The sequence below is a fragment of the Vipera berus genome, assembly GCF_964194415.1.
Source record: "Vipera berus genome assembly, chromosome: 1".
NCBI classification, from domain to species: domain Eukaryota; kingdom Metazoa; phylum Chordata; class Lepidosauria; order Squamata; family Viperidae; genus Vipera; species Vipera berus.
In genome coordinates this window covers 68953108-69078218 of record NC_138202.1, presented here as the reverse complement: position 1 = coordinate 69078218, position 125111 = coordinate 68953108, and the positions used below count along the sequence as shown (strand labels likewise).

At 38.5% G+C, this 125111-nt stretch overlaps 2 protein-coding genes across 2 annotated transcripts; both read left to right on the top strand.

The window, feature by feature from the left end:
• Window positions 1-5623: 5623 nt before the first annotated feature.
• Window positions 5624-61400, top strand: LOC308666785 (cytosolic phospholipase A2 epsilon-like; the record flags this gene model as incomplete). The annotated part of the gene is made up of 21 exons (XM_081325712.1): window positions 5624-5650; window positions 6017-6049; window positions 13550-13622; window positions 18831-18967; window positions 22909-23040; window positions 25406-25446; window positions 35746-35788; window positions 38242-38305; window positions 39327-39493; window positions 40186-40278; window positions 41328-41365; window positions 44186-44321; window positions 49451-49587; window positions 50869-51091; window positions 51676-51790; window positions 52060-52197; window positions 54329-54436; window positions 55437-55625; window positions 58119-58288; window positions 59362-59548; window positions 61183-61400. 21 exons carry the CDS (start codon window positions 5624-5626, stop codon window positions 61398-61400), a joined length of 2469 nt encoding a protein of 822 aa, XP_081181838.1.
• Window positions 61401-65017: 3617 nt separating this feature from the next.
• On the top strand, window positions 65018-117343 carry LOC308678508 (cytosolic phospholipase A2 epsilon-like; the record flags this gene model as incomplete). Its single annotated transcript, XM_081345725.1, has 20 exons — window positions 65018-65044; window positions 71228-71300; window positions 87568-87704; window positions 90651-90782; window positions 91958-91998; window positions 92388-92430; window positions 94432-94495; window positions 97359-97513; window positions 98719-98796; window positions 99652-99689; window positions 102959-103118; window positions 104348-104484; window positions 106000-106222; window positions 109202-109316; window positions 110370-110507; window positions 112679-112786; window positions 114113-114304; window positions 114973-115139; window positions 116206-116392; window positions 117120-117343. The coding sequence occupies 20 exons, from the start codon at window positions 65018-65020 to the stop codon at window positions 117341-117343; spliced, it is 2439 nt and encodes an 812-aa protein (XP_081201851.1).
• Between the last annotated feature and the right edge of the window lie 7768 nt (window positions 117344-125111).

Here is a 125111-nt window from a genome sequence, read left to right as displayed (position 1 = left end):
AGGCAAGGGAGAAAAAGAAAGATACGCCCAACTGAATGCAGAATTCCAGAGAATAGCTAGAAGAGATAAGAATGACTTCTTAAATGAACAGTGCAAAGAAATAGAAGAAAACAATAGAATAGGGAGGACCAGAGATCTTTTCAAGAAAATTGGAGAGATGAAGGGAACGTTCAATGCAAAAATGGGCATGATAAAGGACCAAAATGGCAGGGACCTAACAGAGGCAGAAGAGATTAAGAAGAGATGGCAAAATTACACAGAAGAACTATACAAGAATGAGCTTAATGCCCCTGATAATCACAATGAGGTGGTCACTGACCTCGAGCCAGACATCCTAGAATGTGAAGTGAAGTGGGCCTTAGAAAAGCTGAGCAACAACAAAGCTAGTGGAGGTGACAGTATTCCAGCTGAGCTATTCAAAATCTTAAAAGACGATGCAGTAAAAGTGCTACACTCAATTTGCCAGCAAATTTGGAAAACTCAACAGTGGCCACAGGATTGGAAAAGATCAGTTTACATTCCAATTCCAAAGAAAGGCAGTGCCAAAGAATGTTCAAACTATCGCACCATTGCACTCATTTCTCATGCTAGTAAAGTTATGCTTAAAATCCTACAAGCTAGACTCCAGCAGTATGTGGATCGAGAACTACCAGAAGTACAGGCAGGATTTCGAAGAGGCAGAGGAACTAGAGATCAAATTGCCAACATACGCTGGATCATGGAAAAAGCTAGAGAGTTCCAGAAAAACATCTACTTCTGCTTCATTGACTATGCTAAAGCCTTTGATTGTGTGGATCATAACAAACTGTGGCAAGTTCTTAAAGAGATGGGAGTACCAGAACATCTTATTTGTCTCTTGAGAAACCTATATGCGGGCCAAGAAGCAACAGTGAGAACTGGACACGGAACCACTGATTGGTTCAAAATTGGGAAAGGAGTCCGGCAAGGCTGTATACTGTCGCCTTGCCTATTTAACTTATATGCAGAGCACATCATGAGAAAGGCAGGGCTAGATGAATCAAAAGTTGGAATTAAGATTGCTGGAAGAAATATCAACAACCTAAGATATGCAGATGATACCACTCTAATGGCAGAAAGTGAAGAGGAACTGAAGAGTCTCTTGTTGCGAGTGAAGAAGGAGAGTGCAAAAGTTGGGTTGAAACTAAACATTAAGAAAACTAAGATCATGGCATCCGGCCCTCTTAATTCCTGGCAAATAGATGGGGAAGAAATGGAGGTAGTGACAGATTTTATTTTCCTGGGCTCCAAGATCACTGCAGATGGGGACTGTAGTCAAGAAATTAAAAGACGCTTGCTCCTAGGGAGGAAAGCCATGGCAAATCTAGACAGCACACTAAAAAGCAGAGACATCACCCTGTCAACAAAAGTGCGTATAGTCAAGGCTATGGTCTTCCCAGTTGCAATGTATGGCAGTGAAAGTTGGACCATAAGAAAGGCTGAGCGCAAAAGAATTGAGGCCTTTGAACTCTGGTGCTGGAGAAGACTCCTGCGAGTCCCTTGGACTGCAAGGCGATCAAACCGGTCAGTCCTAGAGGAGATCAACCCTGACTGCTCTTTAGAAGGCCAGATCCTGAAGCTAAAACTCAAATACTTTGGCCACCTAATGAGGAGGAAGGACTCACTGGAGAAGAGCCTAATGCTGGGAAAGATTGAGGGCAATAGAAGAAGGGGACGACAGAGAATGAGGTGGCTGGATGGAGTCACTGAAGCAGTAGGCGTGAGCTTAACTGGACTCCAGAAGATGGTAGAGGACAGGAAGGCCTGGAGGAACATTGTCCATAGGGTCGCGATGGGTCGGACACGACTTCGCAACTAACAACAACAACAATGGCATTATAGAATCTTAGTTTATTTGTAAATGTCTGAGAGTCGCGCAAGTCTGAATGATGGTATAGAAATCTGATAAATAAATACATAAAATAAAATAAAAAATATGATCCAGAAAGTTGAAGCATATGAAAAATACAGAATAATCAAATTATGTGTGTATCTGTATATTCACAAATCCAGTTAATTATCAGTAAGGTAACTAATGCAAGTAGAAAGGAAGGGGAAAAAACAGACACTTTGGATAGAGTTTTTATTCTTTTTCTGAAAACTGTTTCAATACTTGTATGGTATTATATTCTTCCTTTTCTATGTTTACAGGTAGTCCTCGTCTTACAACCATTTGTTTAGTGACATGGACAGTTACAATGGCACTGAAAAAGTGGCTTATGACCAATCCTTAAACGTACGATTATTGCAGCATCCTCATGATCATGTGATCAAAATTCAGGCACATGTATTATGATGGTTGCAGTGTCTCAAAGTCATGTGATCATCATTTGCCACTTTCCCAGCTGTAAATTCAATGGGGGAAGTTGGATTCAGTTAGCAACTTGATGATTCACTTAACAGCTGCAGTGATTTGCTTAACAACCATGGCAAAAAGATTGTAAAAGTGGGTGGGTCTCACTTAACAACTACTTTGCTTAGCAATGGAAATTTTAGTCCCAACTGTGGTTATAAGTCAAGCACTACCCATGTAGATCCAACCCAAACTTTCATCATATACTGTTTGTGGGACTTGAAACCCAACTCTAATAGAAATGGTCAGAGTAATTTAACTAACACTCTTAGGATTGTGGAGTTTTGTACCAGCAGAACACCACAAAAATAATATCTTGCTTGCATTGCTTGCATTGTAGTCGGTCACCAAATCTTTCACTTAACAGAATAAGATGTTCTATAGGCTTTCTCAATGTTTTTGTAACCTTTATTGGTATCAGAAACTTGACTTGTCATCCCAAGATGCTATTGTTCTCTTTCCTTACTGGTAATGCTTACATAACAATGCATTTTATCAAATTGGCTTTATCAGAGGTTAGTAATATAAAGTATGCACCTGACGTATGACTTATATGGTGAGTCACTGCAAGCAATTTCATGTGTGTGCAGTTGGTAAAATACCATTCATCCTTGGGAAGGACAAAAGGATGTCCACAGAAATGGTCAAAATGTCATGATGGTGGTTATGATCATGCAATTGATAATAGATAGTCACATCTGCCAAAGGGTGGAGCTTCAGTTGCATAGACCAGGGCTTTTCAACCTTTTCACAGATTGTACCACTTTTAGGACATGACAATATTTGAGTACCACCTGTGCTTAGCAAGGTGTCAAAAACTTGATGACTAAAAAAAAAGGGGGGGGAATTTTGGGTTTTACTGATTAGATTCATTTGTTGTTATAGAAATGGCTAGTTTATAATATTATGGAAAAGTAAAAAGTTGAGGTTCAAAGTTAATGCTGCAACAGAGGAAGTCCGTTCTTTTCCCCTTCTCCCCTTCACTTTTTCCTCCTTTTTCCTCCCCACTGAGTCCTTCTATTTGGTTTTGTATTTTCTTCTATAATCTAATAAAATATTACAAACAGTAGAAAAAAAGTAAAAAAGTACCAGTTTTAATTTCTTCAGTGGCTGTTCCTTTGCTGAATCACTTTCCCTTTGCACTGACAAATGTATGATGAATTTATCCATGTTTATTAATCTGCACCACTACCGGCTAGTTCAGGGGTCTTCAAACTTGACACTTTTAAGACTTGTGGACTTCACCTCCCACAATTCCTCAGCCCTCATGGCTGGTTGAGGGATTCTGGGAGTTGGTCCACAGGTTTTAAAGTTGCTAAGTTTGTAGATTCCTGAGCTAGCTGATCGGCCCTTCTTCCTCTCTCTCTTCTGAGCTCTTCCACTGTGTAGTAAGAATACACCTCTCCCCCCCCCCAATTACTTCCCTGTACCCTTAAAGACACAGGAATCAAGTGCAAAGCAAGAAACACAAGCTCCATTTTTTTTTCTCTTTAAGCTGCCTCAGGTGTGTCACGTGTCACAATGTTGCAATTCAAGACAAAAAGGCTCCAGCAATTGTGAAAAGCTTTAGCTTTAAATTAAGCCAGTTTACCTTCAAAGAAAACTTTCTAAAAGCCACAGACAGACTCAATTAAAGCGGATAAAACTAATTACATTTGTTTAAAGGAATTAAACCTTTCCTGTTGTCCTTTTTCCCCTTCCTCCACCCAAACCATGTTCTTTTATAGCCTCTCCTCTCTTCCCCCTCCCCCCCCTTTTCTTCAGTTCACCTCCAGCTTTGAGCTGTTTCTGGAAGCGCCAATCAGGTGGAGCCAGTCAGCTGGAGCCCTGCCAGCTCCTGTGGCTTCTGCCAGCCCAGACAGTCCTGCAGCTACAGCTGCCTCTCCCTCTCCCTCAGGCCTGGCCCACTTAGGCTCATTCCCCTCCCCTGCTACACTTGGCTAGCAGTTGTGTACCACCTGCCACGTGGCAAAGTACCACAGGTGGTACGTGTACCACTGGTTGAAAAGCCCTGGCATATACACAACTGCTATTTTGACTTTTATGGTCATCTTTCACAGAAACCCCTGGAAGGGCAGATCATCCTACATCTGTCATTCTGACCATTTCAGGAGTGTGGAGAACATCCAAGGTTTTTTTTTTTTAATGTAGCTACAACTGGATCCAGCTTCTCCTCTTCCACCCTCCTCTTTTTCCCAAGCAGAACTAAATCCTTTGTCTAAGTGTGCTATACCTCAGCTTTATCAAGCACACAGTCTGTTCCCATTGTCCTTCTTTCACCTGCCCCAAAGGCCAGAAGGGTGTTTACAGTGCTTCAACCCTCCTCTTACAATAATGTTCTAAGGATGTTGAAAGCCGTTTTGCAACATAATACAGGTCACCCTTGCTTACTGACTGCCTTGTTTGGCAATAAAATACATTTATATAGCAGGCCAGAGTGAGAACTTTGAGATAAGCAGCCATATAAACTGAGATCATAAATAAATTACTTAGGGAACATGATTCATTTGCATAACGTGTGCTCTCTCTTCCTATCAAACACCGAAAATACCAGGATAGACATCTTAGCTACAGAGATTAGGGAAACCCATGATCAAGTTTCCCCTAAATCATGGACATAAAAAGATGACCTTGAGCCAATCATTTTCCTTCTAATCCACCCCATAAGATAGTTGCTGTGACAATGAAAATGACCCAAGACTATATATACACTGAATTTAGAGGACTAGAGAGATTAAATTGTAATGAATTAAAATCCACACAAGTATCAGACTGCATTTTCATATGGAAGGATGTAGAAATTCCTATATTGGATAGCAAATCTGCTAACCTTGTACCGGATTACCAAAACCCAGCCCTCCACTCTAAAATGTTCAATATATTAAATCTGTTCTCGGGTCTATGCTCTCTTTTTCCTGATTCTCTGACCTTTTGTCTCTGCAAACTGCAGAATGGGCCAAACCTATGGAAGACTCAGCATAAAAATACAATCACTGACTGGATACTCTGACTTCCTTCATATCTATGTGGCAGCACTCTAGCCTCAAATTAACCAAGATGATTACTTCAAAAGGCTAAGGAAAAGAGGGAGGGAACTACGGTATGTTTCTGGAATTCAGAGAGGGGTGTGGTCATGAATCATGTTTTTAAACACCTTCTTGTCTCCTTCAGTCAGGAGACTGTCAGTTGTAGGTTCTATCACTGTTTCCCATTCCCAGCTCCTGGAGTGAATTATATGCTACTGATACTACCATGGGAGCAAATTACAGTTCATTTGAGGTAAGAAAATCTTTTTAGAGATTTGCTTTTGTCTCTACTGTTTTAGAGACGTTATATAATATATTTATGCTTTTTCCCCATTGAAAAGTCAGATAGAATAAATAGAAATCCCTACATACACAATACAGAACAATAGAGTTGGAAGGGACTTTGGAGATCATCTAATCCAACCTCCTGCTCAAGCAGGACTCCCTATAGTATTCCAGACAAATGGCTGTCGAATCTCTTCTTAAAAACTTCCAGTGATGGCCTCCCCCAAGCAATATTAATGGGAAAATTTTGGTACTTATATGTAAGTACTTGAAAAATATCAAAGGAGTATTTGAAATTAGTGTTTTAAATACATGTATCTTGGTTTTTCTTTAGGGAGTAGTCAACCATCGAGAAGAGCCAGAAAAGGTATGTACAAAATGGATGACTGCTGAGTTGAAAATATTTTGCAGTTATTCTCATTTAATTTGAGAGAAAAATGCTTTGGAAAAAAGGAAATTTCTTTGAAAGGCATGGATTTTTGTGTTTATATAGAGCACGGCTTTTCAACCTTTTCACTCATTGTACCACTTTTAGGATATGGCAATATCCGAGTACCACCAGTCGCCTAGCAAGGTGTCAAAAACATGATGACCAAAAAAAGGAAAAAAGTGATGAAGTACAGGTAGTCCTCGACTTACAACAGTTCAGTTAGTGACTGTTCAAAGTTACAATGGCACTGAAAAAAGTGCCCCACAAGCCACAGCCAAGCAAGACACCTGCCTGCCCTCCCGGTGGCGCTCTTCCTCCTGTCCGAGGTTTTCATTGTTGTGAGCATTTCTGTTGAGGATTGGCAGCAGGGGTGGGGTGGGGTGGTGGTTTTTATTCCCCCCCTCTGCTGGGTGGTTGCAGCAGGTTTTCACATGACCCTGGGACACTGTGACTATCATAAATATGAATCAGTTGCCAAGCACCTGAATGTAAATCACAAGACCCTGGAGATGCTGCAACATTCCAGCTGATCGGTGCTTCTTCTGGCTCAGCAGAAGCACCAGGATCAGTGCCGCTTTCCAGCTGATTGGTGCTTCTTCATGGCTTAGCAGAAGCACCAGGATCAGCACCAAGCTCCAGCTGGAGCTTAGCGCTGACCCTGGCGCTTCCACTGAGCCCTGACAGCCCTGCAGCTCCAGCCATCTCTCACTCAGGCTTGTGTGGTGCTGCCACCAGTTCATCTCATTCCCCTCCCCTGCTACCACTTTTCTAGGATGGTTGCGTACCACCTGCCAGGTGCCAATGTACCATAGGTGGTACCCGTACCACTGGTTGAAAAGCCCTGATATAGAGGACAGTGGGTCCTGTGGATGTGACCTATCTTTCACTGAACAATTGACATCTTCACAAACATCCATTAAAGCTCAAGGCTAGAAGTTGTGAAGAAACTCCTCCCTCTGATCTTCTTCAGATCAGGAAGCACACATAGGCAGGAAGAGAACAGAGTGGCGCAGAACCATGAAATTCAGAAACAGCAGTAAAAGCAGCAGCTATAACAAAATCACAACAATAGTAAGATTATTTTGAAATTTCTACCAATCTTTTGAAATTCTCAGATGCTCTAAAGTAGGTAGAGTTGAAATTTTTAGTCCCATTTTTTGGTTAGGAGTTCAGGAGAATACAGTAGATGGGTGAATAGGGTCTCATAACCCTTTCAGATCATGAGCCACTAGCCCAAAGTAGGCTGATTTATAAATTATTACTGTTTATAGCAGTAGCATATGTCTTACAACAGGGGTCCCTGACTCCCGGTCTATGGCCCAGTGCCGGGCCGCAGCCCATTTGAAACTGGACCGAGGAAGTGGTGGGTGAGTGCATGTACATCCCCTCTTTCCCCTGCCACTGCCATTGTTGCCACCTCTGCCAGTCCATCGACCTGGAAAGGTTGGAGACTGCTGCCTTACAAGCTCCTTTCTTCTTTTTATTTCATTTTTCTTTTATTTAGAGGTGATTTTCATCCCCCTCTTTATATACTTTTTCTCATTCTCTTATTCTTGGCTTATTCCATGGACATGTGAGTATTTGTATCTTTGAGGCACAATGTACGCTTCATTGTATTTATGCACATATCCCACCTCTTCGCCTCTCCATTTTCAGATAAAGGGTTTGGTGCACAGGTGCAGAATGTGGTGTAGAACTGTATGGATGATGCCCGAACTGTTTTGAAATCTTGAGATACACCTTTGAAAATATATCCACTCAAATTTACCGTTATTATAGGGAGAAAAACATTTACATAGTTTTATATAAATAGCACATACCGTGGACCGAAATAGCAATAAAGTAATAAAACCATTAAAGCAGAGGTCCCCAACCTTTTGGGCACCAGGGATCGATTCCGTGTAGAGAGGTTTTTCTGTGGACTGGTGGGTGCATGGTTTTGTATGCTGCCTGCATCTCATGAATGGGGCTTTGCTTGTTTGTGCAGCCCAGTTGCTGGCATGCCAGGGCCCGGTACTGGTCCATGGACCCTGCATTAAAGAATAAGAAGAACATAGGCAAGTTTTGTTAGCATGTTGTGTTGGTCAGTTAACATGAATATGTGTTATCTAATTCTTCATCCTCCTTCCATTTTCAGTAACTTCATTTGATAGTGTCATTTTGCTTTATGTGGACAGTAAATATCAGTGCCTACTATTTGTAAGAATCTGCCATATTTGACATATCTGACATACTGAAATTCACAAGTGTCCATACATCCAAATTCCAATTAGCACTAACTCTGTGCTCACCTGCAATGTTAAACCATAACAGAGTGGCACATTGCCACTCAGTCACCCAGATGGAGTGAAGAGACAGCAAGCACACTCAAGTGCACTGCAGTATTCTGTGTTTCTATTAGAGTGCCAAGTACTTAATTTTTATCTTTTCTGCTTGTTTCCCTTGAAAGTCAGAATTTTATGTCCTTGGAACATTCCTTGACTTATTTTGCTTTGTCCATGTTGGAGTTTTTGCTGGTGCCAGCTGAAAGCACCTGCTACATGGTCATATATTGAATTAAACAACTGGTTAATAGTTCTCCCATTTAATTTTGCTTGAACCATCATTTCATTTCCTAATGGGATTTTGCAAAGCAGCTAAACTGGAAATTCATAGAGGTTGTGTCTTATAGTCCCAGGCTATAATTCCCAGGCTTAAATACCCAACATGATATTTGAGGGCATGATCCTCAACATATCTGGCAATGAACATTTCCCTTTGAATTAAACGTTAGATGCACCCAGGATTGCATCACAGACTTTTATATCTGTATATACATTCCCTATGACATGCTAGGAAAATTATATTTGTTGAATGTTGTTCTGTCACAAAGCTGTTTAAAAACAGAGAAAAGTCATTTCCACATATATAATTGATACAGATTTACAGGCTTTGTTTTGTCACCCTTGGTGCTGCTGTAAGATGTTATAAATGTTATAAATGTTTGGATATAAATTTATTTACTATGGAAATCTCATTGGAATAAATAGAGCAATACAACTTTGTCTTCTGCTTCCAAGCAAGTTCTGGATCATATATTGCATGCTGATAAATTTAGCTTCTTGAGAAAATGTACTTTCTTGGCACTGCCCAACAAACCATTTCTGTATCTTTCACTTCAGAAGATTATTTTGGGGGAATATACTTTTTTTTCAGTTTAACGAACCTGGTCATGACTTTCATAAATTTGTAGTCTAATTAGATGATAATGAAGTTTCCCGTTTAAATCCTTTTCCAGGCTGTCATTCCATTTGACTTGGCACCTTTGTTTTGTTATTTGATGAGTCAAGGTCATGATTTGCATTCAGCAAGAAGAGAAAATAGAGGCATATACAAGGTGTGGTTAAAAAAAGCACATGTGACAAACATAATAAACAGTGTGTGTCTTCTATATTATAACTGTGGCCATCATCTTGACTTTTTTATCACATCCTGTGGACATCTCTGAGAGAAGATGTAATGACATTGATTGCACTTATTTATTTTTCTGTTCATTTCTTTGTAATAGCCATTCTATCTTGAGATGATGGCAGTTGCAGACAGAAACATACAGGGAACACCAGATTAGAAAGACTGGTGAATTTTATATGTGCTGATTGAATCTCTTCAATTTGCTTTATGTCTAGCTTGCTGGTTATATAATTAATTCCACTCCTTTTTAAATTTCAATCTGTAGTATAAGGCATGCTGTTTTCCTTTTTATACTTTTAATTACCGGATTTTAAAGCTGAATTAATGTTAGTGAATCCCCTTTTTCAATCTGTTGTTTTCCAGAGGATGAGGTTGGTTGGTTAAAATAAGTTGATAATTGTTTTAATTTCCTCATTTTATAATATGGTTTTAAATTTTCAACAGATGGTAATGTGTTTTCTGAAACCAGAAGCAGATAATCCTCCTCTTTTAGCATTAAGCATTATTGAAGTTAATTAAACAAATATTTTCATTTCTTAATCTTGGACTTAACTTTGATTACATTATAGCCAGTAACTTGTAGCTGAAATATAATAGCCAAAAAGTCATCATTCTCATTTTCATTTTAAATCTTCTATTTTTCCCCATTTCTTTGGGATATCATTTACCCCATTGGCAACATATAGCATCTTTTAGGGTGATTACTGTGGCAAAATTACAATAGCGTGGACAGATTACATTAGAGGCTGGATGATGCAATGAAGAGACCCCAGACAGGAAATAGTTTTGGTCTTTCAAACTGGATTTTTGATAAATGTTGTACTTGATGTAAAATAACCATAACAGAAGGGTGGACAATATGTTGTTAAATCACTGTGAGTGGTGTGCTCTAGTGTTTTAAACAAAATAAATTACATATAGGCTAGTCTAAACTGTTTTGCTATTTGTTGATTTGGTTTGGGAGACTATAAATAGCTTTGATATGTTCTCTGAGCAGTTTCTGTGAATTTTTTGAAGTATTCTTTCTCTGACTGAGTTCATACACATTAAGCCATGGCACAGTTTATTCAAGTTTGTTTTAGTCTTACTAATCATTATCACTTATTGTAGGTGTGATTACCACCCAATATGGCTTATAAACCATGCCTTAACATGATGGAAGTATTTATCTACTTGTAGTTTAATCAACAAAGCACTGTTAAGCAAATCATGGGTTAGAGCAGGGGTGTCAAACTTGCAATGTCACGTGATGTGTTGTGACGTATTGTTACTTTTTCCCCATTGCCGGCAATGGGGTGGGCGTGGTTTCGCCATGACGCATCTGACCCACAGGCTGGCAGTTTGACACCCCTGGGTTAGAGTAATGTATGTGCCAGGTCATTTTGTGAGTAGTTGAAATGGAAGGGCAGAAATTTTAATTACTATTTTTCTCTTTTTTAAAAACAAAAAACTGTAATATTTGAATAATAAAATTACCTTAACCAATAACCACTGAATTACTGATTAATGGTTTATTTACTTCCAGATTCAGTGGCAAGGAGCATGTCCAAAAACCATTTTGTTATGTTTGATCTCTACCATGCTCTTGTCTCCATATTTTGTTTCCTTCCATCTCTTTGTGGGAAGAATTTACTCCACTACGTACTTGATTGTTCAGTCACCAAAAGTCTCTCTTCCTCCTGGCACATTTAGTACTATTGGTAGCCATACATAAGCAATGTGATACAACTTGACATAGAAGCTGATTCATACAGTAATTTTCATATATTTGGCTTTCCCCACGAGTCGGTTGGGGAATGCTAATTTCACCTTGTGAGTTCAGAATGGAATCATTTGATGTGATGTCTCATCATATCCTGGTCCAGCCCCAGTTTCCTAATATTCAGGATGTGTTTTGCTATAATCACTACCATACTGATTTCACAAGACCAGGGCACTTGGCCAGGCTTGGTACTGCATAGCAAGTTCGTCAAATTAACCTCTAGCCCACAGGATGGCAAACAATTTATTTTGTACAGATTGCTTTGCATACTTCAATCCAAGGGAAATCAGAATAGAACTGTGGCTGTTTTGCATCTGTAGGGGTTAGCATTTGTCCTGGAAATATTGCCATTTTTGTCCTAATAGTTGTTGCTGTGGGTTTGCTGCTGGCAGAATTATTTTTGGGCTCATAGATCAATAATATTTCAAAATGAGCAATTAATGTCCCTGATTTTGGGATGATGAAGGATTCTATATACATGTTCATATTAAACAGACCATTGGAAAAGCAGGAGAAAGGATATCTCCTTGTATATAAGATGATCGTAACTGATGAAACTATTTGCTGATCATTGTCATGCACAAACACCTAAAGAGATAGTTGGCATTCTGGTGTAAATACTATGTGAATGCTGGGTGTGGTCATATGCACACTCTCTTTTGCATGTGAGGACCACTCTCTGATGGTTTCTATTATGTAGCACTACCAAGAATATCTAATAATATTCATATTTATATGTCTCCCTCTAGTCCAACTCCATGTCTGGGTCTTTTGGCTGAATGTTCAAATTGCAGTTTTGCTAGTAGTTTTCTATGTTTTGGGGGGGAGGGGTTTTTTGGATAGAAATCCCATTACTGCATATCTCAAGCAGATACAATTTGATGACGTGCAGGCATCTTCATGGAGGCTGTGGGATGCAAGTTACAAAATATGTTTTATGATGTCATAAGGCAAACACTGCCCCTGAAGTCTTTGTGTGTACCCATAAAACAAGTTTAAGGAGAGACAGAGCTTATACCATGAAATTACATCACTTTTAGGAAAATTGTTAAGATGCCTGGCTCTTACCCCAGGCATTAGGGGACAATTGGGACTGAGAACTCTTTCGGTTATTCTGCTATATTCCTTCATCACCATTATGTCTTTTATATGTATATATTGTACATATTTTGTGTTATATAGTGTGTGGAGGGGAGTTGATTATTTTTTTAAAATGCTCTACTACACTAACCAGAATCACATTATTTGAACTGGGCAGCCTTATAAACCTTGTTAACAAAGAAATAATAACTATCTTGCTATTATTGTATTTAGGAACAGATGGCAATGTTACCAATGGAAAAAGTAATATATAATAGCAATAGCTCATTAGGAGATTTTTCCGGATGTAAATGCAATCCTAATAATCTCAGCAAGATGAACCCCCTTATCAAACAATACATTATTTTAATCAGGGAGATTCAGCTGCAAGCAATTTTGAAATATAATCCTGCTGGTCTGCTATGTTCATGGACAGGAAAATGCATCTTTAAAGCAGTGAACACTTAAGAAGGTGGCCTGTGTGCTTATTGGATGGATTTTAGCTCACCCCTTCCCTACTTAGCATGGTGCTGAAGAGTTGGCAGCACAAGCCACACAAGGAGTCTGAAAGGCAGAGCATAGAACATAGGGAAATGCTAGCAATTGATTCCCTTTTTATTTTAGTGAAATGGGGACAGGGATAATGATTTAGACTTGCTGGGGCAGCAGGACCAGGCACTCTGCTACTGATCTGCTTGAGGAATTCTTGGCCAGAAAGGCTGAGTGCTGATTGGCTAGTGGTTCTCTGCGAACTGTGTCCGACAAATGAAAAGGGCCTGTGCTTAGGCCATCTACACACCCAAATAAATATAAAAACAGTCCAAGCAACCTGGATCAATCTCAGAGACATTTTCAATGTATTGCTCTGACACAGATTTTATAGGGTCTTACCTTACCTGGAGAGGGCATGCAGCAACTCCTTAAACTCCCCCACATATTGAAATGCGATCTTTGAAAAGGATACCTTTGGCTTAATACATTATTGAGGAGTGCCTCGTGTCTAGTGTTATGCACTTGGGAAGACTTTTACCCCTCTAAACCTGAAGCCTACGTACTGTTTCTTCTCTGTCCCATTCATAGTTCTCCATATCTCCAAATCTAATCACAACATTGCTGATGTTTATGTGTTGTTATTTTATTAACAGAGGGAAGAAACTCCATTCAGACTCCTTACAGTTCGAATAATGAGAGCCAGAAATATACAGAAGGCAGACATACGTAAGTATCTCTGTGGTTCCTGGAACCCCCATAACTCTAGATAAACCATTTCCTGTCAGTGCACAGTACACATAAATTACATTGATGAGGATACCTAAACTTTATGGAGGAAAGCAGAAAACACAATTCATAGTATAATTTCTTTATACAGTAGCTGCCACATAATATTCAACATGTGTGTAGTTGTAATGAGCAACTCTTTTTTCTGTTGAAGGCAGTGTTCAGTCACAAGTAATTTATTGAAGATGCAAGAGGGTAAGAGAAGGGAGCAAATCCCTTCTCTTTTTCTCTCTAAAACTATCACCTTGTGCTATAATCATTTGGTCTAGGAATCACTCACATTAAATGACCAGAAGCCATGATCTTGCTTTCTCTATGGTGTTCACTTTATGCTTCTCTCATACCACTTACAAATCCTCTCTGTCACCTTCTTAGTTATGGAAAGCCTTTTTAAAATAAATTCTTGATTGATTTCTTTCAAATCAGACTCCATAATCTACAAGTTGTTTATGCAGTTTAGTGCATGTATGGGGAAGAGCTACACAAAAACAGCATAGGTCAGGCAGAATGTAGTGGGGTAGGGAATCAAAGCAAAGGATAATTGCTTTCAGAAAGTATATCTATATTGAGTTTGCTAAGTTGATTGTGGAAAATGCAAGCACTGGGGACATAGGTGTAGATCCATTTCTGCTTCAAAGGCTTGCACTGGGGACAGGACAGTTGGGTTGGACATTCTGTAGAATAGATGGAAAGATATTTCTTGGAGAGTCAATCCTTACTCATATTTTGAAAGTTCCTTTGTACTGAATTGTTGTTTGCTTTGTATTTTGAGTTTTCATGCTGTGTTACCTGCTCAGAACTCACTATTGCAATTTGGGTAGCCATCTAAATAAGTGAATAAACTTGGATGCCTGATCTATAACAACCCCATTTTAAAATGAAATAAAATACCAAATGAAAGTATATTAATCACAGAATTAGTTATTGGCACAAGCTAAAAGAACTGACTAATTATTTTAAACAAACTGAAAATGGAAGATGAATGAAAGTAGTATTTTCTCTTCCAATGTTTGTTACTGTTCTGGACTTGAGTAAACTGAACTGACAATAGAGTCAGCAGAATACAGAATAAACAGAGTTGGAAGGGATCTTGGAAGTGATATAGTGCAACCTCCTGCCCAAGGAGAAGAGCCTATACCAGGGGTGTCAAACTGTTGGCCTGCGGGCTGGATGCATCACTCAGAAGCCATTCCCACCCCCGCTCCAGCAAGGGGGAAAAAGTCGTGATACGTCGTGACAAGTCATGTGACGCAACGAGTTTGACACCCCTAGCCTATACCATTCTGGACAAATGACTGTCCAATCTCTTAAAAACCTCCAGTGTTGGAGCGCTCAAAGTTCTGGAGGCAAGTTGTTCCACTGAGTAATTATTCTCACTGTCAGGAAATTTCTCCTTAGTTCTAGGTTGATTCTCTCTTTGATAAGTTTCCACCAAGCCCTTAGGTGGTTTGGAGAATAGGTTGTCCCCTTCTTTGTGACAGCCTTTCAATAAACATCCTCACATGCAAATTATTTAGATTACACAGATTTAATGAGTACCTGGTTGAGGAAAGCTTTTAGGACTACATCTAGTGAGTCTTGGCAAGACAAGTAAATACAGAAAACTGTAATGCCCACAAGCCTCCTAGTAAGACGAGTTACAGTATTTGTAGATTTTTAGGGAACAATAGAACCTCAAGTCAATGCATAAGCCAAGGAGTGAAAGATTTGAAGCAGATCAAGGGGAAAAATATGGCAAAGTTATGGAATTCATTTCCGCATGTTACAGTTATGGCCATCCCTTTTAGAGGGAGCATGGGAAATGCATGGTCAGTAAGTCTACAAATGGCTCCAAAATTTAGAGATAGAATGTGTCTAAATACCAGTTGTTAGAAAATATGAATGCTGGGCTACAGAAGCTGATGGAGCTGACAGAGGTGGCTAAGTTGACTGTTTTGATTAAAGAAAAGAATACAAGTACCTTTGTTTTTACAGGGAATAATATGAATGCTGCAGGAGATGCTATTCTCATGCCCTACTTGTGGATATAAAGCAGCATATTTTGTCAGGGTGATGCTACTTATTGCAACTTATTCTATCTTCTGATTATTAGACAACAACTACTATAATCCTGCAACTAGGCAGGATTAAAAAAGATTATCTAGCTGCTTATATTTACATTTCATATACATAACTGGTAAACATGGGTTATTTTATGAGAGATTTCTGGCCTTTTTGATTTCTGGCCCAGATATTTCTGGTGTGGAATGAGATATGAAGGGCTGCTCCTGCTGCTCCTCTTTCAGTAGCTACAGCAAATATTATCTGAATATGCAAAAGTCGACTCTGGGCAGTATTACTTTCATTAAGATGTCAGACTCTGAAGAGGCTTAAAACAATATACTTATGAGGAAACCCATGGCCCTGTTTATACTACATGCTTCAAGAAGATAGGGGAGAAAAGCCTGTGTTATGCAGATATGAATAACATAAATCATTCTCTATTTATGGCCATTTTGTTTTCATTTTCTCATACGTCCAGTGGAAGGTGCAAAGGGAGAACAGAGGAGGATGGCAATGTTCTCTACCAGCCTGCTACCGGCCCTGCAGCAAAAGCAGGGATGACCCCTTTACAAACGGCAAGAGGCTGGAATAAAGCCTGCCAAATTTATTCACATAAAACAAGAGCAAGACAAGACACCAACCATAAAACACGAGCTAAGAAGCAGGAACAATCCAAGCGGTTGCCTTCAGCAAACCAGCCCTCCCACACATTCCCCTTAAATACAGTTCAGGGCTTTGTCTCTCTGTGCCTCCTTCCGAGGTGCCCCATTGCCTTCCTCTGTTTACTCCTGACTGACTGCCTCCTGCATCGGGCGTCCTTGAACAGGGCCAGCTGTGGGTCATCTTCATCCACGCTGTCAGGCTCACACAGCTGGGTCTGCATCGTGACCAGATGAGAGGGGCCTTGCTGGGGGCTCTCATCAAGCTGTCCAATCCCCTCAGCAAGCTCTTCAACACCCCGCTCCTCCTCCTCTGAGTCGTCCGACCCAACTCCCGAACCCACAGGCTGACCCTGAATCACAACAGGCAACTCCCCAGACCTTGGCCATTATGACACTGGTTCCAGCTATAGTAATTCGCTGAGGTTCCACCCCCCCAAAGGGAGGAAAATTCAAAAACAAAAAACAAAAAAAAGGAGGGGGAGAAAGTGTAGCTACAGAATTAAAATATAGCCAAACAAATCAAACATCTCAGTTTGTGTTGTCCGCACATGAAAGTGAATGAATTGACTGAAGGAAAAGATCACTAGGTTGGTTGTTCCATGAGAAAAGGTTACTGAGGAATAATAGGCAAGGGACAAAACCCCAAAACTATGTGTTTACTTTTTTAATGAGAAAAGAGACAAATTCACAAAATCCAAATTCTAGCAGAAAGACAAATTTCTTTCACATCATGACTTCCCTTGGACCTTCTATCTATCTTCTGGAAGGTACCAAATAGTAAGAAGATACAATATATTCTGAAATCCACTGCCTTCCTCAAAATATTACAAATGGTATTGAACAATTGTATAATTTAATCCATTGCTGGACACTGAGAAATCAATCATGCTATATTATAGCCATTGTGTAATAATATCTATACTGTCCTTCAGTAACAGTTTGTAAGATGTTTTTTACATTAAAAATGTGTGAGTGTGTATACTCTACTCTGGTGAATTACATTAGTTAGTGTTTGAGTGGGTATTATTGATTTGCTGCTCAGAGTTGCCCTGTGGCAAGATGGGTGACCAATAAATTTCTCTCTCTCATCTCTCATCTATCTATATCTAATAATGCCCAAACTAGGCTTTTGTTTTCTCCCTTCCGTGGTCCTCCTTTTCCAAGTGAAAGGATGATATTATACATCAGCATATGGTCATAGCACTTGGCAGAGTGAGAGAGCTGTCTATCTATCTCAAGCAGTAGATATTGGAGAGAGGGAAGAATTGGAAGGCAGACATGTGGGTGCCATCTATGCTGCTACGAGCTCCCTAGGTAATCCTATCGTGTCTGTAGATGTTTCATTTTGAATTGTATCAAGCTCAAAACTTTGCAAACATATCCTATCAAAACAGTGCTTTGAATTGGGGAAGCAGATCTGGAATCATGGCCTCTCAAGCTTGAGACACTTCAAAGTTCTTGAAACAACATGCAGTATTGCAATTTGTTACTCACGCAGGACACTGCAATTTTTTTTAGCTTCAAACAGTTTGGAAAGATGTACTGCATATCCCCAGTTATCCCATTCTTCTCAAATATGGACAAATTATGCTGAAATAAAATTTAATTGTCACCCTTGCATCATTGTTAGACGTCTTGGTTGGGCTTTGGCTACTGTGTTTGCTAAGATTAACTGTGAGGAGGGAGGTGGAGAGAGGAAAACCTTTTACCGGGCTTAACCTATCACTGCTAAACAAAATATAGCCAATAGAAATTGAATTACCGATTAATTCTAATGATTTAGGGTGATGGGTTTGCAAAGGGAGATTTTGTGGCAGTGTACAGAGAGGCTTGACTATTTTGAACTACTTCATCGTGACTTCATTCATTTGAAAAGTGCACCACTCCTTCTTTTTAACTTAGCTGCTGATGCAAGCAAGGAGATAGCAATTTGCTGAGCTTGAGTAATTACTCTTCCTGGTGTGGTATTGCAAACTAAATTAGTGCAGGTGCTGGACTATAGGGGTCATGCCTGATGGGATGGTTTGATCTTATGCTTGAAGAAACCAGAACTATTGTCTTCTGTTGTAATGACTGTGATATGGAAACTAGATGTACTGCAGTTGAATCAATAAACATTTAATAAGTCTTCTGTCGCCCCACAGACTTTCTGTTCTCCCTTCATCTGAATTTGTAGAAAACATTTTCTACACTTATGCCTTCTGCAGTTTATGACTGACTGTTATACACATAATACAATTCATGTTCTAATTCACAGGTGTCAAACTTGTGATGTCACATGACATGTCGTGACATATCACGACTTTTTTCCCCATTGCCGGCAATGGGGTGGGTGCGGTTTTGGCGTGACACATCCAGCCCATGGGCTGGCAATTTGACACCCCTGTAAATTGTTTTGGTTTTAAAGGATTGCCTGTCACAATTTTTCATTCTTATTCTATAGTTACAGAATCTGATTGCTATGTATCTCTTTCACTACCAACTGCTTCAAGTGAAATAGTTAAGACTGAAACTGTTCCCAATTCAAAAAATCCCGAGTGGAATCAAGCTTTCACCTATAGGATCGACAGCCGTGTAAAAGTAAGATTATGTATTCTTCTTTTTGCCATAAATATGAACATTTGGACAGGTTTTACTCTCTCTCTCTTTCTCTCTCAGACCAATTTTTCTAGTGTGAAAAATTAGATGAAAACATCTAATGAAGATGGAAGCATTGATGAACAGTGGTAAAATGTCATTAAGTTTGGGGAGATTCCCCAAAATTTGCAGAAGTACAAAATTCTTTAGCAAGAGAAAATCTTGTTTAAAATCCCTGTCCCAAATCCTAGCATGAATTATATAATGGCTGAACATGAGATGGTTATCAATTATTGCGATGGAACAGAGGTGTAATATGTTTGTAGGAGAAAACCTGTGTAAATCTGTGGTAGCAACAAAACTAAGTCTGATAGCACTTTTTCTGACTAACAAAGTTTATTAAAAAGCATAAGCTTTTATGAGCTTCTGATATGTAGCATGTTTGAGGATCTATGGATAAACACAACTAGTAATAAATAAATTATTACTCTTTGCTGATAGTTTTAATTGCTACAAATTTAACAAATGATATTTGTTAGTCAAAAAATGCTGCCAGACTCCTTCTGATACAGTATTTAATATGTTTGGGGATATTTTGGCATAATACCAAATTTGGTAATATGTATAACAGAGGAATGGATGGTGAAGATTATAGAATTTGCTGAGCTTGCCAAATTGACTTCTTTGATTAGAGAAAAACAATTATCTATGTAAAGTTTTGACTGTCGGAAAAGGACTTAGGGACATTTGGTGTAAAAGAAAAAAAATGAACATATGATTTATGATTTTAATGATTAGACAGGATAGATTATAGAAAAAAGATAAATCATGATGTAAATTTAGAGAAAGCGATAAATTTATAATTATACTTATACTACAGACAAGAAAATCAGAAGCCACTTCTTTGTATCTTTTTCTTTTTTTCTTTCTTGCACTTTTAGCATTCTTTTTGATTTATCTTTGAATCTTTGTTTTAAAACTTTTAATAAAATTATTTTTACAAGGAATAAACACAAGAATATGATTTCTCCTTAGTAGTGGGATTCAAATATATAAACGACCGGTTCTCTGTGTGGATGCCATTCCGGAAGTCCATTCTGGGCCTGGGCAACAAAAAATTAGCTACCGTTTCTGCCAAAGTGGTGCGAACCAGATGAATCCCACCACTGGTTCTACTTTTGCTTTAGTCATGAAAGCCAGCTGGGTGTCTTTGGGCCAGTTGCTCTATCTCTCAGCCCAATGCACCTCACAGATTGTTGTTGTGAGGCAAATGGGAGGAAGTAGTATTAGGTATATTCGCTGCCTTGAGTTATTTATAAAATATAACACAGGTGGGATAAAAATAAATAAATTAAAATATATTAAATAATTGGATCTACACTTGAAGCAGGCACGAGACATCCGACAGAGAGAGACTAGGATGGAGTACAGATCAATTTGTATGCAGTTAATCTGGATTATTGATTATTAATACACAGAGAGAAACTGTCATGGCCCTGTGTACCATTTCTGCAATGCTCAGCTAAATAATTGAAATTCTTATTTGCTCATTATTATAATTTCTAGATGTCTGCAATAATTTCACCTGAAATGACAGGGCAAGCCTTGGGTAGCATTTGAATAGGAGGCCTTCAGGGAATGCTAGTGTTGGACGTTGGAATGGGAAGTCAAATAAACATCTCCAAAGAAGGCGGAGGAAAATCAGTTATGCATTATTTATAAAGTCCCTTGAGTTGAACTTGACTCTTTCTTATTTCAAGCTCCATCTCAGTTACACTATTAAGAAGATGATTTATAAAATTTAATCCAGATAATACAACTGGATAAAGCAATATACACGCATCATTCCAAATATCTGCCAAATAATAATAAAACCATCACCATCCTCCTCACCACCTTGAACTACTTGGTTGAGCTGGGCAGCCATAGAAATTGAATAAATAAATTGAATAAATAAATAAATACATCTTCATTGTCATCCCTTCCAAGAGGCTTGCAAAGATTACAAGTAAATATTCTTAAGGGTAGTGAGTTCATAGGTAGATTAAGGTCCTTACAGCCCTACGCTGTTCTTGGTGTAGACTACTGGGTAAATTCATTTTTTTTAATACATCAAATTTAGAAACCACAAATCTCTCTCACAGAGTGATTCCTTATGATGTATTGATTCTTAAAGCAGACAAATCAGTCACCAAAGTTGTTTTTGAGGGGATAAAACCCCCCAGTATGTGATAATATGTGTGTCAAAGAATATATATTGCTAGCTAATATGTGCTGGTACTTAGCATGTATATTTAATTTGTGTTATGTCAAATGAGTAAATTTAAGCAATATTTTATGATTGCAGAGAATCAGTATTTGTTTTCTGTCCAGGCCTTACATAGGTAATGATCCAAAATTTCAGTAAATAATAGGTGTTATTACGCAGCTGGTTTGATATTTAGGCTGATTGTAACATTCTTGTCTTGTACATTAATGTTCTAGATATACAAGACAAGAAATTGATGGTGAGAATGTAATGCCGCTGCACGTTTTTTAACATTCGCTATGAATGGATATAAAAGAAATTCTTGCAAGTAGAGGGTTTGAGGATCATTTAGCTGATGAATTAGAAAAGAATTTTAGGCTGAATTGGGGAAAAAAACATGTAGTGCCTTTGAGTTTAAGATTATGTTCAATCAGATTCTACTATCACTGCCTTTGATTTTTTATCATTGAACTGTATTTGCTTTAGTTTTTATAGAATTTTGTATTAAGGTGTTAGAAGAAAGGATTTTGTCATGCAAGGCTTAGAGAATGTATCAGAAATCTAGAGAAAATTTTACTGATTGTAACTAGGACCGGAGCTATTTAGGGATAGGATACCAGATGTTGTTGAGTTCCAATTCTCATCAACTTTGCTCAGTATAGGCCAGGGCTTTTCAACCTTTTCACTCATTGTACCACTTTTAGGATATGGCAACATCCAAGTACCACCAGTCGCCAAGCAAGGTGTCAAAAACTTGATGACCAAAAAAAAAAAAGTGATGAAGTACAGGTAGTCCTTGACTTACAACAGTTCGCTGAGTGACTGTTTGAAGTTACAATGGCACTGGAAAAAGTGCCCCCCAAGCCACAGCCGAGCAAGACACCTGCCTGCCTGCCCAGCGGCGCTCTTCCTCCTGTCTGAGGTTTTCATTGTTGTGAGCATTTCTGTTGAGGATTGGCAGTGGGGGTGGGCTGGGGGTGTGTTTGGTTTATTCCCCCCCCCTCTGCTGGGTGGTTGCAGCAGGTTTTGGTCACTTCACATGACCCTGGGACACTGTGACTGTCATAAATATGAATCAGTTGCCAAGCATCTGTATGTAAATCACAAGACCCTGGAGATGCTGCAACATTCCAGCTGATCGGCACTTCTTCTGGGCTCAGCAGAAGTGTCAGGATCAGCGCCGAGCTCCAGCTGAAGCCTGGCACTTCCGCTGAGCCCTGACAGCCCCGAAGCAGCACTGTTCCTGGCACTTTCACTCAGCCCTGCAGCTCCAGCCATCTCTCGCTCAGGCTTATGCAGTGTTGCCACCGGTTCAGTTCATTCCTCTCCCCCGCTGCCACTTTTCTAGGATGGTTGCATACAACCTGCCGGGTGCCAATGTACCACAGGTGGTACCCATACCACTGGTTGAAAAGCCCTGGTATAGGCAATAGTAAAGGAAGATGGAAGTTGCAACTGAACATCTGGAGAGGCATATGTTATTTATCTACAGATTTATTTTAAGGATGAGTAATATATTTTCTTCCAAGTGATTTTATATATTTTATTTTTGTACCTGAATCAGTGGTATAATGCAGATTTCAATTTGTATCTCTCTTTTGGAGGTTTCTTAGAACTCATTCTATAGGCTTCAACATAGAGTATAATTGTTCATTTTTTACTAAAATTGTATTAAATAATAATCTATTATCATTAGAATACTCTGCACCTGAAGCTCTGTGATGAAGATAAATATACCAAAGACGATCATCTTTACACAGTTCTCTTTGATGTTGGAAAACTCCGTACAGGAAAAATTTCTCGTGTGAACTTCAAATTAAATCCTGAAGTAAGTGGGGAAATGGTGTTAAAAATATAAAATGAAACAAATACAGGCAGTCCTCAACTTACAACAGTTTGTTTAGTGAACGTTCAAAGTTACAACAGCATTGAAAAATGTGACATGACAATTTTTCATAGTTATGACCTTTGCAGCATCCCCATAATTACATGGTCAAATTTCAGATGCTTGGCAACCTTTTCATATTTATGACCTTTGCTGTGTCCCAGGATCATGTGATCACCTTTTGAGATCTTCTGACAAGCAAATGGGGAAGCCAGATTCACTTAACAACCAGATTACTAACTTATCAACTGCAGTGATTTACTTAACAAGTGTGTTTTAAGAACAAATATAACTGCAGATTTTGTTGCAAATCTTAATCAAATTGTTCCTTCCTAACCCAAAAGGTTAAGATTAAGTATGATAGAACTGACGTAGAAATTGTAGTATTTTCAGATGATAAACTAAGCCACAGTTTACTAACCATGATTTAATGAGTTAACTGCAATTTATTCAATTCTCACAATATGATAAGTCAGATAAATCACTTTATGATTCATACACAACAAATTGACAAAATTATATTTTGTTTTTTTTTAGGAATTGAATTGAACACTTTATTTGCCCAAGTGTGATTAGACACATAAGGAATATGTCTCTTGGTGTCACTTGCACTTAGCACTTAATGTACTTGCAAGGCAACAGACAAAATAATAATAATACCAATAAAAAGGAGGAAGTAAAAAGGGACGCGGTGGCTCTGTGGGTTAGGACGCTGAGCTTGTCGATCAGAAGTTCAGCAGTTTGGCGGGTCGAATCCCGAGTGCCGCGTAACAGAGTGAGCGCCTGTTACTCGTCCCAGCTTCTGCCAACCTAGCAGTTCGAAAGAACGTAAAAATGCAAGTAGAAAAATAGGGACCACTACGGTGGGAAGGTAACAGCGTTCCGTGCGCCTTTGGCATCTAGTCATGCCGGCCACATGACCACGGAGACGTCCTCGGACAAGCGCTGGCTCTTCGGCTTTGAAACGGAGATGAGCACCAGCCCCTAGAGTCGGAAACGACTAGCACGCATGTGCGGGGGAACCTTTACCTTTAAAAAAAGATTATAAAAGGAATAAATAATACTACAGCCATACTCTATGTTAGATAGATAGAACCATGAGAATTAGGTATTCAGAGTGATGGCATGAGGGGAAAAAAACCTGTCCTTGTGTCTAGTTGTCTTAGCATGCAATATCCTATAGCACCATCCCAAGGGAAGAGCTGAAACAGTTTGTGTCCAGGATGCAAGGGGCCTGAAGTTATCTTCTCAGCTGGCCTTCTGACCTGCACAATATACAAAAAAAAAAGTCTTACTACAGCCAAATGGTGCTGGCAAAGATATCAAAATAGAAAATGGTAATTTTAAAGACTTAAAATGCTTATCTAATGATAATGGAGGAAAAAAGGGGAGAAATACAAATCCTTGGCACCATATTGGCCATACATGAGAGGTGAGAGGATTAGCAAAATGTGGCAATAAGTGTATTGCCAAGTGCCAGACAACTGGTTCTTTGAGGACCTAAAGAGGATAAACATAGCAGTAAGCAGGGCTTTTTTTTCTCATAGAACACTCAGAATGGAGTTCCGGTACCTTTTTTGGATAGAACCTCATAGGGTAGGCAAGGTGGGTTGTATGACATGTGTGAGTTCCAGCACCTTTTTCTTTTACAAAAAAAGCACTGGCAGTAAGTAAGGAGATTTTAAACTTTTATTATCAACTGTAACAGACAGGTTTAACCAGAAACAGAAAAGTGTAATATACTAAGCAAGATCATAACAAACCTCCCTTCAGCTTTTGGAAGCCCCAGTGAAACGACAGTGGAGAGACTCCAATGTGGCCAAGGCACAGAGTGCCCAAGGCTAGTTCTGTGTCAAAGGTCACACCTCAAAGGGCAATACCAGGATCTTATTGAAACCAGATACCAAAACCTCATGAATTTGTTTGCATGGTACCAAGATTGCCAGACCTGACTTTGGCTAGATGGTGCATCTGTTTCTCATTCAAACTTACAGAACTCTGGAATGTAAACAAGAGCCTGGGAACTATACACAGATAAACCAGTGCCAACCTAAATAATCTCGAGGTCCTCCTACCGCTGTGTGAAAATTCCTCCCTTTTCTTTATCAAGCAAGACTGAAAAGCAAGCAATGTCAGAATGAATACTAAACTTTTAGAATCTTCTTAATATGAAGAAGAAATCAAAAGATATCACTGCACTCTCAGAAGTACAATAGCCTCCCGTAATGCCATTACAATAAATTAATATTATTTGGAAAAGGAAAATTGTTTTTCATTGAGAATCTTTCTTTTTCCTACTTTTTTATAGACAGAAGAAGAGCTGGAAGTTGAATTCAAGTTGCAAAGCATGTGAGTACAACCTTTAAAGCTATATGTAGTAAAACTCTTAGCAGCTGTAAGGCGCTATAGAGAAATTATAATGACTAGAAAAACTAATTGGTATGCATAGGTTCATCATTCTGCATAAAGGATAGAGAAATTTCTGAAATCTAGTAAATCAAGGGTCCCCAACCCCTGGTCTGTGGACTGGCACTGGTCCTTGGCATACCAGCAACTGGGCCGTGCAAACAAGTGAATTTGCTGGATGCAGGCAGCACACGAAACCATGCCCCCTCTGGTTTGCGGAAAAATCTTTCTGCGCAGAACCGGTCCCTGGTGCCCAAAAGGTTGGGGGCCTCTGTAGTAAATTATCCTGTCAATCTCTCAAAAGGCATGCTATAACACCTAGCAACTGAAATCATGCTACATAGAGGAACAGCCTTTTGATGCATGGTGCTTTAATTAGGAAGTGCACAAGCAAACAGACTTCTCAGGCAGACACAGACAACAAAAACGGTCAAGAGAAAATGCAAAAGAAACTGACTCTAGAAATATAGTTAAACATCAGTGTAGAACGGAAGTTGTATACCATGAAAATTATGACCAAGGAAACCCAAGTCAGTTGCTTGTGCCAAATGAATGTGCAGAGGTTATACGTAGCGCAATATACAGATAAGTAGACAGTAAGGAGTAGAGAATCGAAGACAGCTGATGCATGGACTAAAAATCAGTTACATGATTCCAAAAGTTGTGTCTGAATAAACTTTTAGAAATTCAATGTACAGATAATTATACAATTAATTAGGTGATTATGTGCAGCTTCCTTGACATATGTACTTTCATACTTTTGTGTTGTGAAAAATTCTGGACTTGGAGAACGTCAGTAAAAAAATTAAAAATGGCTTTGCATGCATTAGTCAACCAATGAACAAAAGAGTACTTAATTGGTTTCATTGCTGGGTGAGGGAACAGGGGAGACTTAGGCTCAAGAGAATAAAGAGGAAGTGTCCTCAAAGGCAATATTGTAGCTGTACTCCTTTCTGTCAGTGGACAACCTCTTTGCTAGTAATTACTGACATGGTCTGTGAATCAACTGATAGCTGAACTCACCTCAATTCACTTTCGATTCAGTAGATTAAGTTATTTTTCACATCTAAAAATAACTAGGAAACCAGAAAATAATTCTTGTTTCTCCAAGTTCTTTTTCAAATTTGAAAAAAAAATGTATTCCTGATACATCACTAAAAGAGTTACTGGCCAAGTATCATATGCTATATTCACATGCTACTCCTAAAGCTCCTCCCCATTTCCATAGCACTGGCTCCAAATCATACTACTTCCTTTCAGTTAAATCTTAACTCATGGCAATGGCAATGGAAGCAATGATTATTTCTTCATACATTTGGAACAATCCAATGGCAAGAACAAGAAGTCAGAAGATCTATCTGATCTTGGTGCACCTTGAAAAAGTTAAGTTGGGTTGGACTTGATTAATGTTTGGATGAGAAACAACCATGAAACCCCAGACTTGAAGACCATCCAAACCTGGAAGTTGGAAAAACATCCCAGAAGAAAGCAGTGGAAAATTACTTCCACATTGTTGTCAAGAAAACAACATGAATATGTCTACACAATCACCAGGAATCAAGATTGTCTTGAAGGAAACATTATAAAATCAATAGGGATCTTAGGAAATTACCAGTCACAAAGCACATAAAAAACACAGCAACATGAAAAACTCTTTGGTGTTTGGCTTTCCAGCATTTTTCACATCTCCAGTGAATACTTATTATTTTGTGTGTGTCTGGAAACTTTCTCAGTTAGAATCATTTTGTGTGGTTTGTAAGCTAAGTATTAACAAGTGGAAAATTCATGTTTTGAACTTGGTAAACATGAATGTGACAATACCACTCAAGCTAATGGACTGGTTCTAACCACATGGAGCAGCAATTCTCAGGATAGACATCCGTAGATGAATCAAGAGGCTCCATGTATAGATCAGCCCTTGCAGGCAATGAGTGAGAAGGTAAGTTATATTTTTATTTCAATTGTTCTCTAGTGTGCTTTGGTTTTGACATATTCATATGTTGAATTTCATGAATAACAATACTTGATGCTCTTTCTGTTTTCATAGGGTTCAAAGACCACGTAACAGACCTGTTGTTAGAGCTGTAAGAAATCGTGAGGCTCCTACTGATGGCATTCTTGCATTAGGTTCTCGCTGGATGAATTGGTTGCGTAATATTGATATTCCTAAACCTCCTGGATTTTAAGAGATGAAAGGAGTTGAGATTAAAGGCCTTCTTTTGGATCCTGGAAAACACAATGGTATATTATATTGCTTGCATGTAAAAATACTGTTTAAGGCATATCTAAACAGGAAGGTGCCCTGCTGACATATTATTTACTAACACTTTTTACCTGATGATTTATTCATTTATTTAATTTCTATGGCTGCTACCCATCTCAATCCAACTAATTGGGTAGTGAACAATATCACAACAATTAAAACCATAAAACACAAAAACACTTACAAATAATACATAGAGGCAACCAAGACTTATAACAATTATTAGGAGCCCTGGTGGCACAGTAATTAGAATGCAGTGTGGCAGGCTAACTCTGCCCACAGCCTGGAATTTGACCCTGACAGGGCTCAGGGTTGACTCAGCTTTCCATCCTTCTGAGGTTGGTAAAATGAGGACCCAGATTGTTGGGGGCAATATGCTAACATTATAAACAGCCCAAAGAATGCTGTAAAGCACTATGGAGTATATATACTTCTAAGTGCTATTTCTATTACACAAACAGTGCAATCAGGTAATGGCCCCCCCAAAATTTCAGGACTCACATAGCTAGATTTTTACAAAAAGTTAACAGGGTCAGGACCATCTTGAGCTTCAGCGGAAGAATGTTTCATAGGGCAGGAGCTACTGCTGAGAAAGTATGCCTCCTGGTCCTGCTAGCCAGTGCTCCTTGGCTGACAGGGCCTGCAGCATCCCCAATCTTCTAGACTAGACTAAATTCGATGGGTAGAAATTATTGGGAAGAGATTTCCCCTTAGGCAAACTGGTCCCAAACCATGTAGGGCTTCACAGTAACAACTAGCACCTTGACTTTCACACATACCTATAGTAGTGGTATTGCATGTGTTATATAACTGGCATCATTAACTATTTGCGAAGCCACATTTCGCATCAACTGAAGTTTCTGAATGCTCTTTAAGGGAAGTTCTATACATTGCAGTAGTCAAACGAGGGGCCATGCAAGCATGAGTGACTGTGAGTAAAGCTGCTTCGTCCAGAAATGAGCATTACTGGCATACAGCCTGAAGGTGTCCAAACACCCTCCTAGCCACCACTGCCACCTGTTCTTCAAACAGGAGCCACAATTCCAAGAGGATCCCTAGATTAGGCACTGAGTCTGTCTGGGGCAATGCTACTCTAGCCAATACCAAGGATAAAAGAGCTTTATTCTCAGAAAGACTAAAAACCCCTCTTGCTTGGATTGAGTCAGATCCCATTGCTTCACATCGAGGCCCCTACATACTTCAGACACTGGGATATAGGACATCCAGGGCATCACTTAATAGGCCCAGGGTGGAAATATATAGCAAGATATCATTTGCACGTTGCATTATCCCAGATCACTGCACCCAGCAGCTTCGTATGGATATTAAATAGGAGAGAACACAGTAGATGCTGTCTCCTGGACTTCTCCCCTTCTACCGATACTGACCGATATTACAAGTTTCTGCAATTACCATCTTCTGCTGGTGATGAAAGAGGAAATATTTTGGGACATGAGTTTTTAGGAACCATATATATTGAACAAACTCAAGATACTTCAGATGCTCTGATGTGAATAGCAATATAATTATATTTCTTTCTTGCTTTCCAACAGATTTGAAGTTGTATTTCTATACATCATCAAGACAACTGCAGTAAAGAAGACAGCTAGAGAAAATTGTAAATAAAATGTGTAGAGGAATAAATATATATATTAAAAGCCGATAAAAAACCATAAAAATATATTGTACATTGTTTTGTTTTTATTAAATAAATGGGATTGATCTTTTTTTTACATTTTGATTTAGCACTTACAATTTTTTTACATTTATTCTACTGTTTACACTATTGTCCCATGTTCTCATGCGGTTATTTGCACAGTTTCTGATGTGAGGATATGTGTCAGATGTATTCTTTGTATTCTTCATTTTCATGATGTAGGTGTTTACTTCAGAATACTTGAGAATGTTTTTAGGAATGCAATTAATTTATCTTTGTTGTTTTATGATTAGGGTGGTAAATTGGGAGTGGTGAGACTCAAAATCAACTCTAGCCACTACTATGTATAAACACCGAGTGGCTGTGATCAGTTATACTCCACCTAGCCTACCTGACAGACAATTAACATTGTGGAGTCCTTGGTGGTCTCTGAGTTGGTTGTTTCTTGCAGTCATGCAGACATGATTAGCTAACATGTGCACTGACCATGTTACTTAGTCAAGTAATGAAACCTCTACAAGCAAACAACGAAGCTCAGAGACCACCAAGGACTCCATGTAATTCAAGCTTGAGCCTCATAGTTATTGGAGAATTAGGATTATTGTGAAAAAATAGCAACATATGCTAGAGCAAAAATAAAAAAATACTACTCAAACATTAACATCATATGAGGCAGCTGGTGCATAGTTTCCATAATTTCATCTTACAGTGAATCAAAACAAAGCCTTCTCTAGAATCATCCTGGTCTCTGGATTGTGATACCTGCTAGATTGATAAGATTAATGTCTTTGCTATTTTTTAAAAGCCACAAAACACATACATTTAAACAGGGTTTTCAACGTTGATTTAATGTTGATGATGAAGAAACTATGATAAGGCATAGGGTTTTTTTTTTAAAAAAAGTCTATTTCCTATGGCAACAAGATACAGGAAAAAATTAATGCTATAGCACAAAATAGATGAATTGGAACAAACTGGAATAAGATATCCAATCAATACCATGTAGAACAATGGCCCGTTATTCATGTTACATTGAGCATTGCATTGATCCAAATTTAAAACAAAACAAGATTATGTCAATAGGCAAGACTTACTCAGTGCAAGTAGGCAGAGAAGAATTTGTAGTAGTGATAGACTTTTATCTTCATTGAATTCATAGGCGTAGTGACTGTAGTAATGAATTAAAGAGATGTCTGTTCCTTGGGAGAAAAACTATGAGAACTCTAGGAAAATATTAGTAGACAGAGATACATTATATACTGTGTAATATTAACATGTAGAGACACAGCACACATCATACTGTCACTGAAGGTACATATTGTCAAGGCTGTGGTCTTCCCACCTGTACGCTACCCTTATGAAAACTGACCATCAAAAAGTCTGAACAACTGATGCCTTTGATCGATTGATTGGGAAAATTATTGAAAATACCTTGGATCACAAGAAGAACACATTACTCAATACTATTTGAAGGAAAACCAGATTGCTCACCAGGAACTCTAACCATTAAGCTTCAATTTCCATTGCTTGGAAAATTTTAGAACAGTTGAAAAAGATGTTGACAGATTACTATTACTGATAATGATGCAAACACAAGCTCACAAGAACTCAAAGTAATTGCTGACATACATTTCTGGCACAATGATGTTCATTGGAAAAAAAGAACTGTAAACGAGAAGAGGAACAAAAATGTCATCTGGTGGGGATAATGTAGTGAATCCTGAAGTATGTAGGAGCTTGGATCTGATGACCTCTTAGATCCTTTCCAACTCTATGGTCCTATGAATCAAAAGCTGAGCCTCCTTGTGAAAAGTAGACATAAACCAAGATGGAATCTTTAATCTCTCTACAATTCTTTGGATGCCAGTAGGGAAATACTGCTAATTACCGTATATTGTTCACGTTCTAGGAAAACAAAACTTTTGAAAATAACCTAGACTTCGAAATAAATAAAAACATTTTAAAGAAGCCTTTGAGTGAGCACATGAGATCATCATTATGCAGCATTATGAAATAATGGATTGCATGTTAAAGAAAAAATGGGAGCCAGTACAGTATTCCAGGCAGAGAAATAGTAGAACAATATAAAATATCTTTTCTCCAGATCAATTTGTGCAAGTAGCTCGTTCTACAAAGGAAAGACTGGACTATGTGGGGTTTTTGAAGGTTTCCCAATACAAACAAAGCCCCACTACAAGTAGAAGCAAGGAGCAATGTTGTTTAGAACTTTTCTTTTTTGTTTCCTAACATTTTATTTGTAAGGAGTTAGAGAGAAGATTTTTTATGTAATATTTCTAACAATAGTGGCTACCACCCAGATAGAGATTGGCTTGTATATAAACCCTGCTGTTGGTGCCAGGTCCTTAGGGAAGGAACATTAGTTCAGAGACATTCCAAATTGATATCTTTCTTCCTAAGCTAATGTTTTTAACATGACTCTGTCTCTAATATAGCAAAAATATGATCAAAGGTAAAATAAAAGGTAACTGTAAAAGTTTCCCCTGTCCAGTCATGTCTGATTCTAGGGGGCAGTGCTCATCTCTGATTCTTCGCTGAGGGAGCCAGCATTGTCCAAAGATGCTTCTGTGATCATGTGGCAGCATAACTATATGCCAAAGGCACATGGAACACTGTTACCTTTTCACTGAAGTGATAGCTATTTATCTACTTGCATTTGCATGTTTTCAAGCTGCTAGGTTGGCAGGAGGTGGGACAAAAATGGGAGCTCAACCCATCTCAAGGTGCTTGGGTCTCAAACTGCTAACCTTCCAGTTAACAAGCCCAGCATCTTAACCATGCACCCCCTCCACTTCAAAGGTAAAATAAGTCCCACAAACTAAAGGTATGCTCCGCTCAGTACAAGAGAAGCATAACAATGGAATTATTTTCAGTCTGCACTACTTAAATTTCACTAATTGGGTAGCATATTTGCACAGGACTAAGTCGGAGCCCATTCTGTGATATCCAACATACTACAATGGCTTAATATATTTAAACATTGCTTGTTGCAGTTGGTATGAAATGTTGCCTTTTTTAAAAAAAAAGAGAGCTCAAAACTGGACCAAAGTGGCAAGTTCAATTTACTGGACTAAACCGGGATTTTTAGTTTTAATTAATAAAGGTAACTGGAATTTTTAGCATTCTGTAGTGGCATCGATCATGAAAAATATTATGAGGGACTTACTGTATATGTGACAAAAGCAATAAAAACCAAATGGCCAATAGAACTTAGTACTATTGGACAATCAGAAGTTCTGTTTCTCACTTGCTTCACTAAGTAAGAAATTGAAACTTCACATTGTTGATGTTACCAAGTTGGGTAATGAAATGTCTGCAAGCAAACAAGCTTAGAGGAGACAAACAGAAGCCTGTTTAAAGAAGAAGAGGAGGAATTGTTAAGAGAGGCTTTAGGCCATGGGTTCCCAACCTTCATGGCTTTGTGGGCTGGTGGCAGCGACAGTGTAGGGGGATAGTGAATGTGTAAGCAGTGGGTGCGCCAGCTTCTACACTCAGCTCCATTTCTGTGAGTGACAGGTGCACGTGCCCACTGCTTGCCCAATGGAGCTTCTTGTGTAAGTGTGCACACGCACCACTTGCATAGTCTGTTTCTAAACAGGCCATAGCCTGGTAATGGGCCACAGCCCAGGGATTGGGGACTCCTGCTTTAGGCCATGTTGTATTGAAAGCTAAAAACGTTCAAATGAAATAATGCAAATATATTTTTATTATGTCTTTTGCGAGATGCTTATGTTTCTTTAGTCTGGGAATCTCAAGCAGAAGAAGACTAACTAGTTTTGAAAACAATGAAACTCACTCTGTATGTATTTACGACTACATCTGAACGTGAAGTCAACGTTAAACAGTTAGCTAGTGCTATTTTTGATTGCATTTTATAAGCCACCTTGATTATTCATGCAAGTAAAATTGTAAGGTATAAATAAAATCAATAAAAATGAAATTGTGTGGTTTATCCTTTTTTAAAAAATATGTGTTATGCAAAAACAATCAGGGCCTCTGAGATCTGGAAAATGTAAGCTTTCTCTAACAGATTTTCAACAAGTACAGTGAAAAAAAACCACACCCCTTCCCAATCCTTATTCAAAAGTGGGGATGCAGTTTCTTAAGAGTCAGGAAGCTTGACTATTTATAATGTTGATAATGGCACTTAGGTTGTTGTGGTTGTTGTTGTTATTATTATTATTATTTACAAAAAATGTAATGAAGCTTACTGGATGATTTGGGGCCAGTCACTCTCTCTTAGTCCAACCTATTTCAGAGGATCATGAATGAAAATTTAAAATTCTTTAAAAAAACAATACAGGTAATCCTTGATGTACGACAGGCCATTTAACGAACATTTGAAGTTACAACACACAGCCTAAAATCTAAATATCAATCCATTCCAGAGTTACAAACTTTGCAGCACTCAAAGGCTCAGCTAATGTCAATGTACACATAGTTGTACTTTGACAATAAAGGTTCATTTCATTTCATTTCAGTTATTCGCTCTTACGACTGACTGCAGAGATGCTGCAGCACACCCACCTACCTTTTTCCCTCCCATCCTGTCTGGCCAGGGCCTGTTTTGACAACATGCTGGGTTCCATGCACTTCTCCCCACTCCCCCACCACTATTCACTCACTTACCTTTTGACAAGCTCAGGAAGTCAGAGCAGAGAAGGCCACTCCCTTGCTGGCCCAGGTAGCACAATCAAGAAATCCTGTCACTTTTGCTTCCATTGCAATCTTTTCCTTTCCAGCCAGCATAAACCAATATGATTTCCTTTTAGCTCTCCCATCGCTAGCTTAAAGCTAGTGGCACTAAGAAGTAATCCCACCTATTTTGGTTTTTTTGCAAGCCTTTCCTCCCCAGCTAGTGTAAATGGGTAGTGATTTACCCTAGCTGGGGAGGAAAAGATTGCCATGGAAGCAAAAGAGATGTGATTTCTTCTTGACTCTACCAGTTTAAGACTAGTGTAAAGCTAGAGCTGGTGGCACTAAGAAGAAATCATGCCTATTTTGATTCCTTGCAAGCCTTTCCTCTCCATCCAGCATAAATCACTACGATTACCCCATTGACTTTGCATGTCAGAAGGTTGCAAAAGGTGATCACGCAGTGGTGGGATTCAGCCAGTTCGCCCCACTTGGGCAGAACCGGTAGCTAATTTTTTGTTGCCCCAGTCCAGAATGGACTTCCAGAAGTGGCATCCACACAGAGAACCGGTCGTTCACATATCTGAATCCTACCACAGTGATCACGTGACCACATGACACTGCAACTGTCATAAATGTGAGTCAGTTGTCAAGCATCTGAATGTAAATTGTATGACAATGGGGGATGCTGCAGTGTGGAAAATGGTCATCAGTCATTTTTTCCCGTGCCGTTGTATATTCGAACAGCCACTATACAAAGTGTTGTAAGTAAAGGACTACCTGTACTTATATTTAACTTATTTATGGTGATGTTTCCCAACAGTAGCATCTCGTAGTATTCTGTTAGCCAAATGACTGTTTTAAAATCATTTTTAAAATCTGTTCCAAGTAGTTAGAAAATCTTTTAGAACAGAATCAGAGGTATCACCAAAGTTTGTAACGTAGAAAATAATTATACCAACGGAAGTTTGCATTAAATCAACCAAATCTTTATTACAGTCATACACCAGAGTAAGAAAGGTGGAATACAAACATTAAATCAGAGTATGCTGAAAAACATTGTGGAATGCAAGCTACACTAATTTGCATCCAAAGTTACAGTAGCATATTAATGTGCATTCTAATTTCAGTAGCACTTCTTAATATGTTTGACTAACACTCTGCATTTCTACTCTACTAAGTAGTTCAAGTAATTCTCTAAAAGGTACTCCTTGGTACGTTCTTGGATATTGAGAATTGTGAGTTAACACTAGATGAGCCACCAGTAACATTTGTAGCTTAACATTCAGTTTTAGAAGCTGTATGGTCTCAAATAATGGATAGTTGTACCATTATGATGTAAGTGATGGTTCACATTAACTTGACAATCAAATACATCCAAGCCAATATAATCTAATATATGGTAATATTCTCTATCTTTCCATTTCAATTTCTCATATGTCAAAAGGGATTGCAAATGATGATTAAGTTTGGAGTGAAAGAAAATCTGTGCATAAAGGAATTTGTATCTCAATGAGCCATAGAGAATTTATATCTATGGAAATGCTCAGTCATCCAGGTCATGGTTGTCCCAAAGGTGCTTTTTCAAAAGGCAACTGGACTTTGTTTTTCTGTAGAAAATTAAAAAAAACCAGATTATAACACTATGTTCTTTGATTTTGTTTTGTAGCCGAAATCATCCTGAAAACATCATTACAAATGGAGTATTGGTGGTAATTGTGATTTATTTTTAAAGATATTTTCTAAAGTAATTGAATCCACAGCACCCATTAGAGAGCAATCAGAAATGAAAGGATTGTTTAGCAATTGCAACAATGTTGTATGAACTGCAGCTGATATAGTTTTGGCATGGCTTAGAACAAGGACCTAGTCATTAGGCAACCCATAGCTATCTGTTTCTCCAGCACACCCCACTGTCTGGGGCAAAGAAAAGTGTAGTAGTGTACCAATACTCTGGGTATGGAACATTGTCATCTGGGGGTAAAACTTGCATGCCAACCTTTGCAATGAACTGGAACCCATAGTAGGCTTCCTTAATGGGAAGGCAAGGTTTAAAAACATTTGGAATGGACTCAGGATGGTGATAAAGAAAATGAACATTCTAATTAAGGATATGAAGCAAATGTGCAAAAACATTTTAAATTTAAAATGGATTGTTCAAACCATTCCAAATCTGTTCTGATCTTGAAACAGCATAGCTGCAATCCCACAATACTTCTGGAATTAGGGTAATACAGATAGTCTTTTTTTTTTGATTGTGAATCAGTCTGAGTTTAAAATGTCTCATGTACCCTTAATTATAGCAATAAAATTTATAGGAAAAACAAAACCCTGCATCATATCTAATTCACTCATAAAATTAGGTGGAATTTCCTGAATCCAAGATTAATCACATTTAATCTCATACTGATGGTGGGGGCTTAAGCAGGAGAGAATCCCCATGGCCATAGATTCTCTCTTCTTCGATCCATCACAATGATTTCATCCTCATTAGTCTGTACCCTGCAAAATGGTACCTTAGCTTGTCCGTTAGCAAAATACATCACAGAGACCATTTAGGGGCCATTTAGTTAAAGTAACTAAATGCTAACTGTATTCCTTTCAGCACACAACATCTTTATAGTATCAGTAAGATTGAGCACATCACTCTTTTTACAAGTCTCCATCTCCTCCTCCTTTATTGATCATCCCATCTTCAGGTGATTAGTTTCTTTTCTTCCCAACTATCATTGAAAACGTACATGACAGAAATAATGTGACTCAGAATAAGATTATAATTATGGCTATTTAGTTCTCATTACAACTTAGAAATTATTGGACTAATGAGAAAAGTAATGAGAGATGGAGGTCACACACTTAATCTTGTGTGTTACAAACACTGCTATGGATTGGATATTCATGGTTGTTGTTTTTTTTTAAAAAAAAAGTAGGATAATTTTTTAAATTAATGAATCAGGCAGTTTACTCCAACTCATCAAGCATCTATTGTGGATGTGTGTCCAGCAGCTTTAGTCATAACATACAGTTCAGTATAAGTATTGTCTTGTGATAGAACCATATCTCAATAGCATAATACAAGTTTTGCATACCAAAGACCTCATGTCAAAACCATAGCATCTGTGATGGAATGTCCAGTTGGAGGAGTGTGGGAAATGTTGGCAATACCTCTGTGGTTTCTTAGGAATGAGGCAGTACAATCCAGAAAGGAAGGGGCCCTAAATAAGAGACTGCATAGTCCTGAACTGGAAAATGGAGGGAGAAAAAAATGTTCAGGGTAACCGCACCCTAGAATCTCCCAGGGGATGTCTATTAGGCTAGAAGGTTATAGCTTTAGTATGGCAAGATTTTGTCTATTAGGTCTAAACAAATAAAGAACTGGACTTGAATGAATCTTGCGGTGTCCTCTTTAGGCTTGGGCCTAACAGTATGTCCACTTAAGGTAGCAAGTGATATGGAGATGAAAGATCATGGAGACAGCCATTGCCAATCAGAATAGGCAATATAAGAGTAGAAGAACAAATACTATGACCTGGTATAAAACAGGCTCCTGTGCCCAAGATATATAATCAGATAGTATTAAATCTCAGGAATTATATGTCTATTCATGTCATGAGATAGCTTCTATTATCATAAAGCTTAGGAACATGCAATGTTACAAACTGATTTACAGGTTCTGAGGAGCATGGGCATACCATATCTAGGCTGAAAAATCTGGACGAACACTAGATGGCAGCAAAGAGAAATAAAATCCCGAATTCTTTGTTGCTAGCTGGTAGTTGCTCAAATTTTTACAGTCTGGAGGAGGCTCTATCTATAGATCACTATAGAAGTGTCATGCGTGCAATGACTTGAAGTTTCTGATGGCAGTAACATATTTTTGAAGTAAATCCATTATTACTCACATATATGTGGGTCATATGAACTGATCTATATAGGCATGAATCTCCAGTTCCAATTGGTTGAGAGAAATAGAAGAATGGAGAAGGAAATTGGAGGAGCAAAAATCAATAGAAATTTTGGGAGAAAGAGAGAGTAGCTGGAAAGTTAGAAAAACACCAAATATAAACTTAATAGGTAGAGGAAAGATTCTTGTATTAGTTTGAATAAGAAAATAGTGTTTTTGACCAATGAATCTTTGTGTAACTGATATTCATTGCTCTTACAGTCACGTGAAGTTTCACGTCTGGAAGTCAGAGTGGATATTGAGAAACTGAAGCAACAATTCACAAGTGAGGTCATTGCATTATAAATTGATTTTGCCTGTGTTGCTCTGTGTTAGAACTAGGCAGACTAAAATGCTATGTGAGATGGGTGGCATATACATTTAATAAATAAATAAGTGAAAATGATCCTTTAATTATTTCAGCCTTTAACGGATGCATTCAGAACTGTATTGCATGTTACAGTGTGTGAATTTCTTATAGCTCATTGTCCTTACCTTAATACAAACAGTAACACCTAAACCCACTCTGAAGGAACCATCATTCCTTACCACCTGCAATACCTCTGAAATGACACTGATACTGACAAAATGTCATTTCTGAGGCATTGGGAGAAAATGTGGTGCTTACCAGCATGCTGATTTGGATCTCTGTCACTGCAAAATTTCAAACCGGTCAGTCCTAGAGGAGATCAACCCTGACTGCTCTTTAGAAGGCCAGATCCTGAAGCTAAGACTCAAATACTTTGGCCACCTAATGAGAAGGAAGGACTCACTGGAGAAGAGCCTAATGCTGGGAAAGATTGAGGGCAAGAGAAGAAGGGGACAACAAAGAATGAGGTGGCTGGATGGAGTCACTGAAGCAGTAGGCGTGAGCTTCAATGGACTCCAGAAGATGGTAGAGGACAGGAAGGCCTGGAGGAATGTTGTCCATAGGGTCACGATGGGTCGGACATGACTTCGCAGCTAACAACAACAACACTGCAAGTAGGGTGGACCAGTTTCTTAGGGAAAGATCATGTACACAAGTTGCTCTGCCATTTGTGAAGGTAAACCCCCAGTAGTTTTTCTTTCTCTTTTTTTGAGAAACTGCTCTTGAACTAAGAAAAATATTACTTTTGTTTCCTTGGGTTGATATCTCATGAGATGCTCCCTGCCACACATTTTTTTAAATTGTTAAAAGAAATGAATTTGCCCTGAAAATTCAGATTAGCAGTATTTTATCTACTCTAAATTTCTGGGAATCTTATTAGCTGAAGCCTAGAAACAGTTATTATTAATATTGTTTGTTTTTCATTCTATCCACGTAGAAGGTGATTTAACACTTACAGTCAAGGGTTCTTTTGAAGAAACACAGAAGATTTCATTGGATCCTGATTCCAGTCAGTGTAGTAGCAACATCATTCAGTTTCACTGTATCAAGAATCATCAGTCAAATCTGGAGATCACATTACCTACAAAAATGTCTTGGTCAAAGGTATTGTTATCATGGATAGTACTTCATCAATGGTTATAGGGCTGAAATAAATGAAGAGGAAATTATTTTGACAAATTCTGTTATCCCGAAACAGTCTTTTCTTAGCCTCAGCAACTTTAAAGATGTGTGGACTTCATCTTAAATGTGTGGATTTCATTTTAAAGCTGTTGAAGTTGAGAAACTCAGTCCTGAACCCCCTTGCTCACTTTGATTTGGTAGATTGAGAAAAAAGGACTGATTTTTCCCCCAACTTTTTCCTAGAACAGTTCTTTCCCAATTTGTCTCAAGGACAAGGTTTCCAAAATACAATCTTAATTTTTGGACAATTTTTAAAGTTTAAGTCTGTATCCAATTAGCCTTTTCCATCTGGGTTGGGAGCCAACCACTCTCTACTACAACTTGCTAAATATTGTAAAATCTATTCTCGAGAGCTAGCGCATCTTCTAGAGTAGATTTAGAGAAGGGGAATTAAGCTGCTAGAAAGAGAGAAAGAGAGCAGAAAGTGGGAAAATTCTGATTGTGGAAGTGAATGCTGGTTTGCACCTTCAGAAACGTCATTTATTTTTTATAATAAAAAAATTATCTCTCTCTTTCATCTAGTGTTAATCTGTATTTCAGCATGTAACATTTATGCATTAAATGTTCACAATTTTTCTTCTTTTAAGTGCTTATATGTATATGTATCTATTTAGCTGGCTTCATTTGAAGGAAATTCAATATGTACTTCTACTGTGATTTTGCCTTTGACTGAACTTCCCTTACAAGAGAAAATAATGCTAGGAGAGGTGAGCTCTTTTTCTTAAAGGAAACAATGGTGCATGAATTTAAATTAGAATTGAGGAACTATGGAATATGACAGTTTGGAGAGAGATTTATAGATAAATGGAGGTTTATAGATAAATGGAAAGAAATGTATGTACATATTTGTATGTATGTGTCTGTATACACACACACACTCTCATGCTCCACCACTCAGATCCTGTGTTCACATTTTGGGGGTCCTCCTGAACTCCTGACTGCCAACATATACATACAAATATATACACATTGAGTAAGTATGTATGTATATATTTATAGTATCTATTGGCTGCCTCAACCCCTATGGACTTGAACTGCCAAAATTCTATGCCTACGATTGTAGAATGATCTGCCTCTAGACTAAAGTTACACTTTTCGGGTTTCTAATAATTGTATCAAAAGAAGTCCCATAAAACAAAAACCAACTACAGAAGGGAAATATTTTCATGGATACTTAGAAATAGAAAATCTGTTGTTTTGTGGTTAACATCAGATATAATTTCAACTGTAAAGGTAAAGGTAAAGGTTCCCCCGCACATGCGTGCTAGTCGTTTCCGACTCTAGGGGCCGGTGCTCATCTCCGTTTCAAAGCCGAAGAGCCAGCGCTTGTCCAAGGACGTCTCCGTGGTCATGTGGCCGGCATGACTGGACGCCAATGACTGGACAATGACAATGACTCCGTGGTCATGTGGCCGGCATGACTGGACGCCTTCCCACCGTAGTGGTCCCTATTTTTCTACTTGCATTTTTACATGCTTTCGAACTGCTAGGTTGGCAGAAGCTGGGACGAGTAGCAGGCGCTCACTCTGCTACGCGGCACTCGGGATTCGACCCGCCAAACTGCCGACCTTCTGATCGACAAGCTCAGCGTCTTAACCCACTGAGCCACCGCGTCCCTAATTTCAACTGTACATTAGATCTAAAACTAAAGTTGATTTAATAACAAGATTGGGTTGTTCTTTATCCCTCCCTAATTAAGAAAGCATAGCATAGTGAATGATATGCCTAATTTTCTATTTATTCCCTTGATTTTCAGAATGAATCATTTGATCTACATGTGGAGACAAAAGAATGGTAAAATACCAGCTTTTTAAGATAACAAAGGAGCAACAACTTACATACTTTTATTTTAAAATAAGATTGTCTGATCTTTGTTCAAGGAAAACTCATTTTAATGAGACTGAATGTTTAAACCCTATTGAAATTAAGTATGTAAAGTTAGTAATGTCATTAATTTTCAAAATTCCCGTATAAATGAAATGGTGGCCTACTATTTTACCCTACTGTGACTGATTTCTGGATATTTTCTGGATATTTTGCAGTCTGGATATTTTCAACATGCAATGAAACTCCTCCTCCATTTCTGTATCTTCCATTCCTTTTGAACATCCTTCGTCCTTCAAGTGCTACTGTACATTTCAATTGACCTAAGGTCACCATTATACCTCTGACTCACATTTGCCTTCCTGTCCTAACAATTCAAGCTCATTTTCTTTATTTCCTTTTCTTACTATGAGCATTAAATTATAGACAATGAAATACAATTATAGACAGTTGGATACTGCATCCAGTTTTGGTCACCACATTACAAAAAGATGTTGAGACTTTGGAAAAATGCAGAGAAGAGCAGCTAAGATAACGAAAGGCCTGGAGACTAAAACATATGAAGAAAGATTGCAGTACTTGGGTAGGGCTAGTCTAGAGAAAAGAAGGACCAGGGGTAATATGATAGCAGTATTCCAGTATTTGAGGGGCTGCTACAAAGAAGAGGAGAGTCAACTTATTTTCCAAAGCACTAGAAGGCAAGACAAGAAACAATGCATGGAAACTAATCAAGGAGAGAAGCAACTTGGAATCAAGGAAAGTCTTCCTAACTGTGAGAACAATTAACCAGTGGAACATCCTGCCTTTAGAAGTTGTGGGTGCTTCATCACTGGAGTTTTTAAGGAGAAACTGGACTCTCACTTGTAGGAATGATATAGAGTCCCTTGCTTGATTAGGGTTGGACTAGAAGACCTCCAACATCCCTTCCAGCTGTATTCTGATTAGATTAAAGCCATGAAATCAATAAGCCATGTTTTTCCTGTCTTTTCTAATTGTACAGTGTAACAGGGCCTATTATAGTAATATTTAAAACTTATTTTGCAAAACACTAGCCTTTATATGAGGTTCGTACTTCCGAAGTTTGTTTTTTTTCTTTTCCAACTCCACAAGGTTTTACCAGTCCCATCATGTAAAGATAATCCTAATCATATTTTGAGAAACAAAAAAAGGTCTTCAGTCATTCAGCTGTAGTATTCTTCTTTCCTTTTTAGTCTTCTTCCATGGACAGGAAGTATGGATAACCCCCCCCCTCCTGTGTTCTTGACCTTCCTCTTAGATGATCTAGGGAAGTTCTTCCTTGCAAAGTTACATCCCCGCACATGAATTGGAAGAAGGCATAATTTTATTTATTTAATTAATTTCTACAGCCGCCCATTTCAGTCAGTGACTCTAGGCAGCTTATAATTCCATAAATTAGCAGGGGATTTGATACATTTGGGTGATTATTCTTCATATTCTTGATCCATGTTCCTTGCAGAGAGAACAGTTCACAGTGGGTCTGGGCACCACATATTTAATGCAATTTCTTATTGTGGTAAGCCGCCAGCTATAAAGACCATTTGTTCTCCCCCCCCCTAGGACTCAGCCCATTTTTTCTTTTATGGATCTATCAGCTCAGTTCTCATTCAATTTAGTCTATGAAAATTCCAAGACTATTCCTCTTGAGGGTTTGAAAACAATTTTGGAATTCCAACAGTACAGAATGTCTTGTACCTTTCCCCCCTTGATTGTGATTCTGTTTTGTGATTTTGATTGATCTTCCTCCTTTTGTAGAGGAAATAAATAGAGAATTACTTCCTCTATAAGCTCAATTGTAGTCTTTTTCTTTAGGAAATCTTTTTCGCTTTATTGGATAGATCTTTATCCTTCCATATGTGCTGAAATACAATCTTTTCCTTCTTCAGATTTTTTTCTGAAGCCCTTGTTTTAAATCAGAACACAAACATAAGTTCAGACTTCGTTCAATTTCATCACTGTTTCTTAAAGAGACATCAGTCTAAGGTTTTATTTCTTTTTCCCCTTTTCATATTCTCATTTTACTAAGCTTTGCCTTAAGAACAATACCTGTTAAAGATTGCCCTTGAACTCCATCCGCTAGGTCCAAGTGAGAAACACTTTTTTAGATTTCTTTTATGGATCTGTCAGCTCAGTTCTCATTCAATTGGATGCTTTATATTTGCAGCCTTTGCTTTCTTAGCAAGAAATAGTCACTGATTCATTCATGGTGAGCAATCGACATTTCTCAGGGTACAGTTTTTGTAATCAGCCACTGTTAAGGAGATGAGCTTCCTTCCCCCATACCTGAACACACCACACAACCTCTGTGGTCATTTCCCTTTATTTCTTGACTCTTCATCCTGTAACGTCATGAGCAATCTCCTATTTGGTTACTCAGTAACATTTGGACATTGATCCGACAAAGCTCAATTTCCTTTAGCTCTTCAAAATAGGCCAGGTCAAGAAAAAGACATTCTGGAGATTTCAGGTACAGCTGAATAATTGTTATACTTGTCCATCTCCTTCTGAGTGCCAGAGGTAAATTCCTCTGGCTTTTTTCATTAATTTTTGTGAAGAATTCTGCAGAATTGATGACTATTTTGGAACATTACTGGGAGTTCCAGATCCTCTTCTATTTTTTTTACAAAATCCATTGTTATCCATTCTTATGCAACAAACTATTGTGGTTATACTTCTGTAAATAAATAGAAGGTAAATCTAAAGACTATTTAGTTATTGTAGTTGATATGTTAATAGAGGATGCATTGCAAAATGTGAATTATTATATTTCAGGCCTAAAGACCTAGACGAGCGCTTAGGGTATGGTTTGTGTGCAGAAGAACAAGATTTCCTAAGGAAGAGAAATAAATATGTGGCAGCTGCCCTCAAAAAGACTCTTCAGCTACAAAAAGAACTGAAGGATGATGAGGTAGGTCAAGCCGGGACGTACCCACTTTGTTTTATTGCACCAATAAGTTTAGAGCAAATTGCTAATTCCATTTATGAATTAGTGTAATATATTCTGGGGCAAATTGCCATAAACAGCAAAAACCACCCTTCTGTAGGTTCAGCAATGCCAAATATTAATGGATATGTAGAGAGAAGTCAAGAATAAAGGAGACAAAAGTGCCAGTAAGAAGGATATAGGATTTATTCTTTCAACTGGAAGAAAATAAGCTGATCATCCTGGCTGCTAAAAGCATAATTTGAATAGCAACTTATCTTTACAGCTGGGTACAAATGGGGTCAAGATTAGGTGAATTGGGTAGACAATTTCTTGGAATGTCTACAGGGAAAGGAGAACCTCTGCAACAGTTTCTCCAGGGCAGGACACCTCTTTTTGTTAGACAAGCAATCCTTGCTTACCTCCTTCCCTTTCCAGCGACCATTTGCAGATACAAAGGCACTGAAAAGTAACTTCACCATTGGGCTTCACATGACTGTTGCACAGTCCCCGGGGTCACATGATTGGGATTTGGTTGCTTTGCAACTGGTGGGCATTTATGCCCATGGCCACATGTTCATCATTTGTGTGCTTCACATCTGGCTTTTGAGAAGCAAAATCAATGGAGAATCTAGCAGTAAAAATCACAAGTCATGGTCATGTGATGTCATGCTTAGCAACTGTGCTGTTAACTATACTGTAGTACTATCACTGAAAAAGCTTCATAGCACTAATTCTTTCTGGATGTCTCTCCTTTGGTCCTAATTGAAGTGTGGGAAGATAAGGAAGCTGCCCAGCAGTGTAGAGACTGCTGGAGAGATGATTGCTCAATGAAGAATACACCATTCACACACACCCCTATGCAACCTCATAATTAAGTAGGTAGGAGAAAAAAACCACACTCCATTCACAAGCATTCTCCAATGTACAAGCATTTATTTTCCTTTCAAATAAATCTTAAAGTAACATTTCTTTTATCAACTCGAATGAGAACTGATAGGAAAAAAATACAAGACCATTTGCCTGTATAATTTCTGTCTTTTTTTATAAATATTTTATTGATTTTTAACTATAACAATGTCCAGTGCCTGGTGTACAGAGTGTTGTCTTGGTTTATATTTTAACAAGAAAAAAGGACAGTAATAATTAATTAACAGTCAATAATGATTAAATTTGTTAATTCCATAATTAATATATTAATTAATAATAGATTTCTTTGGTCTTCCCTTCTCCCATTTGTATTTTCCTTCTTCAACCTTAGCGAAAATATTATTCTTAATATTTTCAATATATATTTTATTTATTTATTTATTTTATTTTAATCCCATTTATATCCCGCCCTTTCTCCGAAGACTCAGGGTGGCTTACAATTTAAAGCACAAATCAATGTGCTTAGCAATATAAATGATTAGGTGTAGGCATTTTTTTATATTTATACAAAGAATAATAATTTATATAACAGTTTTTTCAGCTTATATTATTCTCATAACCATCATCTCATTATAATTTTTATAATTTTTGTTCGCTTAGATTCCCTTATATTCAATAAAATTCTTATCAGTCATAATTTCTTAATATTAGACATCTCATTGTCTAAATTTTCCCATTTAGGTACATCATCCCAATATTTTATGTCATGCATTATAAAAAATACTATACTTTTTATCTGCCTTATAGTATCTAGATCAGTGTTTTTCAACCTTTTTTGGGCAAAGGCACACTTGTTTCATGAAAAAAATCACGAGGCACTCCACCGTTTTCCGCACCGTTGGACCTCCCCACGGTCGCTACACGAACGGTCATAAGTCAAGGATGGCCTGTGTTCTCAAGGGGTTGGACTAGATGACCTCCAAGGTCCCTTCCAACTTCTTCTTCTTCTTATTATTATTATTAGTCTCTTTATTTCATTTTATTTTATTTTGGGGCTTTTGTTTGTTTTTGCTGTGAAGGAAAAGGAAAGCTTGCATTTCTTTTTAATTTATCTTTCTGTATTTTCTTTTTTCTCTTCTTTTCTTTCTTCCTTCCTTCCCTCCCTCCCTTTTCTTTCTTTATCTTCCTTCCTGCCTTTCTCTCTCCCACTTTCTTTCCCTCCCTCTCTCAATTTCTTGCTTTCTACTTGTTGTGGAAACTGGAAGCTACTTGCATTTCTTTTTAATTTTTCTTCCTGCTTTTTTTCCTTCCTTCCTTCCTCTCTCTCTCTCTTTCTTTTCTATTCTCCTTTTTTCCCTTCCTTTTTTCTTTCTTTCTCACCTTTACCATCAAAAGCACTTCACTCCAGAGGGAGGGGGAAACCCCAAAGGTTTTTAATTGCTTTGGTCCAAAGGACATTTTATTATGCAACGTATCAAAAGGACAGGTTAAAAAAAATCAGCCGTGTAATTTTTCAGACGCAAGTGAAGCCTCCAAGAGCGAAGCAGTCAGATCCCTCTATTTCGGGCTGGGGCGAGGGGTCGCGGCGAGCAAAGAAAGCGGAGCCAGGCAGCCGACCAGGCGGGAGTCTCGCATCCTCAGCCGCGCGGGGAGTAAGGAGTAAGCGGCGCGTGCTGGGGAAGAAGAGCTTTTTCGAACGTTGCAGGCAACCAACCACGCGACAGCTCAGGCGAGCCGGGCTAGCCGCCCGTCCGTCCTCTTCCGATAAGCGAGCCGGTCGCCTCTCCCCAGCTTCTCTCTCTTCAGCAAGAGACCTTCCGAAGCCAGAGAAGGGGGCGGAGCTACGCTGCCATGGAGCCCTGGTGCCTAGAGAGGTCGAGCCCACTTCTTTTCCCGGGCTTTTGCTTCCAGCGAAGTAGGGCCCGTCAGCTTAGTCAAGGCTCCGGTGACCAGCGCTCCCCGCCAGAGAGTCTTGCAGCGCCGCTCCGCCCGCGGCTGTTCCTCCTCCTCCTCCTCCTCCTCCTCCTCCGCCTCTCACCGCTGTCTCCTAGGTCAGTGTTTTTTCAATTTTTCCCATGGCACACCAGGCAACATCTCGCGGCACACTAGTGTGCCGCGGAACAGTAGTTGAAAAACACTGATCTAGATATAACATCCTTTTTAATCAGTTTATATTTTGCTTATATATTAATAAAAGTTACATCAATCTACTATTACAACATTTAATATATTATAAAAATACTATATTACTTAAATCTCATTATCCTTCTTGTTATAAGGCCCCTTTATGCTTGAACTTCTCTGTTCTTTTAGCCATAGTCAAACAAATGTTTATTCACGTAATAGTCCATCTGGTAGGGCGAGTCAAATCTCTTGTATCTGTCTCTGATCTTCTTCTTTTGCCAAGTAATTTTCCAAGTTGATGTAATCTGTTTACCCAACGTTCCTGTATTTTTACAAATATTGTTGGGAATACAAAAGATGAAGTAAGTAAGATAAATTCTTTCTGTCCCCCAAACTTTAATAGTTCCCCTAATAATTCTATTTTTCTTGTTGTATCAGAACCTTGTAGATTTTTCCTGTTTGTGTCAAACTGTAATTCTTTTCATTTGTTATTTCATCGATTTGATCATACTCTTCTAGTTTGTAATCTGCTGTCTGATTTGTTTGTTCCTTTGTTGTTATTTCCTGAGTATTTTTTAATTGTAGGTTTAGATTGGAAATATGCTTATTTAAATCCTCAAAGTTGTTTCGAATTTCATTGTGGTTTGAATCTATTGTCATTTGTATTTGTCCTAACATTACATATATTTCCTCTGGCAAAGTAGTTATCTTGCCTTGTACCAACAGGCTGAAAAATAGCTTTTATCCGTGGGCTGTTAGGCTTTTAAATGGGACATAATCTTATGCAGAATTGACTTGGGAGGCCGGTGTGTGGTGTAGTTGGTTCACATGGTGTGGTGGGATGGAGGGTTTGTTGTCACTGTGTGTTGGGGGGAGAGCGCAAGGGGGGGGGAGGCTCAGCTAATCTCAATGTACACATGTTGTACTTTGACAATAAAGGTTTATTATTTATTATTTTCTAGGCTAAGCCCTTCAGGAGAAAATATTGAATGTGGCATCCTGTCATTTTCTGATATGTATGTGATATCCATGTTGTCTCCCCCCTTCAAATCAACTTTCATCAATGTTTTAATTCAAAAGTCAATTTATTGTTCAGTCGAAATTTCAGATTCAGTATATTAAGCCACTTTAAATTCTGCAAATTCTCCTCTAAAAGATTAGCCCAAAAGCCAAAGTTTTTTCCCCCCTAAACAGTTCTTAGGTTTAAGCAACAGGCCAGGTGTTTTTTCCTCTCCTTTCAAACACTTTTACTCTTATAGCTGGCTCTTCCTTTGTTCCCAGCTGTCTTTAAGGTTATTTGCAATTCAAAGGAACAACTTTTTCTTTGTTTCTGGGCATTCTGCCAGTTTCTGAGTCCTTATTGTCAGTGTTCTATTCTTTGATTCTCCACTAGGTGTCAGCAGTTATTTTTTTTTCAGTTTTTCTTTCCATCAAAAAGTTATTTTTGTTATATATTTTTATAATTCCATCAGAAATTTTTAGGGTATGATCTTGACAGTTTTTTAGTTCCTAGATTTGTCCCCACTGAAATATTTTAAATCAAATTTTAGTATATCTCTTTCAACCTTTTATGTTAATTTGCCACTTCCATCTGTAAGGGAATGGGGATGTAATCCCCTCCCTTCACTTCTGGAGGTTTTTTTGCTTTGGGGATCTTTTCAAAGATTTAAATAGTAGATAGAAGAAAGAAGATCAGTACTCTCACAAGCATGCTGTTCACCGATGTTTAAGTTCGTGCTCTGGGACTTCGGCTGCAAGCAACTTGGTCTAGACACTCACACTAGCCTTCCTCCTGTTGGGTTTGGAGAGCTTTCCCCGGATCAAACGAAGCGATTGCCATTGCTTTGTGATCGATGGGGCACCCCTCATTCACAGTCACTTCTCCGGGGCAACTTTGGACCCATCTAGGGTCCCCCAAGCAGGAAGAAAATAGCCATGGGAAGCAGAGGTCCGCTCTCGCGCGGCCATGCACTGCAGATGCAAAAACTGGTAGTCATTTCTGTCAATGCCTACAATTAGAACTTGCCTATGGTACATCTGCTCAACCTTCTCAATTTTAAGATTTTTTTTCCTCTTGGAGCTATGACTAGCAGCTTACTCTGCCATTTTGTCCTATATAGGTACCAGTAATTGCAATAATGACAACTGGTGGTGGAACCAGATCCTTTACAGCAATGTATGGAAGCCTTCTGGGTTTGCAGAAACTGAATCTATTAGACTGTATTACATACCTTACGGGTTTATCTGGCACAACATGGTAAGGAGGATTTTCTTTTCATTTACTATCTTTCATGACCCACCCATTATATAATGTATGTGGCATACCAATGTTGCAGGAAAAGTTCAGAACAATATGCAAGACAAGGATTATTAAAAACTTTGCATACCACAACCTCCTAAATGAGAAATGAATTTATATAACCTCCACCTTTCCCATGAATAAAACTAATGATTTAGCTGGGATGGGTTTGGGCAAGAAACATATATGCCACTTTTACTTTAAAATTATTTTAAGTAAATGTAATTAAGTTTTAACCTACAGTATTTTTCAAAAGGACAATGACAGAAGTTTACAACTTCATAAAGAACATTCCATTTAAATTAACCCTTTTTTACTGGTTAGACTTACAGTTAACAACAGTTTGTAGTTGAGATGGATGTGCTACAATGATGCTCAGTGTAAAAATATTCTTAGGGGCAAAATATTCAGTAGAGAACCAACCACCCATTTCTCACTGCATCCCCTCTTAATGACAGTTTTCCCCTCCTCGTTTTCCCACCCATTAAAGTTAATGACCCAATAATTACCATTATCAACTTAAATAGAAAGTACTATGATATTCAAGGGACAATGTTATGTGGCATTTCAGATACTATATTTTGAATTCTGCCCCCTCCATGTGGGAAACCCTGGATCACTGTCCTCACTACTCAGAAAGCCCTGTTGAAGAAGAAAAACAGGAGAATATTATTGTATATTGTTATTATTAAAATAATAATAATAATAATAATAATAATAATAATAATAATAATAATAATAATAATAATAATAATAATAATAAGTTGGAAGGGACCTTGGAGGTTATCTAGTCCAACCCCCTGCACAGGCAGGAAACCTTATACCATTTCAGGCAAATGGCTGTCCAGTCTCTTCTTAAAAACCTCCAGTGTTGGAGCATTCACCACCTCTGGAGGCAGGTTGTTCCACTGGTTAATTGTTCTAACTGTCAGGAAGTTTCTCCTTAGTTCTAGGTTGCTTCTCTCCTTGACTAGTTTCCATCCGTTGCTTCTTGTCCTGCTTTCAGGTGCTTTGGAGAATAGCTTGGCTCCCTCTGCTTTGTGGTAGCCCCTGAGATATTGGAACACTGCTATCATGTCACCCCTCACTCTTCTCTTCGTTAAACTACACATACCCAATTGTAGCCCAAATTATATTTAAACCTAGCAATAGTGTCACTGTCTCTGAAAGTAAGGTTACTATGCTGTTAGTTCTGTGTTACTCTTACATTTTATTGTTATTATTTTCAATAAAACGTAGGACCATGTGTAAATTATATGAAGATCCTGACTGGTCACAGAAATACCTGGAAGATGCCATTAACAAAGCCCGAAGACAAGTGACCAAATCTAAATTTAACTGTTTTTCCATTGATAAATTGAAGTATTATTATGATGAACTAAGCCAAAGAATCAAAGAAGGACATAGCACTTCCTTTATAGACCTCTGGGGCCTTGTCATTGAATCCATGTTCCATGATGAGGTAATAAGCCTTCATATTAATTAATTGGGAGATCTATGCAATCGATGTATGCTTTGAAAAAGAAATAGTCTAATAGGAAAGTCCTTCTTCATATATTGTGCAGTTGTTTATGGAAGTGAGGTAAGTCATGTAACAAGCTGAGTGGCTTTTCAAAGTGGACGATAACATATGAAAAATTCACCTCTCAGTGATTATTAACCACATATACTTATATTCAGGATTAAAAGTTGCATGTGTGGGTAGTTAGAGAAGGCAGTTGACCTACACATTCTGCTTTTGGACAACCTGGAAATATCTGCTCTTTGTAGGAACTGGGATGTTTTGTTAGATGATCTTTATATTTGGCATAGCAAGGCTCTTCCAGTGTTCTTACATGAGGATTAACATAGATATGTAGCACGTGTAAGTTCCTATACACATGTAAATCTTCCCCTATTCCACTCCATCTTGCTTATGGTCTAGCAAACAGAGAAGAACTCTAGATATCTTTGTTAGCTTAAAATTCATAGTGAGTTCTCTGATAAAACTGGTACATCTATGGACAACTGCTGGTCAACATACATATTTTTCTCCCTCTGTCAAAGAAAGACAATCACACTCTTTCTGATCAGCGCATGGCTGTGAATGAAGGCCAGAATCCTTTCCCTATTTACTTGGCAGTCAACCTAAAAGACAACTACAGTGCTCAAGATTTTAAAGGTAATGCTGTATTAAACTCTGATATATGCCGGTACTGAGTCATATTATTCTGTATTAACATTTTAATTGTTTAATACTAAAATCTACATAGGTGAGAATTTTTTCACCTTAGACAGGAACGAATTCCCAGAGAAGAGAACAAGTGCCTAGATACAATAAAATTCCCACTCCCAGGGTAAAACAAATAAAAAAAGAACAGCTTATGTGCTTTGGTTAATTTTGTAATTGAGAATGTCTGAGATATATTAATGGCCATCTTGTGCTTCCAGAATGGCTAGAATTCACTCCTTATGAGGTGGGAAGTATAAAATATGGTGCCTATATTCGTTCAGAAGATTTTGGGAATGAATTTTTCATGGGACGACTGATGAAGAAGTTTCCAGAAATTCGGATCTGCTTCATGCAAGGTAAATAAATAAGTAAACCGTACCATAAACAAAAGGAAGTTATTGTGCAATGTTGTAAGTTGCCTACATTACTTTTTTCAAGAATCAATCAATCAATCAATCTATCTATCTATCTATCTATCTATCTATCTATCTATCTATCTATCTATCTATCTTTCTATATTACTCAGTGATGCTGGGTGGCTTACAAACAGTAAAAAACCCAATATAAAAGAATAAAAACCAGTAACCCCTGACTCCCCAATCCCCTTTATTTAGACGAGCCTAAACACACTGCAGCAAACTAAAACAGCAGAAAAAGGAAATAAGCAACTATATGACATATTCCAACAAAATGGATATCCATGCAACTTTATTAAAAAGTCCTTGAGTACTCCACCCAATATAGCACAACCAACACAAACCCTAAAAAGAATTACACTGCTCAGTGGGTTAGGACACTGAGCTTGTCGATCAGAAGGTTGGCAGTTTGGTGGGTTGAATCCCGAGTGCCGCGTAACAGAGTGAGCGCCTGTTACTCGTCCCAGCTTCTGCCAACCTAGCAGTTCGAAAGCATGTAAAAATGCAAGTAGAAAAATAGGGACCACTACAGTGGGAAGGTAACAGCGTTCCGTGCGCCTTTGGCGTCTAGTCATGCCGGCCACATGACCATGGAGACATCCTCAGACAAGCGCTGGCTCTTCGGCTTTGAAATGGAGTTGAGCACTGGCCCCTAGAGTCGGAAACGACTAGCACGCATGTGCGGGGGAACCTTTACCTTTACCTTACATCAAAAATATCTCAGAAACCATCAACAGACTAGTACAACCACATGGAATCAGCATAGCACACAAGCCAAATAAAGCCCTTCAAAACATCCTAAGCAGACCAAAAGACTTAACAACCCCAGAAGAAAAAAAAAACAGGTGTCTTCTACAACATACAATGTAAAGACTGCAACAACCACTATGTAGGACAAACAGGCAGAAGACTGGCAAAATGCATCCACGAACACCAACTAGCAGTCAGAAGACATGATGAAAATTCTTTAATTATGCAACATATAGACAGATTTAGCCATCGTTTGAATTGGGAAAATGTGACTATCCTAGACCAAGCCAAGTCCAAAAAATGACAAGGAATTTCTAGAAGCACAACACTCTGACAAATCAGCCATCAATAGACACATAGACATTAACTAGATATACAGACTATGCAAAAGAGACTATCACCCAGGCCAAAAAGGAAGAAAAAGACCCAGGGACCTCTCCACCAACAATCAGCACCCAGATCAGCATAGATTAACTCCAAGGTTAACATCAGACCAGCAATCAAGTAAACAATACTCCAATCAAGAAACTGCCAAAGAAGCCAACAGCAAACAGCCCAATCAAAGAATTTCTAAGGCCACCCCCACCAACACTGACAGGCAAGCCACTAGAATACAAACTAACAGCAAACAGCACTCCTTATTAGCACTGATGATGTTACCTAGTTTGGAGAATGAAATGTCTGCAAGAAAACAAGCACACTCAGAGAGCACCAAGGACCTCTCATGTCAAACCCGAGCTACAAATATTCTCCTTTATTAGTCCCCACTGTTTTTTCCTTCACCAGTCATTAAAAAAAAACTTATCCATTTCACCATAACTGTATTGTTTATTAATTGGTACCTGTGATTGAATACTATTGTGCGTGTAATTGCATGTCCGTATTTGGAAATTCTTCATTCAAGACTCCACAAACCATATTTGGGTTTTGTAATGAAACACGGTTATTGAAAAAACTGCATCTGTACACAGGCTGAACAATTTTTCCTTTTCCAGGAATGGGAGTCCTGAGGTAATGCATGGATTTATTGTTTTCTGGATGTTTTCAGGAGTTTTCTATAAGTATCTGAAGTGGTTACAAGGATTACTGACTTTGTTTTTCTAATTGATCAAGTTATAAAGCAAGCCTTTACGGTTATGTAAAATATATTTGTGTCACCCAACAATTCTCGGTTAGAAATATCTGGAAAACTCAGAATGTGGATAAAAGCTGAAAGCTGAAACTTTAAGTGCAGTGGAAATGAAACAATTTCATTTCATTTTGACACTATCAATTAAGACTTTATTTACATTTATTAAAATTATTTAAATTTATTTGACAGGTATGTGGAGCAGCATATTTTCTTTGGATATACTCTATTTCTGGAATATAGCTTATGACTCAGAAGACTTCTGGTATAGATGGACAAGAGACAGAATACAAGACATTGGTAAGCTGTTTTCTTTTTTCCCTTCTTGCCTTTCCTGGTTTGTAAATTTGTTATTGTTTATTAAGATTAATGAGTTCATCCCAGTTAAGAAGGGACATTTTCTGTATGAAGTTATTGTTTTTAGTTTAGATAAGTTTGAAAATGCTTGCAAAGTTGCCCCCATTATTTTGACAAGTAGAATGAAATACCCAGTGCTTTTCATGCCTAACCCACAATGATGTTTTTAAACTTTTTTTTTAAAATCTCCAGATATAGCCAGAATAGATAAGACAATTGTTTGTTTAAAATATGTTGCTTAAATTAGCTTTTCTTAACCAGATGCTTTTCATGCAGTCAGGGAATTTTGGAAACTAAGTCCCAACACACTTGGAAGAGGAAGCTCCATAGAAGGAAACTGATATATAATTTTGCAGCAAAGGTTGTTATCCAAATATATCTTGGGTTTTATTCCCAAGTCATTACAGTTTAAATGTATGCCCTTCATCAGCCAGTGATAAACCATGGTTTGCCAAGGTTGTGAGCCTGTCTTTCCCAACTTGTCTTTTTGACGATGCAACATTTAACTGGATATGCTAAAGATGATTATGAGGCAACCTCTTCTCTTCATATTGCATGTTTGCTAGAAAAGCCATGTTCATCTAGTAATGCTATTTTAGAGACTCTGGTTTTTTTTTGGATGCCATAGGCAAATTACCAGGAATTTGACAATTAAGTTATAGTCTGGCTGGTCAATTTGGAAAACCCATAGTAACAATAGTTTCCCCATCCACCTTCACATCTATCTTTCTCTGTGAAAGTCCATGACTCTCCATGTTTTTTTGCCACTACACTTTGCAAATAAATATGTAAATATTTGCATGTGAACATTGAGAACCGTCCTTCTGCACAAAACTTTGCCATAAGCTGTTGGACCTCTTATTAGCTGTGATCTTATTGGTGCCCACATTCATAAACCTGAGTAGACTCAAAAGGCATGAACAGTTCTTTCTGTCTTTTACAGATGATTCTCTTCTACCTTCAAAGCCACATGAGCTGGACTCTCGCCTACTCACTTACCCAAGCCAAATTTCCTCTACTTTCCGAGATGTCTTAACTGGGCGCCCAACAATAGCAGAATATCCTAATTTCCTGAGGGGCTTTCAGTTTCATGATGAATACTTGAAGAATGTCCATTTTTCTGCATGGAAAGGCACAGTAATAAACTTATATTTGTGATTTTTCTTGGCTTTACAAAGTGTTCTTGGTATCACACTTAATTAGGATGTAGCTACCTGGTTCCAAACTTCTGAATGATAATCTTTTCTTTCCACATTTCACTAAGGACAATGGATAATGTAGCTTAGAATCTACTAATTAATTCACTTCACAAGACCTAATGGAAGGATTGCTTCAATCTGAACCTGGCCACCTGCTTCACCAAAGACATTTTGGAAGTGGAATGGCAGAACATATATATTGTTTTAAATGAAAAATAAGTTGAGGCATGTATGAGTATGAAAGCACAACAATGTTGGGTTACTTTGCATCTTTTTCTGCTTCTGTTTAGATGACACAGTATTTTAATTGCACATGTTGTTTGTGACCACATTTGTGCTTTGTGGGAATATTTGCAGGGTATTATTTTAAAAGTCAAGTTGGCGCAACACATTAAAAAAATAGTTGCAGCTCCCAGTGCACTGTGGTAGCTGTCATCTTTACTTTTTTGGTTTGTACTTTAACAACAACAACAACAAAATCCCTAGTACTTTAGATTTGTCTTCAGTATGAGAAGCAGGTGCTATCAACAGCATTCAAAAACAGTATCTACATGCTTATTTTCTACAAAACCCTTTCCCAATTTTTCAGGATTGAAAATCGAAACTTCTGCTGGTTAACTCTAACTTTTTCACTTGAAAAGTTGGGTTAAAAAATTTCAAAATAAATAATTGAAATTGAAACACTAGATTTAATTTACAAACAGTATATTATAGTTATACCTATAAGATGAAATCAAAGTGTCATTTATTAAATAAACTGATATCAGTAAAAATATCCAGTTGTCCTCCAAGGAAGGGCTTTCAATTAATATAAGTGTCTTTAGGATATAGAAGTACACAAATCTATCTGTGGCATTTCCAGGCAGGGCTACAAATTCTTGCTTAAAATCTTGGAGAACCTCTACAGGTTAATATCCATATTATCAACTGATGGATCAATTATGTGATTTACTAAAACACCATTTCCTGTATTCATACATGCACAAGTTCCATTGGGCTGACAGATAATTATGTTTGCTGAATTGTATTTGATTTAGTCAGGGCACAATTTTCTGTTCAGGTCTTGGCTTCAGAACTCAACTCTTAAGGTTAGATTTCTGGGTTTACACAAACCTAGATGACTATTCAGTAAGGAGTTTAATGTTTCCATTTTGTTTATTTGTTTGTCAAATTTGGAAACACCTATCTCCCTCGTATTTATCTCTTTGTTTCCATCTAAGAACAGAACAGAATAAAAGAGTTGGTAGGTACCTTGGAAGTCTTCTAGTCCAACCCCTTGCTCAGGCAAGAAACCCTATATAATTTCAGACAAATGGTTTCCTAATCTCTTCTTAAAAACTTCCATTGTTGGAGCACCCACAACTTCAGGAGGCTATATATAAATAAATATCTAGATTTTTACATCCCATTTTCAAATGCAGTCCTAGACAATCAGAGATCCTACCAACAAATTGAATTAGGTTTCTTTTAGGGCCAGTTGTAGTAGAAAACTGAGTTTTATTGTGAGTGTTGAAATAAAATGTCATTTCATTTGGCTTTTAGATGTAGTGTAGATCAGAAAGTACCATCTTGTCCTTCAAATTACATAGCAAAACTGAAGCTTTTTCTAATTAATATTGTAATTCTATAGATAGCTGGAATAGAGAGAAAAGACAGATACTTGCCATCTAGAATTTGTTCTAAGCATAGTCAATCCATAGACGCTTGTTCAAACAGTTAACTATAGATCCTGTTACGACATTACGTACTTCAAGAGTGCTTTAAGGCCTATAGAGGACTATTGCTGAGTTGACTGATTCTAGCCTAACTCCTTGAGGCACCTCCTCTAATCAAGCTCTATTTGTTTTAATAACATGTTTTCATGCTGATAATAAATAAATAAATGGACCTAATAACTGATGTGTGTATTGTGTTCCTCTTCCAAAGATGCTACTCTTTAAGAAATATTGTTGTTTAAAATTGCAGGACTTGGGAACTGCAAAAGAAACATAATAAATGTGAAATTTGGAAGGGAGGAGAGGGAGTACCTATTTCAAACATCTATTAAATATATTGATTTAAATTCTAGAACACAGTTAGGCAACTTGGCAGCTCAGAAGCACGTGATGGTGATAAAAACTTCTCCCATAAACAATTAATTTTTTAAAATTTGGGGTGCATCCTCTGGAGATCTCCAGAAGCTTTACTACTTTAAATATGGAAAGAGGAGAACATTATTTAAATAAAACATAGCTGGAAAATAACTGCATTTACTACAATGAATTTTAAGGTATAAGTGTAAATAAAATGAAGCTGTTGTCTTACCACTCCTGTTATTTTTTTAGTATATGTTTTGAGCACTCCTTGAAAGCTACATGCAGCCACTGTCCCAAAAGAAGTTGCATATTCTTGCTAGAGAAAGCTGACTGGAAATCTTTGCTTTTCAGATTCTGTGCTGGACTCTCAACCTAACCTTTTAATGGAAACAGCAGAGCAACCTTTGTCTCTGGTGGATACTGGGTTTTTCATCAATACAAGCTACCCACCTCTTTTAAAATCAGCGAGGAGAGCGGATGTTATACTACATTTAAATTATAGTGGAGGAGCACAAACGTTTGTAAGAGACAACCCTGCCTTTAATTTTTTTGCATTTCAGTACTCTCTGAACTCCAGGCTATTTCAAGAGCACTCTAACCACCTAAGAGATATATTTGCCTCTTTTGTACTAACAAATTAGCATAAGTTATGTAAGTTTTTTTAAAAAAATAAAATGGTTTCATTGCTTTGGATTATTGTTTATTTTGGGAAAGATTAATTATTTTAGTGATGAATGTGGCTAGCACAGAGTATATTAATTCTAAATAATATAGTTGTTTTTTTCCTGTAAAAATTTTATGAGTTGGAATTTCTATGGAACTTTGTTTTTGTGGGTGTCATAAGCAATGCTTAGAAAGCTCTATGGGATTGGATTTGCAACCCTTGCAATTCTGGATTGCAAGCAGTGTATTATAATTCATCATCTGTTTTTCTTGTCTTACTATACTGTAACCTTAACCTTGTAGCCTCCTATCTATCAAATATGGATTATATATATCAATTATTATTCCTACAAATGGTACAAATATTGCAGTTGTTCACTGTGGACTGTATATCTTTGAAAATATTGAAAAATATTCAAGTTTTTGAGATCTTCAGTAAAGATGTTCCAGACAGTAATGATGTTACCGTTTGTTTTACTTACGTTGCACAGATCCTAGCATATAATTTCCAAGTTTCTAAATATTTATGCAGTTTTTTGGGTGCTGAGTTCATGTAGTATTTGTAGTTTATACTGTATTATGATCAACAATCCACTTTAAGACATTAACTCACATAAAGCAGAATACTCAGTAAATACAGTAATGACATGATTACTATATGTCATTATAGTATATAATGACATGTTTAACCACTACCACAGAAAACTAAGACCCAGTTTTGATAAAGCTGATAATACTAGTATTTGAATCACAAATTAGAAACTTTTTGTAATAATGGCCTGTTTATCTTAGATACTGATAGAGATGTGCCAAAATGAGAGAATTCTATATAATACCAGACAAAATGTAGCACCAGATCTTTATATTCTCTGTTTATTCTAGTATTTTTTGATACTTGACTTTGACACTTTTTGATAATTTATTCACACAGAATCTGGACCAGTTTTCAAAATACGTCTCAGAGCTGGGGGTCCCATTCCCCAAGACAGAGATCAGTGAAGAAGACAAAAACAACCTGAAGGAGTGTTACGTTTTTGAAGACATAGAAAACACATCTGCGCCTTTAGTGCTATTTTTCCCCTTGACCAATGATACTTTCAGAGCATTTGAAGCACCTGGTAAGTTCTGAAAGAATATTTTGCTTCCCAGCATGGAATAATAAGATAGTTATTAACTTCTTAAGATCATCCAAACCTATCTACTATACTTAGGCATTCATTTTATTCATTACTCATATTGTGATCCACTGTATCTGAAAGATGAATTGACCATGTGTCACCTGCATTTTAGCAGGTAATAAAATAATTGTTTTTGGCTTTATTGGCTTCATTATGCAGGCAATCTTCCAATTAATAATGTAATAATGGTACACAATCTGACTTCATGTGTCATATTTCATGTAATGCTTTGTTTTATCTATGTTTTTGTTGAACAAGCTAAGTCATCATGTATAAGTCATAAGCTGTACTTGATAAATGATAATAATCGGGTATCATCCTAAACTTAACATCATCCTAAATTTAATTTGCTAATCAAGCAAGTCTTTTTCATTTCCCTCTTTTTGTTCCTAATTCTTCATTGATTAATATAATGAAAAGGAAAAACACTTTTGATAAAGCAATTTAAGAATTTTCTTGGACGCTTGAAGTTTATTATGTCAAATGTTGGCATTGTTGAGTTGAATCTTTTCTCTTCACACACACTTCTCTATTTTTATCATTTCAAGGTGTTGAGATTATACCATTAAAATATATATCCAAAAGTCTAATGTGATTGTTTTTACTACTGAAGCAAATATGCCTTAAGCTTTATATATTGAGTAGACTGTTGATATATACATGATACATACATGACCTTAACCATAACCTTGTAAGCAATAAATGTGGCATCTAATGGTGACTTTCTTCTTCCCCCTTCATCAAAAGTTCTGCAAAAGGGTTCCATTTTCAAACTTTTCCAAAAATTGTGAGGGAGGGTACCATTCATATTTCTGGAGATACAAAGCTGTCGTGTTATAAGAAATAGGAAATTAGAGAAAATGCTGCCATTCCTTATTGTATTGCTCTTAGGGAGATAGCTTCAGCATCCCCATTCTGACTGAATGTAATGAAAGAATTGGTTTTACTTGCAGTCTTTCAGATACCCAAGTATCATGGAATTTTCTAGGAACTGGAACAGTGGCTACAAAATATTACAAGGCCAAAACGTCTTATCAGTCAATTGGACAGCAATACCCCCCCAACATAAAAGCAGTTGGTTCAAAGGGGTCAAAGAGACCTGTCTTAATATATTTTCTGATAATTAGGGTGTTGAACAAAAGAGTTCTTGTTTCCTAGATTCTGTAACCTAAACCCTTTACTTTCAATAAATCTGACTAATGAAACTCTATGAGTAGCTAGGGTTATGAGTTACATGCTTAACAACAGAGAATAGGTGCTATCTATGATCATTGTGGGTGAGTTTTGATGTGATTCCATAGTTCTGTGTACTGTTACAGAAAACTAATTTATAGGATCTCAATATTATATTTATACAAGAGAACTAAATAATAAGTAGTATTTAAATAAGGCCAATGGTACTAAACTTATCATATTCAAGTGACTGGTTTGACTGAATCTTTGCAATCATATCCCAGATCAACCTTCCCTGAGCAGAAATAGAATTGAAATCTAATAATCTGAAAGGTACCAGATTGGAAAAGTCTATCTTAAATCTATGCTTTATTGATGGAAGTGTTGCCTTTTTTTTATAGGTGTGGAACGCTTGTCTACTAATATGGAAGAGGGCAATGTGGATGTCTCCAGCTTCTTTTCCCCATTTGGTACAAGGGAGGTGAGCTTTTCAGAAGACAATTTTGACAAGCTGGTGAAATTAACAGAATACAACATCCTCAACAATGAAAGCAAAATCATTGAAGCCTTTCATGCTGCAGTGCAGAGGAAAAAATATCAGAAGAACCAGAAGAAATAGATACCAGTAATACAAGCTGTGGTATTAAACACAGTTCCAAGATACACACCTATAAATTTAGGAGTAAATATAGTGTCTAATATAATTATGTTAATGGCTGTAACTGGTAGACTTCTAAATAAAATGCATTTTTTTAAAAAAAAGAGCTTCTGATTTAATTATTTAGCTGAGATTGATGGTCACGCTGCCTTTTTAGTTGCATAGATCTGACTCTTCCTTTCTGTTTTTGACCAATGTTATTTTCCTTCCTGTCTCTATTTGCAGTTAGCAGAGCTTACTCTGGACTACTTTGATACTTATTTGATTAATTGATTAATATAATTGATTAATTATATTCTGATAGAATCTCCCAACATCCAATGGTTCTATAACATATGCAGAGAGAGAACAAAAATAAATATGAGCCAATTTGGTGTAGTGATTAAGGCATCAAGCTAGAAACCAGAAGATTGTCAGTTCCAGTCCTGCTTTAGGCACAAAGTCAGCTAGGTGATCTTGGGCCAGTCACTGTCTCTCAGTCCTAGGAAGGAGGCAATGGCAAACCAATTCTGAAAAACCTTGCTCAGAAGAGCAGAAACACTCTAAGGCAGTGCCTTATATCCCTAACTCCTGTATGTGGCCCAGTAACATAGCCACTTTAAATGATATATAAAAAAACTTAGAGATATAAGAAGACCAGGAAAGTGCAGCATCCCATCCAGGTCTTGACAAAGATCATCCAAGAGACAGCCAAAACCATCTCAGTTTGATACTTGGGCCTGATGAAAAAGAATAAATTAATCCACTTTTTCTAGGGTGCTGTGAAGCTTATCTGCCACTAATGTCTCATCCCTTCCACCCCAGTCTAGTGTTTCTCAATTAGATCAAAATATGATTTGACCACAGCAAAAAGGTAGTGGAAATCCCTTTTCTCTCAAAATAGAACCTCAGCTCCACCCAAAAAAAGGGAAAAAAAAGACAAGGTGTAACATGTGGCCTTCATCTTTCAGGCTTAGATGTTATCAGAATCATGTCCCCAAACCATAGAGGATGAAGTCCTTCACAAAGGACACTAACCCAGAGACCATCTGCAGCAATCCATGAAGAGTTCTGTCAGGCAGCAGGAATGGCTGGGACACCAGCAGAATCTCAAGTTCCTCTCTACAACCCAACCTATCATATAGACTTTCACATTCTGTCTGGTGGGAACAGAGTAATTAACTATAGGTAAAGTGATTTGTTATTGTATCCTACCAACTCCTGTTGAGCCTGCTGAAGGATTTGGTAGATTTCAGTCAAGGCAACATGATAGCCACTTTTGGTAATGCATGTCACCTCAGCTGCATCCACTAGTAAGTGATGGATAGAGGTGGTCTTGTTACAAACAAACCTGACATTAAACACCAGTACTTTGAGGCCAAGATCTCCAGCAATTTGGCAACCTGTTTCTAGAATGGAGCCCATAGAGGGGAAGTCAGGATAACCAACCACTAAATTGGAGGTCACCCTATTCTCATAGTGACGACCATGATAAATGCCGAATGATGGTATACGTCTGCACAACTTAGTAGCAAGGACAAAAAAACCATGTGCATGGTACCTGAGGATGCAGGATTGTTAATATTAAAGATTTCTGCCCAGGGGCACTGTGCCTTGTGTATTTATTTTATTAGGAATTGATATTTAAAAATATGACTCCTGAAACCTCATCTTGCAAAGCTAAAAGGAGATATTATTCAGGAAGAATGACAACAATTTTATTGTCTCTTTTGAAAAACAACACGGGACTCCTGACTATGATGAGATATAACTAACTATTGTGTCACCTAGTGATTGGTGTATGTAATGACACTATCCACAGGAATATTTTCACCCCACTGTCATTTTTGGTACAACTAGTTTGGCAGGTTTTTCAAACATTCCCAAACTTTAAAACAAACAAGGTACAAACACAAGAGAAAGTGAAGACATTTTGCTACTGTTATTCTATCTTCAGCTGTCTGAAAAAGTAATCCTCTATTTCCAGCTTAGGGGGAAAAAAAGATAGTCTTCCAGGCTAGATACAAACCAATCTTTGCTGCAATCTTTTCTAATTTTTCAGAAGGTGCTTGTATCCTTCAGTCAGTTTTGACTTTCTTTTAACTTCTTTCACACCTTTGATTCTAGTTTTCACAGTTGGTATAGGCAAGAATATGCCACATACATCATTAGAGTTCTTTGCCTGGATACCCTGTCTAGAATTCCATTCTTAGGTTAAGGAAAATCATCACCTTCTTTATTGTAGCTATTTTCCACCTGATTTTGGGTATATGAAATGAGAGAGATCATTTTGTATGTTGTTATTTTGTTCAGTTTCTAGTTGTGTCTAAGTTGTGTCTGGCTCCCTGTGATCCCATAGATCACAGCATGTCAGGCTGCCTGTCTTCCACTGTCTCCTGGAATCTATGATAATATCTAACATCTCATCTTTTATTGTCCCCTTCTCCTTTCGCCTTCAATCTTTCCCAACCTCGTAGTCTTTTCCAACAAGGTTTAAATGACACTGCACAAATGTCTGTTTGATGAAGCCTCTGATCGCTATATGGCCTTCCTGCGTGGTCCTGTTTCTGCTGTACATGTGAACTTTAGTTGCATTGTTGTTGAATGAAATAAAGTGGGAAGGAACCAAAAGCAGAAGAGAAGGTGAAACAACATACCATCTCTATGGTATCAAAAATAAACCAGTTTCTAGATTTCTATTTCCTGAGTTCTTGAAAGCTGTCTGGAGGACTCAAGCTCTGTCCCTTTTGTAGTTTATTGTGTCCTTGAGTGCACATTTGAAAGGGATGGAACTTGCATCATGATGGTGTGATGCTGCTTTTGTCATTTTAAGGAAAGCATTGGATCCTTTTGTCACCTCTGAGCTAATATTGATTTTGGAAGTCTTCCTGAAGCATATGTAAGTTCTAAAATGTCTAAGTTACTTAATGTATTACCTGATCTGGTCTTTACCTAATACCACCAATGCTTACCAGAAATTGTAATGAAGTAAAGTGATATACAATATAAGAGTGCATTGACATAAGTATGAAGAATAGGGATGTCCATCCTTTTCTTGAGTTGACCTCATGAAGAGCCAATTGGGCCTCCTCTTCTAGCAGGCCAACTGCTTCCACCATCTCCAGAAGTCAGTTGGGGTCAGTTTTGGCCTGGTTTTGCCTTCTCTGTATTATCTTGAGTATTTCCTAACTTTTTTTCATTACCATGTTTGCTTATTTGTTTTATATAAAGATGCTTGTGTTTAAAAAATTAGTTAGCTCATTTAATGTTAACTGACTCAACATCACAGCTTTCTTCACTAATATTATTAATGCCATTATTATCATTGTTGTTGTCATCATCAATTTAATTTATATTGTACTTTTCTGACCAGTGTCCATGAAGCTTCAAGTGAATGTCTGGTATGCTGGTTCATTGCTCTCAGCATAATAGTTTAATGAAAGCGATTGCTTCACTTTTATGAGAATTAAGTGGGGTGGAGCTGTGAGCCAGATTGTAAAATACCAGTTCATCAACTCCTGAACTTAAAGAGCACGCATTTGCTTTATCCATCACTGTCTTCTGGGAAACTGTTGTGGGATCTGTCAACTAGGGACACAATGGGATTGTTTCCAAGCAAACAACAGGTAAGTTGCTCAGGAAAGCCAATTGAACTTAAGTTTGTCACTAGTTCTTTAGGAGTTTTAACTATTATACATTATGCAGTAATGATAATTCAATACAGAATTTTTTGACATCTTCAGATTTATGGAACATTTATGCTTAAGCAGTTGACTGACATTTTGATACATGTCTTGTTTAGTGCACCTGGGTATTGAAGCTGTGAGAATGCTCATACTCAGCTAACTAAGATACTGGCTGGCTGAAAGCAAAGGAAGCTTTAAAATCCTTGGGATACTGGGTGCTGTCTCAATTTGTCTACTAGAATGCAGATTATGTACCTGTGCTGAAATGTTCACATGGCTCTCATCTGTGACCCGCTGTAGTGTATGGTTCTTCCTATGACTTCAGTGTTATGGTAGAGGGGGGTGTTCTGTTGGTGCTAATAACTAGCTGGTCTATGCTGTTGAATCTATGTTTGCTGAAACTGATTCAGATTTTCAGGCTTATTTACTTTTCAGAGTTGAAACATAACTTTAAAGAAGGATGGGTAGATGGATAGACTTTGCATTGTACACAAAAACATCAAAATATGAGTTTTATATGGACATGTCAGAAGTTATACAGAGATGTTTTACAAATATGTTTTGGCATTCATAACCCTCTTTTTTTAAAATGGTACTTCTGTTGAAATTCACTGGCAAAAGAAGGACTCAGAACTGGAATGTTCAACAAGCTTTTGATAATTTTTTAAAAATGTAAGCTAGGCAATTAATTTTGTTCCTGGTGTGTAAAATTAATATTTTCAGCATTATTAAACAAAATAATTACAAGTAATGACTTGGGACTGAAGCTTCAGAGATATTTATCCTGATTTAATTAGTTTATTTTTCTCTGTGTCTCCCATATTTATACAAAACTCTCTTTTCATGGTCCCTAACATAACATCCTAGAATATGCCATTCCCTAATCTTATAATCCTCCAAGTGCATAGTGCACATAAAATGTGATTTTCTGAGAACATCAAGGTGTATCCATAAATATTTCTGCCAAATTCAGAATACTGGCAAAATATTTCATTCCAATCTGAGAAGATGTAGAAGAGCCATTTGCAAGTGCTTCTTGGCTCATGCTACTTAGAAATGATTCATGGCAACTTGAAAAATAATAGGAAAATAATTAAATAATGAATTATTACCGTGTAGAAAAATGACCCTGGCAAGCTGATTTAATCATGGGGCAGTGGGATATATTGTATTTGACTGTTTAGGGAGCTTATCAAGGAGTATGAATGGCAAAAACTCTATTGGGTCTACATTGGTGGCCCAGGTGAATCATCTTATTTCTATATCATGAATTTTAGTCCCTTGGCAGATGGCAAGGTTGGAAAGTTTGTTCCAAGGTAAAGTTACATCAATATAATGTTATATCAAAGCTCAGTCTTTCCAGATTATCCTTATGTCAACAGTAAATTAAGAATTTTGCAGATGGCAACAGGGATAGGGTTTTCAAAGTTTACCAGTAGCTCCAACTCTAAGTAATCACAGTAAAAGTATCTCATGGAATATTTGGAGCTTTGATAAACTGATGATCAAGAAAGAAGCTGAGTGTCTAGACACTATTTGGAGGTAGATGGGAAGCATTATACCATCAGTACAATCATTCTGTTAGGAAACACCCAGCCAGACAGCGAGGGAGGTCTCAAAGGGGGAATTAGCCTTTGATCCTTGTGCAGCCACAAGGAATCCAAAACTGACCCTCCTAATTTCCATAGAGCCTTATCTACTTGTTCCTATGGGAAGGATGACAGTCTGGAGAGATTCCCATGTAATTGGCAGAATATAATTAAGTCATTAGCTTGAAGTCCACACATGTGGATTTGGTGCCTGACACATTCCTAGGCAAGGACAGGCTGCTGATTAGGTCTCAGCCTTACTAGACAGGAAACACAACCAGATAAGTCAATTCTACTGTATTGTAAAGTTACAAAAACTTTCCAAATCTGAAAGTAGAATTTTCCCACTGTCTCTTTTACAGCCCCCAAATCCAGAGAGGGTCCATTCTGAGTGTCTTGCCCACTCACTGTCCAACTGTTCTGCTATGTTGTTTCTTATCTGACTGTTCTCTAGGCACCTCTTTATCCCATCTCCCAAGATTACATTGGGTTAGATCAGAGCTTTTCAACCTTTTCACCCATTGTACCACTTTTAGGATATGGCAACATCTGAGTACCACCAGTCGCCTAGCAAGGTATCAAAAACTTGATGACAAAAAAGAGGGAAAAAGTGTCCTCGACTTACAACAGTTCGCTTAGTGACTGTTCAAAGTTACAATGGCACTGAAAAAAGTGCCCTCCAAGCCACAGCCGAGCAAGATACCTGCCTGCCCGCCCGGTGGTGCTCTTTCTCCTGTCCGAGGTTTTCATTGTTGTGTGTTTGGTTTTTATTTTCCCCGTCTGCTGGGTAGTTGCAGCAGGTTTTGGTCACTTCACATGACCCTGGGACACTGTGACCATCATAAATATGAATCAGTTGCCAAGCATCTGAATGGAAATCACAAGATCCTGGAGATGCTGCAACATTCCAGCTGATTGGCACTTCTTCTGTTATTATTATTATTATTATTATTATTATTATTATTATTATTATTATTATTATTAATATTATTAATTATTAATTATTATTATTATTATTCCAGCTGATCAGCACTTCTTCTGTGCTCAAAAGTGCCAGAATCAGCGCCGAGCTCCAGCTGGAGCCTGGTGCTGATCCTGCCGCTTCCGCTGAGCCCTGACAGCCCTACAGCTCTAACCGTCTCTCGCTCAGGCTTGTGCGGTGCTACCACTGGTTGAACTCATTCCCCTCCCCCACTACCACTTTTCCAGGATGGTCACGTATGACCTGCCAGGTGCCAATGTACCACAGGTGGTACCTGTACCACTGGTTGAAAAGCCCTGGGTTAGATAACAGGACTGATCCTACCATGAGACAGAGTGAGGTGGCTGATGCTGGAAGGCAGAAGCAAGACATTAGGAAGAATGCCCCCATAAGCTCCTAGCCCAGTGTGCACTTTTTAGGTGCAGTGGAAACCACTACCTCATTCTATTATTGGAATAAATAGGAAAGAAAAATTTGTCATGCCAATTGCAAATTACTTACAGAATTGCCTGAATTGAAAAACAAAACAAAACACTTTGGCATCCCTGAGAGGAGAGTCCAATTATGCTAGGTTAAAACAATACCTGTTTATAAGATCAAAGCTTCCAATTTTGTAATTTTTAGACTTATTAACTAACCTATCCAAATAGGTAGGGCTATGAATGTTAAGTACTTTTGGTCATCCTGGTGATCCATCTATTACGCTCTAATAATGTTAACATTAGAAATAGTAATTTCTAAGACCACAAATGTTGAAGAATACAGGTATTGTTCATTTCCTTTCTTAGTACAATAACCCATGTTGCACCATCATTTGTAATATGATTAAGCCTCTTCAATTTAAAGACGTAACAAAGGAGCTTAATAAGGGTGACAAAAGTGTTTGTAGCTTTATGATAATGCTGCCTAACCTGGGCTGTGAATCATATAATTGTATTGCAGTAGCAGTAGAGTTGATGGAGACAACTATCTAGGCCAGGGGTGGCAAACTGCAGGCCCACAGGCTGGATGCATCATCTGGAAGCTGCACCCACCCCATTGCTGGCAATGGCAAAACAGTCCCAATACGTCTTGCTACGTAATGTGACGTCACAAGTTTGACATGTTTGATCTAGGCAGTTTTGAATGGTTGAGAATTTTTAGGGGCACAAGGTTTGGTATAATTCTATCCAGTGCTTTTTTTGTAAAAGAAAAAGGTGCCGGAGCTCACACATGTCATACAACCCGCCTTGCCTACTCTGCAAGGTTCCATCCAAAAAAGGTGCCAGAACTCCGTTCTGAGCGTTCTATGACAAAAAAAGCCCTGATTCTATCCACATTATATGTAGTTTTTTACTAATATATAGTGGAATAGAGCTGCATGATATAGCAAGGGTCCGTGACCCCTGGGCCACGGCTACTACCAGGCCGTGGCCTACTTGGAATCAGGCTGTGTGAGCGGTGGGCCAGCGCACAAACACACACAAATCAAGCTGTGTGTACATGTGTGTGCGAACCAGTCTGCCACTTATGGAAATCGAATTGTGCACACACATGCATGAGGGCCAGTCTACCACTCACATGGTCTGGTTCCTCTCTCCCCCTCTCCCCCAGCTGGACCATAAAGCCACAAAGGTTGGGGACTGCTGTGATATAATACTGTTATTAATCAAAACAAAATTCAACAGACAACACTTCTTCAGGGATTCTGAAGAAATGGAAAGTTTTCAGAGTGGAAATGGACATTCTCCCATGTCCAAAAGTAAAGAAAAGAAAAGAATATTTCTAGAAATGCTTGCAATTCATTGTGGTTATAGATTCACTGCTTCCTCCAGGATGGGATTTCAGAATTTCACTGGTAACATTGTCTGAAAGAACATTATCATGAGAGACATGCATGAATTCTACATCTTTTAAGTCTTGGATTCCATCTGGATTTTTGCTTCTTGGAAGTAACAGTAGAGCCAATTTTTGCCTATTTGAGGATTTTTCATTTGATATTGCATGCTTTTGATTTGCATGTTTTTATTTGTGAAAATTTATAGTATATTTGTAGGGATTATATCTATCACTTTAGTTAGAAATGTAAAGGGAAATTCAATAATAGTAACTCTCCCTGCCTGCCTTATTACCCTGCTTTTCTACTTAAAACAACAAACTCAGGATTTTTTTTAAAAAAATGCATATTTGGTTGAACTGGAAACGATAATTCTCTAGAAGTAGATATGCTTAACTGTTGTCATATGTTCCAGTGAGCTGTCCCCTATCAGTTGCATGCTGGAGCTTAAGTAAAAGATGGAATCAACTCAACTTTATTGTAAAATATCAATCAAGAAATGACTGAGTATCCTACCCTTGGCAAAGCCTTGTACAGCTGTGCAAACAGAAGCATTAATTTACCAGTATCGCCACAAGGCAACTTGGTGCCTCAGGGTTCAGAATACACACAGGTTCCTCTCTGCCGGGTTTTACCTGATTTTCAGATTCTTTTAATTAAAGAACAGATTAAATGGGGATCTGTCAGCCACATCTATTATTCCAAGACTGCACTTTCCAAACTCCATGTAGTTTCCATAAGTAACAAAAGGTGGTAGGTGGAATTCAGTGGTTCATTTGGAAAAGTATTCATCTCTCTGGAAGAAAAGATATAGATGATCGAGAGGGAAATCCTCACCAATCTGGGTATTTTGTGACTGGCCATGACTCCTGGGGGAGTCATTTTATGAAGAGGCAAGTACTCCATGACAGAGAACTCATAACTGACTTTTCAAATTTGATTACCTGATGTAATATACTTCCAAATTTAAAATGTTCTTATAGGCAAAAAAAGAAGAAGAAGATAACAATTGGTTACTAATGCTCAGGCAACATGACAAAATGGACTTGTTCTGCCTGGCTTTGCATGCCTTGTATTTCAGACCAACAGTCCTTATCTGGAGGAGCAGATTATTGATTGTCTTGGGGCAGGGGTAGGCAACCTTGGCTCTTTTATGACTTGTGGGCTTGAATACCCAGAATTCCTGAACCAGACATGCTGACTTAGGAATTCTGGGAGTTGAAGTCCACAAGTCATAAAAGAGGCAAGGTTGCCTACTCCTGTCTTAGGGGATGTGGGTGGGAGAACATAATTTTGTTTTTGCCTTTTTGCTTAAGGATATACAGTATAGAATAGCACCCAGCCATATACAAACCTTCTATAAACTCTATGAGGGAGATGGGTGGTTAAGAAGTTTGATATTTATATATTTCTATCAATTCTCTCATGTCCATCATCTCTCTATCATCTCTCTCTCTCTCTCTCTCTCTCTCTCTCTCTCTCTCTCTCTCTCTCTCTCTCTCTCTCTCTCTCTCTCTCTCTCTCTCTCTCTCCCTCCCTCTCCCTCTCCCTCTCCCTCTCCCTCTCCCTCTCCCTCTCTCCTTCTACTCTACCTCTCTATCTCTCTCTCTCTCTCTCTACCTCCATCTCCATCATCATCGCCATTGTCATCACAATGTCCATGTCCATGTCTATATCTATTTATAAAAAAAAAATCAGACGTTAATTGATATTTTCTATTTATTTTCATTCTGTAGACGGAACCGGCTCCCTGTAGTCTCCTAACAGTAAAGATCATAAAAATCAAGAACCTCCGGAAAGCAGATCTATGTGAGTTCCTCATCTTACTTTTTGGTTAGAATCATAAGGAATCACAGGAAAGTTGAAATATAATTTGAAAGATAAATCAGCAATCTTTTCTAATACTAAATGTGCATGATTAGGCCAATGATTATTTCTACTTTTGGAAATCTCATATGAAGATTTGGTATGCAAATGCTGGAAACTGATGGAGTTAGCATGACATGTCATGAGATGTTGTAAGTTCATGACATTTCAGCCATTGAGGCAGTCTATTATCTATGCTTGGTCAATATCATTAAAAATGGATAGCAAATATTTATGATGTATTTATTTTTATAATATTTATTGTGCATCTTAATCCTAATGGATTCTGGGGTAAACAATAAAGTTAGAAACAAATGCATTAAATACATATATAAATAATAGAAACTGTAAAGAGTAAGTTCTTTCTGTGAACTAGAAGTTCATATGCACCATTCACTTACCGGTAATTAAGAGCTAAGTAACATTTGGAGGGTGAGTCAAACAAATCTTAACTGAAAGATTTGCTATTGTGTATAGATATAATAAATCACAATAATGTTAACCTGACACCATTCATTTCATGTCATCTTCACACAAATTGTTTTACAGTGTCTGATGCAAGTATATAAGTTACATTGTTTGTAGAATGATATCATGCCAAATATTATTTGTTCAACAACTTTCTGTAGATGCCTATCATGGGTATCATTTTCCCATTGATATGAAAATTTTCATTTTTCATTAAAATGTAAAAATGAAGGTAGTTTCTTATGCTTCACTGTTTTATAAAATTTGGGGGGAATGGACAATAAATCCACTTTAAGATTCATAATGAGATGGGTTGGATAAGTGTTTCCAATTTTCTCCAAAACTTTTAATCAAAAGTCATCATTAAACACACCGTCAACTAAAGTACTAATATGTACACAGAATGGATTAGAAGAAAATGTTATGTAATAAATGCACTGTTTATTTTACTAAAACATTTAGTAAATGAAGAATGATATTTTAAATTTTGTTTTAAATATATAGTAGGGAAGTACTACTATACTTTAAATATATAGTAGGGAAGTACTACTATACAAGGGACGCGGTGGCTCAGTGGGTTAGGACGCTGAGCTTGTCGATCAGAAGGTCGGCAGTTTGGCGGGTCGAATCCCGAGTGCCGCGTAACAGAGTGAGCGCCTGTTACTTGTCCCAGCTTCTGCCCACCTAGCAGTTCGAAAGCACGTAAAAATGTAAGTAGAAAAATAGGGACCACTCCGGTGGGAAGGTAACAGCGTTCCGTGCGCCTCTGGCGTCTAGTCATGCCGGCCACATGACCACGGAGACGTCCTCGGACAAACGCTGGCTCTTCGGCTATGAAACGGAGATGAGCACCGGCCCCTAGAGTTGGAAACGACTAGCACGCATGTGCGGGGGAACCTTTACCTTTACCTTTAGGGAAGTACAGGTGCCATGTACAAATACAGCAAGTATCTCTGGATGCCATGCTACCAATTCTTCATGAGATAAGCAGAACCAATTCAGCACAATTACTACTATAACAAATGCTAAAGCCATAAATGTCTTAAGTAAATAGCACTTAATAGCTTTTCCCCCCATTCATTCTTAGCTTAATCTGAGGATAAGTCACGCTGTCATGCTGACAGAATCTAGTAGCTATTCACTTCTAAAATTGAATTGTAATGGCTGATCACACTTAAGTTGGTTAAAGAATGATTAGCATGTTTTATGAATGTCAAAAAATGTGGGCTACTCAGAACCTCAAAACTGTGACTAAATGAAATTCCTCCAGCTCAGGGCTTTTCAACCTTTTCACCCATTGTACCACTTTTAAGATATGGCAACATCCAAGTACCACCAGTCACCTAGCACAGGGCTTTTCAACCAGTGGTATGGGTACCACCTGTGGTACACTGGCACCTAGCAGTGGTACGCAACCATCCTAGAAAAGTGGTAGCAGGGGAGGGGAATGAGCTGAACCAGTGGCAGCACCGCACAAGCCTGAGTGAGAGATGGCTGGAGCTGCAGGGCTGTCAGGGCTCAGTAGAAGCGCCAGGATCAGCACCAGGAGGGTTGTTTGGTTTTTATTACCCCCGTCTGCTGGGTGGTTGTAGCAGGTTTTGGTCACTTCACATGACCCTGGGACACTGTGACTGTCATAAATATGAATCAGTTGCCAAGCATCTGAATGTAAATCACAAGACCCTGGAGATGCTGCAACATTCCAGCTGATCGGCGCTTCTTTTGGGCTCAGCAGAAGCACCAGGATCAGTGCAGAGCTCCAGATGGAGCCTAGTGCTCATCCTGGTGCTTCCACTGAGCCCTGACAGCCCTGCAGCTCCAGCCATCTCTCGCTCAGGGTTGTGCAGTGCTGCCACTGGTTCAGCTCATTCCCCTCCCCCGCTACCACTTTTCTAGGATGGTCACGTACCACCTGCCAGGTGCCAATGTACCACAGGTGGTACTCGTACTACTGGTCGAAAAGCCCTGCTCCAGCTAACCATGGAGAGGGATTAAAAAAAATCAACAAGTGGCTGCTAGGACAGAAATGAATTGCTAAAGCTATTCCATAAACAGTGGTTGCCTAAATGTTCTGGGTCTTCTACTTTACTTTTCAGTCCTTTGGAGAGCATGGGTCAGAGGCAGAAAAAGACAGAGATGGGTAACTCTCCCAAATCTGTCTTGGTGACATCTATTCCAATTAGAACTGTGCAAACATTTTTTTCTTCTAAATTCCTCCAAGCTCCCAAGAAAGAAAATGCACTAATCCAGGAAGTGACGATCTCACAGCCAACCTTGTGGTATCTGGGAAGCTCTCAGAAATGTTTGACTGAGGCACATGTGATTATGAGCAGGCGAGAGGCTCATTGGGACAGTCATGTCATGTGCATAAAGCTATTATCTCCTAGTGATGGAATAATGGTATTTCTGCATGCAAGCTAATTTGTCCTTAATTAAACAAACAAACAAACTGTTGAATAGACAAGTATATAGCTGATGGAATAATGGTATTTCTGCATGCAAACTAATTTGTCCTTAATTAAACAAACAAACAAACAAACAAACAAACAAACAAACTGTTGAATAGACAAGCATGGATGGAGTATACTTACAGTATATGTTTGGAACATAATTGTGAGTCTGCCGCTGAAAATACCAACACATCAAGATTTCCATTAAATCAACAACTAAAGCCAACAAAAATGTCAGGGATATCTGGTCTCGAAAAGTTTGAAAAATTGCATCAAAAAGGCAGGCAACATTCTGACCTGGGGTGCATTTTTAAGGACTTCCTGAAGTACATTTTCCTGTGGGAAAGTTGCTTACAAGCGTGAACTTGTTATTTAGAAAAGTCCCTAAAACAATGCATACCTTTGGAGCACTAAGGAAAGGCATTTTTATGCAAATCTGTTCTGCTAAGTTTGTAAAGAGGCACAAATGAGAACAAATGATCAGTCAGATAGGACATTCAGTGAAAATCACATTAACAGATCCACCCATCCATATGGAAGTCTAAGCTTCCATGACTAAGCATAATTTTCTTCCTGCAGGTAATCATCATTCCATGTGGAAACAGATTTTGATGTGACTTACATTAAAAAAAAGTGCTGGCTCCACCCACATATGTTTGTGGTGTTATTGGCACCTGAAGAAACATCATGTTCACCTGAGTATTTGAATCGGCTGTCTCTTGGATTAACTAATCTTTGTATACATATTTCAGCTTGGCGCTATTATATGATAGCATTTTGGCAAATGCATATATTTGTGGTTTTAAGACAGCGAAACTCTTTCTCTCTCTCTCTCTCTCACACACACACAAATGCACATTTTGGTAGAACAAATTTCTCCTTCAATCTTATCTTAGAGTAACAACAATTCTTTAAATGTTGATCTTTCATGTGGCTAAACTAGCATAAAGAGGAGCTGTCAACACAGACGCAGTATCCCAGGGTCTAGACTCTAGAGCAGGGGTGTCAAACTCAATTTCATTGAGGGCCGCATCAGCATTGCGGTTGCCCTCCGGGGGCTGGGTGGGTATGGCCAGGGTGGGCGTGGCCTACTGGGTGGGTGTGGCTAGAGTGCGAATGGCCTACTGGGTGGGTGTGGCCAGCTTTACATCGTTTGCATCAAGAGTGCCTATGGGGGCCTGGGCAGGAGTGGGACAGATCTGAGGGTCTCTGGCAGAAGGAGGGTCTCTGGGCCAGGGCCAAGGCAGTGGGGGCCGTTCCCTCACTGTTTCCAGGATGGCTTCGCGGGCCACATGAAACCACTTTGTGGGCCGCATCCAGGCCCCGGGCCTTGTGTTTGACATGTCTGCTCTAGAGATATTTTTATACCATTAGTTTTGTAGAAGAGGAAATAACAAATTGCCTCCCATCCTGATATGAACATTTAATAAAGGGATAGCCACAAGGTACCTGTGTGTCAAAAAAATCAAAAATCAAAATAAAAATGGCAGCTGTGACCATGTACTCAAAGCCTTGCTTCTTTTTTTCTATGTACAATGACTTTCACACCCACGTCCTAGAAAATTTGCCTGTTCAGTAACACAAAATGCTGTATAACGTGTGTGACAAAAAAGAGAGGGCTGGGCCAAAATGCCAAGTTTGTCTTCTCCTGCCAAAAGGAGGTCATGGGTGTCCTTAACATTTATACTTGCTGATTTATACAAATGCAAATTTATAAACTCATGTGTAAATAATATTTAGGCTAATTTATATAGAGGCAAACTCACCCATAATTATAATTTAAATATTAATATTAATTGGGAGGCAGGTTAACAGGGTAACCCATGAAAATGTGAAAGTGTGGATGAGCAACTTGGAGCCCCCTGCTTTCTTTTCTTAGAGGGCTTTGACGCTCCTTTGCTTGACTTACTAAATGCTAAACTGCTCTCCATATTTTATCTAGAGCAGACATGTCAAACTCATGACGTCACGTGACATTGTGCAACGTATCGGGATGATTTTGCCATTGCCGGCAATGGGGTGGACGTGGCTTCCAGATGACACGTCTGGCCTGCAGGCTGGCAGTTTGACACCCCTGATCTAGAGCCTTGTGCTAATCCAGATTGTTTGATTTAGCTGTAGTTCGGTGTGTCATGTGAATCTAGAAAACTGGATTGACTAATTGGTTCAATTAATCTTAGGTAAGGAACAAGACCTCTTAGTTAAGGAACAAGCCTTGTGATGATGCACATGGCAGAGGCAATTCATAAGACTATATGCAAATTAAAAAGAATGTTGGGTCCTTGGTGCTCTCTGAGCTTGGTGGTTTTCTTGAAAGTGTAACATCATCAGTACTAGAAGGGATTGGGGTTTGCTCTTATTTTTATATACTTGTGCCTTGCCCCGTCAGCGTTGGTGGGAGTGTTCTTAGTGGTTCCTTGATTAGGCTGTTGTTTACTGTTAGCTTGTTTGTCTCCTTAACTGTTTAAATTAAAGAGAAAATGAAAACATAGTTAATAGTGTCATGGGAACACTACTTGTGTTCTTGGATAAATAGGGGACATCTTCAAAGAGCTCCCTGACCTTTGATAGCTGCTTCAAAAAAGACCTGTTCTACATTAATCAGGACTTGCTGAGGCTACCCAAATCATTCCAAAACTCACTTTGCAAAGCATCCCTCTTTAAAGTTTTGAGAAAGTTACATGTTTGGAAGGCTTCCTGGATTTTTTTTGTTGCTGTTGTTGTTGGTTTCCTGTGGCTTGTCTGCATGAATATGTACGCACTTCCATAGACAGAAATCTCATTATTTAATCAGCACTTTCAAGACTTTCGAGGTCACAGCTTCCTCAGTTGCTTTGAAAAGACACATTTTGCTAATTTCTTCTCCTTGAAATCCTTTGCACAGCCATGGATCTCCAAGCCACTCTTTTGGATGTCTTGGGAAATTATAGTCTGGAACTACTTACCCCAGTCCTGCTTGGATCCTTTTCACTCAGTCTTTGCAATGAGATTGAAATGATATATTTTATTCAACAATTTATAATAGCACATAGTCATCCTCTGGCTTCATGACACTTCTGTTCTTTGCAAAGAAGTAACTTTTTTAAAAATATGCAGATTTCAATAGAATCTGTTGAAGCCAATGACTCTTGATTATAATATATTGCAAGTTGTTGCTTGTGTAATGCAGCAAGTAACTCCTCTGAGTTTTATAAAAAAAAATGGAATGCCTAATCCCATCAAAAATGATAGCTATAAATAAGAAGGATGTGCCTTTCCTTAAAAATTTTTTAGAGCACCTTAAATGTGGAAATGTGCAAGGTGACAGAAACAGAAAGCAAGCTCCTGACAACAGGAATTATTTGTGAACTGGTTTGGCCAGCCAAAGTAGCATCCCCTGCAGAAAGTATTGTAAGTATTGCACTTGGAATTTAAAATATAGGCTGTATTTTGAATGTTAGGCTATTTGTCTTACAATGGATCCACCTGGGGAGGCTCTTATTATAATGTCAACCATCTGATCTTTATGTGACAGAAGTTAGACTTCTATAAAGCTTTTAAAATTCGCAGTATTTGTGAAAATCATACAGATCCAAGTCATCATACTGACTTAACTGACTTAAAAAATGGGTCCAAAATCCAGGACCCATTACTCCCATGGGACTGAATTTGGCAAAGTTGTGGCTGTTTCAGAGCAGCTGTGCTAACACATGGCCATGGATAGCTGCAGTTGCATGATTGTCCTTTCTAAATAAACAAGATGAAGGAGCATATCTTTGTCCTCCTGGCCAAAATTTGAAATTGCTTAACTGCGCAGGTAATAATGAAAGAATGAAAGGACTTAGAGGCCTAGAGTCAAGATAGGATTGGCTGGGGGTGGGTGGGCACTGGAAGTCCATGAGTGAGCCCTGGAAAAAGGGGGCTTTGGGGACATATTTGGATGGAGAGTGGGGATGCCATGCAAGTGTTTGAAGGATAGAATCAGTTTTTTTTTGCTTCTTAGGCTGATAATCCATAAAATGTCTTTGATCAATCACTAAGCCAGTCAAAATTATCTCTATACAAACACTTACCATTTCTTTGGTTACCTTAGAAATGATACCCTGTGATTCTACTTGGGGAATGCTACTTGGAAGTTACAAGATTGAGTGATTTAATCTATTACTTACAGAAATTATGTAAGATGATCTATTCTATCATTTCCTGCTCCTCAATGCAGGAGAAAAATATTCCTCCCTACATTTTTTTTTAATTTTTATTTATTTTTTATTTTAATCCCATTTATATCCCGCCCTTCTCTGAAGACTCAGGGCGGCTTACAATTTAAGCACAAACCAATGTGCTTAGCAATAGCCTTCATTCTATGTATATGCCTGCTTATTAGGGCTTTCGCCCCCCCCAGTGGCATTATTACAAAGTCAGCTTATTGCCCCCAACAGTCTGGGTCCTCATTTTACCTACCTCGGAAGGATGTAAGGCTGAGTCAACCTTGAGCCTGGTGGGATGCGAACCTGCACTAATTGCAGGCAGCTGGTGTTACTTAAGGAGGCATTAGCCCACTGCTCCACCAAGGCTCCTCCTTACTTGTCCCTACTTATCTTCCCTTCTCCTCAATAAACAGTGAATGAAAAACAAGTTTGCTTCCTTTTCACAAACATGTAAGAAATAATAGATGCATCTTTCTGTTGTGGTAGAATAATGTTAGGATTGAAATGAAAAGGAGTGATGAGTTTTACAAGTTTTAACTGGATAAGAAAAGAACCTGGGTACAGAAATGGCGGGGAGCACTTTGGTTACCTAGGAAATGTATTTCTTCGGTCAGGATACGAAAATGAAGTTCACCCAAGTAGGCTTAATGAAATGGCAGGAATTCCATAGGAGACCTGGTGGCACAGTGGTTAAAGTGCAGTATCGCAGGCAAACTCTGCCACAGATAGGAGTTCAATCCTGACTGGTTCAAGGTTGACTCAGCCTTCCATCCTTCTGAAGTCAGTAAAATAAGAACCCAGATTATTGAGGTCAATATGCAAATAATGTTTCTACATTGGAAACCACCTAGAGAGTGATGGAAAGTGCTATGGGGAGGTATAGAAGCCTAAATACTAATACTATTGCTATCTTCAGACTTAACTAAAGTTGGTTTGAAGAACTTCATAAAGGAGTTCTGTTTCCCAGTTATTTAAAAACTGCAGCAGCAAGTTTCCTGTCCCCCCCAAGTTGGCAAAACATGTGATTTCAAAAAAACCCACACAAGCCTGAAGACTGCACTCTCTGGATTTAATGATAGTCAGGAATCAGCTACTTCTGAAGGCACACTGTAACATCATCACCATCATGCTGGTTACAACAATGGCCACAACAATAAATGTATTGAATTGAATTTAATATAGTTCTTTTCAGTCATTAGGACAAAAGTTCTGCCTTCTGCAGATGTTTTGCTTTGGATAGGTTTTACCTAAGTCCTAGTTTTATGTGCTTCATATAATTAAACTCCTTTCAAAAACATATTTACAATTATTCTGAAATAGATGGTCTTGGTATTCTCTTGACTTTTTATTAGAAAAGATAGTACAAATTCAGTAGTTTAGATTTTAATCCTGAGGCTCCATTGTGGCTCCTATGATCAACAGGAGGCACATGAATTCTTTTTTTTATTGTCCTACTTATTTTCTTTTGAAAATTAAAAAATACCCTTGTTCTTTGTTTTCTCCACCATTTTTTTCATGGACATACACATTGGTTCTTTGAAAAGTTTCTTTAAACTTCATCTGTAGATCGGGGATGCTGCTGTGTTTATTTTGTGAAAGGATAAATGCTTACCTGAAAGCCATTTTGTGCTTAGGTCATTCTCTAAAATTCCATTTGTTCCTACTGGTTCAAGATATTTGGCAGGTCCTTGAGAGCTTAGTGATTGTAACAATTATATTCCCTTGAGGGTAACTGAATTCTACTATTAGAGATTGACATTTTATATATGAGGGCAATTCAGAAATAAACCTCCGTTTGGTTATCAATGACAGATACTCGCAGATATAGACCTTTTATTATACACATTAGAAAACTACAACATTACATTACTTTTCGACAAGAGCCTTGGTGGAGCAGTGGGCTAATGCCTCCTTAAGTAACACCAGCTGCCTGCAATTAGTGCAGGTTCGCATCCCACCAGGCTCAAGGTTGACTCAGCCTTCCATCCTTCCGAGGTAGGTAAAATGAGGACCCAGACTGTTGGGGGCAATAAGCTGACTTTGTAATAATGCCGCTTGGGGGGGCGAAAGCCCTAATAAGCAGGCATATACATAGAATGAAGGCTATTGCTAAGCACATTGGTTTGTGGTTAAATTGTAAGCTGCCCTGAGTCTTCGGAGAAGGGCGGGATATAAATGGGATTAAAATAAATAAATAAATATTTGCCATTCAAATTGGGGCACTTTTTGTAACGTTTTACAAGGTTTGAAATTCCTTAGTAGCAGTTGCTCGGCACCAAATCTAGGCTATGGGTGTGTGTGTGATTCAAAATTTCTTGGGTGCGTCTAGCAGTGTGTGGGTGAGCATTATTGTGAACCAACACCACACTGGAAATCAGCATGCCCCAACACTTGTTATGGATGGCTCGTCTGAGTTTTTGTAATGTTTCACAGTAGACTTCTGAACTGATGTTCGAACCATGCTCCATGAACTTCACTAGCAGTGCTCCTTTGTCATCTTCACATTTGAGGGGGATTTTCTATGGCACCACTTCCACTGTGGCATCGGGGCATGCTGACTTCCGGTGTGGTGTTGGTTCACAATAATGCTCACCTGCACACCACTAGATGCACCCAAAAACTTTTGAAGCAGTTCTGTTCGAATGTTTTTGATCTCCCTCCTCACCCCCATAGCCCAGATTTGGTGCCAAGTAACTACTACTAAGGAATTTCAAACTTTGTAAAACGTTATGACAAGTGCCTCAATTTGAATGGTGATTATGTCAAAAAGTAACCTAATGTTGTAGTTTTCTAATGTGTATAATAAAAGTTCTATATCTGCGAGTGTCTGTCATTGATAACCAAATGGAGGTTTATTTCCGAATTGCCCTTGTATATGCTTCTTCTAAGGGACGCGGTGGCTCAGTGGGTTAGGATGCTGAGCTTGTCGATCAGAAGGTCAGCAGTTTGGCGGGTCGAATCCTGAGTGCCGCGTAACAGAGTGAGCGCCTGTTACTCGTCCCAGCTTCGGCCAACCTAGCAGTTCGAAAGCACGTAAAAATGCAAGTAGAAAAATATGGACCACTACGGTGGGAAGGTGACAGCGTTCCGTGCGCCTTTGGCATCTAGTCATGCCGGCCACATGACCACGGAGACATCCTCGGACAAGCGCTGGCTCTTTGGCTTTGAAACGGAGATGAGCACCGGCCCCTAGAGTCGGAAACAACTAGCACGCATGTGCGGGGGAACCTTTACCTTTACCTTTTATGCTTCTTCTGATTCTTGCCCTACATATTTCAGTTCACCACTGCAACTCTAAGCCTGGGTGGTGAGGAAACAAGAATTCCATGTGATCAGACTTGATTAAGGAACGACACATAATTAGGAAACAGAGATGACATGATATTAAAATGAATTGTGGAGGCAGATGTGTGGACAGTTTGTGCTTGCAGGATCTCAACAGGACTGATTATTAACTTGTTTGAAAAATGGAAAAAAGGTACTCACACGCCATCTTAGAAGATGATTTGATTTCCATTCCTCCCACCTTTCTTTACAGGATATGGCAGAACCAGTTTGCTTTGGTACTTGCCTTTTAAATCTAAATCTCAACCGATATGGTGCATCTTATTTTCTCCAGGTATGCCCAAAGTCACTTAGATAGTGAGATGGACATTGCCTAAATTTGATATAAATCAATAAATCAATAAAACAATACAACTTTTCCTTAACCTTTTGACATATTTTTCCTCCCTATCAATCTGCTGTACCAACCTCGCTTCTGAAACCACTCACATTTGATTTGTAGATAGAACATCCATCATATATACTCACAGATATTGTGGCTGATTCATCGTTTTTGTATAGGATTTCACTTCTACTGTTTAGGCTGATACAGCTGTAAGCTGATGACCAATTCAAACATTCTGGAGATCGAGCATTTTTATTATTTTTTAGGATTATATAACATCTTCATGAGTTCAGGGCAGTAAATGTAGTATTCTGTGACTTGAAACTATCAGAACTTTTTCTGCCCACTAACTTTTCCCTTCAACAGAACAGAGTTGTTGCTTGCCTATGAGTGATATAGCCATTGCTTCTAATTTATTTCCAGGTTCTCTATCTCTAACCAGGTTCACTGCTTAGTCACATCCATGAAGGGATGATGGATGGAAAGGCTGGACATGCAGAGAGATTTCTCCTTTTAAGAAATAACTTAGTAATAACTCTCCATATGAATCTTCTGGAATATGGTAGTAGGTAAAATTGACACTCTTATTTAAGAATGCTCCGAATTCAGCTAATTTTGGAACATCAGGGTGGATTTTTCATAGTGTTACAAATTGTGTTTGAATATTTTAGCATGTCAACAAGTATGATATGGCTTTTCAGGGAAATTGGAGCTAGTATAATTTCTCTGTTAGCTTAATATAAAATGGTTGAAAGCAAAGGAGTCTCTTAATTAGCACACCAGCATGTTGAAGTCCATGATCCTTAATCAAATTAATGTGAGTTTCATCATCAGCTGTTTGATTAGTCTACTTTTTAAAAATGTCCACGTCAGGTGCAAGGAACCAGAAAGGGCACAATGGACTGATGAGATCAATATATTTTTGTTGCTCACCTAGAGAGATGAATCTTGCCAGACTGAAGCACACACACTGCACAACTACTAAATAAATATTGCAAAATTTAGGGAGAATCTCCCTTCAGCCTCTTGCTCCCCACAAAAGACTATTCAGTTTCACCTTTCTCCTCATTTCAGTGTTAGTTTCCACCAGGGTCCCTCTAAGAAAATAGGAATATTATGAAGCAACCGTGTCAAAAGTATTGTTATCTGAATATTTTTGCTTTGGTGTTTCCGGTTATGCAGCACAATTAAGCCACAGCCTCGCCAGTAGGAGTGATAATTAGCATCTTGTTTAGTAGTCTTAGTTAAATGTCTGTAATGCCATTAAATATAAGCCTTGTGCTCAACCAAGTGATTTGAGGGTTAGATGGCAGTTTATGTGCACAAAAGAGCATCTTTCTATAGGGATACGAACCATCTCTACCTGACGTATGGGGAAAACCTCTCTCTTTTGAATATCATGTAAACTCTGAGAAGACTAGTGCGTCAATGCTGCAAACATTGACATGTTTTAGCACTGACAATATACGAAACACCCTTTTGTTTAAACTGCTTCGCTTTGAATCTTGAAGAGAGGGAAATTTCAAACAGCTATCTTGAGAAGATAAGTGTTCTGTACCAGCCTGCTACCGGCCTTGCAGAAAAGGCAACCCCTTTATAAACGGCAAGAGGCTGGAATACGTCTGCCAAATTTATTACAAAAACAAACAAAACACATACCAAGATACAGGAGCTTTGAAACACTATCGGAGCGGTTGCTTTCAGCAAACCAGCCCTCCCCAAACATTCCCTTTATAAAGAGTTCAGGCCGTGGCCTCTCTTTGCCTCCTTCCGAGAAGCCCCACAGCCTTCCTCTGCTTGCTCCTACTTGACTGCCTCCTGCGTCGGGCGTCCTTGAACAGGGCCAGCTGTGGGTCATCTTCATCCACACTGTCAGGCTCACACAGCTGGGTCTCCACCAGGTAGGAGGGGCCTGGCTGGGGGCTCTGCGGAGCCTCAAAGCCATCATCAGCAAGTTCTTCAACACCCCCCTCCTCCCCCTCATCTGAGTCATCCGACCCAACTGCCGAACCCACAGGCTGACCCTGAATCACAACAATAAGATTAGCCATGCACAGAAGGGGAAATGTAACTTCATCTGTAAAACTAATTGGTGAACGTGATTTATGACATGTACCTGTAGTTAGCCACATCCTGGCCTCATTACAAGGAGGTTGCTTATTTGCAAAGTTGGACCTGGCACAGGCATATCAGCAACTGCCTGTGGATGATGCCACGGTAGAGGCTCAAACAATAGTTACCCATAGAGGGGCATTTTGGGTTTGTCGCCTGCAGTTTTGGGTCAGTGTGGCCCCAGGGCTTTTTCACAGCGTGATGGAATGCACACTCAAAAATATTCTAGGTGTGTGTCCTTATTTTGACGATGTCCTAATAGCTGGGGAGTCAGCAGAAATATTAGCAGAACGTCTAAGAGCTGTTCTTCAGTGCTTCTGCGAAGCGGGGCTGAAGCTCAAGAGAGACAAATGTCAAATAGGTGTGAACTCCACAGAGTTCCTGGGATTCCCGATAGACACCCCCGGAATCCACCCTGCTGACTCAAAGCTTAAAGCTATTCAGCAGGCTCCCAGACCTCAGTCAAAGGGGGAGCTGCAGGCATTTTTAGGGTTACTCAATTTCTACCATTCCTTCCTTCCTCATAAGGCTGCATTAGCAGAGCCTCTACATAGGCTCCTGGATAAGAGGGTACCATGGCAGTGGACAAGCGTCCACGAAAAAAGTTTCAAAGCAGTCAAATCAATGCTGTCTTCAAACTCTGTGTTAACACATTTCAATGAGAAACTGCCTATCAGTATTGCATGTGATGCTTCATCATACGGGATAGAGGCAGTTTGGAGCCATCTAATGGCTGATGGGAGGCAAGCTCCCATAGCATACTATTCAAGGACACTTTCCCCTGTGGAAAGGAATTACAAACAAATTAATAAGGAGGCATTGGCCATAGAGGCAGGAATAAAGAAATTCCACAATTTCCTTTATGGGTGCATATTTATGGTCTTTACAGATCACAAGCCTCTTCTATGTTTGTTTACTGCAGACAAGCAAACCTGTCAGATCCTTTCTCCAAGGATGCTGAGGTGGTCAATCTTTATGGCAGCCTATAGTTACAGGCTAGTCCCTAAGCCAGGCAAGGAAATGGGCCATGCTGACGCACTCAGCAGGTTGCCCCTGCCTCCTTCAGAACCAGACCCCGTACCTGCTGCACACATCCTGGCAATCCAGGATCTGCCAGACTCTCCCCTTCATGCAGGGGATGTGACTGCTGAAACAGCCACTGACAAAACACTCAGTTGTGTTTTGAACTGGGTGCTGAGTGGGTGGCCAGAAGCCAGTCCTGGGACAGAATTTCACAGCTTCATCACAAGACAAGATGAGTTATCAGCATACAAGGGCTGCATTCTTTGAGGAAGTCGTGTCATAGTCCCACACACATTAAGGACTAGAGTCTTAGAATCTCTGCATGAGGGACATCCTGGAATAGTCAGGATGAAGGCACTCATGAGAAGCTGCCTGTGGTGGCCAGAGTTGGATAAGGATATAGAGGCTCAAGTGAAAGGATGCCAAGTATGCCAGCAGTCCAGACCTGAAATGCCTTAAGCCCCAGTACAGCACCTGTCCCTACTATGACTACTGCCAGGACCATCCAGGAACTGTCCAGAATCTTTGCCAAGCATGGCTTACCTGATGTAATTGTGTCAGACAATGGGGCACAATTTACTGCTTCTGAGTTTCAGTCCTTCTTAAGGACTAACGTGATTAGACATGCCACATCAGCCCCCTTTCACCTAGCCTCAAATGCCAAGCAGAATGCATGGTCAGAACGACCAAGGAGTTGCTAAAAAGAATAGCATCTGGAGATTGGCATCATCGGTTGGCAGATTTTCTGCTCTGCCAGCATACAACTCCCTGCACATCTACGGGCCGCAGCCCAGTGGAACTGAGATGGGGATGTCGGCTGACCATGAAGCTGGACCGTCTCCATCTGGACTGAGTGGCATTGGATACAGTGCAGCCCAAGACCCTGAGGAACTTGCAAGTTGGCAACCAAGTTTGGGCAAGGAACTATGAACAAGGGGCACTGTGGGTGGTAGCTGTGGTTTGAAAGGTGTCAGGACCACTGTCATATGCAGTGATTCTGGAAGATGGTCGGGTGGTTCGCCGCCACATTGATCAAACCCTGGCCGCTGATAGAGAGGAGAGCCAGGAGTTGCCTGACAGCTGCAACGTGCCAGAGTCTTCCGGTGCTTGCAAGACTCATAGAGACATGGAGGATGTTTTAGCCTCAGGTGAGCCACCACTGAATGAAGGAACTGTGCCCACAGAACAGAACTTCCTTGTGGACCAGTTTCCAAGTCTGTCTGGAACTGCTCCATCCATGAACATAAGCACAGGTCTACCCGGCCAACTCAGCTGAAAAGACACCGGTCTACCCAAAGTGAGTGGGTCAAAGAGCCCCGTTCTTCCCAGTCAGTCAAGGGGGCTGGTAGACTGGGAACCTCTGTGGCGATCAGAACGGTTGCAGAAGCGGCCTGCCTATTTACAAGACTATGTACATTTTCTTAATGTGTAAGTTATCTAGGGGAAAGGGGTGTTGTGTATTAATGTAATTTCATATGGGCAGTTATAAAAGGTTAACTGTTGTTAATTCAAATCCTTAACTGTCTGTCTATCATTTTGCAAGCTTGTGTAGGTGTTTGCTTGATTACAAAGCCAAATCCAGCCATTTTACTCATAACAATTTACTGTAAACTAGCCAAAGCATAAAGTTGACCCAATTTTGAAAGATACTACTCAAAAGATAAGCAGATTAAGACTTTGCTTGTGTGGTTAGGCCCAAAAGAAAAGTTGTATTACTCCCCCTGGTGCACAGTATCATCCCTGTTTATACTTCTTTTTTTCTTTTTGTATAATTTTTGATGTTATATTTTATTTATTTTATGGATGAATTTATTTGTGGGGGGGATTGCTTTGTTATGTATGTTAGCTATCCAGAGCCTTTGGGGATGGTCATGGCATTAAAACAAAACAAAAATACATATACAAGTTGTTGTACTTATATGAACAAAGAAATTTGAAAACCCTGAATAGTGTTCCTATACATTTTGAATCATGAATCCACTATAAAAATGTCAACAACACTTTTCTCCAGCTGGAGTATGTTTCTATACTAGATTGGTTCATTACCCCAAGGAAGTTCATAATTATTATTTTGCAATCTACTAATAATGTATTTTAAATCCATATATTGTGGACTAGCCATGTCTGTCCTATCTCTTCTGACTTCAACCCCTTTTTCTCCCACTATCCTCTATTTGGATCTACTATTGGTTCAATTGATGTGACTAAATAACTTTACATAATGAGAAACTGATAGAACTTCGAATGTAATCATGACACATTGCTACGTTATTAGTAAAGGCCTGTATCTTTTGGTACAGTAACCCAGTCTGACTGCTATGTGAGTTTATACTTACCTACCGCTTCAGTGAAAAGGATGAAGACACAGACCATCAAAGATTCCAAGGATCCTGTGTGGAATGAAACTTTTCATTTCAGAATTCAGAATAAAGTAAAGGTAAGGTAATTCTTGGAGCTGTGTTCCAATACATTTAGAAAGAACCATGTGTGACAGGCTGTCCTTGTTTGAAGCCAAGATGGTAGCTGTCACTGTGCAATTGAAACCCTGCCTCCTTTATCTCTGACACATTTAAGAAAAGGCTGGGCTTTGATCGTGTGATCACAGCTGCCATACTGATTTTTTTTTTTACATTCATCTCCACTCCAATCAGATGCCATTGAAGGCCCAATTTCTATGAGGAAATTCTTAGATTTTTTTTGATGGGGGGAATCTCTTTTATGCTCAATATACAAATAATAACGTAGAGAGGCTAAAACTATGAAAGGAGACTAGTTTTGATAAATTCATGACTGGTTGCATACTTTTAGAACAATATCTCTCAATATTTCAAGTTCTGCTTGCTATGTCACTTCAAGTAAACATCAAACAAACAAAAGGCCTTGACTGTGAACCAATCCATTCAACAAAAGATGAATTACCAAGGGTATTCAAGAATCAGACCCTCAGGCAGTGGTGGGATTCAAATATGTGAACAACCGGTTCTCTGGGTGGATGCTGCTATCGGAAGTCCATTCTGGGCCTGGTCAACAAAAAATTAGCTACCGGTTCTGCCAAAGTGGTACGAACCGGTTGAATCCCATTGCTGCCCGCAGGCAAGACATAATGCAACAGTGGAAATTTGCCATTTCACCTCCCTTGTTGCCTCACAACAAACAACGACACACACCCCTGATGTCTCTTGCACTCATCTTTCAAGCATTTCAAACAGCATATGGAAATACCCTAACTGTATGGTGCATTTATTTGCAAGATTTTCTCTGTTGCCTCCACGTGTCTGTCTGGGCACAACAGCTTTATTCCATCTATAGACACAGGTGGAGAGTTCTTTGTGCAAATCTACAGAGACCAAAACAACTGGGAAAACCCTCAAGGCAGAGTAGGCCTAACTTCTCCCCATTTCTTACTTGTAAGAAACGTTTGTTCCCTGGATGGATAGCAGTTATATATAAACTGCTAAGCACATTGATTTGTGCTTTAGATTGTAAGCCGCCCTGAGTCTTTGGAGAAGGGCAGGATATAAATCGGATTAAAAAAAAACCTGCCCAGAGTCACTGGGAGTTGGGCAAAAAACAAAGAAATAAAATCTGGTTCCTTTTGCATTTTAAAAAAGTTTCCTGGAAAGCTCTACAAATCCATATTTAATTTCATGTTAATAAAATAGAACTTTTCCATGATTACACTGCAGTATGTGCAATAGGATCTGAGGCTACTGGGCTAAATTTCACATGGGTTCCATGTCATTTTATTGGCAAGTAAATTGAGATTCTAGAAAGAGTACAGAGAAGAGCAACAAAGATGATTAGGGGACTGGAGGCTAAAACATATAAGGAACGGTTGCTGGAATTGGTATGTCTAGTTTAATGAAGAGAAGGACGATATAGCAGTGTTCCAATATCTCCCTCAAAAGAGGGAATCAAGCTATTCTCCAAAGCACCTGAAGGCAAGACAAAAAGCGACGGATGGAAACTAACCAAAGAGAGAAGCAACCTAGAACTAAGGTGAAATTTCCTGCAGTTAGAATAATTAATCAGTGGAACAACCTGCCTCCAGAAGCTGTGAATTCTCCAACACTGGAAGCTTTTAAGAAGAGACTGGACAGCCATTTGTCTGAAATGGTATAGGGTTTCCTTCCTGAGCAGGGGGCTGGACTAAATGACCTTCAAGGTCCCTTTTTTTATTATTATTATTATTATTATTATTATTATTATTATTATTATTATTATTATTATTATTATTATTATTATTCCTGTTCTATGGAAATCTATTATTGTTTGATGGATTATGGATACAATAACCAATTATGTAATCAGAATCTGCAATTATAAATAAAAACAAACAAGTCATGTACTGGAGCAGTGGTTAAGCAGTGGTTAGAGGGCAGTATTGCAAGCTAACGCTGCTTGCTGCCAAAAGTTCGATTCTGAGTGACTCGGGGTTGATTCAGCCTTCCATCCTTTTGAGGTTGGTAAAATGAGGACTCAGATTGTTGGGGGCTGTATACTGCTTAGAGAGGGCTGTAAAGCACTATGAAGTGGTATATCAATCCATCAGAATAGAGCTGGAAAGAACCTTGAGCTCTTCTAGTCCCATCTGCCTGCTCAAGTAGGAGGCCCTATACCATTTCAGACAAGTGGGTGTCCAGTCTCTTGTTAAAAACCTTGAGTGATGAAGCACCCATGGTGTCTGAAGGCAAACAGTTCCATTGGTTAATTGTTCTCACTGTTAGGAAGTTTCTCCTTAATTCCAGGTTGCTTCTGTCCTCAATTATTTTCCATCTATTTTTTCTTGTCTTGCCTTCTGGTGCTTTGGAAAATAATTCGACCCCCCTCTTCTTTGTGGAGGCTCCTCAAATACTGGAATACTACTATCATGTCACCCCTAGTCCTTCTTTTCTCCAGACTACCCATACTCATTTTTTTTGCAACTGTTCTTCATATGTTTTTGTCTCCAGGCCTTTTATCATCTTAGTTGCTCTTCTTTGCACTTTTTCCAGAGTTCCTCTATTTTGCACTTTTTCCAGTCTCAATGCTATTGCTAAGTGCAGGGGTAGGCAACCTCGGCTCTTTTATGACTCATGGACTTCAACTCCCAGGAATTCTGGGAGTTGAAGTCCATGAGTCATAAAAGAGCCGAGGTTGCCTACCCCGGACTAAGTGCTAAGCTAAGCTACTGCTAAGTACTAATAGCACTAATTGCTAGTTAGTGCTATTGCTACATACAGTATAATTGCTCCATTTATAATTGCTCCATTGCAAAGAAATGTTCACTCTTGTGTTGCCTAACAACAAATGAAATATCAAGGGGGAAAAATAGGCTGAGGCAGGATGCTAGCCTAAGTCATGGATAGAATTCTGAAGTTCTTTTTGTTGTTGCTTTCTCCAGAATATTTTAGAATTTAATGTCTATGATGAAGACAAACTTACAGAAGATGACCATCTACTCACTGTTTTGTTTGATGTATCTAAAATCCAACTTGGAGAAACTGTTCCCCTGAGCTTTCAGCTGAATCCAAAGGTGATTGCTAAACTTAACAAGCTTGCTTCTTCCACTTGAGGGAAAAGACACATTTCTCTTAGTTTTCACAACCTTCTCGCTCTGCTAATGTGGAGCCATATTAAAAGTGGATGTTTTGTGGTCTGCATAAGATAGTATTTTTCATATAATATATGTAACTTATGATCTACAGCTAGTCAAAATAGCTTTTGTTTTGGATTATATTTGTGGGCTAAAAAAGTCTTTTCAATGGCAGAACTTATTTTCAGTAATGACAGTAAAATCATTACAGAAAAGTCCACATGGGTTTTCCCTGGGACTTAATGGAAGCATGGGAAGTCAGGGTAGCTACAGGCCATCAGACAGGTGATTGAACAATGAAGAATAGGACATTCAAATAGATGTAGTAACAACCTGCTTAATTCTTAATCCATTACAAATACATCTAAACCAAATACTTTTTACAGCAGTCTAAATGAGGACTGGTAGAAGATAAATGTAGGATTTGGAGAATAGAAGAAAAACTCAGGAGATGTTTCTCCACGTTATCACTAATGTGAGCTGTATCCATTCTCCTTTAAATGTTTCAGTTTGGATTTGAGAAATTTTAGACAAATCAGGAACATGGACACCAATATCACTCCAAAGTGATAGCCATACAAATAACCTTTAAATTAAGACAGATTAATAATAAACTAATTTGCCCCATTTATTTCCATTTCTTTTTTTCATTTTTGACAGCAGATCCTTTATCAAGAGCATAGTCACAAAGATGAGATAAATAATAACATGAGTTATATGCAAATTGGGTGTTTTTATTGATTTGTTGTGATGTCTGTAACAACACTGGTTTGAAATTTGAAATCTCTGGTTTGAAATTTGACATATAAAAAATTACAACAAATATTTATTTTGTTTTTACTTTTCTACTTCTAGGTATATAGATCACTCTATCTGTACAATATTCAGTAAATATACATAAGAGACAATGTATTAGCTTGTTCAGTTATAGTCATTTCCCTGAATTAATCATCTATATTTAACTTGTGGGTGCTCGTAGGGAAAGACCTGGTTGCATTGTATGTTTCTGCAAAGGAACCTTATTGAAGAATTCAAGCATTAAAAGGGCTTATTCCTAAAGGAATGTGCAGAAATGTGTAAAAATATGAAACATTGTATTTATTTTATATTTTCAGGGCAAGGAGGAACTAGAGGTTGAATTCATAATGGAGAGCTGGTAAGAGCAAATACTGTAACCATAAAAGAGTATTACCAGCAGAGACAGCTTGCTTTAGACCTTACCTACTAGATACTACTGTCAATATGCATCCAGATTTAATTCATCTGGCAATAATAGAAGAGTGTCATTTTCATCCGTGATCATAGTAGCTCTAGTAGCCCTTCCATCTTGCTTCCATTTTCTCTGGAAAGAATACCATATAAAGGGCTTTTGAGCTACGCCCAGATACTCTTCGGTGGAGACATGATCCTCCTCACTAAATCCGATGAATATCTAGTTAAATCAGTGAACTATGGAGTTGACGCATGGAAGATTACAAATATGTCAGAATATTTCCCTGCTTGTTAAAACGTTGACTGAAATAGTGTATTTTTTTCCATTTTCAGCCCTGAAGTTCCAGAAAAAATTCTTACCAATGGAGTCTTAGTGGTAATTTTGCTATTCTACTCTAGTTCTTGAACTGAATAGCTGGGAAAGGGAAGGGTCTTAAACTAAGGATGCTCAGCTTCCGTCCATCCTAACATTCCTCTGGGTGATTGGCTAGAACTTGTTCATTTGGACAATTTACTAAAACACATGCCTGGGCAAGAAGAGACATTCTAAGTGCAAGCTTCTATATCAGATCTTTCCCAGTCTGAGGGCTAAAAAAAACAGCAAATATTTGTACTGCATTCTTTTTTGATATTGGTATGAAGACAGCTAAGGGACGCGGTGGCTCAGTGGGTTAGGACGCTGAGCTTGTTGATCGGAAGGTCGGCAGTTTGGTGGGTTGAATCCCAAGTGCCGCGTAGCAGAGTGAGCGCCTGTTACTCGTCCCAGCTTCTGCCAACCTAGCAGTTCGAAAGCACGTAAAAACGCAAGTAGAAAAATAGGGACCACTACGGTGGGAAGGTAACAGCGTTCCGTGCGCCTTTGGCGTCTAGTCATGCCGGCCACATGACCACGGAGATGTCCTCGGACAAGCGCTGGCTGTTCGGCTTTGAAACGGAGATGAGCACCGGCCCCTAGAGTCGGAAACGACTAGCACGCATGTGCGGGGGAACCTTTACCTTTACCTTTACCTTTATGAAGACAGCTATCAAGAAATTGCACTCAGATCAAGCTTTGACCCTCAACCTATTCTATGCACTTATATATTATAAAAATACATTGTCATGTTTATAGATATTTGCTTACGATAGCTTGTTCTAAGGCTTAAAAAGGTTAGGACAAGAGTTTGTACTACAAGGTCTGGATGAGCATTTTTTCTATTGCTCAAAAGACAATACCTAGTTGGAAAATTGAGCAATGTGTTGCCATGTGTGTCTGTAAGATCTTGCCTTCAGGAAGAAAGATGCAAATAACAACAACAGCACCAATATAAAGATAACCAGGTCACAATGAAAAAAAAAGACCTAAATTCTGTATTTGGTGTGATTATCTGAATTAGAACGAGCATATAAAATTGTACCTGTCCAAATTTATCAAGCAAAACAGTAAAGAATAAAAAGAAAGGCAGAGAGAAAAGCATGCATGGAAGAGAAAAAAAGAAACAAAATAAAAAAAATGAACCAAACATTTAGTTACAGTCTGACAGGAATGGGCCAGACACTCTCAGCCCTGCCCAACTCACAGGGTTGTTGTGGGGAATGTGGCAGCACAGGAGATAGAAAGAGTTTTATGTATATTCACCACTTTGAGTTACCTATAAAGTAATAATGAGGAATTAAAAAAAAATCTAAAATAATAATATAGCAAACATATGAATTAGATTATCTTGGATACAGAAATGATTCAAATTGTTCCAGAGTGAAGAAAAATGAGTAACTGAGTGGATTCAAATAGATAATTGAAAAACAAATTACAAGTTGAGCCCATTTCTGAAGTATAAAATCCAGGAATCTCCTCTGTCTCTACTATTTCAAGACACGCAGATACTTTGGAAGACAGGAAACAAGCAGATGAGCTGGACATACTTTTAGATGTTGTATTATCTGATCACACAGTTTTAACGGCCTGGGGGCAGTAGGATGGCTCTGCTAGCCTTTCTTTCATACCTACTAGGGCTGCTTGTTGCTGGGGAAAGATTTACTCAAATACTTGTAAATTTAAATTCTAAACTTAGAAAAGCCAACCATGAAACATATCTTGCAATCTGGAAACAAATGGAAATTGACTACAGGGTAGAAAGGGAAAATGTTTCAAAAAATTAAAAACACTAAGCTTAATTATTCCTTCATATGCTTCATTTGTGCATATTGTTATCACAGGGCTTATAAATAAATCCTGTTCTTAGGGCTTGATGTCTTTTATACCACTTAAATTTCATGTCATTCTGCATAACAGACTCATAGGATAGAAGTATAAAAATGTATAAAATGTATAAATGTATAAAAATGCCCCATACCACATCTTTTCTAATTGCACTTTTTTATAACAAATCTTATACAGTCTCGTGAAGTTGCCTGTTTAGAAGTTCAAGTGAATGGGGGAAGAAGAAAAAGTGTCTTACCAGGTAAAATACAACTTTTGATTTTTATATTATTTAAGAAGAACTGATTGGTATCTTGTTTTCCTCTCTGCAAGCTGTTTCCTTCCTGATCTGTACTGAACTGCTATGATCCTATGGAACATTCAAAAACATTTTAATTGCATTAGTAACATTCCAGAAAAGTAAAACATTGACAAATAGTACATCTTCTCTAAAGCAAAATTCAAAATTAATTTGCGCCAGTTGCGGCCCTATCTAGACCGGGATGCCTTGCGTACGGTCACCCATGCGCTCGTGACCTCTCGTTTGGACTACTGCAACGCTCTCTACATGGGGCTGCCCTTGAGGACCACTCGGAGGCTCCAACTGGTACAGAATGCAGCCGCGAGAGTTGTGTTGGGAGTTTCCCGATACTCCCATGTTACACCCCTGCTCCACGAGCTACATTGGCTCCCAGTTGTCTTCCGTGTGAGATTCAAGGTGCTGGTAATGACCTACAAAGCCCTTCATGGCATGGGTCCGGAATACCTCAGGGAGCACCTGCGGCCGGCATCAACTTCCCTCCGCCCAGTGCGCTCCCACAGAGAGGGCCTCCTCAGGGTGACACCGGTCAAAGAATGTCGACTGGTGGCCCCCAGGGGGAGGGCGTTCTCTGTGGGCGCCCCGGATTTATGGAACCATCTTCTGGTTGAGCTCCGGATGGTGCCCGACCTTCGCTCCTTCTGGCGCGACCTAAAGACTTACCTGTTCGAACAAGCCGGCCTGGCCTGATGGGCGATGGGTTTGGGTTTTTATTGCTTTTTATCTATTTAACTTATTGTTATAGTTCTTGGGCATCTTGTTTAATCTCTTTTAATTTTTGTATTCTTGTCTTTTAACATGTATTGCCCTGTTCACCGCCCTGAGTCCTTCGGGAGAAGGGCGGTATACAAATAAAATAATAATAATAATAATAATAATAATAATAATAATAATAATAATAATAATAATAATAATAATAATAATAATAATAATAATAATTATTTTGACTTTTATTAGAAATTGTTGACAAACTCAACAATTTTGGGCCTTATCATTCAAAGCTTTTTGGATAATTGCTGATATGAACACATAATTAATACATTCTGTCATTTTTGCTATTTATTTTAGGCATTCCCTTCCCCATTTAATTTTAAATGTAAATTTTTATAGGCCTCTATAAGACAGTTGACTATATTAAATCTAGAAAAACATTTTCTGCTGATCCAATGGGATCAGAAAAAGGGCAATTATTTCCCCATTTCTCATACATTTTCAGAAGTCCTATAACACATATGTATATAAAAATATGCCAGTATATGTATCAATTTATTTTTATTTATTTCTATAATGGGACAGCTTTATTAAAATTGATTTATTTGGATTTTAAAAGACAACTGAACTTTTAAAAAGTATATGTAACATTTATATAACAGTTGCAATCAAATCTATTAAAATAGCAAAATTGTTACTACAATTCTGAAAGGAAAGTAGATGTTATTCCTGTTAGTAGAGAGGGGGGAATCTACTCTAAGGTTATTATTGAATTTATGGTACAGATGAAATACAGAAATGTAAAATTAAGATTCATAGCTCATCAACAACATTCATCAGAGACATGTAAAACAATTGTGAACTGTGGCCTATCCCAAGCTTCACAGAACTTTTTGTGGTTGTGTTTGTAGTGTTCAACATTTAGCAAAATTAGGTCAGTTATAAACTCCCCACAATGGGGTGCAGCATATGGTTGTGCAGGATTGGCGAAACCTATCGAAAAAGATCTGATCTATCTGTATCTCATAGAAAAAGATCAGATCTTTATCTGTCTCCTTTTTATCACTCCTCCCCAAAGATGTTATAAAGAATTGCTTTTGTGAAAATGCAATAAAGGATGCAACATCCAGTGGAAAGTAATACCCCTTTTGATATGTACTGCCAAGTAATTACAATATGCTATTTAATTTCATCCTGATAGAGCAAATTCTGAATAATTCATGTTTTGAGAATAAAAATCTTTTTGCATCCTAGATCTATGTTGAACTCTATTACTTAACACAGGGGCAATACCCACCTTACCTTTTCAGGGGTACAGTTTCCTTGCATATTCTAATCTGGCAATAAAATGAGAGAATCTGGAGCGGCCTATGAAAATTAGATGCCTGAGGCAAAGGATCACATGACATCTCCTTCCCCTTGGCAGTTGTATGTCACTTCAATACCAGAGCAATATCTTTCAACGCTGGGGTGGCTGGGAGGATACTAAAGGAAGTCAGCTTCCATATATGTCATCTTACTCTATCTTGTGGCAATGGCCAATCGTGAAGATGGTTATTAATTTCTTGATAATTCATTGTTTTCAGTATCTAATTTTGGTCTGTTACAAGTACTCTTAGATAAACTTTTAAATATCTCTCGGAACCCTTTTGCATGATTTGATAACCTTCATATTCTAAAGGGATCCCTAATGTGTGATGCTGGAATCCACATACAGACAGAATATGAGTTCGATTTATGTTGCTTCTCCAATCTAATGATTGAATCAAATGATCAGGAATGAAGGTTTCATCACAGAAAGAAGAGGGGGATTAATTTCCTTGGTTCTTGTTAAATTCTGCATTTCCTAAAAAGCATTAAGTAGTCTTCAAAATAGTATGGAGTTGGGGTTGGGGATTAAAGGGGCAATTTACAAAAATATCTTTCCTTTTCCTTCCCCTTCCCCTTCTCCTCTCCTCTCCTCTCTCTTTTTTCTTTTTCTTTCTTATCAAGAATTTTTTTCATTAATCAAGGAATCTAAATGGCATTTTCAATGTTTGTGCATATTTTCATAGGAGCATTAATTAATCTCAGTCTTGTTTTGTCTTTCATTTAGAAAGAACTTTTACTCTTTCAGTTGGTGGATCCTATGAAGAAGCTCAAAATCTCAATTTAGGTTACTGGCTTTGCCCTGCTTCTCCTGCTAAATTTCACTATATCAAATACAACCAATCAGAGCTTAACATTGAATTGCCAAGGCAGTTCTGTGCAGTAAGTTGCTTGTCTCCATGCTTATAGCCTGTGCCTATCTGAGAGTGTGTTGCATAGCTGTGTCTCCATGACTTTGTTGGGCCAGGGAGGCCTCCAGCAGCTGAGCCACTTAACTTCTGCTTCAACTGCTGTTCCAGGGGAAACTTTGCAAATAAACTCTTCCACCTTGATACTGTTCCCCAGTCCTGACTGCTGGATTTAAGGCACAGCTTGTTGTCTTTAACACTGATACCTATTTTTACCCCACCCCATAAAACAATATTGGCAATATTGAGACAGGACTGGGGTAGTGGTTGGAGCATCATTTTTTTATATACAGCCTCATTGGTGGGAATGAGGTAAGATGCTCAGTGGCTTAATGATTCTGGAGATGGTCTCAGCTCCGTGGTTCGAGCCCAAACATTGGAATGGCAGGGTAGGCTCCTGTCACTTGCCTCAGCTTCTGTCCACCTACGCAAGTAACTAGATAGGTACCACTTGGGTGGGGAGAGGAGCTGGTGCTCTGTGCATGCAGTCAAATTCCTGAGGGCTCTGAAAATTCCTGGTTGCAGCACCTACTTGTGAGGCAGTCCAGGAAGAGAGGGGGCCTTGGGTGATGCTGCAGGAAGAGCCATACTTTCTCTCTGTTGTGAGGCCAACTGACCCTCCTGTGTTGCACTTTGGAAAGGGTGCAAGCATGTACTATAACAGAGCTGGTACCTTGGCAAGCCAAACTGCTACTCTACAATTGCATTGTGGTCTCCTGGATATTGAAATAGCCTCATATGCTAATAATAATAATTGGTCACAATGGTCAATTTCTTGGCATCTGTTTGAGAATGCTTATCAGTCAGTACAAATGTGACTTTGGGGATTGGGTGGGAATACCTTATAATTATTGTAATTATAATTATAATACCTTATAATTTGATGCTTTGGGCTGAGATATGGACTGCCATCAGTAGTCAATCTAGAACACTTCCAAAAATCAGAACAAGCCCAAAGTTGCTGAAGTCCCTGCTTAAATAGCTTGAAGGAAATTAGTGGTGAGACAACCAGTGGTCATTCTACTTCCTGGGCATCAAATATTCCTTCATGATTACCACAGCTATTTTAGCCCCAGTCAATTCCTTGTCACACCTTTTTCCTAACAGACATTAACTTATTTATTCAAATTCAAATGACTTTATTGCGGTATTAACCAGCAAAACTTATTTTATATGCAGATTTCCAGAGAAAGTAATGAATCAACAACAGTTCCCTTGAACTCACTTCCAATAAATGAGAAAGTGAAGATAACACAGGTGAGAATCAGCTGTTGCCTTTTTAGGACAAAAATATGCAAATATACTTTTAGTTCAAAGGGATAATATGAAAACATGGGTATCAAGAGTGGGCAAAAATTGGGCAAAGAGGGCCAGTGACTTCACATATGTGACTATATCATAATGTTCAATGTTTTTGGCTTCTAACATGCCATTTGTACCATCAGCTTCATAGGAATATTTTTTAAATTCTTTTTTATTATTCCTGTTGTTTGATGTAACTTTTAAGTATAGTCTGGAATATGCTAAGTTTTGTAGCATTATGCAGCACCAGAGAGGAGGGAGGATATAATTGATTAAAGTGTTTCAGATTTACCAAATTTTCCTCATAAATTATTTCAGCTAAGCTTCACTTATTGCATTATGATTAGGTTCAACAGTTATTTTGATCACTAGTCAATCCTGAAGTAAATCTCTAATTGTTGTTTTTTCAATCTGCATAATTTAAATAAAAAATTAATAAAAAACAAAGATCTACAATGTAATTATGAACCTATGACTAACTGAAGTCTTGTTAGATAGCTTTTCTAATGTCTTCATCAATTTATATCTGGTAAATCTGTTTGATTCTTTAATTCTTTGTTCTATGCTAAAACTTGGATCTAGTGGGATATATGTGACTTAATTTATCCAATTCTAAGATAAAGCTTCCAATTTGCAGTGCTTTAGGATGAGGGCAATTGCTTGTGCTTAATTCTTTGCACTGGAACTCTTATTGAGTCACCACAAAGGTATCAATTATTGAGAAAATGAAATGTCTTCTGAGGTTGAAAGAAATGAAAGCATAAAACATCATCTCGCATTTAATCATCTTTTATTCCTTACTTTTTTTAGGACAAAATAATTGATTTGAGTGTGAAGGCAAAGGAATGGTAAGGAGACATTTTCTAATCCTGAACAATAACTTCACACATATTGTCTAATTCTTTTGGTCTTAATGGAGATATTCTGTGATGGAAAACTGTGAAAGCTGTAATTATTTAAGAACACCTGCTGTTGTGTAGCCAGTTCTTTGCCGGCATTGAGCAAGACGGAAGGTTCAAAACAGCAACATGCTTTATTGAAGGTCAAACAGAACAGAAGTAACAAGGGAGCTGCTGCGCAGCTATTTATACGGTTGGCCAATAGGCGGCGACCAATAGGTTTGAAGCATAGGTTTCCCGCCCAAAGACCTACTTAGCCAGCTGGAGTCAACCAGTCTGTGCTGGCTAGCAACCGTTACAACATATATGTGAACTAGAACTTAGCAATTGAATGCAGGCAATTAGCAAGCAGTGCAACATGAGCAAACACTTACAACATATACAAAAGGCCAATACATTACACCTGCTATCTCCTGCACCCTTTCAAATTATGTATTTAGAGATAACTAATGGCTACATTTGGAGAAGTTATAGGATTTCAAACAGCCACACAAGATTGGAACAAAGGAAAAGAAATAGATACATTCAATCACTGTGACACAGCTTGATTGAATCATAGAATCATAGGGGTTGGACTGACCTTGGAAGTCTTCTAATCCAGGGGTCCCCAGCCCACAGATTCTGGACTGGAACCGGGCTGCAGCCTATGAGGAACTGGGCTCCGCAAATGAGTCAAGCCCCATACACACACATGGGATCCAGACAGCTTGCTAAACCATTCATTCATTCGTTTGGTCATTTGTTCATTCATTGTTACCCATTTTGTTTGCATGTGACTCTGGATGGCATACACAATTAAAGTTACCATCCTTGTTACTTCTTGGCTCTTTTGGCAATTGTGGTGCATTGATGGGTCAATCTGTAATCTACCAAGATAACCAGATTCATCTCACAAATATTGTATATAGGTAATTGTTGACTTATGACCACAATTAATCCCAAAATTTTGGTTGTAAGTTATTGGAGTCATAAGTCTAGACATAATGTGACTGGACTCAATTTTATAACTGTTTTTATGATGATTGTTAAGTGGGTCACAATGGTTGTTAATCATTAGGCGACTCACATGGTCTTAACTCTAAATCCAGCTTATTTATTTGCGGGGGTTTGGCTATTTTTTCTCCCAAAGCAGCCAAAACCCTCACAAAACATTATCATGTGACCCCAGGATGCTGCAGCTGATCATAAACGCAACCTGGTTACTAAATGCCCGAAATGCAATCATGTGACCATGGGGGTAGTGAGGCAATCATAACTTCAAAGATGTGCCACAAATAACATTTTTTGAATCCATTGTAACTCTGAATGATTGTTAAACAACTGGTAGTAAGTTGAGGACTGCCTATGACATGTACATATACATCTACTTTTTTCCTGCTTAAATGCAGAAATTTACATTTCACAGAATGGAATAACATTTTGTTGGATAGGGCTCAATGTTCCAATTTATCAAGAAGGAGGCAATGATCTACTTCAGGGCTTTTCAACCAGTGGTACAGGTACCACCTGTGGTACATTGGCACCTGGCAGGTGGTACGCGATGATCCTAGAAAAGTGGTAGTGGGAGAGGGGAATGAGTTCAACCAGTGGCAGCACCACGCAAACCTGAGCAAGAGACGGCTAGAGCTGCAGGGCTGTCAGGGCTCAGCGGAAGCAGTAGGATCAGCACCAGGCTCCAGCTGGAGCTCGGCGCTAATTCTGGCACTTCTGAGCACAGAAGAAGTGCCGATCAGCTGGAATAATAATAATAATAATAATAATAATAATAATAATAATAATAATAATAATAATAATAATAATAATAATAATAATAATAATAATAAGTTGGAAGGGACCTTGGAGGTCATCTAGTCCAACCCCCTGCTAAGGCAGGAAACCCTATACCATTTCAGACAAATGGCTGTCCAGTCTCTTCTTAAAAACTTCCAGTGTTGGAGCATTCACCACTTCTGGAGGCAGGTTGTTCCACTGGTTAATTGTTCTAACTGTCAGGAAGTTTCTCTTTAGTTCTAGGTTGCTTCTCTCCTTGACTAGTTTCCATCCATTGCTTCTTGTTCTGCCTTCAAGTGCTTTGGAGAATAGCTTGACTCCCTCTTCTTTGTGGTAGCCCCTGAGATATTGGAACACTGTTATCATGTCCCCCCTCGTCCTTCTTTTCATTAAATTACACATACCCAATTCCACCAACCGTTCCCTGTATGTTTTAGCCTCCAGTCCCCCAATCATCTTTGTTGCTCTTCTTTGTACCCTTTCTAGAGTCTCAACATCTTTTTTACATCGTGGTGACCAAAACTGGATGGAGTATTCTAGGTGTGGCCTTACCAAGGCATTGTAAAGTGGTATTAGTACTTCACGTGATCATGTGTTGTTGCCGCATCTCCAGGATCTTGTGATTTCCAATCAGATGCTTGGCATCATATTTATGATTCATATTTATGATGGTCACAGTGTCCCAGGGTCATGTGAAGTGACCAAAACCTGCTGCAACCACCCAGCTGACAGGCGAAATAAAAACCAAACACACCCCACACCCCATCCCCGCTGCCAATCCACAACAGAAATGTTCACAACAATGAAATCCTCAGACAGGAGGAAGAGTGTCCCTGGTCGGGCAGGGAGGTGTCTTGCTCGGCTGTGGCTTGGAGGGCACTTTTTCAGTGACATTGTAACTTCGAACAGTCACCAAGGGAACTGTTGTAAGTCGAGGACTACCTGTACTTCATCACTTTTTTCTTTTTTCCTTTTATTTGGTCATCAGGTTTTTGACACCTTGCTAGGTGACTGGTGGTACTCGGATGTTGCCATATCCTAAAAGTGGTACAATGGGTGAAAAGGTTGAAAAGCTCTGAGCTACTTTATCCAATGCCTTAGTGAAATTTAAATGATTGTAGTCTGGTCTGTCAGCTTAGTTATATTGTCCATAAGATTTGTTTGACATGACCCATTGTTAATGAATCCATGCTGGCTTCTGGTCATTACCCTGTTTCTCTACATATGCCTGGTTAATTGTCTGTCCAGGTTGTTGCAAAAGGAGTCGTCGTGGCCCTGATATTGTAATGTTTCACAATGAAGCTATTTGTTCTTTTCAAGGCTCTTGATAGGTTGACACAATGAGTTGCATATGTTTAGTCCTCCCAGAGATTAATAAATGTGTCTTTGCTAGATTTAAGCCAATGCAATGCAGCAACATTTATAATGGATATCCTTGTCTACCTTAGGACCCAGGGGTTGTTGTTTAAAAGACCAAAAGCTCCTGATGTGCGCCTTGGATATGGTCTGTGCTCAGATGAAAATAATTTCCTGCAGAAACGAAAGAAAGTGGTTGCTGCAGCTCTGAAAAGTATTCTCTCTTTGGGGCAAGACCTGAACGAGCATGAAGTAAGTGGAGTTCAAAGAAATTATCAACGCAATTCCCTCCAAACTGCATGTGCAGGTAGTCCTCAACTTACAATTGTTCGTTTAATGACCGTTCAAAGTTACAACAGCCCTGAAAAATGTGACTTATGTCTGTTTTTCAAAGTTGTGAACTTTGCAGCATCCCTGTGGTCATGTAATCAAAATTCAGCTGCTTCAGTTCATATTTATGACCGTTGCAGTGGCTCCAAGATCACATGATCCCCTTTTGCGACCTTCTGACAAGCAAAATCAATGGGGAAGCCAGATTCACTTAACAACTATGGCAAGAAAGGTCCTAAAATGGGGCAAAATTCACTTAACAAATGTCTCACTTAACAACAGAAATTTTGGGCTCAATTATAGTAATAGGTAGAGGACTACCTGAACTAAACTACTATGAATCTAAGGGCCTCCGCTTACAGACCTTTGGTATGAAAAAAAAATGAACTTATGATTTGTGAGGTTTGATGATTAGAAAAAACACACACTAGATAGTAGAAAAAAGAGAGCTTTTTCTTTTGTAACCAAAGAGTAAGGTGTAATTTTAATTAGTAATTAGTAATTAGTATTTGCTGCAAAAACATTGAGAAACTATTTCTTCATATTTCTTTTTATCTTCCCTTTTTGCATTTTTTTCTCAGTCGGCTCACATTTATAACTGGTTGCAGAAGCCTGCAGTCATGTGATCATAATTTGTGATCTTTTTTTGCCAATTTTTGGTAAAAAAACACAACCCATTAAGGAACCTGGATTCCCTTAACAATCACATGATTAGCTTAATGACCGCAGTAATTTGCTTATCAACTACTTTAAAAAGTGTTGTAAAATTGGTTCCAATTCAATTTATGATGGAATTACTTACGATGGAAATTCTGCTCGCAGTTGTGGTTGTAAGTTGAGGATTGGCAATGTAGTATTTGCATTTGGCTGTTGTGGCATTTTTGAACTCGAGAGTCTTTCTTTACTCTCCCCTGTTTAAAACCGTGTATACAGTTTTGTCTGTTATATTTATGTAAGGTGTTTTTTTTATATAGTAATCCATCTATTTTTCCCCCATACATATCACAATCAAATAGGGCATTTTATGAAGTAAAGGCCTATCAATGAAAACTTATGAAAAAATCAGTTAGGTTGAAAGTTTTTACCAGAATTCCTTGAGGACTTTTTTTTACCTTCACGATCATAACATGTTCTTTTCTTTAATTGAACAGGTGCCTGTGGTTGCTATGACAACAACAGGAGCTGGTATGAGAGCATTAACAGCCCTTTATGGCACCCTTTGGGGTCTCCAAAGAACGAAGCTTTTGGACTGTATTTCATATATGACTGGATCATCTGGAACCACATGGTAACAGACTGTGTTTTTATTTGGGATTTCTTTCAATTGCTTAGACCCTAAATCAGGGACATCATGCGGAAGCTGTGCCCACCGCATTGCCAGCAATGGCAAAACTGTCCAGATAAGTTGCGCGATGTCACATGACGTTGCAAGTTTGACAAGTCTGCCCTAAAGACTCTTAATGAGTCTTAGAGTGATGAGAGTTTCCTTCAGCAGATAAAGGTAGAATATACTATATAGAATTCTATACAACTATATAATTAAAGCAAACTGAGGTAGAAAAAGAAGTTATTTAGGAACAGATTATCAGATTGTGATGGCAAAACTCAAATGTGAAATTATGGACAATCTAGCAAAATATGTATCTTCTTACTCAAATTAGCTCACTGCCAGAGAACTGGAAGGTAGTTAATTTTTTAAAAAGGGGATCTGGAAAATTGTAGGCCAAGGTATGTGCATATAACATCTGTCTCAGGGAAATTAATATAAACAGTAATCAAAGAAAAGAGTAATAACTAGGCATATAGAGGAACAAACCATGTTAAAGGAAAAGCATCATAAAGGTGTTTTTTTAAAAAAAAGTAAATCTGGATTAATTCCACTTCTGGGGGTGTGGCCAGCATGTGGCTAGAGATGACTCCAATAACTGAATATTCTGGTTTGCAAAAAAGTCTTTGACAGTCAAAGGGTGTTAGGGAAACTGTAGTTGAGGAGTAATAGTCTCTTCTTTTTGTGAACAGTTTAATTAGTTAAAATAGAAAGCAAAGTGTGGGAATAAGTGAGCAAGTTTCTCAATAGAGAGAACTAAGAACTAAAATCCAACAAGGATCTGTGATGAAACCATTACTATGTAAAATTTTCTTAAAAATTGCTTGATGCAGTGAGCATTTGAATAGAATAGAATAGAATAGAATAGAATAGAATAGAATAGAATAGAATAGAATAGAATAGAATAGAATAGAATAGAATAGAATAGAATACTTTATTTGGCCAAGTGTGATTAGACAGACAAAAAAAATGTCTCTGGTGCAAAAGCTTTCATTGTACATGCATAACAACAGAGTAATAATCATAATAATAATAATACCAATCAGAGGGGGTAGTAAAGACGATAAGAATAATAATAGAAATACTAAAGTCATACAACATATATACAGACATTAGACATTACATATACATTTGTGATTGATACTAACCTATTCTGGAAGATAAAAAGCTGTTTTTTATCTATTTGTTTAAATATTGTATTATGTTTTGAAATATTGTATGTTCCCTTCCAGAAGTTAATAGAAGTGCAGGGTTATTTTCCCAGATCACAAAGTTGGAAAATTTTCAGCAATAAAATTGTATAGGAAAAACATTGTATTATTTAATAATTTAGATATGTGAACATACCTTAACAATTAATAATGGTTGAATTTCCAAGTCCAATCCATCAAGAGTTATCTGCCTCTGGTCTTAGAGAGGAATGAGCTTTAATAAATACAAAAGTTGAAATTTCTATTGTATTTTTTGTCTTTTCAGGACTATGACAAAATTGTATGAAGATAGCAATTGGTCAAATAAAGATCTTGGTGAAATCATTTTGCAAGCTCGGAAGCAAGCAGCCAAATCTAAGAGGAGTGCCTTTTCCTTGCAAAATTTGAAGTCTTACCATAAGGAGCTGGCTCAACGGACCATCGCGGGATATAAGTCTTCTTTTATAGACCTTTGGGGACTCATGATTGAAGCCATGCTGAATGAAGGGGTATGCAAAAGGGCCTTTTCTGCATCTCCCTATGTTGTTTCTTAGCTTCTGGGAGAGGAATGGTGTTCTCTAATGAACATGCTTTCTTATTTAGTTCAGCAGGGTTTATACTGTAGATCAGGGGTGTCAAACTGCCGACCCATGGGCCGGATATGTCATGACAAAACCGCGCCCACCCCAGCTGTGGCAATGAAGAAAAAGTCAAGATATGTCACGACACGTCATGTGACATTGTGAGTTTGACACCCCTGCTGTAGATAAATCAATATCTGCTCTTTTTAGCTTTGTCTTCTGCCACAAAAATATAATTCGGCTCTTCCTAGGATCCTTTGTTGTAAACTGAATAAGGAAGAATGTAGGAAACCATAGTCAAATGAAAATGAAAAGCAATTATGGGGAAAGGGTATGGGGAGAGAAAAGGGATGAAAAAATGGACATTTCCGAGACATTTTGAAACAAAATATCTTTTATGAGTACCTATTAAAAGGGCAATGTATGAATTTTAAAATACCATACTACAAAATGAAATAGTCTAAAACATCCAGCAGGATTCTGATTTGGAAATTAAATTTAAAAAAACCAAACCTGGTGAACTTCTATATTGAAACACCTTTCTAAATCAAAACAATAACCCATAGTGCATTAATGAGATGAATTAGATTTCAATAGAAGAGAATATTTGTAGCTCAGGTTTTAACTGTGGAGTCCTTGGTACTCTTTGAGTTTGGTTGTTTGTTTGCAGACATTTCATTATCCAACTAGATAACTTCATCAGAGTGAGTATGGTGTTTGCTTCCTATCTTTATATAATAGCTTGCCTTGCCAGGGTTGTCCTGTTCAATTGCCTGAATTTGATTTGTTAATCTTTCTGTACAACGATTGTTGTGCCTAGCCACTGTTTCCTCAGTGTATAATGATTAACAGAACTCAAATTCTCCACCATCATCATCTTTGGTATTTATTTGTGCAGTAAATAATATAATGCCTAATGAACAACATCTGTTGAACCAAATACAACAAAATAATTTAAAATAAAATTACTTACTTTGCCTCACCCCAGCAGGGGGCAGCACGTGGCAAATTTTACCTGCTCTCAAAAGCTAAATCAAGATTTGCACTTTGACCAATCTGTAAGTCCCAGTTCTATAAGAGCATTGAAGAAATATTGGCAAAGATAATGGGGCAACCCACTTTTATTTTAGCATTTACCACAAGTCAAGCTCACCTTGAGAGAGTATTTTTGAACAGCCCTAATTCGAATATACTTGCTCCTCAAGAGAGTATACAAGAGAATAACCTACCATATGTTTCACACATCTGTTCTCCAGCCTTCACCATCCAGCAAAAGTAGAGAAAGCAGGTGACCCTTCCTGTTAAGATGCTAAGTCTGCCATATCTTCACTTGGGGCCATTCTTATAAGTTCCAAACTTTTCGAAGAACCAGCATTTTTAATTATTATATAATAAAAATCTGTTGATAAGCTCCATCCCACCAGCCTTCCTTGTGCTACTTGGCTTGTCATTTGGAACCGCCTGAAATGTTCAGATGCTTTTTCAAAGCCAGCCCATGCAGAATTAGTTACTAAGATATGCACTGAGGACAGCACTCACAAGATCCTCCTGCTTTCATCTGAATCAGAACGATAAAATTGTCCAGACTTTTAACTATAGACACTTGGATTCAGAACATGTTTATGACACCGCAGGGCATGGACAAAAGGGACAAGGCTTGAGAAATGATGTCTCGGTGCTTTTGTTAATCAAATCCCAATTTCATTTATCAAAGTCTCCATAAATTACAAGCCCCAGCATAGCTCGTTAAGTAATTTAATTTAATTTAATTATGGGACTTATATGCCGCCCTATCTTCCGAAGGACTCAGGGCGGCTAACAACAATAAAACAACAATAAAACAATAAATACAAATATTAAAAGAGATTAAATTTACAAAGCCCCACTAAAAACCAATAAAAATTAAAACAAAATTAAAACCCCTGTCTTCAGTCCAGGTCGGCCAGTTGGAAAAGTTATGTCTTTAGGTCGCAATGAAAGGACCGGAGATCTGGGGCCATCTGAAGTTTTCGGGGGAGCTGATTCCAAAGGGCAGGCGCCCCAACAGAGAAGGCCCTCCCCCTGGGGGTCGCCAGCCGACATTGTCTGGCCGACGGCACCCTGAGGAGACCCTCTCTGTGGGAGTGCAGTAGTTGAGTAGTTGTGATATGCTCTGTTTCTGCATGCATCGATACATTCTGTTCAAAGAATGCCTTTCCCTACCTCATCACAGGCTTATTATGTATCTTGGCTGCATTCTTACCAGATTCAGCTGTGACACAGCCTTATTCTCTGATAGCACTTGTCAAGATGAATCTCTACATCTTCCCATAGTTTAGGGGTTTACCATGGTAAAGAGCACATAGTCCAGCTTGTTTTGAAAGAGATGGTAAACTTGAACTATCCCTACAACTAGTGGATGTAGGGAGTCAACATGTCAAGATTGCACCCAGAACTGTTCACCTTTTATTTATGTGCTTCAATCAGGTGGTTACTGTGTCTGTATTGCCTTTATTTTAAGCCTCTCCATCCCAGATATCCCAACTACAATTATTTGCTATGGTTACTCCTGTTGATTGTGATTATGTTCAGCTACATGAAGCCCTAATCTGAATAAGAGGTTCAGGAAAAGGGGATTAATCTTCTTTGTCTGTGTTACAACACGTCAACCCTATACAGACACACAGCTATTATTTGTCATATCATTCCCCCCTCCCCAATATTCCATTTTCCCCCCTTCTGTCTCAATATTTTATCCTGTGTTGTGAAAAATAACGTGGTTAGTGTTTAAACTGTAATTTTATTCTTAAATTGATGCTCTATGTGGATATGAGGCCTAGGTGAACAAATCACCTGTGATTTCTATTTCACTTAAATTAACCAGATCTATAATGCATGTACATTATTATATTTTTTCACAAAATACAGAATAATCACCATAAACTCTCAGACCAACGACGGGCAGTGAAGAAAGGTCAGAACCCTCTGCCAGTCTATCTGGCACTCAATGTAAAAGACAACATCACCACAAAAGATTTTAGAGGTGCGTACTTTACTGATGGATTTCATATATAAATGTTTTTATTTACAATAGCTGCAATGTATACAGTCAAAACTAGTAATCCACTATAATGGATTTCAGGAAATGTAAAGTAAGGTTAGACTTGGACAGTCTTCAGATGGGGCTGCATGGGGAAATCCAAGGACTATAGGCTGGATTGGGAAGTTGAAAAAAATCTATCCAGGCAATGGCATTTCACTTCAGTACTGTGCCAAAACATCACATGGACCACCCAGGAGTCGAAGACTTTTCATCCTTATGCATAAAGCACCTCAATTTCAATGTTATAAATAAGCCATTGACATTTAAATAATCACAGAGTGAGACACAATTTCAGCTCAAGCACAAGGTCACTAGTTTATTTGGGGTCTTGTTTGCTTCTTTATGTTATACTTCCTCTACATAGTACCAGTGTGCTTAGAAAACATTTGGATTCTGCTAATGCTTCCTTGATATGAATTGCCTATTACAAACAATTTCTCAAAACCCAGAAAACAAAGATTTTTCTTAGAGATCTAAAGAAGTTTGATTCTTAAGTTTTTATTCTCTCTTTGGTAACTTCTGAAAATGTCAGTCTGGAAATACTACATGTATCAAAGCTCAGAGACTACATTTGTATACGCTTATCTTGTATATTTGTTTAACTTTATATACAGCTCTGATACACATGCCAGAGGTGATAAAAAAAACACATATCTGAGCACAGAGAAGGGGAAAAAGCACAAATTGCAGTATTATCTTTTCTGAATAGTTTGTAAATGTTTTTAATTCTTTGTAGTGTAGATAATGCTTACTAAATATAATAGACCTATGAAATGTTTTTATGTTTGCTGAAAGCTGCCTTCCTTCATTTACTACAGGTGGATTTGGAAAATAGTAAAATGTTGGATCATTTTTGACTTTCATGTGTTGTTAAGATCAGACAGTCAACATTGAAAAGACATAATTTATTTAAGTAGTTCCACCTAAGAAAGCATCCCTTCGCTCCATAGTGAAGGTATGATACTAATGTGTTGTTGTTGATCTTCATTATAGAGTGGTTAGAATTCACACCATATGAAGTAGGATTTCCGAAATATGGAGCTTTTGTTGCTGCTGAAAATTTTGGAAGCGAGTTTTACATGGGGCACATAATGAAGAAACTTCCAGAATCAAGGATATGTTTTATGCAAGGTGACTTTTTTCTAAGGGGCATTTTCCCTTGTTGAAGATACCAATGACATCTATGGGGTTTTCGGGAGAACTGGACTCACTTTGCAGCCAGATTCTCAGCTGAATACATCTAGTATTATCTCACTCCTAATGGGTGAGCATTATTTAAAGAATCTAGAACTCTATCATCATAAAGTAGTATGTAAAAGGGCAGGAAAAAGATGATGCTCTCTGTCTCTCTCTCTCTTCCCCTTCAGAATGTGATAGTATTCTTAATGAAATGAAATTAAAATAATAAGGCAGCACCTCATTATTTGTCATTAACTGTTCTAATAGAAGCAACTGGAAAATACAAGATATAAATGCTTCAAAGATAGCTATGTTTAGAATATCGCTTCAGTTCTGACTGCATTTAACAGTAATACTTCCAATGGTTTTCTGGACAATTCATGTAACGATATTGCTAGAGGCATTTATTCTCTTACTACTCTGTAAGTATGACTAGTTGATTAACAGTGAAGAATTCCACTGAATCAGGGAGATTTTTTTTTAAAGTTCCAGAACAGAGATGTTCTCGGCCAGAGCTTGTGGGCAAGAAGGGCTAGGTTGATCCTTCTGTGCATGGCTTGTGGGCTACTTCACCAATTTCTGTGGTTCTTTCTTTTTTCCTACTTTCCCTTAACTGGCACCACATGCTGCCATCACTTTTGAATATAAGTGCAATCTATCAGCAGGAGAGAGGAGGGCAGGTTGGATATCAGGATGGCAGCTGAGGTAGGGAAAGGAAGACACTGGTGTCAGAATCCATTTATATCACATTCATAAATGTATGTTTAAAACATTATCCCCCCCATGGATTCTGCCATCTTCCGAGGAAGGAGGAGCGCATGTGGATTCAGCCTGCCTTAGGTTATTTCAAAGACCAAGGGAAATCTTTTGAACTGGGGGGAACAAAAGGGAGGTTTAGAGAAGAAGGCATCTGGCCTGTGTCTTCATTTAATTCTGTAGAGGAAGAAGGCAATAACCATAAAGATTTGAAGTTCCTTTTTTCCCATGAAAGGGATGACATGAAGTAAAATGATGGGGGCTGACCAAATGGGGTTAAGGGAAGGGAGGTTGAACCGGGAACCCTTTATAAAGTTTCAATTTGTAAAATAATTGTTCTGTTCCAGCCTACTTCCGGCCCTGCAGAAAAGGCAGGGACAACCCCTTTACAAAAAGGCAAGAGGCTGGAACTAAGCCTGCCAAATTTATTGACACAAAACAGAGCAAACAGAGCAAAACAAAAACACGAACCATGAAACAGGAGCTATTCAAACGATTGCCTTCAGCAAACCAGCCCTCCCACAGATTCCCCTTTTAAACAGTTCAAGGCGTGGCTTCTGTCTGCCTCCTTCTGAGTTGCCCCATTGCCTTCCTCTGTTTACTCCTGATTGACTGCCTCCTGCGTTGGGCATCCTTGAACAGGGCCAGCTGTGGGTCATCTTCATCCACGCTGTCAGGCTCACACAGCTGGGTCTGCATAGTAACCAGATGAGAGGGGCCTGGCTGAGGGCTCTGCGAAGCCTCAGGGCTGTCCTCTGCAGGCTCTCCAACACCCCCCTCCTCCTCCTCTGAATCATCCGACCCAACTGCCGAACCCACAGGCTGACCCTGAATCACAACAATAATACTAAGTCCTGTCTTGTATTTCCACAACCAAGTATGTCCTAGTAAAAATTCCTTTTGGACTAGAACTGACTCCAAGAGTTTTTGTTTTCCTAAGACGTGGATTGGGGTGGGTCCTGGGTCCTGACACACTGGAAAGGTTGGAGAAGAGGTGGGAGAGCTACTATCACACATCAGCAATTTAACTTAGCCTATCCAACTGGGATACTCACTCCTTCCCATAATCTTTCTAGCACTTTCCTTTCCCAACCTCTTCTTAGTTGCCACCACAATCACTGGCCGTACCTTTCCCCCACTTTCTTCATCCCAAAACACCTTCTGATCAAATCATGCATGTTCTGGATCCATGCCCAGCCCCTAATACAAAATATGTATATTTCTGTGTAGACATGGAGTTTCCCAAACTGTCTGTTCTATGTACAGAACAGTTCATGCACAGAACATTGTTTCTGTCTCCATCTCAACAATAAAATAAAGTTTCAAGGGGAAAATGCTTTAACTTCACTGATCTCTTCCTTTCAAAGGATTATGGAGTAGTGTACTTTCCAAGAATCTATTAGATGCCTGGCATGCGGCAGACAATTCAGAAGATTTCTGGAACAGATGGACCCAAGATTCTGTCACAGAGATTGGTAAGCTATGAAAAGTTGTCCCAAAGTTGGAATTTTTACATTTACCATATTTTTCTGCCTTGCCTGTACAAACTGAAAGTTCAGATAACCTCATACCGAGGAATATGTATTCAGATATAAGATATAATTTTAAATATAATGTATTATTTTATAGTTACATTGTGTACTATTACACTATGTAGTATTATGTACCATTACATAATCTACACCTAATAATGTACTTAGGACTACCATTAAATTCCCAGCAAAATTACATTTATTTTATGCAAACTAAAATAATATTTTGGAAAAAAAGAAACGACTGTTATGTAACTTTTCAGTGGTTGAACAGGTCTTATATCCCTTTGGACAATTTTTTAAATTTGCTTCCCTCTTTTTGCATTACCAGATTTCATTTTGTTACCTCTAATTTTCTATCCAAATTACTTTATGTGTGTAATTTAGCTCTCCCCCTTTTTAAATCTGCTACTTACTAGAAAATATCTTGAAATAATACAGTAATTTGATTTTTAAAGCAAATTATTTTAATAGATATTTCTCTGAAAGAAAAAATTGTCATATGCTACCAGTTAAGAGGGCAAAGGTTAATTTTGGCTAATGGTTTGTTGTTCCTTCAAAGGGCAAAGTAATCTTTTATATCTTTTCAAACACATAATATAGTAATACTTTTTCTATACCTTGTTCCTTCTGTATGACACTGCTTCACACTTTCTCTTGCTAGTTTAGTTAAATCGAGAGCAGAGCAGCTAGCTCCAGTTAAACCTTAAGTGTTAGCCACCATTATCTTTGCAATATAAAAATACCATTTGCTTATTATTATGCCTTACAAACTCAACATCATGGCTTCAGTTTGGTTCACGAATCTACTCAGTTCTTTTATGAAGCGTTCTCATGCCTTTATAGTCCTGAAGAGTATCTGCTTTGGTAAATATTCATGCATGGTGAAAAATTTCAATAGCAGATATAAATGTAAAATTGTTCTGCTCCCAAAGGTTCCAGCAAGCACTGCCAATAATAAGGGACTTCAGAAAATGTAATGCAAAACATCTGGAGAAAATCTGGGTTTTAATCCATTGTGGTAATAAACACCAAAGTAAAATTCAGGAACTAATTATGCAACCTAGGCTTTCGTGTGTTAGCCTACTGAAATCTAAACTCCCACTTGATATAGAGTTTAAGATGCACATACATGTGTGAGAGAAAGAAAAACTATTCACGCCACCAGTCAATTGTTCACCTTTGGGTATCATCTGAAGTGCATCGTACACTAGTACAAGACTCTTATTCATTATTTAGAAGAAGTTTATTTCTGTTGTTTGTATTTAGATGAAGTGCCTGATATACTGGAGAAACCCCACGAGATGCCAACTCGCATGTTCACTCCTGCCGGAGGTTTTTCCAATACTCTACGGGATATTTTAACAGATCGTCCAGCAGTGTCCAAGTATAACAATTTTATAAAAGGGCTCCAAATGCATAATGAATATGTACAGCATCAGCAATTTACTAAATGGAAAGGTATCACGGCAGCGTCTGGTTGTTTTTATGTATTATTAGAAATCCACAGTTGTCTAGTTGATTGCATTTTTCTCATTGCAAAGAAAATGTTTGGTCTAGTGGTTAAAGCACCAGGCTTTAGAAAGCAGGAGACCATGAGTGCTTGTCCTACTTTAGCCATGAAAACCAGCTGGGTGACTTTGGGCCAGTCACTGTCTCTCAGCCCAATTTCCTCACAGGGTTGTTGTTGTCAAGACAATAGGAGGAGGTGGTGGTGTGGGGTATGTTCTCTGCCTTGAGTTACTTGTAAAAATAATAAAGGTGGGATACAAGTAAATAAATAACAATTTAATCAATAACAAATGTCACTGGATAACTGAATCTGGTTCTCTACCTGGTTTAGGAGATAAATTGGTCCTTAGAATGGAATGCATGGGAAATCATGGAAGTAGAACTTGCTCCCCGCAGTAGGAAAAAAGACTCTTTCCAACTACTCATCTACAGCATAAGTGCTGTTCTCTTCATTAGGTCAGAGGTTTAAAAGAAATTGGCCCTGGATCCTGATGAAAATGAATTGTTTAGATCCATGGTGGGATGGGTATTGGCAAGAAGGAGATCTAGGAGCATTTGTCTTCGCCTGATGATGGCCTGTGTGGATATTGATTTTACTTTTGAAATCTTTGTTGCAGATACAATGCTTGATGAATCCCCCAATCAACTGAAAGATTCTACAGAACATTTGGAACTTGTAGATACAGCCTTCTTCTTTGACACCAGTTGCCCTCCGCTTCTCAGGCCAGAGAGGAAAGTGGATGTCATTCTGCATTTCAATTATACTGGAGGATCCCAAATCAAGGTTAGAAGGCATAATGCTGATTTTATTTGGAATAAAAAAAAATCGTTCTTTGTATTGTATAAAAATAATAGCAGTTGGCTAATCTATAATGAGGGACGCAGTGGCTCAGTGGGTTAGGACGCTGAGCTTGTCGATCAGATGGTCGGCAGTTTGGCGGGTCGAATCCCGAGTGCTGCGTAACAGAGTGAGCACCTGTTACTCGTCCCAGCTTCTGCCAACCTAGCAGTTCGAAAGCACGTAAAAATGCAAGTAGAAAAATAGGGACCACTACGGTGGGAAGGTAACAGCGTTCCGTGCGCCTTTGGCGTCTAGTCATGCCGGCCACATGACCATGGAGATGTCCTCGGACAAGTGCTGGCTCTTCGGCTTTGAAACGGAGATGAGCACCGGCCCCTAGAGTCAGAAACGACTAGCATGCATGTGCGGGGGAACCTTTACCTTTACCTAATCTATAATGTTTTTAAACATTGCTGCATTCATCTTTCCTCAAGGCTAAATGTATCCCATTCTCACAATCTCTTGTAAATTTTAGTTTTCAGTCTTCCAAAATCTTCCATTTCACCCTTCTTTGTTTCTATTTCAGTTTCCATTGCAGTTTCAGAAACTGCAATGCTGAAAATCACAGAAAGAGGTTGCAATCTATTTCATAAATTCTTTTCTCAAGCAAGCTATTCCCCATGCTAGACTTTTATGTCTGTGTTTTCCTTTCCCAAAATACATTGCTATTAACTTTGATCCTGTCATTGTCAGCCTACTTCCACCTAGACTATTTAAAGTTATTTTTCTGTTTTTCTAAAGTATGGAAAACATTCCTAATATTGTTGAATTTCAGAATTTCAGCATCTGGCCAACTTTCAGATCCGATAATAAACAATTATTAATAAGCAATATTAGCCAGCATAAAGAAAGGAAGTGGGGATTTCCAGGACTGTTTTCATTCTAAGAATTACCATTTTACTTTGTGCTTATTGCATTATGGTTTCAAATCAATGTCTGTATTAAAAAAAAATCCTGTTTGGATTTCTTTTTGCACTTGCTAACCTTGGCTGTTATTGTGCTTTTTAAGCCTCTGGAACAGGCCTCCACATATTTCTCAGCACAAGGAATCCCATTCCCAAAGATTTTACTAAATGAAGAAGAAAAGAAAGATATAAAAGAATGCTATGTCTTTGAAGAGGCAAACAATCCTGAAGCACCCATTGTGCTTTATTTCCCACTAGTGAATGACACCTTCCAAAGATATATTGCACCCGGTGAGTTAATAGTACAGTACAATAGAAAGTACATTTCTACTAGATGTTTGATCTTAAACATGTTTAGATGCTGCCTAATCCAGGACAAACTCATTGACCAAAGAACTGAAAGAGCTCATCTGACAGAAGTTATCACAGTTGAATTTTTTAGTCAGAAAAAAGTAAAATAAGAAAGAAATTATAGAAAACAATTTATTGTGTGGAGAAAGCAAATAACTCATTTTCATGTTTGGTAACACTAGAACCTGGCTCATTTAAGTAAGCTGGATGGTGGAAGATTCAGAACATATGGAAGGACAGCACATCATTATTAACCTGTACAATTTTCAGCTTCAGTATATAAACCTGGGTTCATACGTTACACAATACCATAGTACGATTTCACTTGATATATTGTATGAAACTAGTTATTGTGGACTATAAATCCTAGCTTGCAATGCAAACAGTATTAAACAAGACTCAGAGTGATGTGTGAAACTTACTCTAGTGATGACTACCAAATTGAATAGTTTTAAAAAGTGATTAGATCAATATATGAAGAAATTGCCATTAATACTTCTTCCTTTCTTAGAAAACAGGAATGTACGAGCATTATATTATGTTATCTCCTCTAGTGGGTTTCTGATTGGTGTTAGTTTGATCAATTAAAGAGCACAATACAAGTAACTTTCAGTCCCATGTCAAATTGTTATACATAATTATATGTCTTCTTCTTTTTCTTCTGCAGGTATAGAACGTAATGCGGCTCAATTGCCACAAGGCAATGTTGATATCTCAGGTGCTTTTTCACCATATGCTACAAGACAGTTCTCACTGAAGGAGGAGGATTTTAACAAGCTGTTAAATCTAACCAACTATAACGTTCAGAATAATGCAAACACAATCTTGCGGGTTTTGCACAAAGTGGTAGAACAGAAGAAACAAGCTCAATTATCTCAGTCATCTTCATGAAATTGCCTTCTTTGTCTTGTAAAAGGAAACGTATACATGAGAACACCAAGCTCTGCTAAAAAAAGGACAGCTAATGTAAAATAATTGAAGTTGTTTGAATTGTACTTTAGTCTTAGTTGCATATTTGGATTGTGATATCCACTTCAGTGTCTTCCATTTATTCAGATTTCTGGTATTAAAAAAATTCCTTAATTACAAGGATAATTATAATGCACATGGTTCTTTACTCCACACAATCTTATTTAAATAAAAATTCTAGATTGCAATCTGTTTTATTTTGTCTAAGCTACAATGACTCAAATAAGTTTATTGAATTAATTATTTTAAAAGTTATTAAATCCTACCTGGTGCATAAAATCAGCTGGATGGCCTCAAGTCATTCTCAGACCTAAGACAAATCACTTCCAAAAAATATTGCCAAGAAAACTGCAAAGACTAGTCTAAACAATTGCCAGAAGTCAAAAACTGATGTAAAGGCATCCGCATGCTTGTACACACACTCACAGAGTTTACTTTAAAAAAAAAAGATTGCATCACATTGTGATTGTTATGTTCTACATGGGCTGTTCTTGGAATTCATTCAGAAAACTGCTTCTACGCAAATCTCTGCACTTTGATTGACAACTGCCCAGAGACAGGTATGACTCTCTCATTACAATTAATTTTAAGAAGGCCGTTCCAGTAGCCTAATTGTTATATTTGCCTGACATACTAGACATCACCAACTGGATATTTTGCAGATTTTTAACAAGCAACTTGTTTTTATTACTCTGAACTCTTTACTATTCTGTTGAGCTGTAATAATAATAATCTTAGGTCCTTGGGAAGCACTCGATATGTGGATAAAATGCCAAATCCAGTCTGAACATCTGGTTGACTATGCAAAAAACCAAAAAGAATAGAAAAGAGACAGGGCAAGGCCAGGTATTACATGGCCGGTACTTAAAAAAAAAGCAGAAAAAGCAGATAATAGCAAGACATGGCAATGACTAAAAGCAGAAAAATTGAAGAAAGAGACGGAGCAGCTAATTCTGGCTGCACAAGACCAATCCTTAAGAACAAATGCATATAAAGTCAGAATTGAGAAAAATAGCAACAGACAGCAAATGCATGGTAAAGTAACTACAATGATGCATTGGAATATCTGCAAGAAATACCATTGGCCTGCAAGCAAAAACTGGTGGGATTTTCCCCAACCTTCTTAATAGCTGAAATGAATTGGAAGATGGATTGCTCAAGGAAAAAAGTAGCTTCACAAATTCTGTGTACATTGCAGCCCAGGAGCCAATGAGTTTACAATAATAACTACAGATGGTGCTCCAACCTTATTCTAGATTTTCTCCTTGAAATGGTGAGAACTTTGATAGCTTCAGATTTAGTTTAGTTTATAGTTTATTGATTAATCAAATGGTCATATCAAATAAAATAGGATAAAGTAACAAAGTGCATTGCAATATATAAAAATATTCAGTGAAATAATAGATAAGATCATCCTCCTGTCAGATGACTCCCATCTGATCTTGATAGAAAATCCATCAGTTGGATGGCTTACACTATATATTTGGCAGTCTGTCTTATTGCCTATGTAACTTGGAGGAAGTAAAATAGCCTGCTAATGATCACAATGGATTCTCCTGTCAGTTAATGATTTTAATGCTGTAATCTACCTGAAACATATAGTTAGCAGTCAAAGAGAAGGTGAGTGTTCTCTATTTCTGGTAAGCCAAATATACATTTCATCTCTGGGTAAGGTATTTGATGAAATCACTTGTGTTTTACTATTAAATCCAGGAACTTAAATCTTGCTTTGGTGAGGGCTGTTCTTTGGTCTTGTGTCACATCCATAGTTAGATATTTTTTAGGTGAAATTAAAAGTCATTTTGTTCTGGGCCAGCCAGTATATCTGGAGGCTAGGTCATAAAGCTTATTTATTTTGCAAGAGGAACGTTGCAGGATGAAGTAAATCCTAAACATTAACTTTCTTGTCTACAAGGTATTTTTCTGTTTAGCATCATCAAATCTCATATACTTACAAAATGCACTGATCAGGCCTTATATAAGTTACTTTTTACATAAAATCACACAAGGTTATATAATCACCTCAGAAATACCTGTTTAAGTTAGCCAATGGATACCTTACAAGATGTTTTCAAGTCAGAAAGATTGTCTGTTCCAGTAAAGTTATCTTTTCATATATAGTAGTGGCCAAAATTGTGGAAACGTTTTGGGAAAAGTGTACAGTAGAAATGCCACCTTTGGTTAAGTTTCCATCAATTTTTCTTCTAATTTCTTTATAACTGTAGCCTTGTTCACTTAATAATACTAGTTTACATCGCTTTCTGGGCAACCAGTCAACTCTTTGCACCATTATTTTAATTTTATTACGTTTTACAAGCTCACTAAATGAAAGAAGACAAAAAAACCCAACCAACTTGATAGCGATCACATAACACACTGACAAATGTCCTCCTCAAAGCTTCAGTACATGACATCAATAACTGAATCCTACTGTGATCTGATTGGCTCATTGCAAAAACAAGATGACACCTGATTGGCTCTCTAAGCATTCATGCTCATTGGCTACAATCAGATGAAGGAAAGCTACCTGATATCAACCTAAGCAAGTTGTGCTTCCTTTTTCTGGTTATTTGGCTATACCTTTTCATAGAATACAGTACAGATAATTGAACAAACTATGTTGCATTACATTCTTGATTAAATTATCTTTCCATTGATATATAATTTTATGGTACTACTCCAAAAAAAGTGATGTTATTAGCCATCAAACCTCAAAAATACACTTTCCCCAAAAGGTTTCCACAATTTTGGCCACTACTACTGTAATTAAGAATAAAACAATAGTACTCCAAAAGACAAAAGCTTTGGCTTAACTGAGTTGTAAAGCTAAACAAAAACTGTAAGACTGAAAAATAATGAATCACTGACCATAGGTTTTCATTTTAAATGGGTTAAGGAATTAGTCGGGGGGGGGGTACTGGACAATATGTAACTCCTCATTATAGGAATTATTCAGTTCTAAGTTGTGACACTTGTTTCATGAAATAAGAAAAAAAATCAAGGGGTGTTTTGCAAATGTGTGGATTGAAGCTCAAGATCATTTTTGAACTTTATTTTCAAACTTTTTTTTGGTTTACCTCAGTTCGGTTCAAGAGGATATTGACTTCAGTTCCATCTGAATATACTTTGAAGTCCAGCCTCATATTTGCATTATTAAGAAGTTTCACATTTCCCTCCCTTGTATCCTACTCATTCCATACAACTATTAAGTAAACAACTGGTTTATTACTGTATTGTTGACAATGAAAGCCCACTTCATATTTTTTTTGCCTCATGTATATAACAGGGGCCAGGGCCACTTCCCCATTTTACATAATCTTGTCAAGCCTAGGAACTATTCTTGCCCTTTACGGGTAGTCCTCAAGGTATGAACCTAATGGAGCCTGCCCATTAGGATCGTAAGTACAAAAAATCGTCAAATGAATCAGACTCAGTTTTACAAATTTTTAAAATCAAATTCATTAATTGAATCAAATGGGTCATTAAATGAACAAAGATCTGACTTACTATTTCCTACGATTTGTTAATTCAGAGCTTTTCAACCAGTGGTACGGGTACCACCTGTGGTACATTGGCACCTGGCAGGTGGTACACGACCATCCTAGAAAAGTTGCGGGGGAGGGGAATGAACTGAACTGGTGGCAGCACCACACAAGCCTGAGAGAGAGATGGCTGGAGCTGCAGGGCTGTCAGGGCTCAGCGGAAGCGCCAGGATCAGCGCTTCTTCAGGGCTGTCAGGGCTCAGTGGAAGCACCAGGATCAGCACCAGGCTCCATCTGGAGCTCGACACTGATCTTGGTGCTTCTGCTAAGTCCAGAAGAAGTGCCGATCAGATGGAATGTTGCAGCATCTCCAGGGTCTTGTGATTTACATTCAGATGTTTGGCAACCAATTCATATTTATGTCCCAGGGTCATGTGAAGTGATCAAACCCTGCTGCAACCACCCAGCAGGGGGGGGAAATAAAAACCAAACACCCCTCCACCCCACCCCCACTACCAATCCTCAACAGAAATGCTCACAACAATGAAAACCTCGGACAGGAGGAAGAGCGCCACTGGGTGGGCAGGCAGGTGTCTTGCTTGGCTGTGGCTTGGGGGGCACTTTTTTCAGTGCCATTGTAACTTCGAACAGTCACTAAGCGAACTGTTGTAAGTCGAGGACTACCTGTACTTCCTCACTTTTTTCCTTTTTTTTTTTGTCATCAAGTTTTTGACACCTTGCTAGGCAACTGGTGGTATTCGGATATTGCCATATCCTAAAAGTGGTACAATGTGTGAAAAGGTTGAAAAGCCCTGTGTTAATTGATTGCTGCCATCGTTAACTGAATTGAGAGGCTTTCCTGGGCCACTCATCAGCTGTTTCTGGTGTAGCCTTGGCTCAGAAACTAAATTGACTCCAAGCAGGCTTGCTGCAATTGTAGTTGCTTTTTTAACAACAACAACAACACTTGTTGCTAGTTAGCTCAAGCGTCTTCAGCTGCCCAGAGGGGTGTGGTGTGGTTGGGTGGTAGTTTACAGAACTCTCCAATTGCAATTGCTTAAAAAAACCCACTTGGTACTAATTAGCTTAAAAGTCTCCAGCCAGGCACCCAGAGGGAGATGGAGGAGGGATTTGCAGAACTCTCAGCTTGCAACAGTAACAGAGACGGAATGGACCTTGAGGTCATCTAGTCTAACCCACAAGAGAGTATTTCTGATAAATGCCTATCCAGTTTCTTAAAAGCTTCCAGTGATGGGGCACCCATAACTTCTGGAGGCAATTTTAATTTAAAACCTACAAGCTATAGTAATATACACTAATCTCCAAAATAAAACCAAGAAAACACAACATTATAGAATGATTACGTAGATGCTGGCCAGCATTTCTACAAGCAGTTTCAAGGAAAATGCAAACAAAATTTATCTTTGCAAAGTACTGTACTTACAAACACAATAGTTTGCAAAGTACAAGTTTGAAAACAAAACAAAACAAAAAAACCCTACAATGGATGGGAACCAGGAAAAGATAGCATAAATGGAGGATGTAAGATAAACATGTAGCCAAAAAATATTTATAGGACTAATGTTTTTAGTTGTGATAAGTATTATGTATTGTGTTTGTATCCAATGTTTAACCTGCTGTATTTCATTTTGCACCAAAACACTGGGGTCAGTAGTGAAAAGCATCTCTGGAGTAGATTAAGGATTCAATTTATGTTATCCAACATAGCCAAAAATGAAGATTCATCAGAGTATACAGAAATACAGGGGGCATTGATAAATATGTATCAATATGATGAATCTTCCAGCTGGGATTCTCACAAGCAGTGCAGAGGAGAACAAATAGAATGTGAAGCCAGCTATTGGAAAGAGAAGTTTAATCACAGAGATTAATGTTGAGTGACAATTCAGCATGAATCCCCGGCTAGCTAGACAGAATGGTCTAGCTTATATAGACCATATATATGGATATATATATTAAGGCAGGCACAGCCACACTCCTCTGTGCATTAATGATTCACCTGTGGAGATGAATTCCTGGGTGTGCAGTTAACAAGTAGGCTGGCTTGGTTGCTCAACAGTGAAGTGGGCACAGCAGCCCCTGCATTTTCTGTGTCTCATGTGAAAAGCTCATCTTCCTTCCCCTATCCTTACTCCTTTCTACAGAGGGACGATCGAGAGCATCTTGTCATACAGCATCACAGTCTGGTTTAGAAGCACCACTGCTTCAAACAGGAAGGTGATACAGAGAATGGTGAGGATGGCTGAAAAAATTATTGGCAGTTGTCTCCCTTCCATCCAGGACAAGCGGTGCTTGAGCAGGGTCCATAAGATTGTAGGACTTCCGGTTTTGCGCCTGTAGCGCATGGCTGCATGAGAGCGGATCTCCACTCCCCACAGCTAGTTTTGTCCTGCCAGGGGGACCCTAGATAGGTCCAAAGTCGCCCCAAAGAGGTGACTGTGAAGGAGGGGTGCCCCATTGATCACAAAGTGATGGAAATCACTTCGTTTGATCTGGGGGAAGCCCTCTGAACCCGACAGGAGAAAGGCTAGCATGAGATCAGCATCTAGCCCACGGGTCGGCAACCCGTGGCTCTGGAGCCACATGCGGCTCTTTTAGCCTTCTGCTGCAGCTCCCAGTCCTCCTCCACCATTTGCAGTTCCACACAAAAAAGTGGGAATTCAATCAATCAATTCCAACTTCAGACAAAAAAAAAGATCTCGCGAAGTTGGAATTGATTGATTGAACTTCTTTTGTTTGTGGTACTGCCCACAAACTTCTTTTCTTCTTGGGACTGAACATGGCGGCAGCAGAGGAAGAGACGGGGGACTGCTGGAAAGAAGGTGCATGGGTCAGATGGAGCATGGGGGGTGTTTTCTGCTAAGCATCATATGGAGCTGGCTGAGGAAACGGGCTGGGTGGGGGAAGCTGCCAATGCCACTGCCATGATCCCCCTCCCCAGCCACACAGCCACCATGCCACCATCGACGATATTCTCAACTGGCCTATTTTTTTATACATAGCATAAAGGTAAAAAAACGATATATGCAGTGTTATCTTCATTTTAGATGACAAAAGTGTTTTGTGAAGTATGTGACCCTGATCCTGTTAGCCTTTGAAATATTTATAAAAATCTGACTCTTCCCCCAAAGCTTTAGGATTAGGATATTGGTGGAATTTGGTTTCTGTGTTTTGTCCTCCATTGAATGATAAATTGAGAACTTTACCTGGAGTCTTTGCTCTTTAATTAGATTGAAATGGAAATAATAATGTAATTAAATCCAAAGGAAATGAAACTCATTTTAATTTCAACTAGTTCTTTTTTTAACAGGTAGCAGATTACTTAGTGTTCCTGGCCGTAAAATAAAAATGCTACACCTGACACCCTACTATTTAAAACATTACCACTCTTATTAAGGCATACCAAGTGCCTGTATGATTTGTATGGTTTGTATGGTTGAAGAGAAATCACTAAAAACAACAGTTTGCAAGGTATGAGATATGCAATATGCAAACCAACAGCCCTTTCCTGTTCTGTCTGGTTCAGGAAAGTGATGTCACAGTAAAAAAATTGAGCTACAAGTGGAAGCTCAACTGCTATATTAGAAAGGACTCAAGGTAGCAGTGGATGTGGGCTAAGCTAATGAGGTAAGTACCAATTGTTTCTTCCCTAGCATGACTGAAATAGATATTTAAGAAAACTAAAAGTGGGGTTGGGGAGGGTAGGAGAGAGAACATGTCAAGCTATGTTCAGCTTCCATAACTGAGTTTTGCAGGGAAGGGTCACAGTCTTTTCCCACATAGCTATCAATTTGAAATGGGAAAAATTGTCAGCTACATTGTAAACAATGATGTAGAAGTGAGGAGAATGTTCAGAGGCAATAAATGTCTTTGATAGTTTCTCCTCCCAAATCTCTTTTGCTTAAAAATCCAAGGCAAGTTGTAAATGTGAAGAATATTGTGGTATAGTTGACTAGATAGAAGGATTACAGTACATTATGACAGATCAGGTGGGAAGATCTTGGACCAACATTTTATTTGCAAGTTGTGTAATTTGGCATAAAGTTTGTCATCTGTAAGCATTGTAATAATTTACATATAAATGCCTCCATTTATTGTTCTGCCTATTAGCTCCTTTACCAATGATGCTTTTGAATATTTTACAGTGTTATATAAATCTGTTATTAGTATATCATGCATTTTCTCTA